The following is a 119,268-nucleotide window of genomic DNA, read 5'->3' on the forward strand; positions in this document are numbered from 1 at the left end:
AAAAATTATTCTTATTTAACATTATTTAAATCCTGTTAATCATGAATATAATATAATTATATATAATCATGGATCAGTTTTGGGGGCAATGGTAGAGACACCACATCAAGAACTCAAATATTGGTATTATGCCAAATACTGTTTATCACTAGTTGGCGCTGCAGATACTCGGAGGGTGCTTGTCATTTGGCACTATATCTGAAAATATTTAGGGACCCAAGTACTATATGCATGCACAATGGCACAATTCTATCACAATGTGCACAATCTTCGTTCTTATCCGCCTCACTATAATAGATGGACACAAACGTAGAAGGAGTGCACTTCCGGTTTTTACGTGTGTCGCAGGATCTAACCACCTCGGTGGATCCATTCAACTGATTGGGGGTTTTCTTTCCAACCACTGCACCACAACTGGTCAAAGGCCATGGTATGTGCTTTCCTGTCTGTAGGAAAGTGCATATAACCGATCCATTGCTGCTAATGGAAAAATGTAGCGAGTTTCCTCTGATAACTACGAGTCAGAATTACCAAATGTTTAACATTCAGTAGCCAATGTTTAATTAATCAATGTGCTCTAACGGTGTCTTTAAACAAAATTAACTGCTTCTCCAAAACTATATATGTCGAAATACCAAATGTTTGACATCCAAAGTAAATCAATGTGCTTTTATGGTTTCGTTAATAAAACGTTCGATATAGGACTTGTTAATTTTCAAGGAGAACAAGGCCGGCTGCCTTAGTGGTAGAGCATTCGTGTGAAACGAAATGGTTCATATGATCGATCCTTCTCGGGATATCAATTGAGCTATATCCACACCCTATATTATGGGATGCCGTGGCATGTGTTGTCAACTTTGTGAGAAACTGTATACAAAAGAACCATTTCTGTTAATCTCGAGTGATAGCCTGTTTCTGCACCAATGGGTTCTTTTTAAGACAACAGACCAAATGGCAATTAATATTCTTGACACCAAATAACATTGAGGTAAACGGAATACTGGATGTTATTAAACAAACTTTTCTTTCCTTTTGGAATTGGCCTTCGCCGTAATTCTGTCGTAAAACTGGCATAAATACAAAAACGAATTATATCATTCACCAATAAGGTCGTATTTACAAAAGGAATGTTTTTGGTTTTGTCTTACAGTTTTTAAAACTTTGATCAAAGTTCGTATAACCATACAATTGCCGCATTCTCTATATAGGTTTAGTAGCGAGCGCTCCGGAGATTTGATTAGTTCTCGCATTTGATTAATGTTAAATACTAAAACTAGACTATATCACGAGTGCTTATGTAAATTCGTTTCAGATGTTTATTAAAAGTAAACTTAACTTGATGTTGTATGTTTGTTTAAAACAGAACTAATTTTCCCCACAAACAAAAGGACACTTTTAATGCCAAGGTGTCCGTTATCATTGTTTTATCTTAATGCTGTTTAAAACAGACTGGCCTCGGTGGCGTCGTGGTTAGGCCATCGGTCAACAGGCTGGTAGGTACTGGGTTCGGATCCCAGTCGAGGCATGGGATTTGTAATCCAGATACCGACTCCAAACCCTGAGTGAGTGCTCCGCAAGGCTCAATGGGTAGGTGTAAACCACTTGCATCGACCAGTGATCCATAACTGGTTCAACAAAGTTCATGGTTTGTGCTATCCTACCTGTAGGAAGCGCAAATAAAAGATCCCTTGCTGCTAATCGGAAAGAGTAGCCCATGTAGTGGCGACAGCGGGTTTTCTCTCAAAATCTGTGTGGTCCTTAACCATATGTCTGACGCCATATAACCGTAAATAAAATGTGTTGAGTGCGTCGTTAAATAAAACATTTCTTTCTTTCTTTCTAAGTTAGATTAATGTTGAGAGACCGCTGCAGTGAAATACTACGGAACCCTAGAGATGACATACTTGACAAAAAACAAATTGTATTCCCTCACAATATTATTTTGTTCCCTCATAATATTATTGTATTCCCTCACAATAATTATTATGTTCTCTCGCAATATTATTATGTTCCCTCCAAATAAATATTGTGTTTCCTCACAATATTATTATATTTCCTCACAATATATTATTATGTTCCCTCGCAATATTATTATGTTCCCTCACAATAAATATTGTGTTTCCTCACAATATTATTATGTTCCCTCACAATAAATATTATGTTTCCTCACAATATTATTATGTTCCCTCACAATAATTATTATGTTCCCTCACAATAATTATTATGTTTCCTCACAATATTATTATGTTTCCTCACAATATTATTATGTTCCCTCACAATAAATATTATGTTTCCTCACAATATTATTATGTTCCCTCACAATAATAGTGTACGTCCATGCAGCGAATGTGCAAAAATATTAATGTTATCGTCCCAACGTTTGGGAAGGCCTTGTTCTAAATATCAAACTAACGGAATGAGTGAAGTAACCTTCCCTTAGCGGAATGCATGGCAGTGGCGGAGCCAGAACATCCATTTATAGGGGGAGAGGAATGACATGAGGCGGAATGCCAAGGGAACTTTGGGGGAGGTTTTGAAGGGGATCGTAAAAAATTAAAATTAATATATAATAAAATTATTACTGTCGCAAAATTTAATAGGGTCCTGGCCCCTGCCCCTACCCAGATCTGCCTTTGCATGGTGTCATTCATGGTAACTATATCTTGTTATGTTGGCCAAGACATTACTCCAACTTCTGCCATGTATTATATACAGTAGGGATACCCCTAGACCCATAAGCGTACGGGCTCCCTTTTTTGTAAGGTGTGTGTGTGGGGGGGGGGGGGGGGGGGGGGGGGGGGGGGGGGGGGGGGGGGGGGGCGACTGGTCTTCGCCCGAATCTGACTAACAACATTTTTTCATATTAGCATTACTACCAAAATGTTATATAGGTATTCCAATCCAATCACTACTCAATTTTACATAGATTACAACTAATTTTGAGGGTAAAATAAAAACAATACACGGTAAAAAAAAAAAAAAAAAATGTCTCAGGTTATCACATTTTTGCCCAAATTTGAAGTTTTTCTCCAGCACCCCCCCCCCCCACATACACACACATACACACACACACACACACACACACACACACACACACACACACACACACACACACACACACACACCGCCCTCTGTCTCGTACGCTTATGCCTAGACCACCCCACAAACACACACAACATTTTATAAAACTACTGGTAATGCATCACAAAACTATTGGTAATAAATATTTGTTTTTGTGTTTATGTAATTATAGAAATTGGATGCCCACTTACATAGTATATATAATCATTCGCACCAAAATGTTGACAGTATCATATAAACACTGGTGGTGCCAGATTTTTATATTGGGGAATACAACACACACACACGGGGGGGGGGGGGGGGGGGGGGGGGCAACCACAACGTGTTTGAGTAGTGTTATGAGGCGATATGAAAATATAAAAGGTGTTGAGGACAAAAAGCGGTGTGATTGGGGGGGGGGGGGGTCATTCAATTGTACGAAGATGAATATTCTAAATAATAAAATGTAAGTACATGTACTTCTAATATAAATTATCAATAACTGGTTTTAATGGTGTGAATACGTCGTAGCGTTTAAAAACTAGGTTCCGTCACTTTAAGTATACAAATCAATATCCTCTACTTCTTGTAAACGTTTTAAACTTTTTTTAATCGAAACCTTTGTTCATAGCTAAAAATAACAATACAAAACCAAATATTTATTTGAGTTTTATGATGTATTTCCAGTAGTTTGTGTGAAATGTATGTGTTTGTGAAGTAGTTTAGGGGTATCCCTGCTCATGGGCGTCATTTGCAAGGAAAAAGTTGGGGAGACAATTGGGTTCTAACGATATTTCGTGCGACTAATCGCGAGCGCCCTAGGCGTGAAGCGACTCTAGGGGGGGGGGGTCTGGGGGCATTCCCACCCCCCCCCACCCCAGAAAATTTTGAAAAATGAAGGTCATTGTGGCTGTCTGAGAAGATTATTTAGAGTAAAGTGGGGGGGGGACATCAGATATTCTGTCCCCCCCCCACTGCTAAAAGTGTGGGGGGCATGTCCCCCCTGCCCCCCACCAAATGACGCCCATGTCCCTGCTCTATATAAACATGGTTGTTGGAGTATCCTGCTAGTCAATATAACAAGAGGTGGCCACCCTAAAGGACACCATGCATCCCGCTCAGGGAGGTTATTTCACTCACTCTATTTGGTTTATGTTCCAAACGTTGGGACGGTAACATAGGAAGGGTTAATGTTTTCGCTTATTTTCTGTATGGAAGTACACTATTATTGTCAAGGTTACACACTAATATTGTGAGGGAACAAGATAAAAACAATTTCACGTCTGTTTTCTCTGGGGTTCAGTAAAATACACATTTTTATTAATACAAAAATATTGTTTTTATTTCTACAGTCGCCATCTTGATTTTCAAAATAACTATCATAAGGGATCATACCACAATTTCAGCCAATGACTTCCATCGAAAAGAATGCTCCCTTTCTCTATTTCATTTCGTTGGAATCAGAACATATTTGACAGTTTGATTAAAAAGTGTTGAAAGGGATCCAACTGTCATAATTATGATGTAAAAACAGGATTGATGCCTGCATCTAGAACTAAATGCCATAGCATGTAATGTGTTGCCTCTCTACTATGGTTTTATGAGTTACTTCCCTTTTCAAACCCCTGGGAGTAAAGAGTGGTAATACTTCAAACTCCACGAGGCGAATTTGTTTGTTTGGATTGGGGTTTTTTTAGGGTTTTTTGTTTGTTTGTTTGTTTGTTTGTTTGTTTGGGGTTTATGGGGGGGGGGGGGGGGGGGGTAGTAGAATGATGCCAGATGGACTAATATCTTCTTCTAAGGCAGAAAGAAAGTAAACATTGGGGTTTTTTACAGTTTAATTATACATAGACTAGTGTCCGTATGCTCGACAATGTAAGAACATTCATAGATAGATGGATATATATAGATAGATAGATAGATAGATAGATAGATGCATGCATCCATGCATCCATCCATCCATCAATCAATCCATCCATCCATCCATCCATCCATCCATCCATCCATCCATCCATCCATCCATCCATCCATCCATCCATCCATCCATCCATGCATGCATGCATGCATACATACAAACAAACAAACAAACAAACATGGGACAATTTGTGAGGCCAGAAAGGGTTTAATTATCCCCTGCGCCTGTGCGTTAATATCTATGTATGTAACAGTCAAACTCGACATACATACAATATATAGATATTCATACATCAATACATACTAGCCAGTGCCAGGTCTGCCCACTGTTTCATGCACGTAAGCGGGATCGACCGCGTAGATTGTAGACCCCATGCATATGGTTGAGTTAAAAGAGCTTCCTTTTTTATGGAAGCTTCGATAGCTCAGAGCGTATCGTGGTTAGTCTTGCAATTTGCGGGCGATTCTGTGCCACAGGTTCGAGTCCCAGCAACGGCATGGGACAATTTGTGAGGCCAGAAAGGGTTTAATTATCCCCTGCGCCAGTGCGTTAATATCTATGTATGTAACAGTCAACCTCGACATACATACAATATATAGATATTCATACATCAATATATAGATAGATACATACATACATACATACATACATACATACATACATACATACATACATACATATATATATATATATATATCCTTAAAAAGATTATATTTTTATATGACAAGGAACAAAATGTGGATTGTCATATTCAACATGTTTAGATATATTGCCGAGTTAGCCCCACTAGCCCTGGTTCCACTAGCCCCAGATTGTCAGTCATATTGGCTGTTACTGCCGCCGGTTGTCATCCCCATTATAAACAAACTAAATCAAATAAGTAATTACAAAAATGAATATAGTTAAATAAATGTTTTATTCGATAGTGTTTATGGTAATAGCACTGTAATAGCACTTTAATAATACATTTAAAACATGGGATGGCTCCCATAAAAATATCCCTTGCTGCTAATGAAAAAGAGTAGCACATGGCGTGGCTACACAGTGTTTGTTTGTTTTGTTTAACAACACCGTGTTAGAGCACATTGATTTATTAATCATCAGCTATTGGATGTCAAACATTTGGTAATTCTGACATATAGCCTTATAGAGAGGAAACTAATTTTTTCATTAGCAGCAAGGAATCTTTTTATATGCACCATCTCACAGACAGGATGTTTTCAATTGAGGCATTAAAAGGGTATCCCATCTATTGTGTCTACCTAATCAGTAAAACAAGACCTGTTTATTTATTAATAGTTTATATGTACAGGGGAGTAGTCTAAAGAAATGGAACATCCATGGCAGCCATTAATCGGTAATTTTTCAGGGCTAGTGGTACCAGGGCTAGTGAAATCAGGGATAGTGGGATGATTCCATATTGCTAAACATTTTTTCCGAAAAAATGCAAATAAAAGTGACTGGGGTCAGCTGTCTATTAATTCGCCTTCAGCTAGGTGCAGGAGCAGTGTATATTTTAGATGGGGGGGGGGGGAGTTCCCCCATTTGTAAAGTATTTCATGAATTGTGTTATATATTTTTGATAGAATCCGCTTTTGTAATGTCATTAGATTCTGGAGCGGGACACAGCCCAGTGGTAAAACACTTGCCTGATCGGTAGGTCGGGGATCGATCTCCGTAGGTGGGCGCCATTGGGCTATTTCTCGTTTCAGCCAGTGCACCACGACTGGTATATCAAAGGCCGTGGTATGTGCTATCGTGTCTGTGGGATGGTGCATATAAAAGATCCCTTGCTACAAACTGAGCCGATTTCCTTTCTAAGACTATTTGTAAGAAATAGCAATAGCCAATGAGAAATAATCAATGTGCTCTAGTTGTGTCGTTAAACCATTTCAGTATGGAACTACTTGACATGGCTGTGTTCTACGCCTGCTATCCGGTATCACTTTAGCCCGGGGTACACAGAACCTGTCTGATGGGTAGGAACCTCCCATGTGGGAACATGTATTCCGTGAAGTGGTCGAAATTTAATGTATGTGGCCTAACACTCTCTGTTAGACTTAGCGGTGAATGAATGAATGAAGGAAATATTTTATTTAACGACGCACTCAACACATTTTATTTGCGGTTATATGGCGTCAAATATATGGTCAAGGAACACACAGATATTGAGAGAGCAAACCCGCTGTCGCCACTTCATGGGCTACTCTTTTCGATTAACAGCAAGGGATCTTTTATATGCACCATCCCACAGACAGGATAGCATATACCACGACATTTGATATACTAGTCGTGGTGCACTGGCTGGAAAAAAAAAATAGCCCAATGGGCCCACCGATGGGGATCGATCCCAGACCGACCGCGCATCAAGCGAGCGCTGTACCACTGAGCTATGTCCTGCCTCCAGCGGTGAATGACTCTGGGTTTGAGCCGGAACTGCAATAAAAACTTCCCATTGCCTCTGGTTCAACACGAACCCAGTACCTCCAACCCCAAGAACGATAGCTTAATCACTACACCGTCAGGGGGCGGGATTTAGCTCAGTCGGTTGAGTACTCCATTGAGGTGCTTGCGTCACAGGATCGAACGACCTCGGTGGATCCATTCATCTGATTGGGGTTTTTTCTCGTTCCAACCAGTGCACCACAACTGGACAAAGACCATGGTATGTGTTTTCCTGTCTGTAGGAAAGTGCATATAAGAGATCCCTTGCTGCATTAGAAAAAAACGTAGCGGGTTTCCTCTGATGACTACGAATCAGAATTACCAAATGTTTGACATCCAATAGCCGATGATTAATTAATCGATGTGCTCCAGTGGTGTTGTTAAACAAAACAAACTTCTTCTTTTTTTTCAACCGTCAGGATCGGTAAACACGTAGCAAACTGTCTCCTGTGAGGGTACAGAACACATTTTCAAAATTGAATTCTAACCCATACGATCCAAATCTCCCTCTCGTTGACACGTCCAACAATCCCAAAGACCATTCTCCAGTGTATGGAAAGACACGAAGTCATTGGTGTCATGAAGGATGAAGCGGGTGGCAAAATCATCAGAAAATTTGTAGGACTTCGAGTTTGTTTTCTTTAACAGTACCACTGTATTACATTGATTTATTAATCATCGGCTATTGTATATCGGACATAAGGACATTGTGATACGATGTCAGAGGAAACCCGCTACTACATTTTCCCATTAGTAGCAAGGAATCTTATATGTTCACTTTCCAGAGACAATGCGGTACACACCACGGATGCTGCATATAAAATACCCCGTGCTGCTAATCGGAAAGTAAAGTTTGTTTTATTTAACGACGCCACTAGAGCACATTGATTTTTTTTTATCTTATCGTCGGCTATTAGACGTCAAACATATGGTCATTCTGACACTGTTAGAGGACATCCGCTGTCGCCACATAGGCTACTCTTTTACGACAGGCAGCAAGGGATCTTTTATTTGCGCTTCCCACAGGCAGGATAGTACAAACCATGGCCTTTGTTGAACCAGTTATAGATCACTGGTCTGTGCAAGTGGTTTACACCTACCCATTGAGCCTTGCCATTTTCGTGTTTATATCCATTTAAGGTTCAAGCACTGTGTCCTGGGCACACACCTCTGCTATCTGGGCTGTTTGTCCAGGACAGTGGGTTAGTTGTTAGTGGTTAGTGATAGAGAAGAGGGTGTAGTGACCTTACACCTACCTACCCATTGAGTCGTTAAAACTCGCTGTGGGTAGTAGCAGGTAACGGGCTGCGAACCCTGTACCTACCAGTCTTATGCCCGATGGCTTAACCACGACACCACCGAGGTCAGGTCATAGGGCTTTACGTGCACATTCAGAACAAGCTGTTGTAGCGCACGCTACACCACCGAGGCCGGTCTTCCTTTTTCTAGTTGGCTCATAAGACAAGGGAGGTAACAGCACTGAAACTACGTATCGGTCTGTTATGTCGATCGTCTCAACACATTTTCCTTTCGTTTAGTTTGTTTCTGAAAATATGTAGCAAATACATTATACTGGTATTTTGTGGTACCCATACACCAAAATAAATTATGCGTGATAACGTTAATTATTTGTATTCATAAATAAGAGCTGAAGAATGCATTGCTATGAAACTGGAATAGAAGAAAGAAATGTTTTATTTAACGACGCACTCAACACATTTTATTTACGGATATATGGCGTCAGACATATGGTTAAGGACCACACAGATTTTGAGAGGAAACCCGCTGCCGCCACTACATGGGCTACTCTTTCCGATTAGCAGCAAGGAATCTTTTTTTTTGCGCTTCCCACGGGCAGGATAGCACAAACCATGGCCTTTGTTGAACCAGTTATGGATCACTGGTCGGTGCAAGTGGTTTACACCTACCCATTGAGCCTTGCGGGGCACTCACTCGGGGTTTGGAGTCGGTATCTGGATTAAAAATCCCATGCCTCGACTGGGATCCGAACCCATTTCCTACCAGCCTGTAGACCGATGGCCTAACCACGACAACACCGAGGCCGGTGGAATAGATGAAGCATCAAAGGCGCTCCACCGTTTGAAATATGTTGTGTAAGGGTTGGGAGGATGGGTATTAACGTCTGTTGTTGTTGTATTTTGTTGTTTTGTTGTTGTTTGTTTAATTTTAGTTTTTTGTGTTTTGTTTTTTATTAAGCTACATTTCAAATGTGTTTTAAATGCTTCACATTATAGACGGGTTGGGGTGTCACCTGGAAGGGGAATTTATATTAGGTAATATGCCTGTTACTATATGTACTGTTTTTAAAAGATATTTGATACTCTTTATACATGCAGCATTCTATGGAATATTAAAGTCAATAAGGATTAATTGTTGTCTTTAGAAACGGTGGAAAATTATCTGCCAAAGGGGGGGGGCGGGACGTAACCCAGAGGTAAAGCGCTCGCTTGATGTGCGGTCGGTGGACCCATTTGGCTATTTCTCGTTCGTGCCAGTGCACCACGACTGGTATATCAAAGACCATGGTGTGTGCTATCCTGTCTGTGGGATGAAGCTACTAATGGAAAAATGTAGCGGGTGTCCTCTCTGAGACTATATGTCAAAATAACCAAATGTCTTTGACATCCAATAGCCGATAATTAATAAATCAATGTGCTCTAGTGGTGTCGTTAAACAAAACAAACCTTTTTTAATCTGTCAAAGGAAACTGTATATTTTATAAGGATTTAATTGAAGTGGTCGATAGTTTTAACTACCTTGGGTTAACATTAAAGTTTATTGGTAAATTTACAAAAACACATAGGGCAATTGCGTCTTAAGGTGGAAAATGTATGTGGCATATTTTACGATTATGTACTAGGTTATCACTTAATAAGGAAATGAAGCTACATGTCTATGATGCCTATGTTTCTAGTGTTTAAAATTTAATTGTGAAGTATGGGGGTTTTTCAGCCCGCTCATGATGTTGAAAACTGCATGCGGATTTTTGTAAAATAAGTTTGATTGTTAAACGAAGCACAACAAATGTAGTAATACTAATATAACTTGGAAGACTTCATTTGTATATTGTTCGAAAAATAAGAATAGTTAAGTACTAGTTGAAACTTTTAGAAAAAAGTAATGTGTATTTTGAAATTATTATATGATGATATGCTAGAAAAGTCAGAATAATTCTAACTGCCTTTATTATGTTTAAAAAATTACTGTTATGACTAGGTTTTGGAGTTGTTTGGTATAATCAGGATGTCAGTAGTATTGAATTATTTTTATAAAGTGTTCAAATACGTTTAATTGAAAACTTTATTCAAAAGAGAAACGCTATGTAGAAAACTCTCATATATGTAATGCGTAATATGCAAAAAACAGATACGTTTTGCTTGGCAATACTATCATAGAATATCATATTGTCTGACTTACACTACTCTTATCATAAAACGTCGTGTTTCTTCTCACTAATTGTTTGTGAACAAAGTATACATTATGGTATTGAAAGGTCGCAACGAGAATGTCTAATGTGTAATCAGAATGATATAGAGAATGAATATCACTTCATTTTGAAATGTCCATTGTAATTGCAATTAAGTTCAATATGCATGTATATATTATTGGCGCAAACCATCTGTGTTTAATAATTATGTAATATTGGAAAATATATTTAAAATGCATTATACCTACGTTCTCAACATATTTAATTGTCCATCCTCCATGTATGCACCACATGTTATTGATTTGTATATGAAATATATGCCTATGAGCTTAAATCTAATATTCTATACTATACTGTACGTATCAGTCAGAAAGGACGTACTTAGCAGTCCAGTGGGAACCATATCTGGAGTATGTGGGGGCACAATTTGTAGTGAGGAGGCCAACATCTCTAGTGTCGGTGAGACCAAAACAAACGTACATTTTCGTTCTCAAGTCGGTGGGGACCTGTACCCACCACGCACACACGCACGCACGCACACACACACACACACACACACACACACACACACACACACACACCGATTCTTACTGGCCTGCCTGGTTACATAAAATGCATTCGCGTAAAATATGATCTAATTGCTTGAGCAATAATACACAATATATTTAGTAAATTAAATTTACAACAAAATCTTACGAGTAGTATGTATGTTTGTTGGACAGCCTATAGTCCCGAGTGAGATAGCATGCAATAACTGTTCATTCCACGAGTGAGTTTGTAACGAAATGAAGTGACTTTGCATGATGTGATAAGCAAGTTTGATTGCGTCGTGTTTTACACCACCTCGGAGTACTATGTACCCAGGGCCGGATTTAGACCTTGGGTGGCCCGGGTCAGGGGCCCGGGGCACTTCAGGACGGGGGCCCCTCAACATAGAAATTAAATTACATGACAAATAAAAAAATTGAACTAATTTTATAATTATTACATTTCTTTATAAAGGAAGTCCTTAATCTGGGGGGGGCCCTCTGGCAGGGGGGCCCGGGGCAATTGCCTCCTTTGCCCCCTTATAAATCCGGCACTGTGTGTACCCTCCCAGATCCCTGCATTTGATTCTAGCGAAAAAGGTAAGCAATGTTGGACGCAAAATCTAGGAAATAATAGCATTGCAAGTTGATTGAATATATTTACAACTATTGGCAGTGTATTAGATAGTTTTGGGGTTTTATTTTATAAAACATTTTTTTTCATTACGTTTTTATTTTTGTTTTTGAAGAAACACACACATACACACACACACACACACACACACACACACACATGATCCGATCCTGAATTTTGTAAAATTAAATTTTTCATTAATATTTAGCAAGTGGTGACATTCTCCATAAATGGTTCAATACTTCTTTTTTTAAATTAAATTAAAATACTACTTATTTCACATTTGTGTCTTGGTTTTTGTTTACAGTAAGTTCACGAATAGATGTGAAAAAAGTTGACCAATCACAACTCTCTCTCTCTCTCTCTCTCTCTCTCTCTCTCTCTCTCTCTCTCTCTCTCTCTCTCTCTCTCTCTCTCTCTCTCTCTCTCTCTGCACTTTTGAGATGGTGTTTTAAAAATGCGGTTAAATATATTTATTTGCACTCTTTTATCAATGTCAAAACATACAAACAAAAGACAATACAATGTCGTATTTACAACAATAAAAAAATTGCCTACTATTAGTCTCTAAATTAAGAGATACTTTTTATGTTTATTTTATTATTTGAAAAAAAGAAAACGTTTTTCCCAAGTCCATTATTAGAACTGTTAAGTGTTGGTTCCGACAAAGATGTTAAAACAGATACAAAACAAAACCAGTTAGAACAATACAAGTAAAATAATGAAAGACACAAATTTAAAAAAATCTAAATACTAAATACATGTAATTAAATAAGATAAATAAATATGTATTAAAGATACTCCCGGTTAAAGCATTTACAGTCATAATTAATATTATACCTAAATGAATATCAACACATTATTTATTTATATTTTTTAATTAACTTGTCTGAAGCTGTTAGCAAATTTTGATTATATTAATAGGAAATGATCATATCAAAGTGAGTTTATTTTAAATCATGTGTTAAAGCATTCAACGTTTAAGTTAAAACTTAAAATTAGCATCCATAAAACCTTCGACAAAACTGTGTTAATACGAAAAAAAAAGCTGTTAACAATAAAAAGTGTTTTTCTTCTCTTTCTTTTTTTTTTCTTGCTCGGCTATTGCACCACATTGTGCAAGTGATTGGATAACTTCTAAAAGAAGATGCTTGGTGCTTTTGACGCAGCTGTGTTGATAATTTGTATTTTTGTTTGTGTGCAAAATACTGCATCAACATATTACATGACCGTCATGTCCTGTTGCCCTGACTCTCGCATTCGCCTGTTTCAAACCAAAATTATGTTCCTCTCACAACGTAACATTCTGGCAAAATATCAAGATCAAGGCCGAGAGAACCGTTTGTTTCCATCATACTCTAGGAAATTCAGTTTCGTCAGTTGTGTGAACATTTTTGTTGAAAATTGCCTTTAATACAAATGGAAATATACTTTTGTACATAATTCTTCATTTTATATATAAAAAAATATTTTATTTTTATATGATAATTAGTTTTCATTTAAAATCGCTCTTATATTGCATTTGCGTGTGCGTGTGTGTGTGCGTGTGTGTGTGTGTGTGTGTGTGTGTGTGTGTGTGTGTGTGTGTGTGTGTGTGTGTTCTACAGAATATGAAGCAATAATAAATATTTTGAATATCTGTATTTATATTAGTTGTATTTTGTATTGTTACTTCATATAAAGAATTTGTCATACCATGATTTTATATTATATAACTAACGTTAAAAAAATTCGACCAACTTGATGTTGTTTTTGTATGTGTGTGTGTGTGCGTATTTTTAATGAACAATTTATAACTGTAAAATTTAATTCAGTAAAGGTTTGAAACTGATATTTGAGAAAATTAAAATAAAATTTCGTTTTAGTTTGTTTTGTTTAACGACACCACTAGAGTACATTGATAAATTAATCATCCGCTATTGGATGTCAAACATTTTCTTAATGCAGCATGGAATATTTTTATATGCACTTTTCCCACAAATAGGAAAGCACATACCACCGCCTTTATCCAGTTGTGGTGCACTGGTTGGAACGAGAAAAAACTAATCAGCTGAATGGAATCGCCGAGGCTGTTCGACTCTTCGACGCAAGCACCTCAAGCAAGAACTGAATCGACTGAGTTAAATCCCGCCCTTCGTTTTAGTAACCAAACGTTTCTCATTTATTTTTTTCGACATTTTGAGTTACAATGTCGAAATTTTGTGCTTTTATGTAAATTATACTGCAATGTAATTTTGTCTGATGTAGTTACGTAGATATATTTTAAAACCTAATTTGTATCATATATCTATAAGAAAATCCTTCGCTAATAAATCTTCTTTTTTTTAATTATGAAAATGTAACTATCTCGTTCCAGCCAGTGTACCACGACTGGTATATCAAAGGCCGTGGTATGTGCTATTTTGTCTGTAGGATGGTGAATATAAAAGATTATTTGCTACTGTTTGACATCCAGTAGTAAATGATTAGTTAATCAATGTGCTCTAGTGGTGTCGTTAAATAATAAAAACTTTCACTTTAACTGCCTTGTCAGTAATAATAAAAACAAGTGCCAAACGTACACCATGCGGTGAATATGAACCGCTATGCGTTATAATAAGTGAATGAATATGGCGCATTTGATATCGCACTTAACACCACTATACTGTAGGTATGTGTTGCCTTGTCAAAACAAATAATAATAAAGTTTACGCGCTTTTCTGCTGATGTTAAGCAAGGCATTACTTGATGTATTTTTATTGTTTCACAATATAAAACACATCATGAGTCAGCTATTTTGCGGTAGCTTTAATCGACCCAGATGCTATTAGTGGCCATGCAATGCATGTGGTTGGGATGTGCTGAGTTAGCGTCCGATCTGGACAGACAGCCTATATAGGTTTGGTGTGTGACAGGAACAGGCTGTTTCACCCATAGCTGGATATACTACGAAAATAAATCAATATAAAATACATACAATATAAAGCCTCTACAAAGGGTCGTAAGGGATCAGAATAAATAATGAGCGCACAGTAATAAAAGGTCTTCTCCAGCAAGGTTTATCATTCTGTTTGGCCTTAATCCTACGGGACATTTACAAATTCAATAGCACCAACCCTCACCCGCTACATGCATCACGGGTGACTCTCCCTCACCCCCACTCCACCCCCCAACCTTTTCCTGTCCTGGACGGAGGAGCCGGCGAAAGTCAACGCCTGCGCCCGTGACAGTCGTGTGCTACAACAGCTTGTTCTGAATATGCACGTTAAAACCTATGACCTGACCTGACCTGACCTGACCTGACCTGACCTAAGGGTAGTCACGATTATGCTGTGTAAACGGTATCGTTTCCTTTAGACAATCTAGAAACGGTTACAAAAATGGTAAACGTTTAACCGAATGTATTGCATGTTATCGATGGCTGGCTATTAGTGGGGGTTTTTACTCAATTTTCGTAATAAAACATAAAAGTTCCTCTAAATTGCTAATAAATTGTTTTATTTTATCATGTCACTATTTATATTGGCAGATGATGATGACAGAATAAAGCAATGTGAAAAACTGGAGGCTAGTCACTTTTTCGTTGTAAAAAAGTACAACGCCCACGAGGCCAAACATCTGCATTATTAAATAAATATGTAATTTAAGTCTCATAAACCTGATACTAGAGATAGTATGGTATTCTAGCAGTCCGCATGAATTATGTTTCATGAATCTACAGCCGGTCGTACATTCTCCATTACGGAATTAACGTATGCTGTAATTAACATAAACCTAAAAATAGGGATTATTCCTAGTTGATATTAACTTACTCTCATAAAGTTTTGTATCTGTATTGATTCACTATTTTCGTTTATACCAGGACTTACATATAAACAATTATTACCCCCAGCAGGCACTCATAACGGGGAGAATAAAAATCATAATTTCTTACTGAGAAATTAACATGAATTGGTTTAATGTACACTACTATTGGACGATTTGACGCCAACAAACCAATCACCTTGTCGGTACTAAATATGACGTCGTCACAAGTTAGCAAAGTACACATAATGACGTCACGTAGTTTAAAGCGTTTGCGTTTACGTCTTTCTCGTTTCAGTGTTTAAACTTGTAATAAAATGGTAGTTTAATGCAATTCATTATAGATTTTTTTTACAGAATATATAGAACTTTGGGTTTTGAAAATTATCAGTGAACCGTGAATAAAATACAAAGTTAAAGCAATACCCAGAACAGTAAAATACGGTAGTTTACGTCGTTTCTATATACATGGACGTGTAGCTGATGTAGGTTAAAAAAAAAATAGCTGGGGTAATAAATAGAATAACAAACTCGGTACCAGTTATTATCAAATGTATGAAAATTATTTCACTCGGGACATAAATTTGACAATAACTGGTAACTCGTTTATTATACTTTATATAGGCACATTCAGCCAGCCCCACCCTTGTACGTACGGTCTTCTGTTTAGATGTAATTGTGTGAACATATATACTGGACATTTTATAATTACACAAAAGTAGATGTTTGTTTTCAGAAGCGATTGAAGCTTTTACGGTAATGTTTAAAACCTCTCCAACAAAACATAAACTGTTATTACTCATATAGTGTTAACACTAAGGATAAAACTGATCAACATATTTTTTCAAATAATTTTATGCATCAAATAGAAATTGTTTAAAAAAAAAAAAAACACGAAATAAATCCATAATTATGTCGCTTTAAGAAATAGATTTTTATAATGCAAGTGACAAATGTAATATGCTGCACGTATTTCTTTCTTCACTTTGTCTATTTTGATTCTATGCGAAAATGTATTTTTTTTGTCTGGATGATTTTTTTTAAAAAAAGGTCAGGAAAAACATAAACAAAATACCACTTGTAATTTAAATTCCATAGCTGAAAAAAAAAATGTTTTAATCATCATGGTTTGAAAACGCTTAACATTCAGACGAAATATTAATAATTTCAAAACTTTTCCACCAGTGAAAGAAATTAATAATTGTCTTTTCGTAATTTGAATAAATCTGTTATACTAAACACCACTGTATTAATGTGTGTGTGTGTGTGTGTGTGTGTGTGTGTGTGCATATGCGTGTGTGTGTTTATATGTGTGTGTGTGTGTGTGTGTGTGTGTGTGTGTGTGTATTTAGTTGCCTTGCAAACTAGATGGGTGAATGCGTCAATGTATTGATTTTGTAAACACTACTTTTTACAAATATCCTCTGGACTCTGTACTGAATAGAAGTACGATTTTAGTCGCACTCGTAGTTTTGTCGTTTAGATTTTCATTGAAGTAGAAATGCGATCTTTTAAAACCAACAGTACGTTCATCTTATTTATCTTTGGCTGTTGTTGTTATGCACTTCGTTTCCAAGGACAGCACATTATTACATTTCATTTCGTGGTGCACAATTTGAGATGGGAAATAAACCAATGAGTCTATTAAGCAGAAGAAGGTTTGTTTAACGGCACCACTAGAGCACATTGATTAATTAATCATCATCTATTCGATGTCAAATATTTCGTAATTCTGACTCGTAGTCATCAGAAGAAACCCGCTACTTCTTTTTCCTAATGCAGCAAGGGATCTATTATATGCACTTTCCCACAGACGGAAAGCACATAGTACGACCTTTGACCAGGTATGGTGCACTGCTTTAACAAGAAAAAAAATACCAGTCAGCTGAATGGATCCACGTAGGTGGTTCGATCCTGCGACGCAAGCACCTCAAGCGAGCACTAAACCGACTGAGCTAAATCCTGCACCATGGGTCCAAAGAAGTATCGATCCTATGACATAGCGCTTCTCAATCACAGAGCTATATCTCGCTCCACTCTTGGTTTGCGAGTCGACTGAGTTAAATATTTGTCTTAAATCTCATTAGTGCTTCATTTTCTTTTCGATGTATTGGTGTTGATTAAGCTGAATTTGTGTGTATGGTGAGAGTACAACCCATATATATATATATATATATATATATATATATATATATATATATATATATATATATATATATATATATATATATATATATATATATATATTATATTATATTATATTATATTATATTATATTATATTATAACTGGTTTTGTGTGCATGGTGAGAGTACAACCCCTATGCAAGATGTGTCTGTGTGCGTGCGTGTGTGTGCGCGCGCGCGTGCGTGCGTGTCTGTGCTAAGGCAAGCATGCATACTACAAGAACCCCGTTTTACTTAAAAGACGAATATGGCATTCCAGTGTATTATTTTTGTGTTTTTTTGTTTTCTGAGCGTTGTGTGTATTTAACAAATATTACAAACAACAACAACCATACACCAGTCTCTGTGGTACTATCGTAAACAGTTCTTAGCATCAGAATAATATTTGGTTCAGGACATAACCATTTTGAAATTGTCATGATGTTGAATATTGTTTAGTCTTTTGAATGAATGAGCTCAAATACTATTTACTTACTAGTATAGATAAGATTTGTAACGCAAATTTTCTGATATTAATTTCTTGTACTTTCTTGTCTTCTATAAAATAATTTCTTTTTTCCCCTTTTTTAATGGAATTTTCATCCGGCACATTCTCAACCCTCCAGCCCTAACAATATATAATTCCAAAAATTATGTAATACTTTTATTTGTCGAATTTTTTTTTCTCTGCTTGTGTTTGAGGAAGTGTTTTGTTATTGTTTTGTTGGGGGTTTTTGCGTGTTTTGTTTAGGTTTTTTTTTGTTTTTTGTTATTGTTGTTTTGGTTGGGTTATTTTTTGTTTTTTTATTTTGTTTTTTTTTGTTTTGGTTTTTTTTGGGTTTTTTGGATGTGTGGGGGGTTTTTTTTTGGGGGGGGGGGGGGGTTGTTGTTTTGGGGGTTTTTTGTTTGGTTTTTTGGGGGTGTATTGGTTTGTTGTTTTTGTTATTTTTGTTGTTTTTGTTAATGGTAGATGCACATGGCATTCAATCTAGAGGAGTTGGGTGTTGTAGAATTTTAATATTATTTTCTGTTAGCAAACTTTGTAACAACAGAATAATTTAGCAGACTTTTGTAAACGAAAACATCAAAATAAAGGCAGAAAGTTCACTAACTTTAGTTGTCAACTAACATTGTGCGTGTTTTAACTTTTACATTAATTAAATCTAAAGTTGTCCCGCATTTCTGAAATTGTTTATAACACTTCTATTAGACATTGGACTTACTTAGGCATTCAGTTATGTTATTGCTTTAAGCTACAAGCTTATGAGCACAGCATATATTTACACACGATGTAACAAGATAATTCGATTATCAAAATGTACGTCGATCAAATATATCGAACCTTCGTGAAAACGTAACAATCACAATTGTCGTTGTGAAAATGATAAGACAAGAAATAATAGTACATTTAACTGGCTTTTTGTAACTAGATGTTTTCTTGTAGGCATTAAATAACGTCAAACTTCAAAGCAAGGGTTATTCTATATTTTATAGCAATAGAGCAACAGCAATAACAACTGATTATTGGGTGATGCGTTGTCACTGAAGTTCAGTATATATGTGATATTATTTGATAATATTCAGTCATGTCCACGATTTCGGTACTTACTTTTAACCGAAGTGTTTTAAATTATTGAATAATAGTTTATTTTAGCTCATGATTATAATTATATTTAATAATTTGAAATTATAAAATATTGCAAAAATAAATATACATTTTTTTTTTAATGTAATCTCTGCAACATAAATAAATAATATTAAAAATAAACGGTTTTTGTTTTTATGGGGGTTTTGTGTGGGGGTTTTGGTGTTGTTTTGGGTGATTTTGTTTGGTGGATTTTTTGGGGGGTTGGGGGATTGGGGGATTTGGGGGGTTGACATGTCATAAAAATAATATGAATAAAAGGATTACATAAAATTAATAACAAAATAAAAATGCCGAAATAGATAGAGATAAATAACATTGAAAATAAAATAAATCTACAGTAGAATAAATTCATAAATAATTAAATAAATAAAACGAAATAAATAGATATAAATTATAATAAAATAAATAAAAAAGTAAATAAATTAATAAATATATAAATAAACAAACAAATAATAAAAATACACTCTATATGCAGGTACACTTCAAATCTTCAAATACACCAACAAGCAACACTTGTGTTTCTTTTCTCGCCTAAAAGAGAAAGCAATAAAGAAAACAATTGATGTTTAAATGTTATATATAACAATACTAAACATATTTACGTGAAGATTAGCAGTTAAAGTTTGTGCATGTGTGCGTGCGTGCATGCGTGCGTGCGTGCGTGTTTTGGTTTGTTTTGTTTTGTTTTGGTTTTGGTTTTGGTTTTGGTTTTGGTTTTGGTTTTGGTTTTGGTTTTGTTTTGTTTTGATTTACTTCGTTTTATTATAGCCATATATTATAACTAGATCTCTTCCAGTCAGTATTTTCACTTTCAATCGTTCAAGCATTAATTTGCAACAAGTAAAAATAAAACAGCATACAGTTAGAAACATTTTAATGTTCACTGTATTGGTAATTTTCTTCGTCTGCTGAGTTTACAATTATGACATGCATCACGCATGCGCTATAACCAATAAAATATCAAACACATACATACGCATGACGGACGAAATTGTTTCTTTCCTTTACCTAATTTCAATCTAAGCCAGACTGATAACTGAACGTGCGTGTTTTTTTCAAATTAACCGGTACATCCTTTGAAAGAGCATTACTATTTTATGAATATGTGTGTTACAATGATTAAAATGGTGCCACAAAACTAATCACGATGAAATGTATTGACATTCCCGTTTCGAATCGATCATGTTACTAAAATATGTATCATAATTATATGCGGTACGATGAATAAATTGATAGCACAAAATTGTCCGCCACGAAATAATCTCTGTATTCATAGTTCCGTTTTGAAGCGATCATTCTTCCTTCTTATTTTTAAAATACAATTGCTGTCACTTCGAATATATTAAACATTCAGATTTTTGAATGTGTAAAACTTAATAAAATGTTATTCCAAAAATGCACATTAGTGAAGACGAGGTATTCTCTATAGTTACACAGTTCAAATTTAGCCTACCTTGCACTATACTTAATAATTAACTTAATAAAAAAAAAAATTGTTATTATTATTATTATTATTATTATTATTATTATTATTATTATTATTATTATTATTATTATTATTATTATTATTATTATTATTATTATGTTAAAATGAATTACTCAAATATATCAGTTTGTAGAATGTTTAATTTTGTATTTATTGACATTCCAAATTTGAACAAATCTCGTAATTGTTCCTGCATTCTTAAATATTAAATAAATTATTGTTCATCCTATCGGTGAGTACATAATACATGCATTAAAATTTACACGTGCGTTGAAACAGTAATATATTACTCATATAAATTAGTGTCTCTAAATCGACAGAATATCCTACCCTAGTTTAGCTTAAGTTACAACTATTCCAGTAGCTTAATTCTATACAGTTAATGTATTTCACCTTTTGAATGAGCAGTTTAATATGACGCATTAAACTACGATTATATGTGCGTTAAATAAGTAAATTGGTTCTGATTTACAAAAACGAGATGTCATGTCTAACAACAGACTTGGTATGTGAGTCACCTTGCTTTCTTTAAATACTATTAATTTACGTATAAAAAGTATTCCACATATACCTAATCACGATACAATTCTCTCTGTATTGCCAGAGAGACGAATAGAGCTGGTTTTGTAATTGTTTCTGCAATACTTTAAAACATTAATTAAGTCCGTTATTCTTTGAAGAAGTGTTGTGCATTAAAGTATATGTATGTTAAACTTATTAATATGACACCCACACGCTTGAGCAAGACGAATGAATTATCCTGTCTTGAAGGAAGCCGATTTCGCGACAGTTCCTGCTTCTTTTAGAATTAAATTCTGTTATGCTTGGAATGGGTAATTAATATTATGCATTGAAATTGACGCATTCTTTAAAAATAAAATGTTACCACTATACTTAAACGCGGCGATATGATCTCAATACTAGCAGTTTGAACTTACTTAGTAATTACTCTTTCATCCTTCAGAATGAGTCAATCCCCTAATATTTTATTTAGCAATTAATATATGCATTAGAAATGCCCATTAATGTTCAATCACATTTACTGATATAGATAAGCGCGATAAAACATCCTTATATATATTGATAGCTTTAGCCTACCTCGTAACTGTTCTCGCAGTCCTTTAAAATGAGTAAATTGCTTAGCCCCTTTGAATGAGTAGATTGCTCAACCCTAGAATGGGCAGACCGCGAGGAATCGGAGAATGACATAATGATGACGAGTCTAAAACAAAGCGTAACTATGGCGAAACACCTGGCCTGTATGTTCGGCTTCTAAATGCTCTATGCAAACTAAAAATCCATCTTCGCTGTCTAAACGTTGTTTTCGTTCGGAAGTGTTTGTGTGTTCGTACAGTGGTGTCAAAAACTAGAGCTTTGCGCGGATCTGTGGTGACGGGAGGAATAATACTGTATCTGACTTTGCTGGCTGGATCCACCTGGGGGATCCGTACTTGATCAACAGACGAAAGAAACATTTGCGACAAATTTGAGGAATTAGCACGACTATCGGATTTTCATTTTCTTGTTTGCCGTCATATCAGCTCAGTGGACCGTCGGAGTGAACGAAAGAGTCAGAATTACAAGGTCGTACCTGAGAAAGAAAGAAAGAAATTCTTTATTTAACGACAACTCGACACATTTTAATTACCGTTATACAGCGTCGGACATACGGGTAATGACCACACAGATAAGAAGAGAAGAGACCCGTTGCCGCCTCTGCATGGTCTTCTCTTTTCGTCTAACAGCAAGGGTTATTTTATTAGCACCATCCCACAGACACAATAGTGCAGCCTCCCGCAGCCTTTGTTACACTAGTTTTTGAGTAGTGGTTGAAACAAGAAATAGCCCAATGGGCCTACCGACTGGGATCAATCCTAGGGCGATCGCGCATCAGACGAATACTTTACCACTGTGCAACATCCACGTTTAAACTAATTTGGGATGGGTAAGCTCGAGTGTTCTCCAGCCCTATCGTGTTTATACGTGAGGATCCTTACAAACCAAATATGGCTAAAGAACACACGAGCTGCTGGGGGGGGGGGGGGGGGGGGGGGGGCAGTAAATATGAAAAAGACATTAATAATATCATACGCTTTTCTCAAGCAAGACAAACGTGGAAATATTAAACTAAAAATGACCCCTTTCATATTTTCTAGGGAACAAGCTGTCCCCTTGGATCCTCGTTAGGTACTGTTCTGAAATGCCATCTCATACATCCCTGTCTTACAATCCAGTTATCAGTCAAACCTGTCTTGATTGAATGAAACATATTTTATTGCATATAATATCCAACTTACGAGGCCCTCTCCTAATAACATACAATAATGACAACATGACAATAACGGCGACTACAACTATTACAAGAATATACAAGAAATTAAATATCCAAAGAGAAGTATATACATGAGAGATAAACAAAACACAGAAAAAAATGCCATCTCAGACATCCGGGTCTTACAATCCAGTTATCAGTCAAACCTGTGTTAAGTAGACACTGGCGGGTGATAGAGAGTTCGGGCGAGTGTAACGGCATCTCCCAAGGGTTTACTATACCAGCATTTAATAAGAGAACACAAATTATAAACATATTTAGCTAAACCAACAGACTCTCGTAACTAAAAAGAAATAACAAAAAATAGAATCTGTGCACACAAATTAAATATTGAAACTGGCAAGTATATGAACATAGAGAGATCTCCAAGAACATGTAATGTATGTAATTCTGATGAAATAGAAGATGAATTTTATTTCATTCTACAGTGCCCACAATATGAAACTTTAAGACACAAGTTAATTAAACAATACTATTTTAAACATCCTAGTGTCTTCAAATTAATACAGCTTTTAACTACTGAAAATAATTAGATAAATAACGTTGAAAAATACTTATTGCAGGCGAATCGGAGTAGAGACCAGTTCTTACAAACACTATAACTACTTATACATGGTTATTTATATATTATTATAAATACACATATGCCTCTTTATTATCAATAGTAGTTAACAATACCGTATTGCTTTCCTATAATACATGCGATTTTAATTATAGCTTAACAATATACACTGCACTATTGTATATACATGTATATATTAATTTATATGTTCAATACTGTTTTTATGCCATTGCGCTGTAAAGCTTAACGCAATAAATAACTTGACCTTGAACTAGATAATTGTCTTTCAAAGATCTGATAGTTATGACAACATGGGGAGATTCAGAACTGTGGTAACTACGATTAGGTGAGAAGTTAAAACGAACGTAATAGTGTGAGGGACGCGTTCAAACAAACCCTTACAACACACTCCTATTCGTCCAACACTCTACAACCCAAAATCTTCTAATTTTGTTTGCAGGCCCCGTGCTTATAATAACATTTTAGTCAATAATTGCAAAATGCGAGACTTTAACTCCATAGCAAGGCCTTACAAGCTGTATGCGTGTGACGTCATTAGAGATTTGAGATTTGCTTATATTCGTGATCGTGTTATGATTTGGCACCCATCTAGACAATTCACTAGAATTTATTTCTGAAAGGTACTTACAAAAATTATCAAAATTCTGGGGTGGGCCCTAGAGTAGCATCAAGACAATGCTTTGAATAGACAGTAGGATAACCAAGGGCGCATATCTGATGTACAAAAAGTAATATTCTGAACCAGAAGCTACAAAGTTCAACAAGGGGTGTCATATATACTAGTTATTAAGACAAAAGTGTATGTTTATTAAAGGTGGCAACTAAAGTTAGGCTGTTAAAACGGGAAAGAAACCAGCACACCTTAGAAGAGCTCCCTAACCTCTAACCTAACCTCTTACTGCTGATTCGAATAATGGAATCTGGCGGGGAACGCGAAGAGTGGGAAAGGGAAAACAAGGGAAGCTACTCAAATAGAAGCAAACCTGCAAAGGGAAGCTAAACGAAGGAAAGGGAAGGAAAAGGAAAGGAAAGTGAGAGGATGTGGAAGACAGCGAAAGGGAAGGAAAGATGAGGAAACGAAATGCGACGAAGACGCGAAGAGGAGAGAAAGAAGCGTGCTTCAAATCATTTCATGTCAACTGGGTCTCCACTTCTTGGTACAGATAACCCAGATTGTTGAGGAGAGCGAGCGGATGCAAAGAGTATTACTGACACCATTGTACTTTATTACACCATATTAAAGGGACATACCCTAGTTTTTAGACACTGAGGCATATTTGTCACCTGATCTCTAGTTTCAACCCGTAAAAATGGGCACTAAGTTTGGTTTGGTTAATTTTTAAACCTGTAACAAATTTGGATACAACAAGAGTCTGTGACGTTGAAATATCCTTTAAAATAGACTAAAACGCGACTCCATAAACGCTACTTCTCAGACGCAGTTGCGTTTTTGTAAAAATATCAAAAAGTCTTTTGCGGAAGTTAAAACTAACACCAGGATGACAAGAAACACTTGTAATGTTAATGATTTCAGTGATTACAAACACTTCTGTAATAGTGAAAACTATATCGCTGTAGTGTTTACAGCGAAATACTAGGGTCTTATCCCTTTAATTTAATGTTAAAAAAAATAAAAAATAGTAAAAAAATTATTCTATTTTATAAAATAAACATGTTTTACAAAAACATATTGTCTTGCGTTTAGGGCGGAAAATGTATACCCTCAAGATTTAGCTCAGTCGGTTTTTGAATGCTTGCTGGAGGTGCTTGCGTCGCAGGATCGAACCACCTCGAAAAAGTGGATCCATTCAACTGATTGGTCAAAGGACGTTTATGTGATTTCCTGTCTGTGGGAAAGTGTATATAAAAGATCATTTATTGCATACGAAAAATGTAGCGGGTTTCCTCTGATGACTACGAGTCAGAAATACCAAATATTTAACATCCAATAGCCCATGATTAATTAATCAATGTGCTCTAGTGGTGTCGTTAAACAAAACAAACTCTCTTTTTTTTGTTCATTAATAAAAAAATTTTAAATAACTGACACAATTGCGGAACAGGCAGAAAATAAAACAACATAATTATCAAGCAACATATATATAATTTATAAAAATGTAATGTGTGTATTGTGATAATTATGTTTTTTTATGCCAATGTACAGATGTGACACCTTAAAATTTCAGTACACATGTACTAATTTTAAATTTAAAGCAAATGTCACCATGTAATTTTCAAATAGATGTTGTGTCGTTTCTGTATTGTGATACAAATGTGACAAGCCATTAGTTCCACGAACAGCTACTTCCATGTTGCTGTAGATGTGTCGCTCTTCGTGTCGCTCACAGACACGGCGTGTCTTGCGGCGGTAGTCTGTGCTTACCAGTTTCCGTCCACTACCTCTTTCCGTTTGTTCTTTAGTATACGTTCGTGACAAACCGTTCTCGGAGACTAACGGAACCTAGCTTCGCCGACTGACCATACAATTGGTGTAAACATCGCCATTCATCTAAAATAGACAGTTCATTCACAAAAAGCGCTTTTCGGGATTTACTAACTTTTATCTTGTCTCCAAACGTATCTGCATGCAGCAAGACCAAAACGAACGTGCTTCGATATCGATATTTTGTTTCACTATAACTAAAATTCAACTGTTTTGTTTTTGGTTGTTAATCGCCTACAGCTATGGTAAATTTAGATTGTTTACTTGTGTCCATTCATGTTTTCGTAGAGAAGATGAATATTCTGAGGTTTGAGTTTGCCGTTCATTTTGTCCTTTAGGGTGTGTCTTGGAATCGATCTAGAGGCAGACAATAAACGAAAAAGTAGTTTTATTTTAGAAATGCCCAAAATGGAGTTAGTTTTCTAAATATTAAAGAAGGAAGGAAATGTTTTATTTAACGACGCACTCAACACATTGTGTTATTGACGTTATATGGCGTCGGACATATGGTTAAGGACCACACAGATATGAGAGAGGAAACCCGCTGTCGCCACTTCATGGGCTACTCTTTTCGATTAGCAGCAAGGGATCTTTTATATACACCTCCCACAGACAGGATAGTACATACCACGGCCTTTGTTACGCGAATCTAAATATTACAGTAGCGATGTTCTGATGATGATAGATTTTAAAAGCTCACATTCGACTGTCGCTGAAACTGTTAATAGTAATATTTCATTTCATCTTATTTTCATGCTTTTATCCAATTAAGGTTCAAGCACGCTGTCCTGGACACACACACCTCAGTTATCTGGACTGTCTGTCCAGGACAGTTGGTTAGTGGTTAGTGGTTAGTGAGAGAAAAGAGGATGTAATGGTCTTACACCTACCCATTGAGTCGTTAAAACTCGCATTGGGTGAGAACCGGTACCGGGCTGCGACCCCAGAACATACCAGCCTTACGTCCGATGGCTTAACCACGAATGGAATTAATGAAAATGTGCGGAGGTTTGGTTTGTACCTACGTGTACATAATAACACAGATAACGAATAGGTATTAAAGGTGAAATCAGAGAAATAGGAAGAAAGGAATTTTTTTTTTTAACGACGCACTCAACACATTTTATTGACGTTATATGGCGTCAGACATATGGTTACGGACCACACAGATATTGAGGGAGGTAACCCGCTGTCGTCATTGCATGGGCTACTCTTTTCTATTAGCAGCAAGGGATCTTTTATATACATTGTCCCTCATAATCTGAAGATGAAGTTGAAAGGCTAATTAATATATCACCAGCCTCTCCAATTGCTGGCATCTTTCGATTACATCAATGATATAAGTAATAATTTATTGGCCGTAAACATACAGTTCATAGTCACACACATACATTATTCATAATAAAAATATATATCTCATAATTATACATACGCATAATACATTATCCATAGTTTATTACATAATTATACATACACATAATACAGTAACCACAATCTAATATTTATCACATAATAATTCATTGCAATACATTGTGGAGAGTGATACGTAGATCTGTTATAAATATAAATTATCTTTTCTCTGAGTTGTTGCTGCTAATAAATGTTGTTAACTGCTTTACGTTATTAATGTACAGTAATTGTGTTAGTTTAAATGAAGATGGTCGAGTACAATAATCATTATATAATAATATGGTTTAATATATGTGCCTCTCAGAGTACTATAAAATGGACAAACTAATATGAAGTGGAACTCATCTTCAACTGCCTGCATGTTGTACAAATTACAGAGACTTTGTGATCTTTCAGTATTATTATATCTGCCCGTTTCTATAGCAAGGTTGTGTGTAGATAGTCTATATTTACATAATATGTGTTTATACTTCGAAGTAATAGATTTTTGTAAATAATACTGCAAACATAAATTATTAACAAGATATTTGTATATAAAATATGTTGAGGATGTGTAAAGAAGAGCATACATGGATTGGACGAATTGGTCTTTCATTTTGTTTAATTTCAATTAAAAATATAACACTGTTATGAACTTTCTGGTGGTACCAAATATTAGCATATCCAAGACTACAGAGCACATCACGTACCTGACTCAGGCAATTCACCTTGCTTGGTTTTCTTAAACAATTATCATAGCACTGATGTAAAATACCAGGGCTTCTAGATTATGGTTGCCCCACTCCCATCGCTAGTGATATTCAATGTTGGGCTAGTAAATGAATGAATGAATGAATGTTTAACGACACCCCAGCACGAAAAATACATCGGCTATTGGGTGTCAAACTATGGTAATGCAAACAAATAAAGTGATGATCAACATCAATATAAGAATTCAAGATTTAAATAAAAACAGTGTAAAGAAGTGTGCAAAAATACAAATATCACAGATAGATACTGAATTTTACTCAAAATTTCAATTTTGTGCTGTATTGGCCATTTTCAAAGAGAATGTTACACCCCTGCACCACGGTGAGGTTACAGCACGCGCATGGGGGGGGGGGGGGGGGGGGGGGGGCTAGTAAATAACTTCTATTACCATGCCCTACGGCTAGTGAAAAATATTTGTCAAATATAGCAGTTAAGTCTATTTTGTAAATATGAATATCTTTCCGTTACCCCAAAACCCCAATGTTAGTGTTTTAAAGCTTTATCTCCCTCTTTATATCTGATTATTACAATTTTAGTAAAATTGTATTACCTTAAAGTAGAGTAGGGCTTGTGAATTTTTAATCGTGGCTAGTAATTTTTTAAATCACTGATTACATGGCTAGTGGATTTTATAAAATTTCTAGAAACTCTGAAAATACAGTTATCCGTTTCCAACAATTTCAACCAATATTTAATAATACGTATATTTCTATTTCTGTATAGTGGTGATCTTCCTAATTCACAGTATATCATCATATTAGTCGTAAACTTTTCACACCTAATATTCTTTTACGCCCTTGCATATGTACAGTTTCCACATTATTAGCTTTGTTGAATCCCCACACTTCACAACTGTAACTTAAAATACTACATATATATATATATATGTGTCAAACAATGATAATAATGTATCTGTATTGAAAAATATAATTAGTCGTTTCATTCCATAAAGCAGCCATAGCTCTCTCTTTTTTTACCTTGATTCGCTATTACCTTTTGTGCAACATTGAATTTACCGTTATAATAAAACAATCATCTAAATAGCTAAAACAATCAATAACTTCAAAATTCTTACCATTATAAAACCATATATAAAAACAATCTTTTAGATTTAATTTTATGATTTTAAAACACAATTTCTTTAGTCACATGTTAACTTACATATTGGTATTGGTAAAGTATAAACGTTACCAAAAGAAGCTCAAAACACTGATCAGTGACACAGGAATTAACTTAAATGTTTTAGCGAAGCGCGTCCGGGTGTTTGTATGTAGCGGTCTTGTTTTCGTCACATTTAGCTATAGTTTACTTGTGAACATTTCAAATATGGATAGTTTCCCCGCATCTAGTAACAAAATGGCCATTTTGCATGATGATTTTGGACTATTTTAAAGGGACATTCCTGAGTTTGCTGCAATTGTTAGGATGTTATCGTCTAACAGAGACTTTTTAACGATTGTAATTACATATCAAATATATATTTCTGCATAAAATATTAGTGGCTGTATATTAAGCGTGTTTCTGCTCGTTCTAATATTTGTACTAGGTTAAATTTCATTTCATATCTTAAAATATTTTTTTTCGTACGTACGAAATTATTTGAAGACAAAATCCAGTTTGGGCTTCTTACAAATATTAAAACGATCAGAAATACATTGATTATAGAGACACTGATATTCTAAACCAGAAAATATATTTAATATGTAAGTTTAATCGTAGAAATATTTTATTAGTCGGAAACATCTTACAATGCAGCAAACTCAGGAATGTCCCTTTAAGGTGTTTTTTCTTCTTCTTTTAATTCCTTTGTTAATCTCACAAACTACATATGCTATACTTTTAATAGTTTTGTTGCCGTTTAATGTAGATATTTTATTTACTTACAATAAATTCGAAGATATCTAAAAGGATTTTGTAGAGCTGTTCATGGGGGAGGGGGTCGAAAACATGTTATTCAGGGAAATTTTGAAACATTGATGGCCTGAAACGTTTCCTCGTGTGTGTGTGTGTGTGTGTGTGTGTGTGTGTGTGCGTGCGTGTGTTCGTGTGCGTGCGTGTGTGTGTGTGTGTGTTCGTGTGTATGCGTGTGTGCGCGTGTGTGTGTGTTATCAACATTTTATCTTTAAAATTCCATAAACTGCTATCCTTTTTTTCTTAGTTCACAGAAAGTGAAATAAAACCAAATGTCGCGTATAGTTTTGATTTTTACTTGAACTAAACGTTCAACGTGGTGGTTAGAACGAACAAACTTGTGGCTGCAAACTCAAGAATATGCATGTAATTACTTTTGAACTGACCTATACATTATGTTTTATTTCATCGTAAATAGTTTTCACAGACTGGGGATGGGGTGGGGGTGCTTGTGGCTCTTCAAGCCGCTAAACCCCCCTGTATCTGTTGCTGATAAATACGTACCAAAACCAAAGTACGCCAAAATATTGAATATGTACGTATCAAAAACAAAGTACGTCAAACTTAGTATAACTACGTACCAAAAACAAAGTACGCCAAAATATTGAATATGTACGTATCAGAAACAAATTACAACAAACATTTTATAACTACGTACCAAAACCAAAGTACGCCAAAACGTATCGACAAGAAAGTATGCCAATGCACTAGATACGTACGTATTATAACATGTTTTGAATATCATTTACTTGTTATTTGGGATCTATTTTAATTTACAGTTGTTATTAGAATTGTACAATAGCAAAGCTGATAAATAAATGTTTAAAATGTAGAAAACGACCTAACTCACATAAAATCATTGTGTCTACATAGTATATATAATAAAAGTATTTCATTATAAATCGCTATAATAGTTATACACTTTATTATAATTATACAACCGTCTGCTGTTTGCAACTGGATTTTGAAATATGATAACTTAATGCTATGAGTATCACAAAACGTTTTGGATTTATCAATTTAATTTTTTTTTTTTTTTTTATTAAAAACAACAAAAACAAAAACAAAACACAAAATTAAAAAATAAGCATCATATGGTATTAATAGTTTACATACAGAAATCAAGCCTTTAATTAATAAATACGAAAATAAATAACTGATCGAAAGCAAATATATCATAGAAGATATAAAAAGTATATAAACAATCTCCTCTTCTTTTTTACTTCATCGTATAAATATTTTATTATTTTACATACATTTTATGAAATTAACAGGCTTGTCACTGATGTTTTTAAAGATTGTAGTTAAGATACACAAACAAATTGCAGCTTCAAAAATATTTCATATCTTTATTTCGATGTTGTCGATGTTGAATGTAACTTTATCCTCCTACTTCATCAATTGAACTTACCATCGTCAGTCTCCTTTAAAATAAGTACGAACTGTATTTAATACGAAATACCCAATGACGGAAGCGACAACGAATCCGAACAAGATGTATCTGTTCCGGGAAACGATCTCAGCTATCCTGACGTGTTGAACATGCTTCAGATTTTAAAGGACTTTGCAATACAGAAAGATGAACGTTTCCTATTGCATGTACAGGAATTAGAAAGTTTAACGCAGGCAACCATTGTTAAACCCAGATGTGAAAGACAACAGACATCGATGGATACGTTTCTCAACGTAGGCTGATTTATCGATTGATTGACAATTTGTGGACTTTTTAATGTATTTTTGTTTCAATATTACTCCCATGGATGTTTTTATTTTTGTAAATGCTCATAAATGCACAATTTTTCAACATATTCTTGTCGTTCTTGTTTTAAAACACTTTAACACTTTCCCTATTTTATGGAGAACGGAAGGTATTTCCGTCCAGGCAGACCCCTGAAAACCGGACACCTCTTAAACCGGACATTTTACTTGGTCCCAAGGATGTCCGGTATTGAGGGGTTTCACTGTACCACTTATTTGTTGTTGGGGTGTGTGTTTTATATTGTGTTTTCAGTAGGATTTTTATTCGGGCAAAAGCCTGCCTTCTCCCCTACAAAAATGCCTATGCGTGCGGGCTCCCATTTTTGTATGGGGGTAGGGGACAGACTGACTTTTGCCCAAATTAAACGAAAATACCCGGAACTGAATTAGCATTACTACCAAACAGCTATATACGGTTGTAAACGAATCACTACGCATTTTACATGGATTACAATTAATTTTGAGGGTAGAATGATGGAAATACATGGTAACAAGGTCTCAGGTTAGTACATGCCAGAATATTTGTGTCATTTCTGCCCCAATTGGAAATTTTGATCCAGCACTGGGGGGGGGGGGGGGAGGTGCCCCTCCTGCCCCCTGTCTCGTACGCTAATGCAGTTTTATAGCACCTTTGCTACAAGGCAGTGATTTAACAAATCCCGACCCTAACAGTATTAAATTGTGAGTTGAAACGAACCAAAAAAAACCCCAAAACATACAAACATACTCTCTACCCCCACAACAACAACAACAACAACAACAAAAAAAAAAAAAACGAACTCAAAAAAGAAATCAAAAAAAAAAAAACCCACATTTAACAAAAAAACTAAACAATTGTAGCACACACACACACACACACACAAACACACACACACACACACACACACACATACACACACACACACACATACACACAAACACAAACACATACACATACATACATACATACATACATACATACACACACACACACACACACACATACACACACACACACACATACACGCACACACACACCCACACACATACATACACACACAAACACATACATACATACATACATACATACATACACACACACACACACACACACACACATACACACACACAAATCGCTTTCTCTTAACTTTAAAGGAAATCCATTCTGAAGCACATTTTCTTATTTTTCAATATATTTTACAACATGACTCAACCTCCATCATATTTAAACTACGTTCGCTACAGTCTAGACCACCACCCCCTCCCCAGCTAAAATTCCTGCACACGCGCCTGATTTTATATAAATAAAGTATACGAATCTATTTCTTTATTGTGCTTGAATATCCGGTTTTAAGTTTCACCAAGAAGTCACCATCTGAAGACAGTAATCAAATTTAATTACATAATAAACAAGGCGTTCCTTGTGCTGTCCTGTTCTAGTATCCAAACAAATCAAAGGTTTATATCAATTTTATTTATTACGTTGTGTTGTGAGGCGCTTTATTTATGAGATATAAACTGTTTCCGAAAGTTGCCGATATCCTTGAACTGAATCTCTTAATCACGCCGGCGCGTATATACGTTCTCTTGTAGGTAACAAATGTTGTATCGTTGTGCTAAAATACTAACGAGTAATCTAAATATTCGTGTCAGTTCAAATACTTGTAGATCATGAAATGCAATGAATTTCATTCATTTATTCATTCATTCATTCATTCATTCATTCATTCATTCATTCATTCATTTAATTATTCGTTCATATATTCGTTCATTTATTCGGTCATTCGTTCATTCATTTAAAATTGAGAGAGAGAGAGAGAGAGAGAGAGAGAGAGAGAGAGAGAGAGAGAGAGAGAGAGAGAGAGAGAGAGAGATACAGACAGACAGACAGATAGACAGAGAGATTGGTTGGTTGGTTGGTTGGTTGGTTGGTTGGTTGTAGTAGTCATGTTACACCTCCGCTCTGGACTGTCAGAACTCACGCTGGGTGATAACCGGTACTGGGATGCGAACTCAGTACTTACCAACCTCAATTCCTATGGCTATTCTCAACACCATCGAGGCCGATAACGTAAGGAAATGAAGCCTCACAAATTTACACGACAAGGCTTAATCAGGCACGGTCCATAACTGGTTCAACAAAGGCCATGGTTTGAGCTATCCTGTCTGTGGGAAGCGCAAATAAAAAATTCCTTGCTGCTAATCGGAAGAGTAGCCCATGTAGTGGCGACAGCGGGTTTCCTCTCAAAATCTGTGTGGTCCTTAACCATATGTCTGACGCCATATAACCGTAAATAAAATGTGTTGAGTGCGTCGTTAAATAAAACATTTTCTTTCTTTCTAATCAGGCACGGATGGGTAAGCCAGAGGAAGAGGGATAGCTTGTGGTAGTGGGGGGGGGGGGATAAAATAGACTGGCGGGAGTCACTTTTATATTAAATTTGTCTCTGTCTTTTCCTCTCCCCACTGACACCAACCATGTTATCATAATGTGATCAGAACGTACAGACGGCCTTATAGACAAGCACGTTCCGTCGACTTAATACAATGTCAGCTTGCTTTCCATACGTATGATCCGACCACCCGTGTTTTATAGCGCGGGTTATCGGCCATATCGAAATACCCTGTGTGTCGCTGAGCCGGCCCGTCATCGGCCCAGACTTAACCACCAATGCAAAATGATTGGGTTTTATAGTTTACTTTTATCTCGTATAGTGTTGCTTAAAGAGATGGTATCTGCTGTCGTCGCGAGAGACTGCTGTCTCGATTGGAAGTCGGGTGGGTGGAAGCGCAATATTGAGACCTTAGACAAAATAGAGCTTGATAGGACAGGGTTTTTGGGCTGGGTGGTTTTTGTTCTGCTTTTGTTTCTCCTCCGCGCAGCGCTCCGTTTCGTATAATTTGTCAGCACCTAACACGTCCTAAATAACAACATCCTTGTGGACTCGTCACTGATTATTTGACCCGCTGCGAGTAATGGGTGACTCGGCTAGTATAGGGCGAAAAGCTGTCCACCAACAGAAACCAACCTAGTACATTGTGTGTGTGTCTGTGTGTGTGTGTGTGTCTGTGTGTGTATGTGTGTGCCTGTGTGTGTATGTGCGTGTGTGTGTGTGTGTGTGTGCGTGTGTATGTGTGTGTGCGTGCGTGCGTGCGTGCGTGCATGTTTGTGTGTGAGTGTGTGTGTTTGTGTGCGTGTGTGTGTATGTGTGTGTGTGTGTGTCTGTGTGTGTGTGTGTTTCTGTGCGTGTGTGTGTGTGTGTGTGTGCGCGCGCGTGTCTGTGTATGTGTGTGTGTCTGTGTGTCTGTGTGTGTGTGTCTGTGTGTGTATGTGTGTGTGTGTGTGTATGTGTGTATGTGCGTGGGTGTATGTGCGTGGGTGTGTGTGGGTGTGCGTGCGTGTGCGTGCGTGCGTACGTGCGTGTTTGTGTGTGTGTGTGTTTGTGTGTTTATGTATGTGTGTGTGTATGTGTGTGTCTGTGTGTGTGTGTCTGTGTGTGTGTGTATGTGTGTGTGTGTGTGTATGTGTGTGTGTGTTTCTCTATGTGTGTGTGTGTGTGTGTATGTGTATGTGCGTGTCCGTGTATGTGTGTGTGTGTCTGTGTGTCTGTGTGTGTATGTATGTGTGTGTCTGTGTGTGTGCGTGTGCGCGCGTGCGTGCGTGCGTGCGTGCGTGCCTGTGTGCTTGTGTGTGTGTATGTGTGTCTGTGTGTCTGTGTGTGCGTGTGTGTGTGTGTGCGTGTGTATAATGAAACCTCTGAAGACCGGACCCTCTGAAAACCGAAATCGGACGTCTTTAAGGGCATGTACGTAATTCAACCTCTCTAAACCAGATCCTCTTAATACCGGACATTTTTTATAGGTCTCAAGGGTGTCCTGTTTTATAGGGGTTTCACAATGTATACAATATATGCATATAGTGTACAAGGTGTATATGTTTTACGTTAATGAAAGAAAAATCAGATAGTTTTAAGAAATTATTTTTGGTAATTTTTAAACATTATGAGACAATTTGCACAATTATGTTGACGTCATCATCTTTGTTAAATTTCAGCTATTTATAAAGTTTGCTATTGGTTTGAGACTATATTTTTTTTGGTGCACTGGATTTTGTTTCCCGCGAGTATATAAAAAAAAACCCATGAAGTGTATACCGACAGGATTTGAATCTAGCCCATAACTCTCAAAAGGTAGCCATAGGTCTTTCTCCCGATAAAATCTTTGTTAATTTGCTCACCATCTTCGAGAGAAAAATATTAAATAATAGAAGCCTTGAAATGCATGACAATAATCTTTGTTAATTTGCTCACCAGTAATACACATAAACAATATACTAAGTGTGTAATAGAAGCCGTGATAAAAATGGTATCTGTCTATAACCACAATGTAAAAATTATCAACATTTTGTCAGCTAAATGTTAACATCTTCAAGAGAAACATATTCATTAATATAACCCTTGACATGCATCGCGTTTATGAATCTTTCCATTAGCATATTTAATACCGTATCTCTGCACAAAACTGATTGTAAAGAAAGTTATGATACTGCCATAGGGTGTGCAACCATGACTGTCTTTCGGGTGTTTGTCTACAGACGAGAGTATCTTGCCCGCTAATTATGGTACCAAAACCGAATGTAGGATTGCTATAATTTAAAGCGTGTACAGGTAGGGTTTTTAATGTGTGTTTTGTTTTGGGGTTGTTGTTGTTGTTGTTGTTTGTTTTTTGTTGTTTTTTTGTTGTTTTTTTTTTTTTTTTTTTTTTTTTTTTTTTTGGGGGGGGTGTTGTGGGGGTTAACAGCTTCCGTGAAAAAAAGACCCGTCCGAATACGCACACGGATTACATAGAATAATATTTTAAGAGAGGAACTGTGCACATTATACTGAAATATTACTCGTTAAGGGCTTGTTCACACTGGATGCGGCACGTGCGTGCGGTCCGCTTCTTGCGTCATTTGCGGCTGCCGCATACGTTCGCAGCATTCACACCAGCTGAGTTCCGATAACTGTAATGCATTTTTATATTAAACATATTAAGTCTAGAGCTGTGCTTTGAACATATTTATAAGAATTATGTATTAGTCATTTATTTCCTCTTTTGATTTTCCTTCTTTGTACTTACCCTATGCCGCGCGTTTCGTAAGGAACCTTTTGCGCTCAGGTCGAGTCGACTACCTACATACATCGTGCCAAATACTGCGTACAAAGATGAATTTCATAAATACAACCGCAATGGAGATCGCCATATTTGTTACTTTACACAGAAATGGCTATTTAAACGGCAGTCGTATATATAGCCTCGGCTATTGGGGACTGCCTATCTACACAGCGAAATATAGTTTATATTATGGAAAGGCCAGCGTAAGGCCACCACAACCCATCTAAAATACCTCGCCGTATCACGGGTTACTCCTAGTCATAATATATTAACTGTATCAAAATATAAAGTGTGTGCTAACCAGTATTTTCATTAATTGATAATATGGCTTTGCGACTAACGGTTTTGTTTCATATGTTTATTTTAAAGGGACAAATGTCATAGTTGCTCTTGGCTATTTTTGTTAAATAAAATTAAACGACATTCACTCAATATATCAAACACAAGCGGTCGGTTATTTTACTACCGATGGCCCTTGAATTTTGTAAAAAAATAAAATAAAATAAAAAAATAAACCCAACCCGCATCGCAATCATCACCCAGTGTGAATGCTCTCGTTGGAAACAGTGTATTTTAATTTTGCAGCACCGCACGCACGTGCCGCATCTGGTGTGAATGAGCCTTAAGCCTTCTGAAAATAGAACAGCATCTCGTGAACACTTAGCGTTTGTTATTTTTAAACCATTTAACAAGAAAATTGTTGTAATACAGTAATATTCCACCCGATAAAAACTAAATGGCATTATGATAGAAAGATTAGTTTCGCGATATGTTTTTAAATTGAAATATTTATACCTGGGTGGGCTCGAAAGGTGAACTGGCTTTCCACATCGTCGAGTTAAAAAATTACTAAATGTGGTACTGATGCGTTTTCAATGTTGCTTTGTGTAAGCGAATGAAATTTAATTTAGATTTAAGAAGCTTTGCGTTTTTCTCTGATATTCGAGACAATCGTTTGATCTTGACTGCTGTCAACGAGAGATTGCTTTCTACGTTTTGTTGTTCAAGCTGCTACATCACCCGGTCCTTCGAAACCTAGCATGTTAGAAAACAAATCAAAGATAATCTTCTATTTGGCAGTTTGGTGAGTATACTGACAATTGTGTTGTGACGTACTGTGTATTGTCTCCACTTTATACCAGGTGCTGGATTCTTTGTCTCTTAAATGGTAGATTAAGCAGTGTTATACGTTTATTAAATAAAATCTTCGTTTAATTTTTATATATATATATATATATATATATATATATATATATATATATAAAACAAACTTTCTGCTTATGCATTCACAGTCACATGCAGGGAAAACTTAATTGTACAAAATTATGTTTCTTTTTTTAAAGGATTTAAAACAATACACAACTAACCGTCTTATTATTCTTTCATTGTTGTTATTTAACAATTCTATAAATTTGAACATACTAGGGTAATTTTTTTAATATTTTGTTATGTAATGTCTGATAGATATGTACATATTGCAAACAAGTATAAAATAGAATTCATCTTCTATTAAATTACAAGTAACACATTTACGATTTTCAAGTGCAATTGGGTTATGTTTTGCCCATCTTCCAATTTGTAGGGTATTGCATAACTAGTATTTATGAATATACTACATTTATAATGAACATTGGTGCCCAGCTGTAATTTACATAGTTTGTTTTTCTTAATCTGTTTACTTAATGTAGATTACAAATGTGTCTATTTGTAATCTACGTGTACACACATTACTGATACGTGTGTATAGTTTACAGAGTGTATTAATAATTATTATCTGCGTGCTTATAATCTACATAGTTACTGAATTGTGTTTGTAATCAACACCGTGTATTGATGGGTATGAGCGTGTAATCTATACTGACATTTCCTGTAATATACTAACTGAACATATGTCTCTCTGTAATCTACATACTGTATTGCTGATATGTGTTTGTAATCTATATTGTGAATTTTCGTATTGGAGCTTGTAATATACAATTTATCAATATGTATTTATAATCTTTATACTGTATTGTTTGTAACATGTATAGAATGTTACTGTCTCTGTTTTAATATATACAGTGTGTAAGATTAGATTATTAGTGTCCCTGTGTTTGTAATATGTATAGAATATCAATATCGGTGATTCTGTATTGTTTGTAGAATAGTGAGGTCTGGTTTTAATATTTATAAAACATTGGTTAGTTAGTTTGTATTGATTAACAACACCACTAGGGCACATTAATTTATTAATCATCGGCTATTGGATGTCAAACATTTGATAATTTTTTAATATTCTTGAGAGAAAACCTGCTACAATTTTCCATTAGTAGCAAGGGATATTTTATATGCACCATCCCACAGACAGGGTAGCACATACCACGGCCTTTTATATACTAGTTGTGGTGTACTGGCTGGAACATGAAATAGACTACTGGGCTCATCGACGGGGATCGATCCTAGACCGACTGTGTTTATGTTTTATCTATTATAAAGATATTTGTGATTTTGCAGTCTGTAAACTATACATTTATATTTGAATCTATGCAGTGATTTAGTTTCTATAAACGCTAATAGTACATGCTGTTTATGCCTGAATATGTATTTGTAATATTTTTAAATTTAATAGCCTAGAAATAGGAACGTACATGATGCCAACACTAGTTACACATGCACACAATTGTAATTGTATATTTATATGAACAGTACAAAAAAGAAATATTTCGTCAATCCGCGTCAAAGAAATATGAGAGGTTGTCTTTTGTAGTGTTGTGTTTGTTTGTCACGTCGCCCATTAAGACTACGTTGGTGTTCTTCTTTAAAAGGTGGGGAAAAAACCGAAGAAGAAGTCGCCACCCTGAAATGGAGATCTGGTAGTAGCAACCCAGTGGACACATCTTCGTCCTTGAACAGACGACCGTCCGCGCTCGGTTCCATTGTGTCCCGAGGTGTTCGCGATGTTTCGTCAAATTGTCAATATAATTAGTGATAAATTACAATATTTTTTCTACAGTGTCGCTCGAACGGTGACCGAAAGTCGGTGGTACTTATTTGGTATGCTTTTATGCCAGTGTTATATTTGGCTAGAATCCGACAATGATAAGTAAACTTGTACGTCGAGGACAAATAGTAGCACGCGGGAGTAACTTGTCTTGTTTGAGATATCATAACACGGAAACACAAAGTGTTCGACACCGCGCCGGGGTCCACGAGGCTCCGATAAATAGACAGTAACATTTATTTTTGGTTCAAACCGCGTGTACAAGGGCGTAAAGGGCAGGGCAAGCAGAGAACAACTATGACACGCTCGGCAAATACGAAACTAATTATCAGTTTCACTGACTCTGTTTAATGGAGAAAACTCCCTAACTCTGCGGGACTAACGAGTGTAAGTTTAGGTACTTGTGTTTGTTTCGGGTGCCGTTCACCAAACATTTGGTGAAAAAGCTGAAATTGAAAAAAACGTTTATATAAGGTGGACACTATACTGAACATTTAGGACATTCGTGGTACTGTCAAAAAAACCTCATTCATTATCAAACTGTTGAGGACTACATGATTTAGGACTTCGTGAAATTCTGGTATTCGTTTATTCAACATTGGTGTATGTGGCAAATTCAAATTATGTTTTTAAAACATATGTATTAAAAAGACAAAAAACAAAAAAACACCAACAAACAAAAACAAAAGAAAACAAAAACAAAAGAATACAAAAACAAAACAAAACAAAAACACTGCAGCTATTTTAATTTTATAATTGAATAACCTAATGTCGCTATATATTTGATTTGCATTATTTGAAAATGACATATTGAAAAACAAACATATGTATTATAGCCGTTTATACTATTATAACTGCATTGCCTATTGTTATTAATATCATATAGACCAGATTTGCAGCTATTTGTCTTACAGCATTTATTCATATCTCACTAAATGTATCTCCAGTATCATTGGGTTTTATTATTCGAATACTAGTATGAGAATAAATTCATCTGTAAACATCACAACATTCTCTTTGTAAACGAATTGAGTATTGAATTCTACGTAATATAAACCTATTAGTTGTAAACTCTGTGCATAAGATTTTATTTAAAGCAGCAATGACCTCGCGATACCATTACATAATTTACAAACGCAAAATCCAAACAAACTTGTTTTAATGAACTCGTGTTAGCGATATAAACGGTCACAGTCAACTGCGTATTGGTTTTTGTTGTCAAGTTTTAATACTTTGTAACACAAACAAGTAGACTAGCACCCGGCATTTCAGTGCTAAAATGGAAAATAATACATTTTATGTGGCATAGATGAGCGACTATAGGCAAAGAGTATCGAAGAATGACACACGACAGTAAAACAAAATTCTTAATGATAAAATAATTAAAATATACTTGAAACTCCAGTGTTAAATGCATTATTAGTTGGTCTTATATAAAAACGAATTAGGAAGCAAACAACTTTACCTCTAGGATTACAAATTTTTGCCAAAAAATAAAGTAAGTCACAAATAAGATTTTTAAAAGGCGATACATAGAGGAATTTAGTGTTGATATTATGAATTATTGAGATATAAATAAAATTATTTATTATTACTGACAATTGTATTTGATACTATAATATTAAATGGGAATTTATAATATATAAATAATTGGTATCTATCTCAAATAGGATCGGTAGTAAACATGACTGTATCTGATGTTTTACTTAATAGCACTGGCATAAATATTTTGATAAATATTCTATTTGTTATAATAAAAATATATATATTTGGTTGTAAATGTACAACAAATATACATATATTATATAGTTGTACATGCATATATATATATATATATATATATATATATATATATATAGATAGATAGATAGATAGATAGATAGATAGATAGATAGATAGATAGATAGAATAGATAGATATAGGTGAGAGAGAGAGAGAGAGAGAGAGAGAGAGAGAGAGAGAGAGAGAGAGAGAGAGAGAGAGAGAGAGAGAGAGAGAGAGAGAGAGAGAGAGAGAGAGAGAGAGAGAGAGAGAGATATGACAAAAACACCGACATAATTTATTGTATATGGAAGCTCTAAGACTGGTATCAATATAGCGAATTATTGAAAAATACTAAACATGTTTTATTTTATTACATGTAACTTTATTTAAATTTTTTGAATTTAAAACATCTCCCAGTAGGAGACAAAACATTTCCCATTACTTCTGTTATGCTATATATGTTATTTTTTTGCTTGTTCAGAATATACTGGTATATACAAGCAACGGCGATATATTAAACTACTGTAAAAGGGGGGAATCATTGTCAATAAACTTTCGTTGAAAAAAGAAGAAAAAACCCAGCTAAATTTATATCAGAATTAATAATCGGGTCACTTGTAAAACAAAAATCCTCTAAAATATAATTCGGGTTTTTTTTCCAGTTGTTTCTTCTTTCATTTTTCTTCCCTCATTCATTCATATTAAGGGGGGGTCTGTATGTATCAAGATGTTTCAAGCACGCTGATCTGGGTGCACATCTTAGCTGTATGGGCCAAGACAGGGGTTAATGGTTATCCAACATCTACCAGCCTCAAAGTCAGTTGCTTAACCAATACCCCACTGAGACCGGTGTTTTATTCACAGAATCTAGGGTACACGTTTATCTAATAGATAAGGTGCAGCAAAAAAGGTAATAAATATAGGCTAGTTATTATCTGGGTTCTTTTTTTTTGTTCTTTTTTTGTGTGTTTTTTTTTTGGGGGGGTGTCTTTTTGTTATTTATCAAAGGCATACAGTTTATATGCATAAGATAGACGAGCATTATTATATACATATTATAATAATGTTGCAGACGGGGAATGGTATAAAACGTATATAGGCAATACATAGAATAATACATTTGTAGTTTACACTTATATAAACATGTTTACACACACACACATACAAACTTCGTTTTACACCTGGTTTGTATCTGAGCGTTAATCGCAAATCTACATAGTATATTTTTCTTATTAATGAACAGTAGTTGAATTAATATAAATTCTTTTTAAATGTCATACTATTTAAGCTATTCAACATCTACCGTATTTTTTTAAAAACAATGGACGATTTACCCACCCAAAATATTGTTGTTTTGCTATAATGATTATTATGTTCAGTGTCCCTGCTGTTATTGCATTTATTTTCCATACGTGTAAGAATATAAAATTGGCTATAATATGTCTCCTTGATATAAACGGACATAGCTAAACATTTAACTTGGAAAATCTATCCTCATCAACTCAGTTTGGACAAAAAATCATAAATGATTAAAACAAATGCCATAAAACTATTTTTCTTGGAATTACGCTTCCGGAAACAAAGACATATGATAACCATCAAATGAGAAAAAACAGAAGAAGAAAAAAAAAAAGAAAGTAAAATAATATAACGTATCAGAACGCCCTGCACTAAGTCAAAGCCGAACATTTTATTTTTACTGAATATGATCAGTGCCCTAGTCATGCCACTAACGCCCATCCAGACCCCAGGTCCCATAGGTTTATCCCATGAATCTTCGACGTATCTTTCAATCTCCCATTACCAAGATTAGCCATTAGGCAAGATATATCTCCCCTCCCCCACTTGATAACGTGTAACATCTATTACATTGGTGACAACTATCATTATGTTTGTAATTAGGAGAGGTCCTCGAACGTTGGATATCTTGTGTCCAAGCCTTTTGTGTATATATACATTATATGCAGTGAAATATGTTTTCTATCAATCAATCTATTACACAGCCTTAGGTGACATAAGAATTCTATCTCCGCTATGAAATATTGTCCGGGGAGAGGGGGTCACAATATCACAGGCACTAAAACTAAAGTACACCCAAAAACTGAATGGGCGATTTCTCGCGAACCGTCTCTGATAAAATATTGGTAGATGACGCGCATATTGTATTTGCCCGCTGCCTCGTTCCGAGCTGACCATTGGCGGAGAGCGCTCTACACCTTGCCCAGGGACGACGGAGAAATCCTTGGCCAAATACAGCGTGCGCACGTTCTAGTGTCGGACTGCACAAGTGATTGATTGGGAATGTAACTTCGGTCCGCAAATCTAAACAAAATCATTGGTCGCACCTGTATAAACAATGCCAAATGTTGAGCTTTTCTGCAATGGCGCACTAAGACACAGTGATTAAGGTGAAAACAGGAAACCTTTTCTCTCGTCACTGGTTGCAGCTTGACGATCTGATTTTTTTCCCTCTCGCACTATTTAATATTCATTTTATGGTAATAATATTTTGTTGTATGTTTATTCATGTTTATAGTTGTTACACCTACAGTTTAAAACAAAATACAATTGAAGAATAGGGCTAGGGTCTAGATATATATCAAAGGTACAGTATCTCAAAAGAATAGGGCTAGGGTCTAGATATATATCAAAGGTACAGTATCTCTGAAGAATAGGGCTAGGGTCTAGATATATATCAAAGGTACAGTATCTCAAAAGAATAGGGCTAGGGTCTACATATATATCAAAGGTACAGTATCTCTGAAGAATAGGGCTAGGGTCTAGATATATATCAAAGGTACAGTATCTCGAAAGAATAGGGCTATGGTCTAGATATATATCAAAGGTACAGTATCTCTGAAGAATAGGGCTAGGGTCTAGATATATATCAAAGGTACAGTATCTCGAAAGAATAGGGCTATGGTCTAGATATATATCAAAGGTACAGTATCTCTGAAGAATAGGGCTAGGGTCTAGATATATATCAAAGGTACAGTATCTCGAAAGAATAGGGCTAGGGTCTAGATATATATCAAAGGTACAGTATCTCTGAAGAATAGGGCTATGGTCTAGATATATATCAAAGGTACAGTATCTCAAAAGAATAGGGCTATGGTCTAGATATATATCAAAGGTACAGTATCTCTGAAGAATAGGGCTATGGTCTAGATATATATCAAAGGTACAGTATCTCTGAAGAATAGGGCTAGGGTCTAGTTATATATCAAAGGTACAGTATCTCTGAAGAATAGGGCTAGGGTCTAGATATATATCAAAGGTACAGTATCTCTGAAGAATAGGGCTAGGGTCTAGATATATATCAAAGGTACAGTATCTCGAAACAATAGGGCTATGGTCTAGATATATATCAAAGGTACAGTATCTCGAAAGAATAGGGCTAGGGTCTAGATATATATCAAAGGTACAGTATTTCGAAAGAATAGGGCTAGGGTCTAGATATATATCAAAGGTACAGTATCTCTGAAGAATAGGGCTAGGGTCTAGATATATATCAAAGGTACAGTATTTCGAAAGAATAGGGCTATGGTCTAGATATATATCAAAGATACAGTATCTCTGAAGAATAGGGCTAGGGTCTAGATATGTATCAAAGGTATATGGTCCTCAAATTGAAACTCACGGGTTTTTTTGCTATAAGGATTCATTTCTGTACACCCAGAACAGTGTCTTGATTTTAGAAAAAAAAATTGGGGGGCGGGTTGTTGTTGTGGGTTTTTTTTTTGGGGGGGAGAGTTGGGGTTGTTTTTGTTGTGGGTTTTTTAGGGAGAGAGTAATTTAAATTAATTGTTTTTTATTACCTTTTTGTTAGCTGTTTATATTGGAATAATTAATCCTACTGAAGCGTCAGAATGGACATTTCAAATGATTTAACATGTAAAGCAGAATGAAAATATGAAACAGACAAGTAAACTATGCCACGACCACAAGTAGTAGGACATGCCCACGTATCGACCTACTAGTTGGGATTTTATCACAACAGCTCTGACCAGACCAGAATAATGTTTTTTTCGCTTAAACTATATATTATACCTTAGTTAAAATCGTTAAATAGTTTTAAATGAATTCCAGCTGTCGATTTAATATTTAGGTTAAAGTGATTCCAATATTTTTTTTTTATATGTTATGTAATTGTCATCATTCGGGATTGTTTGTGAGTTTTTGTCGTTCTTATTTCTTTTTTTTCTTTTTTTCTTTTTTTTTTGGGTGGGGGGGGCTTTTATTTTGAATAGATTAAACAAATGATTTAATATTTAGTTAAAATTATTCCAATTTTTTTTTTTTTTTTTTAAATATGTTACGTAATTGTCATCATTCGGGATTGTTTGTATGTTTTTGTCGCTCTGTTTTGGGGGATTGTTTGTATGTTTTTGTCGGTCTGTTTTGGGGGATTGTTTGTATGTTTTTGTCGCTCTGTTTTGGGGGATTGTTTTTGTTTAAAATAGATTAAACATATGATACATTAAAGCATAAACATTTTCAAATTAGAAACGTTTCAAAATATTTTTCTGAAGGTTTTGGGTTTTTGTTAATGAAAGGCAACTCATGAACTGGTTGAGAATCATGTGCAATATACGTACACAAATCAAAGTATAATACCAATAGCGTAATTTTGGTTGTTTATTTTTGTCTGTTGTATAATTCTGTATTAAGGGATCAAAATCATATCGCTGTACCAAATACAGCACAATAGATTTGTCGACAGTCTTGACAGGTGTGAATGACTTCTCTGTAGTATAGTACAGTTTATTCGCTTTAAACCTTGCGGCGCATAGGCATAAAATATACAAAGATATAGAAAGAGAACATTCATAAATCCTGGCATTCTGTAAAACCTAAATTTAAATGTCTTAGCAAGAGGATATATTTTATTAGAATTTAAACATATTATAAGTTAGATAGGGATTTTATTAATTACATTTAAATATAAATAGATTTTACATCAAATCTATCCAGTTCTAATTTGTGACAACTTTAAAAGTATTTAATGATATAATAAAATATTATTTTCCAAACATTTTAATACAAAATATAGTGCTGTAGTGAAAGACTACCTGGTATTGTCGATTATATCGAGATTATCGATATAGTATAATCTTATTCAATAGGTATATTTTTTCATATATGTCAGGAGTCATTGTCTTGAAAATTTACACACAAACCAGAAATCTTTATAAAATAAATAAAAATAATAATAATAATAATAATAATAAATAATAATAATAATAATAATAATAATAATAATAATAATAATAATAATAATAAACCACGATTACTTAGTATCTTACTGCGACGCTGTCACCGCAAATGCTACTTCTTCCAAATAGTAGCAACGGACCTTTAATGCGCATGTTCTCAAAGAGGGGACAGCACATACCATATACAATGATGCATTACTCGTGGAGCAGTGTATAAAATATTCCGCGGGTTTTAATTATGTGATGTATACAAGTGAAACTCGTCGGTCTACTATGGAGACAACTCTTATTATCTAGTTGTTTTATATCAGTACTTAGGGTTGTTTAAGAATGGGTCATGCGTGAGGTGGGGTAAGAAGCATTTTTGGGTATATCCACAACCAACAAAATAATATGTATTGAAGCCATGTATGCACAGAAACAAAATGGCAGCAGACCCAACAGATATAAATTGATACCTATGGAAGAGCCTCTAACGTGCTCATATCCAAAATAAGGTCTAAGTACGCCTATCCTGGACACAGCCACCTTAGAGTTCGTCTAGAGCAGAATTGTGACTTTTCTCCTAATTGTTTCTTTTAGCATATATTCAAGTAAGATTCCAGATCGCTGTCAATGAAAACCGGCCTCGGTGGTGTGGTGGTTAATCCATTGGACTTAAGACTAGTAGGTACTGGGTTCGCATCCTGGTACCGGCTCAACGACTTGAGTTTAACGATTCAATGGGTAGGTATAAAGCCATTATAACCGACTTCATTCCCACTAGCTAATCACTAACCCACTGTTCTGGACCGACAGCCTAGACAGCTGAGGTGTGTGTCCAGGAATGGTATATATAACAGATCCCTTGCGGGTGTCCTCTTTAAGACCATATGTGACAATTACCAAATGTTTGACACCAATTAATAAATCAATGTGTTCTAGTGATGTGGTTAAACAAAATAAACTTTAACTTTACCCCTTCATATTGATTTGTTAAAACTCACTCTGATTGCCTGTTAAAGATGTCATGTTATTAAGAGCTGTATTGGATGACCGCTGGTTCCTTTTTACATGAAGACTGGGTTCAAATGTTGTCGCCATGTAAAATAACATCAAGTAATGCCGAATTTAACCAAAGTTTAAATAAGATATGCACTTGACACGTTAAATTGTACTGTATACTAAACAAAGGTTGGAAATCTTGTAAAATTTCATCATGGATCTTTGGGTATAATCGGTTTGCATCAACCGATCTAATTGTGGTTACAGAATCGATTGTACTTAAGATTCGAAGGGATTTGAATTACTACTACCATATACCTATGTTCGTATTTATCGGAATACACCCTATTAAATGAACCCTGCAACATTAGTCCATTTCCATTTTCTGTTCGTACACATGAAACAAACCCAAATCTCAGCCGATTTCACATACATTGCATGGGGGAAACTGACGTTAAATTTTGTTTGCGGCTACATAATTCAGCATAAAATTATGGACTCTTGGAGAGTATATCTGAAACATTTGTAGATGAAAGTCAATATTACGGTACTGACGTTACAGTACTGACATGCTATCAGATATGGCCGCTAATTACTGCTATGAGAATACACTGTACTCATGCAGCACTAAGGATACTTACAGTTAAAGTTTGTCTTGTTAACGACACGACTCGCGTATCATCGGCTATGGGATATCAAACATTTGATAATTCTGACATATAGTCTTTGAGAGAAAATCCGCTACATTTCCCCAGTCGGTAGTTTATATGCACCATCCCACAGACAGGATAGCACATACCACGGTGTTTGATATACCACTGGCTAGAACAAGAAATGCCCAATCCTAGACCGACCATGCATTTGACAAAATGTTTACCACTAAGCTATGTGCCGTCCCGGCGCCTGTACATCACCGTCAAAATAATTTGAGCAATACTTCTGCAAAAAAAAAACATATAATTCTATACACATCCATTTGCGCATGGCGCTGTCCATTTGCTAAGTGAAGCTGTAGGCAGTTTCAATCGTCAACTGTCTCGAAAGAAAACAACTTTCCTTTTCAAGGCGAAACATCATGTTTATTAAAAGGACAAACCCTCACATGTAAGTTTAAAATTATCACTTCCAGTCAAATGAATGTCGCACGTGGTTATACTCGCAGTGATCACAGTGGTATTCTGAATAATAATACAAATGTTTATTAATAATTATTAATTTACTTGTCTCAGAGGAAATGTGATAGAAAATAAAAACATTTTATTTCACGATAAATTAATACATTTTCGGGGATTAGCCCATCTATTTTTTTATTCTATTCCTTTTCAGATTTATAAACAAATAGCGCCATGCCTGTTAAAATAGAATTCTTACACACCCGTTGGTTAGAACACCATGCGTTATTTTCGATAACACATAGTTGTTTACACACGTACGTGTGTTAACAATTTCAAGACATACGACTGGCTGCTCCTAAGTGATGACCAGGTCACCAGTGCCATACTTCCAATAAAAAAAACAGCACGGTGAAAATCGATTACACTTTGACGTATAGTTAACCTGGCAATCATGTGTCTGTGACGCGTAAGTCAGATACAAGTGCAACAGCGGTAAGTAACTTTTAGTCGAAAAAGATGTTAAAATGTGCTTAAAACCTGGGGGGTTTTAAGGATATGTAAGAAATAAAATAATACATTCGTGTCCGTTAGATACCATTTATCTCACAACTCGTTGTTTAAAAACGTATCAAACTCGCTTTCGCTCATTAGATACATTTTAAAACAACTCGTTATGAGATAAATGTATCTAATGACCACTCACCGGCCTCGGTGGCGTCGTGGCAGGCCATCGGTCTACAGGCTGGTAGGTACTGGGTTCGGATCCCAGTCGAGGCATGGGATTTTTAATCCAGATACCGACTCCAAATCCTGAGTGAGTGCTCCGCAAGGCTCAATGGGTAGGTGTAAACCACTTGCACCGACCAGTGATCCATAACTGGTTCAACAAAGGCCATGGTCTGTGCTATCCTGCCTGTGGCAAGCGCAAATAAAAGATCCCTTGCTGTCTGTCTAAAAAAGAGTAGCCTATGTGGCGACAGCGGGTTTCCTCTTCAAAACAGTGTCAAAATTACCATATGTTTGACGTCCAATAGCCGATGATAAGATAAAAAAATCAATGTGCTCTAGTGGCGTCGTTAAATAAAACAAACTTTACTTTTTACTAATGGCCACTCATGTATTATTCTCTATTTAAATTGATTTAAGATTTACATCAAATCAGTTGGAACAAACTGATTTTATTTTCACTTAGTTAAGTTTCAGTCTCCATTGTTATTTCTACAGTCGTCGTTGTTATTTCTACAGTCAAAGTTAGAGACTGCACATATGTCGAGGGGGCATTCGCACTCGAAGTATTCATGCTCTGTTGAAGATACATTATAATAGGGCTCCATCGCTAGGCTTGGATTCCTATTAATATGAATTAATTCCTTTATCTTTTATGAAATTGGTGTTTACTTAACAAAAATGAAAGAAGTAGTTTCAAAACTGCATTTTATCCAAACAAATTTTTACTAATTTTTCTTGTAAAGCATGACGATTATACTCCACATAATTCCATTTACTATAATTTATCAATTTATATTATATTATAGCCCTATAAGGGTGACCGACAAATTAACATGTGACGTCACAGTTTCAGTTTGAATTGCATCGCCGTACTGGAAAAAAAATGATAGCTGCTCTTTTAATGGAAACGTAATGATAAAATTAATGTTTGGTTTGTTTAACGACATCACCAGAGGACATTAATTCATTAATCATATAGGTATCGTCTTAGAGAGAAAACTCGCTACATTTTTCAGTTAGTAGCAAGGGATCTTTTATAGGCACCATCCCACAGACACGATAGCACATACCATGGGTTTTGGTATACCTGTCGTGTTGCACTGGCTAGAGCGAGAAATAGCCTAATGGGCCCACCTACGGGGATCGATCCTAAACCTACCGTGCATCAGGCGAGCGCTTTACCATTAGGCTACACCTCGCCCTGGGAAACGTAATAAAGATTTTCGATCTACTATAGCTTTAGCTTAGTAACTTGTTTAACGTGTCCATATACCACTAGGGTTTCGAACACACCTATCTACTATATATATTTCGCTATCGATAGGCCTACCACTGTTTATGCCGAATTTTGATAATCATCAATTAAAGTTAAACGTTAAAAGTTTGTTTTATGTAACAACACCACTGTAATTTTATGTGGGCATGAAATTCAGGGTAAAGAAAAAAAAGAAAAAAAGAAAAATAAATGTTTTGGTTATAATGCAGTTTTAACACTTTAAACTTGGAGACATTGTATGCAGTCAAATGAAAGGAAATTGTTCCAGATATTCTACTAAGGAAGATTTAAAGGCACTGTGAACGCGTGTCTAGAGTAATGACCTATTTGACACGATGTCGTTTGGGACCACGTGTATTAACGAATGTGTGCTACAGTTTGCACGTCGGAGGCACGTGTTGCCTGCGTCACACCGTCTTGTTTCACAGCTTTCTCTAATTTGATAATCTCCCCTGGTTAAGTTGACCAAAGGGTATTAACACAATTAACACAGTTGATGTTAATCTACGAGCTCTTCGTCGCTAAGATGTGTAATATTGTACTTGTAAACGATCTTAATAATAACTGTTTTTATAAACATTTAAAGCAAAACAAGAAAAGGAAAAAACATCCCCAAAACCACAAAAAGACAACTACGCACGAACGTTTTTTTAATAAAAATAAACAAAGATACGCGGCTAAACAAATGGATAATCAAAAATAGTTTTTATTGATAAGGTTTAATTTAAACTGAAATAGGACTTTTCAGACTTGAGAATAAACCAGACGTCAACCAAATATTCATAGTTTTGCTGTTTGCATTTTAAAATAGTATGACAGGTCAAAGGCCAGACTTAAAAAGCCAGATGTTTTTGCCTGACTGCGGACTAAAATATATTTTAAAATTTCAATACACTCAAAACAATATAATAAAATGAACATTTATTTTTAAAACTGGAAAAATTACTTTTCGCGCACACACGATAGCAATAATAAGACGTAGACGCCATGACAATCTAACGCTAAACAGCTATGAGAAATAAACAACCAAATATTTGTAATACATCCATTTGACATTCTCTGCTCAAACTGAACCGACGGTTCAAGCACGCTGTCATGGGCACGTACTCTTCATTGGAACAGTACTTGGTTAATCGAACTCGGTACCTAAGAGAAACCCACAAACATGACCATACGAAATTGTTAGTGTTGAGAATTTCCAGGAGGGTCGGGTTTAACAACGAAGTTGTTGCAAGATTTGATATTAACATTATATGAACTGTTCAGAACATGCTCGTACTTAACCATTCTTAAACTTTAAAACTTTTCACATTTTCCGGGTGAACTGCAAAGCCAGTGGGGTGCTAAGAATAATAATCAGAGTACAATAATTTTCCAGCTAGACAAAAGAAACACTTTAAAATTTAAAGGGCACATTTTGTATATTTATAGAGAGCAGCTGTCCCTAGCCCCCACCCCATTATACACCCCCACCCCCACCCCAAGGTCTGACCCTTCTGTATTGTGCCTGGCGAATAGGAAAAGAACTAAGTTCTACTTTAATTTAATTCCAGTTGAATTACGACTGCCCAAACACTATGAACAAGAAGGGTTGATTAAAGAACTACGTCAATGCTAGGTCTAATTGAAATTGACAATATATGAAATATATGACTGCTCAAAAACGAGACCTGGAAATGAACAAGCGGAGTCAGTTTCTCTGGTGTTTTCTTTGATTTCGCCAACATTACCAGACAAATTGAGGAAGGTGCCCGGCGCGCGTGTTCAAGCAGGGTCAATTACGTAAGCGGGAAATATGACTATAGTAAACTCAAACATCTTGTCCACTTTTTATTAGCTCCGATCATTCAGAAATAGGGGGAATGGCTGTAAATACCCGTGTTTTTAAGTACGACATATGGCCGTCCGGCGAGCGCATGGCCACTCAGTAACTAATTGACCGGCCGCCACGCGGTACAGGTTTATTGGTATGTCTTTGATGTCTCAATCCCCCAGAGTGACTTAGCGCCTCTTATCTCCATGGGGGTGTAATCTTATAACAAGCAATAGCCGGTTACTTTGTTTATATGTTGGTAGAGATATATTTTCTTTGAAAATTAAGAGGTAGACCTGATTTTGTTTAATAATATATAACTTCCCCCCTTTTTCCCCCCTTTCTTTTGATATTCTGTGCATGTCAAATATATATCTTTAACATTGTTAAACCTGATCAATAATTGATGACGTTTTTGTTTCTTTCTTTGTATTGACGTTTTAGCATGTATACCCGATCGATGTGTGTATTTTAATGAAGAAAAATAAGTAATAGCATTACTCAGCACATTTTCTAATTATAAGTTGTTAGGCGTCTAACATGTGTTAAACGAGACCCCTGGTATAGATATTGTCATTTATTGTATAAATCTACATTCAGTGTTATCAGCAAGACATACATATTTGTTAATATTTCTTTCTTGCTTTATTTATTTATTTATTTATTTATTTATTTATTTTATTCAAATTACACCAGTTATTTTTAAATCTGTCTGTGAATTTATTATTATTAAACTGATTGCGGGTTTTGTCGTTCCAACTAGTGCATCACAACTGGTCAAAGACCGTGGTATGTGCTTTCCTGTCTGTGGGGAAGTGCATATATTATATACCTTTCTACAGTAGTAAAACTGTAGCGGGTTTCTTCTGATGTCTACATGTGTGTGTGTGTGTGTGTGTGTGTGTGTGTGTGTGTGTGTGTATATATATATGTATATATATATATATATATATATATATATATATATATATGTGTGTGTGTGTGTGTGTGTGTGTGTGTGTGTGTGTGTGTGTGTGTGTGTATGTATGTATGTATATAAATATATATAATAATAATAATAATAATAATAATAATAATAGTAATAGTAATAGTAATAGTAATAATAATAAAGTTAAAGTTAAAGTTTGTTTTAACAACATCACTATAGATTTATTAATTAATACAGAATAAAGGAGAAGAAAACAGTTAAACGGTTGAATCCTTATTTATCGTTTTACAAAATAAAACTATCCTAAAATGTTATTTTAATTAATTATGTTTGCAAACACTGATATAAATCATGTATTTTATATTTCGTCATCTTCATTTTATATGTGAAACTTTTATACCAAGACATAAACTTATCATTTTGAATCAATTCCATATAAAATATTACTAGCTATATATAATTCATACTTATCACAACAAACATAATTTTATAACGATTTCAATTTAAAAATTCAATGATATAAACTATTCGTTAACAGATTAACATAAATATCTGTTAATTGCGAATTTAATTTTGTGATGATTATGTATTAGTTATACCTAATATTATGCACTAAAAAGCAAAAAACAAAAATGTTGATCAAATTATTAATAATAATAATAATAATAATAATAATAATAATAATAAATTCCAATAAACCTTTGCATTAACAATTTTATTTTCGAATTATTTAATGTTCAGATAACCTGGCTTTATAATCATTATGTTTTAAGAATTTTTCCATATAAAGTAGTTGGTTTTCAAATAGTCTCAGAGTACTATTATACTTTACTGTGTCTTAGATATGCTAGTTGTACTAGACTAGTAAGTAATTCTTAAAGTAAAATATATTAATTTTAAACTCTTTTAAAGTAATAATAATATTTATTTAAACTAGATCTTTGTAATATAATGAATTACAAAAGAAGCACAAAGGTTTTTATATTAATTTATCTATTTATTTATTGCATGGTAACATTAATTCGGTAAATAGACTATTAAAATGGGCCTAACAAGACATTTATAAATTTAATAGACACAACAACTCCTGGGATTCAAACTGAATAATTCTGAACAAATTAAAACAAAAATTAAATCAATATTCGCGTTTTTATTGTTCTGCAGTATATAAAATATGTTTTGTTTTCCCCTTATAATTAGTGTTGTTTTTCTATAGTAAGCAATTACATTTGAAAGTTGTATAAATGACCAAATGAAAGAGAAGGATGAGGAAGGCATTTTAAAACCAATATTCACCAACTATTATTGCTTTTATTTGCATATTTAGTCGATCCTGACTTTAAAGTAACGTAGACGCCTTAGTATAACAAAAGCATTTTGAATCCGCTTCTAATAATACGTTTATTATTTACGATAAACATGTAATAATAACCTAAATAGCAAGTATAAATAGTAAACTAATTTGTGTTAGCAAAACATTGTATCAGCATATGATCTTTTTTAATATTAGTGTGAGTGAAATAATATAAGAAATGTATATAAGTGGTAATAACAACATAAATTTATAAACATGTGTACAAATTGATTGTTATGCTTTTTGAAAGAATAAATGGATTAGGCACAAGTTATACAACTTACTAGACCTTTTCCATAATACATACATGTTACGACAGTAATATACTTTTGCACTTTAAATATGAAGAGAAATAAATATTTTTGAAAGAAAGAAAGAACGAAAGAATAAAGGAAACAGAGACAAGACGCAATAAAGTTTTCTATGTGTTCGATAATTAGAAAGCAGGTGTATAAATAAATCAATATATCTGTATGACATTAAAACAGTCATAATGTTCATTCGCTGTCGAAACATAATCATATATAACGTCTAGAAATATAAACATATTATACATCGGCAGAATTCAGATTGATCTAAACATGAATATTTTTTTTGAAAACGTGTATGTTAAAGCTCATGTTAATTTTATTGTTAGGTACATCGTGCGGGATATTAAGTGTACTTGTACTATTTGAAACACACATGCGGAGAGATACTTACGTCGTTCTGACAGTACACACATTATCACCGATATAACGGTTAGGTTTGATAAACAATACGGTGTGCGGATATAGGTGTCAAATTTAACTGTAATGTATTAATCAGAACTGTAAATCACAATTAGCTGCTGTCAGATTGTTTTACTTCGTGTATTTAAACCAATACTCATATATCACTTCATAGCAAACAATACATATGCAATGGCTGTTCACGGGCACACTATATATGTACTGGGTACAACAGCTGTAATTTATTATATATTGAAAAATAAAACAGCATTAAAAACAGTTTAGGTGAAATAAAAACAAAACGGGTAGCATGTTAACTGAATTACACACACACACACACACACACGCACGCACGCACACACACACACACACACATATTAATATAGATATAAATACACACACATATATACATACATACATATATACATACATACATACATACATACACACATACACACATACATACATACATACATACATACATAAATAATGTATATTAAATTGGGTATATATATTATTGGATTCACTTGTAACACTGACATGTTATTAATTTATTAATATCTTCTGGATTATATCTTCTGATGTTTTTAATATGGTAAGATTTAATAGAGAGCGTCTCATAATACTAAAAAAAAGTATTAATTTTTCTTGTGAAATGTATAGATTATACCTTGAATATATGCCCGCAGAATATTACATCCAAATACTTTCATTTACTACTATTTCATAAATTTATAACTAAGAAATGTATATTATTGCAAAATGCATTGATAGGCGATGAATAGTTTCTATGTACTTCACAATTCTCTTGCAACTCATTACAATTTTGATACTCTTCAATTATTTATGTAAATATTATATTAGGGATCGACCAATTTATAATTATTTATCACAAATACATGTCAAAATAACGAAATATGATACTTGTACTCGCAAGTTTGAGAATGTACCTTTAATTTACCTAAATATATAATTAAAAACAAGATGACACAGTAGCAACTCATTTTAATAGATAGTAATATCTGAAAGCATATACCCAACCAGTGCCCCATATTTCATTTTTCATTTCAACCTATATTTTCGCGCTTATATCCAATTAAGGTTCAAGCACGCTGTCCTGGGCACACACCTTAGCTATCTGGGCTGTCTATCCAGGACAGTGCGTTAGTTGTTAGTTGGTTAGTGGTTAGTGAGAGAGAAGAGGGTGTAGTGGCCTTACACCTACCCACTGAGCCCTTAAGAACTCGCTCTGGGTGGGAGCTGGTACCGGGCTGCGAACCCTGTACCTACCCGCCTGTAGTCTGATGGCTTAACCACTGCGCCACCGAGGCCGGTGCCCCACAACTGGTATATCATATTTTAACAGATCTCTTACTGCTAATGTAGCATGTTTCCGTTGAAGGGTAAGTGTCAAAATTATCAAATACAAATTGTATTTGCAAGTATTTAAAAATTAATATATATAAAATAATGTGCGTATTTGGGGAATATTTAAAATTAATGTACATATAAAGAGCATTTGGAGATCTTTGAAACTGGCATGCATTTAAAATTAGCCATTACATGTTTGTTTGGGGATTTTTTTTAATGAATTTAATCTGAATTAAAGCAAATAAGCTACGTGTACATAATACGTATATTAATGCCGACTGGTTCGTATTCTCGATCTCTGATCGCTACAATCACTGCGGGGTCTAGATCTAATTGTGACACGGCCTACAACAAAAGCTCGCATTCTCCACCATTCAAGTGGCAATCCGAGTTAGTCGCAGTGCTATTCACTTAACATAATGCCTGTAAAACGGTATGTTTTCACACGTGTCTGCCAAGATATATTTTCCATTTAATCCATCAAGGTTCGTTAACATTAAGAGATACATTCCTGGACCACTGTCGCTTGCCCTGGGTTTTCCTACAATAGGCGAGACTCCCACACTCTCTGCGTTGTGGCTGGAGTTACTCGTGTGTTTGTGGTACAATATCATAAGTTGGCGCCTATATGCGAAGAGAAGTTAGAGAAAGCAAGCTCGACTTCCTTGGCAGTTAAAGGTGCACGATTCATTCGTCCGCTATATGCAGAAATTACACTTGTGTTCTAGCCATCAGGCCGGAAAGAAGACAATTTAACTAAACTCAAAATCAGCTTTGTTGTAAAATAAAAAATAAAAGTATGAATTCATTTTATTGCATATAATGTAATATACATAAGGACTGGGCACAAGTTACCCAAATTTAGGACCGTGTCTAGCTAAAAATAACTGAGGGGTGCGGGGAGAGTGGTGGAAAAGAATAATGAAGAAGAAACAGAAAGAAGGCACAGTAATACATGATCTTCTCAAGTTAAACTAAAAAAATAGATAACTTTGGGGGTCTTCAAGGGGCCCGGGGGAAACTCCCCTGCCCTCTTCTGTGTACAACCGTGACATTAGAACAACAAAATACATTAGATGTGTAATATTCCAAGCAAAAAAAATATGAGCGCCATTATTTTAAAGCCCATAATAAACTTTTAAGTTTCTAATATCCACAAAAATCACCTAGTAAAAATGTAGCTTTAAGATAGGGAGAAAGTCAGTTGGGCTTCCTTAGAATATTAAACGTGGTAATATTTTCTTAAAGCAACACCGGCAGCGCGCGGCGGTAGATCTACTTTTGCCGGATTAATCTATACTAAGCTTATTAGACCAGATTGTCCCTCATTGAACAAACACAAGTGTCCACTTGAATGGCAGTTGCACATTATAGCGAGTAATTCCATTTGTCTAGCTGATCTTTTTATTTGGGGTAGTTGCACGTTTATAAGTGATCGTCGAGATAACCGGAGCGGGGCGAGATTTCACGATTCGTCTCCGTTAAAAGAATATACAGGTGACAAGTTTCTTGCGTATACACAAAAAAGGGGTCGAGACGTGGTCGCCGAGAATTTAGTTTAACTATTGTGACATTTAATTACTTTTTTTTTCTTATGTTACTTCGGGTCCGTTTAATTATTTTGTTTCCTTTTTTCTACACAGATTGAACTACATTTATTTTCCTAATCATCTTTTCAACCAACCAGCTCACACGTTCGGTGACCGCCCATCGCCGGTGACTCATCGCTGATTGGTCGGGCGATTTTAAGTGGGAGGAGCCGCCGCGAGTGAATCGCATGGGTTTGCGTCTTCTTGAATTACACGTTTGTAAACAAATGTAACCTCATTGAGTTAGACATTTAGTAGCCTCCTTGCAGCAGTAAGCGAAACACGGTCACCCTGGATCTGAACGAACTGAAGCCTGCCCCCCTGATGTTAGATTCAGCACCATCCTGCGACTTGGGCGAACGCGGCGGCGGCGGCGGTCAGAGTCCCGACAACACCATGAAGCAAGTGGATATTAACCACCTACTAAACGCCGTCGACAGCGAGATGACGGTGGGTAGCGAGAAGGGAGACCCCACCGAGAGGCAGTTGTCTGTGAAACTAGAAGATAAGGAACTCTGGGAAAAATTCAAGGAGTTTACCAATGAAATGATCGTCACAAAGAACGGAAGGTAAGTCAAACGATTTGTTACTAATGCGACAGGGAAGACATTGCTTGTTTGTTTGTTTTTGTGTTTCTATGGAAAACCGTTGTCCCCAGTGTTAAGTGGTTGTGGGTAGAGGCTGTGTTTATAAATAACACATTATCATTAACATAATGTATCACTGATATATCACAAACGTGACACACGTGTGACATATGTGTCAATGATCATGAATATATTCCACATGTTATATACTAGTAGGTAAACGATGTGTAGACATATTTCTAAACAAATATATACCCTATACCCGTCTGTCCACCCATAAAAGATAAAGACACGGTTTTCACACTGTGACCTCAGCTTCCGATTCGGGTAATTTTACATTCATTTTGGGTGGTTTCAACCGTTATTCGTCAGACCCGAATACTAATAGTGTGACACAGACGAGGCTGTTTTAACCTGTTGTAAAACGGTGGCTGTGATTTTGGTGGTTATTCTACGATTTAAAAAAATATATATCTCATAGAGCACGGGAATATGACATTAAATAGGAAAATATTGTTTGCTCTTTGTATTGTTATTGATTTAATGTCATTGTTATTGAAATGGACCACTTGTTACCAGGATACAGTCTAGTGGTGTATATTGAGTGCTATATTGCAGCGTCATCGGCCACGCTTTTCTCTTTTCATCTCACTTGTGGTGATCATCACTGATAAACATCACCATGAGTGGACAAAAATGTGTTAAAATTGATTTTCATCATGTAACGTGCGTAACAGAACACAAGCTATATTGTACACTTTGGATACGTAGTATTAGGGAAGGAAATATTTTATTTAAAGACGCACTCATCACATTTTATTTACGGTTATATGGCGTCGGAAGTAGTATTAAATGCACACTGTCAGAAAAGACATGCATTGTAGAGCTTTACGGCCTGGAAGCCAATCTTAATCGGTAGTGAAATAAATATTAATTAAATAAAAATGTCAAGTTTTGTTTGACACAAAATAGCTAATTGTGTTAAGCACAGAATATTAAGATATGTTAGACACCAAATATTAATTAATATAAGAATATTAAGTTGTATTAAATACATTATATTAAGCTTTGTTAAGCATTGCATATCAGGCATATTAGGCAAAACTATCCAGTTATATTAGACAAAGAATATAAAGATATTAAACACAAAGCATTTTTTATTAGAAACAGAAAATTAAGTTATATTAGACACAGAATACTAAGATTATACGTTAAACACAAAATATCGAAATATATTAAACACAAAATATCGAAATATATTAAACACAAAATATGAATTTACATTAGACACAGAATAGTAAGTTATATTAGACACAGAACATGAAGCTTTCTTAGACACGGAATATTGAGTTAAATGTAGAACATCGAATTGAATTAAATACAGGACATTAAGTTGTATTACAGAATATAAAGTTGTTAGACATAGAATATCAGTCACATAATATTGGGTATATTAGACACCAAAATAACCTGTTATATTAACACATAATTTAGCAAACTTAAATAGAGATTTATCAAGTCTTGTTAGACACAGAATACCAAGTTATGTTAGAATATCAAGTTATGGTAATAGAAAAGTTCAGTTTATTAGACACATACTATTAAGATCTATAGTAGGGTGTTGTGTGTGAAGTACGTCGTTAAATAACATATTCCCTTCCTTCCTTATAAACAAACAACGTTATAGTTTCATATAAACTGCCACTGAAATTGACGAACCTTTTGCATGTGCAAAATGAAATATATATATATATATATATATATATATATATATATATATATATATATATATATATATATATATATATATATATATATATATATATATTAGAATGTTAATGAATTACCATTAAAACAAACAATAGTAATGTGTGTGTGAGACAGGGTGGATAGTTTTCTCTTACATATTTAATCTCTCTGGACCTATAAAACGTTTCATCACTTTTTAATCTCTGTATTATTCTCCCACCTTCCCTTCCCTTCCCATTTTAGTTGTTGGATGTTTGCTTCACATTTGTCGTTGTGTCTATTGGAAAAAAGTAGATGTGTTATGAGTTAGACTACCAGGGCCATATACTCAATAACGAGAAGGTGGTGGGCACTGTCGTAGCCAGGATTTTATATTGTATGGGGAAACACACGTGTTGGGGAACCATTACCTTATTAATCGTTATAGGGCGACAAGAAAATATATAAGTTATTAACGTGATGGAGGGAAAGAGGTCTGGTAAAAAAATGTTTTTGATAATAATATAGTACATTAATTTAAGGTCGTCTCCAGGTAGATAAATAGGGAAAAAATATATAAAAATTTGAAAGGGGCCGAGTGGGGGCATGTCGATGCTGATGTGATTTGGCGCTGTTTGTCGTGTACGGTCAAGGAGCCAGTGACCGGCCAAATGACCGAGAACATGCCCAGCCAGCGATTCCAGACAGGATGTATGTGATTCACAAACACGCGGTTAGAGGGATAAACCGCTCAAATCCAATGTCAAGGCAGGCAGCACTCCGGCTAAAATGAAAGTCACAATATTATTATAATCAGCCGTATTCGCCATAACACCCCAAATCCTACAGCTACGAACATGTTTTATATGTAACATAAACTAATAATAATATTTTTTGTTATACGCGTCGGGAGGGAGGCAGATGAGCACTGGAACCCGAAACTCTGAAAAAATTTGCCCCCCACCCCACCCCAGCAGAAAATTAAATTAAAGTGGCTGTCATCTTCTATTTATATTGATCAATGGGGGAAAATAAATAGTATTTACGAAATTGAATTCATTCAGACCTAAAACGTGGCTACCCCTCCCATTTTTCCCTCTGAAATACGTTCCGTACACCTATGGGCATAGGTATAGTAAACCCGTTAAAATGGCACTCCAAAAGTAAAGAATAATGCGACAAAATTTTGTTTTTACCTTTATATAACCGAAGGTTTTGTTATAAAATCTTTAATATCACGCCCTTGCAATAAAAGAAAAATCTACCTGGAATCACTGGGCGCATATTGATTTTATTTTTTTTCTTATCTTTTTTTCATCAACCCCCATCCCCTTACTTTCTATTTATTTTCACATAAATTCCTCTGTGTAGTTTTTTTCTCTCTCTCAAGTTGAATTCAGTTCGATACAAAACGACTGTAAATTAATAGTACAAAACTAAATTGATGAAACGTTACGTGAAATATATTTACTGTATAGGATATAGATATCTTAATACTATGTTTAATAAATAGGTAAATTTGTTTGTCAGTTATAATAAGAACAAATCACAAAAACAAAACCAAACAAAAGAACCAAAATATTTTCTTGAAAAACTGAAGAAAAAAAACCTATTATATTATTGATAGCATATTAAATATATTCCTGTCAAATTAATTTGCTGCCTTGCCTTGAGCAACTAATTAATGAAAATAGTCATATGATTTTTATCCATTAATATTCTATCAACAAAGCTGGCATGCTGGGATTTTTTTTAGGGAGGGTGGTGGTGGGGTGGGTGGGTGAGGTTTTCTTTTGTTGGAAATAAAACGATAAATTTTGCGATACTTAGTCAAATTGGTTGATGTTTTAAATTATTAAGCACAGTTGAAATTTTACACTTTGGGTGAAAAACTACAAACACTTAACGTCTCGCTCAGCCATCGAATAAATATTATTAATCATCGGTGTCTTAAATATCGTATTTTATTGCATACGCACACGTACGATAGGATAGGGCACACGCTTTAAAAACTTGTTACCCTAAACCGTGTAGTTTGAATGTTTAAATCAAGGACTGTTTGCCTTCTGCATTGTATTTTACTTGAACTAATTCGTAGTTTTTGATCATATATTTGGCTTTGAAATATATATAGTGTATAGATTTTAACACTTCATGCTAGTTGATTAACGTATATGAATAATATGTACATGTACATGTAATACTATTCAGACCAAGTGTGATTTGCTTTCATAATTCTCTCTCTCTCTCTCTCTCTCTCTCTCTCTCTCTCTCTCTCTCTCTCTCTCTCTTAATTGTTTCCCTTGTCTTTGTTTCTCTTTCTGTGTCCTCTTCTTTTCTCTCTGTCTCTTCTGTCTGTGTGTGTGTGTCTCTCTCTCTCTCTCTCTCTCTCTCTCTCTCTCTCTCTCTCTCTCTCTTAATTGTTTCCCTTGTCTTTGTTTCTCTTTCTGTGTCCTCTTCTTTTCTCTCTGTCTCTTCTGTCTGTGTGTGTGTGTGTGTCTCTCTCTCTCTCTCTCTCTCTCTCTCTCTCTCTCTCTCTCTCTCTCTCTCTCTCTCTCTCTCTCTCTCTCTCTCTCTCTCTCTCTCATATGTTGTTGTCTTCTAACTTCTTATTCATTGTCTTCCTTCTCATGCTCTTTTTCTTCTTCACTAATAATAAAATATTTTTTAAAATATGTATTATTTATTTATTTATTTATTTATTTATTCATTCATTTGCATCCTTGTTTATAGTATTGGGTGTTAAAGTTATATCTATATATATATATAATTTTTAAATGAAGTATGGTTGTCACATAATTAAATAAATATTATTTATTTTCTAAATAGTTACCTTTAAGTCCCGCTTGTAAAAAACCAAAACCGTCGACTCAACCTCTTTCGATGCTTGGATAGACCAGCGTCTAAACAGTGGATCAGTTATCGTAATCCGCTTACCGAAATAAACAGCACTTTTTGACAAATACAAATTGAGAAGTCATCTGTGTGTACAGTGTATGTTAAATTTTAACTTGTGGCTAAACTGGTTTCAGACCAAACCTTCCTGTTACTATAATTTTATTGCATAACATATTTTTACTTTGTTTTATAGATTTAATTTAGGTACCATTCAAATTAAATGTTCCACAGAAAATTAATTATAATTATGCACATTTACGACAAATAAAACCAAACTCTAAAAACCAATAAAACCAATGTTAGCATTGATAATTTAAAATTTGTAAATATAATAAAATAAATATAATTGGAAATAAATTTAATCAATGCCACAGAGAACCGTTTTATTACTCGTAGGATATGCATATATAAATATTTTACAGAATATAATTGAATTTTGTTCTAATAAAATTAAAAACGAATTTATATTTGTATTTTAATTAAAGCATGACAGTTTAAAGCAGTAGCATACTTTAGCCAATTTAATTGTTTTTCATTTAGGTAATCTGTACATGTATATCACGTTTTTCTAAATTAACTAAAACATTTTTTATTATTTACCATTTCCTTCCTTTTCTAAATATAAAATTATAAATAATATTCTTTAAATATGTATATTAAAATAATTTCTTTAGAAACAAAAATAAAATTCCAAACATTTTCCCTATAGTTCTCTAAGGAAATGAATTCGTAAATGCAAAATACATATCCGTTGCTTAATGAAATTATATAGTATAGTCACATTTCAAAGTATTACTAAAATGAAGAACAGAAGAAAAGTTATATTTTAAATATAAATAAATAAAGTAAGCATATAGTTACATTTCAAATTATTGCTAAAATGAAGAACAGGAGAAAAATATATAAAGTAAAAAAAACAAGTAGCTCAGATAAACGAATATTCGTATACTTGCAATAATCAAAATATACACCACAAATAGAAGTATTGTAATAAATAAATAAATAAATAAATAAAAACTTATTTGCAAAATTAAACAATATTGTTCAATGTAGTATTTTGTGGACCAAGAAAACATATTTTTAATTTCATTCCATACAATATATTGTTTAAGTATCTAAAACAAAAATGTAAAACGCAAACATTATTTTTATATATGGTTTAAATATTCGTTTAACAAGGCGAATATATATAGATTGTAAATAAATTTTAAATTAAAAATTATAACAATCTAAATTAGAAACATTTTGTTTTAAATCCAGCTTACATACTGCAATGAAGTTGTTATTTTAACACTTTATCCAATACTAAAGTATTAATTATAATAAAAACTCAATATCTTATGGTTATGCTTTCGGATACAAAATATATACTTAAAGACCCCTCTTTATATCCAAACTAGTTCCAGTTTTTCTTTAATAATAAAGATATTTCGTTGCGATATATGCGTGAGAAGACATAATACGCAACTGTAATAGGTCAGAACTTTTAGTTGAATGGAAATTCATGGGTGTTAATACTGTTCGCAGCTGAATGTAAAATATGATCACTTATTATTATTTAAACAATAATAATAATAATAATAATAATAATAATAATAATAAACTGATCTAGATGTAGATATTTCATTATGCGTTGTTAATTTTAATTGTTTAAGATACAATTACAGTAGATTTTTAAAAGCTTGCGAAATTTGTCATTTGTGTTCTATAAGCCGTGGACGGGTGGTGCATGGGGGACTTTTTCTCCCCAACACCTTTAAAGTTTTATATTTTCCAGAACAGAACAGAACTTTATTATAACTTAGGCCGTTACGCAACGGCATGCGAAGAACATGTAATAACAATAGTTTACAGTGACAAGATGAGCGTTAGAGGAAATCTTAAGATACTGTAGAATAACTTACTATCATTCCATAACACGACATACAGCACAGGATGTTTGACCAATTTGGGTACCCCAATATAAAACTCTGGTCACGTCATTCTGTTGAATTGTTGTATAAGTTTTTCTCATGACGATGTCTTATTTAGTTCACGAAGCGTTGTGACTTTAAGCTTGTGGTTTTAAAGAGATACTTATTTTTATTATACCTTTTTTGTTAAATTGCAGACGGATGTTCCCCGTGTTTCGAATTGGAATAACCGGCTTGGACCCCAATGCCATGTACACGTTGCTGTTGGACTTTGTGCAGGTGGATAACCACCGCTGGAAGTATGTGAACGGGGACTGGGTCCCTGGGGGCAAGGCGGAACCCGCCGCCCCTAACTGTGTCTATATCCACCCTGACTCCCCCAACTTCGGTGCTCATTGGATGAAGGAGATTATAACATTCAGCAAGGTTAAACTCACCAACAAACTCAACGGAGGTGGCCAGGTTAGTGTATAATTAATTACATAGTCGAACTAATTAGTCACCGTATTTAGGGAGGGTTTTTTTTTTGGGGGGAGGGGGTCAGAGAGGATTTAGTTCAATGGTAAAGCGCTAGCTCGAGGTGCTTGAATCGTAGGATTAAGCACCCTCAATAGACACATTTGTTTCTGGTTGGGGTTTTTTGTTTTTTGGGGTAGGGAGGGTTCCTGTCCCAACTAGTGCCCCATGGCTTGTATATCAAAAGCCGTGGTTTGTGCTGTCATGTCTGTGGGAAAGTACAAATAAAATATTCCTTGCGGTTAATGGAAAAATTGAGTACACTTTCTTTGAAAACAATGTATTTGAATCACCAAATGTTTGACATCCAATGGCTGATGATTAATTAATTAATGTACTCTAGTGCTGTCATTAATAATTAAACAAACCAAACTTTATTTTACAGCTGTTCATACCTTTTATGACTTTGCAGCGATTGTTTTCTTTAAGCATACTTTGTTTAAATAATAATCTTATTCTGTGGCTGGTTGGTAATGCAAAACAAAAAGCCTCCTTCCCCTCCTATGATGGGATGGGAATTCTATTAACGTGCTCATATTCACTGAAGATTCAGGGACGTCCATCCTGGAGTTGGCCTCTGACATCGCCAGTGACCAACTCCGGGACGGGAGGGTCCACTCCCATGAGATAATTTCTGTAGCAGCCCTTAATTATAATAGGCGACGTGGGGTCCGCGTATCCAAATACTGTTCTTTCGAACTGGTAAGATAGATGATAAAAACTAAATCTTATGTTGTGCGTTATGTAGCTTATACAAGAAAATTAATACTAGTGTATTTTTATCTTTAACTTTTCCTGCAGTATATGTTTGGCGTGGTTATGAAAATAGCAGATAAATGGAGTCAAACTTGACCAAAAAAAAAAAAAAAAAACATTCGAAAAACCCAAGAATTCCAAAATAGCTTTCGTCTATAAAACATTTTATATTTAAAATTACTATTCAAACATTTCTGTATCGAATATTTATTTACACAAAAAAAAAAAAAAAGACAAAAAAAAAAAAAAAAAAAGAAAGATATTTATGATCATTTCACATTGCTACTTGATATTAAATGTTGTCCAAAAACATTCTAGTGAAAACATACTTTCCGTACATCCAGTCTGTCCTGGGTTATTCTAATGTCTATAGAGAGCGTCTTGCTTGGTGTGACCATTTTGCACATGTCAGAGTTTTCATGATCCTGGATTTTTGACAGTGCCAGTTAGAAATACATTTTAGCAAATTGTCATGATATGTGTCTGAACACTTCAGCTGATTATGAACATAAACTTTTAATCATGTCTGGACAGATAAATTGAACATAAAATAGTTTTGAGGAATTTGTAGGTGTGACACGGTCGGAAATAAATCACACATGAATAGATGTTAACAAAAAAGATACTATTTTAAAGAAGAAACTATTTTGAAGACAAAAATCATTTGATGAAAGAGGACCAAGTACACTTAATATAGCTGATGATTAAACCATGTTCTGGGGCTACCTTTCCCTTGTAGTCTTTATCCAGTTTCATTGTACATGTTTGCATGTGTGGTGAGCCAACTCCCAATGACGGAGTGTCGGTTTCAAAGTAACACGGGGGTGGCAATCAAAACTGACATGATAATAACGCGTGTTTGGTGCTAGCGCCACGAGTGCACCTTGAAAGAGACACACGAAACATACACTTGCAATTAACAACACTGTTATTGCTGGCCGCGGCCACTCGCTTTCAATAAGGAGATTTCTGCGCTTATACCCAAAGTAAATTAACTCCTAAAATGGAACTGTCTTCAAACAATTTTTATGTACCTCCTTGACAAATATATGAAAAATGCCTTCAGAGGATTGGATTATGTGCACAATAAATGAAGTGCCGAAATATGCCGTTGACGAACTGTGTTAATATCACTTTGTCCGATTCATAACAAAAACATCAAACGGAGTGTCTTACCTACCTCTGGGCTTTCTAACTGTATAAAGTAACCGGGGTCTTTCTATGGACGGAAGAGGTTTTTATAACCGACGCGCAATATCTCTTGCCCGTACCGGAGATATCTGGCTTTTCTGTGGCCACTTTATTACACACTGAGAGCGAAATAATGTTAAAATATCCGTCTTTGATGTCGAGTTAACTTGATCAATAAGAAGACCAAATATTCAAACAAAGCGAGCATCACAAAAATGGATTGTATACATTTCTAACACTCCGGCGCGTTCCCGACTCGGTTATCACGAACTCTTGCTACAGATGTCTTAGTTTAAAGGAGCATATCCCTACGTTCAACAGTTTCATAGTGACTTTTATGTACTTACAAAAAAAAAAGAAACCCGTGTTTTATAGTATTTACTTCGGCAGGTAATGGTGGAGGATTTGACGTTTCTACATCTCGATAGTAAAAATATTTTAAATAGCAGGCCTACATTAAAGTTGAAATTATCACAATGCTAAACAACGCAGCATGACACCTCGGGGGGGGGGGGGGGGGGGGGTCATTCCCTCCCAAGCACCTTACGGCCTTATAATATCAATATTAAGCATTATTTATATTTATTTAGGACACTCCACCCCACCCACTCCCCACACACACCACACACAGTCCAGCATTCTAAATAGATAAGTAAGTAAGCAGTTGTATTTTTACCGCGATGAGCACACTTATAATAAGTTTTAACTTATTATGCACCATAGCTTCTATAAGTGAGTAAACTATTTAACTACTTAATAAGTTATTTGCTTCTATTACAGTGTAGGTAATAAAGCAAGCAAATAAGTAAGTCAATAAAACAAATATAAATAAATAAATAAATAAATAAATAAATAAAATGAAAAAATGCAAACAAGTAATAAACGAACACGTATAAAAAGATAAAAAGATAAATAAATAAGTAAATAAATAAATACACGACCCCCTCCCCCAATAAACAAAACGAAAAAAAAAAAAAACCCACCTCATTTAAATGCATTCTTTAATTAATATACTTTAGGATTTAATGTGTTAAATTATTATAAGTTGTTTGTAAACATAGTATTTTCAAAGCATTTTTAAAGTAGAAATTGTAAATAATTAACAATGAATTACAAATAAACAATTTAGCATCACTCTAAACATTTCCATCCGAGCTAGATAATCTACAGCCATGTACATAATAATAACAGTTTGGACTTGATTAGTGTTCTAACTATTTATTTCGTTTGCTTATTTCGCTCACTGAAATGTCGAAGATCTTTCTTTTGGGGACACAATATTGTTCTTACTCGTTCCGCTCGTGAATAAACGTGGACACAATAACACGTTTAATCTTCCTAGACACCGACTATTATCAAGAATGCCGATATCCCCAGTTAAAAGAACCCTGCCCCACTTATAAAATGGCAGAATTGACCACGTGCTTATTAACGTCTTTATAAAAAGTCCGTACTCGTGCTCTGACAAAGTAAATAAATAACGTTTAATGGGATTTTAACGACACCGCTATAGCACATCGGTTTATTAATCATCGGCTATTGGATGTCAAACATTTGGTAAATGTGACACGTAGTTATCAAAGCAAACCAGCTACATTTTCCCATTAGCAGCAAGGGATGGTTTACACGCATTTTCCTACAGACAGGACAGCACATACCACATCCTTTGATGTACTAGTTGTGGAGCATTGGATGCGACTGGAAAACATAATCGGAGAATGGGTCCACAGAGGGGATTCGATCCTTCGACACAAGTACTATACTAACTGAGCTACTTCCATCTTGCCCGCTTTGACGAAGTCTGAATCAATGCTGCAATTTAGATTTTACCAAGTCTGAAGATTTAAGTTTAAACGTTTTTTCTTAAGCACGGTCCAATGGATGTCTTGAGTTAGCGTGTGTGTGTACCTGGGGGGGGGGGGGGGGGGGGGGGGGGGGGGTGTTAATGCTTCCTCAATACACAGCGAAATTACAACATCCCAGAATGCAATTAACGATTCCAAAATCTTACTTCGGAGCAAACGTTCGGTTACTGCAGTAGCTTGTGAGCTTTAGTTTTCTTACCCACACTGTATGGCAATGTTGTGTCACACGGCTATATCCCACATTTCATTTCATTTCAACTTATTTTCGTGCTTATATCCGATTAAGGTTCAGGCACACTGTCTTGGGCACACACCTTAGCTATCTGGGCTGTCTTTCAGTGGGTTAGTTGTTTGTGATTAGTAAGGTAGAAGAAGGTGCAGTGGTCTTTAACCTACCCATTGAGTTGTTAAAACTCGGCCTGCGAAGCCTGTACCTTGTGCCTTATGTCCGATGGCTTAATCACGACACCACCGACGCCGGTCTTATATCCCATATAAGCTGGATATCTGATTGGTTGCTCCATATCTGTCCACTGAAATTAATACTACCGAAACCGATTTCAACTTACGTTTCAGTAAGACAATACATACATTTTTGTAACCTAATTGTTGTTGGATTCTTTTTAAAGATGTCAGAACTAGAATACTATGCTAGTGTCCGTTAAATATATCTTACAACTGGTTGTTTAAAAACGTATGTATCTCGAGTTCACTTCTTAGATGTGTTTCCAAACAACCTGTAAGATAAATGGTATCTAACAGCCACTTGTGTATTGTTATTTTTTATATCAGTCACAAACTGTAATTCTATAAAGTTCTCTATTAGTAAAATATAGAAGAATAGAAGCGCTTACATCTTTAACATTATAAAACAGGCGCAATGTGCACATATTATATTTCTTGTGTCGTTTGTTGTCAATCGAAGCGTAACGTAAACAGCTTTGAACCGGAGAGAGAAGGTGGGGTGGGGGGGGGGGGGCGGGAGTTCCTTCAGATAGATACGATACTCGCGTGTTTGATTGACATATGACCACCCACCCCGGGTAGCGGGCAAAATACTCTTCTTTATTAACTTCTGTCGCGCGTCTGCCCTTTAAGGCTTTTCATTTTAATGGATTTTTTGTTTGTAGTTGATTATGTCGAGCCTTAAATGATGTCAATCGTTCATTGAATTAAATCTACAGCATCTGTCTACCTGTATTAACGTGAACGTACACCGAGCAGATCAAAGCCGCCGCTGACATGGGGACAAAGCGACGCTGCGGGCTTGTAGGTTTCACGTGGACATACGAGGAAGCCGTGTTATACTTAATTATCATTCAAAGTCGAACCTGCTACAGAGGACACCTCATAAAATCATTACCTGGCTGTAAAGGGCCCTTTGTATAACAAACATAAGGGGCGGGATTTAACGTAGACCTCTCGCCTGAAGAGCTTGGGTCGTAGGTTTGAACCTACTCAACGGGCCCTTTTCTATTCTGCCCCCATCCAATGCTCTACGAATATCAAAGGCCGTGGTATGTGTTGTCCCGTCCGTGGGAGGGTACATATAAAAGGTTCCTAGCTGTTAATTAAAACAAATGTAGCGCGTTTCGTCTGAAGACTAGGTACCAGAATTACAAAATGTTTGATATTCAATAGTCGATGATACATACTGTATTTAAAATTGCGTTTATTATAACATGTACATGTACATGTATATAGAAAATTATTCAGAAATATATTTTACATATATTATGGGGGCGACAGGCAAATATAAAAGGTAGGTGGGGGAAAAAGAGGTGTGATTGCACCATGACACACAGACACGTGTCTACTCAGAAAGTTTTACTGTTTGTTTACTGTACAAAACATTTATATAAAACTAAACTTAATACATATTTCATGTGATTAGATGAGTTTCAATTTCTTGAATGCGTTCCCTTTAAAGATAAATACATGGAAATCATCCATAAAATATCTTAATGCAATATCAACCGCGTTTGAATAATAAAATTATAATAAATTCTGTAAATGTATATTTCACATCAATAAATGCTCCGCTGTCCAGCATCATAGCGGAGCTGAAAATGGAGGCTTGAAAATGTTGCATCAATGACTGAATGAATGAATGAAAGTTATTTCCATTTTTATGACAGAGGTAAAATGCATTTGTATTTTTCATTTTATTATTAAAAAGTGAATTAAATTAGTTCTGAAAAATACCGAAAATAACATTACATAATTCAAATAACGAGGAGGTGTGTATGTGTGAACATTTTGAAATGATAATCATTAATATACCGTACAAGGACATTGTAAAGTTAAACATAGTGTTTAATAAGTAGCAATCTGAATTTTTGCAACATTGGTCTTGACCCTGTACTCATACTAATTAAGTTTAATATTTCATAGACAAAACAAAATTGCCTTCATATTGTAATATTATCAATTTTAAACTTGAAAACCTTAAATCTTCTTTTTTGCCATTTTGCTTATGACAAAACCAGATTTTAAAATCCGATTATTCCTATCTATGAAAAACACTGTGTCGTAAAACAGCTGCTGTGGCCACATGATCAAAATAAAGCTTCCGATTGGTAGATAGCTACAAACAAATTGAACATTTCTTAAGAAAATCGAACATGCATCTGAAAAAGGCTTCTTAATTTTTTTAGGTTTCAGTTTGTTGGTAAAGTAGCCCACACTATCGTAATTTTGTGAACATTATTACACATTCTCATATGATGCTATTTTTAACAAATATAATTATGATAGTGTAGGCAGGCCTTAAACTTATCTGCATCACATTTTAAAAAAAAGAATGTCTCCAATACATGTCATGGAGTGTTTACGTATATATTAAAACTCAGAGGGGCGTGGTTCATGTGTGTAATTTCCAACACTGTAATTGTAATTCAAATTAAAACAACTAAATACACAAATATATATTATTTCCACTTAAGATATATATATAAGATAAGATACATAATATATATATATATATATATATATATATATATATATATATATATATATATATATATATATATATATATACAGTCAAATCTGTCCTAGCGGCCACCTGTACTCAGCGGTCACCTGCCTTAAGCGGCCACAGTTTTCCTCCCAAACGAAATATAATGCAAATACACCTGTAATAAGCGTTCACTTGTCTAACGCGGCCAGCGGCCACCTATATTGGATCCCAAATCGCTAAAATACCTGTATTAAGCGGCCACAGTAAAGTTTTAGTATTATATAAAAGGGATATTTTAACAACAGCGATACGGTGCAGCAAATAACCGATCTTCACACCTTCAGGAATACTAGTACCCATTCAGTCCCGACATCTCTACTGTGTATCAGTTAAGAAAGTATGCCTCTGCAATGCATCTAATTGCCTCTGGGCAGGCTACGCTTGACATTTGTAGATTCACTTACTATGACAATACACCGCATGGGGTAGGAATTAAATAATTAAATGGAAAAGAAAACAAACTTGTTGAGAACGGTTAATTTAATACATTCCATTTGCATTATTTCTGAAGTAGACGACATGTCACATGTTGATTTATAGTGAACACACAAACAAGAAACAACAACAAATGTTTTAAAGACTATATGTGGCACCCTGTACTTAGCGGCCACCTGTTATGAGCGGTCACTTTTTTCTACTCCCTTGTGTGACCGCTTAAGACAGGTTTGACTGTGTGTGTGTGTATATATATATAAACAACTCCACTTGTCTTAAATATAAATATGTATTTCTTTACACTTAAAATTACGCCTTTCACCCATTTTTATTGGCTCGTCAATTCAATGAAGAAGTGACGTCCTTATATATACACAGCAATAATATTAAATTAAATATATTATTTATTATTTATATTAATTATACATGTATATCTTTTATCTTGCTACCCTAATCTGTAACTTTATTTAATTAAATAGACACTGCTATTAATAATGTGTGTTTTCTAACCTAACCTGTACACACATTACATACATTTGTATGTGCAAAGTAATTGATAAGAAATCCAGTATAACACTCATTTAATTAATAATGACATGAATATAATTATTTAAGAAAATATCAAAATGCAATTTTTATTCTAAAACCCCGCAGAAAATCCAGTAATTTCAAGAAATGATAGGAAACACATTTATTTCAAGAAATAATAAAAAATATATTGATTGCAACAAATAAATGGAAAACAATTGATTTCAGTAAATACTAGGAAGCACATATTTTTCAGGCAATAATAGGAAAACCATTGATATTAGTAAATAATAGAAAATTCATTGATTTCAAGAAATAATAGAAAACACATTTATTTAAACAAATAATAATATATCCCAGTCGTTTAAGCAAACAGCTGGAAATCCAGACACATCATGAAATGTCTTACACGTGTGTGTTTCTTTTCAGATCATGCTGAACTCACTACACAAGTATGAACCTCGGTTACACATCGTCAAGGTGAACAGTCGGACTCAGAAGAAGAGCATCATGACGTTCAGCTTCCCAGAAACGCAGTTTATCGCCGTCACAGCCTATCAGAACGAGGAGGTACGAACACGTCGTAACTTGTCATTACTGTTAGTGAACGCAGCCCTGCATAAACAAGTCATATATGACAACATGTGTATATACATATATATGTTACAGTCAATCTGTGAAACCAGTCATTACGCGTAATGCCTAAACAAATCAGTCATTTCGCGAAGTGCTTGTGACCACCAGGCAATACGCAAAATGACTGAAAATTCCAGGCATTTCACGAAATGACTGAAAATTATGGCCAGCCATTACGCAAAATGACTAAAGTGCTATCTATAATACCACACCACTTAAGTCCTAATGTAACGCTTTATTTAAACTCGAATCAAATCACTTCAGAAGTTGTACATGAAGATGAAGTTGAATGTTGCCAAGTAGTCTGTGTCAAATCATTAAAGTAACATATTGGTTAAGAAAGGTCACTTTAATAGCAGATAGTATCCATGTCTGCTCTTTGTTCCACTATCAGCTGCTGCTGTTTTAAGATGAATGAATGAATGAATGAATGAATGAATGAATGAATGTTTAACGACACCCTAGCACGAAAAATACATCGGCTATTGGGTGTCGAACTATGGTAATGCAAACAAAGTGATGATCAACATCAATATAAAAATTCAAGATTTAAACAAAAACACAGAGTAAAGAACTGTACAAAAATACAAATATCACAAACAGATACTGACTTTTACTCAAAATTTAAATTTTGTGCTGTATTGGCCATTCTCAAAGAGAATGTTACACCCCTGCACCACGGTGAGGTTACAGCACGCACAGGGGATGTTTTAAGATCTCCTAGCATTGTGAAATATGCATCTTTTGGAATTAACACTTTTCTACAAACTTCATACTTTTTGTAAGGCTCAGTTTTAAATTTATCTTCACAGGACTCTGCCATCATGTACTGGTTGCAACAGAAAAACTTTTGAGTAAACCCCAGAAACATGTTTAGTTTTATAGACATGAAAGTCATATGGTGTGCTGTAATCACAGATTTGTACTAAAGGATTAGAAGAAGCCACTGAAAGTAGCTATGTCTTAATCCATTTGCTTATATAAAACACAAAGCAAGGCTAGGTTTGAGAATAAACCAGCGAACCATTACAACTAATCAGGGATGAAAAGAAGCTCCTGGATAATAAGACATCAATAATATAGCAGATTCTGTGTTGTTTGTTTAAGAATAAACCAGAGAAACATTAATTACCAGAACCTTTTGTTAGTAATATTCAAGTGGTATTAAGCATATTTTCTATAAGATTCTTTAATCTGAAACTATGGCAAAAGTTGAATAATAATTAATATTAAGTAGTATTTTAAATCGTATAATCAATATACTTATCCTTGTTTGTTCTTAAAATGTGATTTTATCAATATTTAAGACTAAAAGCCTGTATACGAGTGTCAACAATAAGACTTGAATCACTTTAGTCATTTTGCGTAATGGCTGGCCATGATTTTCAGTCATTTCGTGAAATGCCTGGAATTTTCAGTCATTTCGCGTATTGCCTGGTGGTTACAGGCACTTCGCGAAATAACTGATTTGTTTAGGCATTACGCGTAATGACTGGTTTCACAGATTGACTGTAACATATATATATATATATATATATATATATATATATATATATATATATATATATATGTATATGTATATGTATGTATATATACACACACACACACACACACACAAACAAACACACATACTTACAGTGAAAAAACGCTCGCCTGGTGTGCTGTCTGTCTAGGATCGATCCTCGTTGGTGGGCCCATTGTGCTATTTCTCGATCCATTCAGTGCTCCACACCTGGTATATAAAAGACCGTGGTAAAGCGCTCGCCTGATGCGCGATCGGTTTAGGATTAATCGCGTCGGTGGGCCCATTTGGTTATTTCTCGTTCCAGCCAGTGCTCCACAGCTGGTATATCATAGGCTGTGGTATATGATACCATGTCTGTAACATGGTGCGTATAAAATATCCTTTGCTACTAATGGAAAAATGTAGTCAGAATTACCAGCTGTTTTGCATCCAATAGCCAATTATTAATACATCAATGTGTTCTAGTGGTATCCTTAAACGAAACTAAACTGATGTATGATCCATTTGTTAAGCAGGATACGTACATTGATGTATGGATTATGTGTGATAATGCGGGAAGGATACTTTCACTTATTAAACCATCACACATTATCACACATCGGTATTACTTCAGTGTAGGTAACCCTTCTGTTTTGTTAGATACATGGGCCACACCAGTGTACGTAAATTAGTACACGGTTCGTACATTATCATAGATATGTAATACACCATACATCGGTGACCATGGGTCATGCATTAGTAACAGTACATTAGTGCACATATCCTTGTTACATTATCAAAGACAGAACAGAACACAAACACGGGCCATACATGGGTTAAAAATCAGTATATTAGTTGAAACTGGCTCTATGTCGAAATTCGAATAATACAAAGTAATATATTAGAAAGCGCATCACCTAAAGACATTCTCTGGCTAACAGCATACAGCATACACGTAACTCGATTAAACATGTTACAGAATATAAAATTATAATATAAATGAAAATTGTATTTTTCTTTTTCAGATCACAGCTTTAAAAATCAAACATAATCCTTTTGCCAAAGCATTTTTGGATGCCAAAGAAAGGTTAGTGTTTTATCACTTATTATTCAAATGTTAGTCTGGACGCAGTGTTTGACAAATGTTTGAAAAAGCCACTATCCCTCACAGAATCCGTGTCTAGTGCTCTATGTATTATGGTAATACAGATGAATAGCTCCACTAGCCCAGACTAACAATTCACTAGCCGGGATTTGTCAAATCCTGCTGACGGTTGACATTGCCATTGATCTGGGCAGTACAACAGTTTTAAAGTGTTAGACTGACTTTCAATGTAGATCTAGGAAGTATCTATAATAGACATAACCGCGTGGAAAAGTGGAAAGTTACGTCGGTCAATGATGACTTGGTTTTCTACGTCGCACATTGCTTGAACAAAAATATATAGGTGTGAAAATCCTATTTTAATTCTTACCTTATACCAGACCATTAGCTATAAACTCTTCATTTTTGTGTATAGTTACATTTTATATTCTCTGACATTTCAAATGTTACGTTACTGTTCTAAGTGTTCTCAAAAGTGTTATTTACAAATTTATCAGTTGTTGGATGTTTTGTTTTGGTTTAAATTTGTAATGTGGTTGCATTGAATGATTTATGAACAGAAATTCACTGTAAAGGTTCAGTCTAAATATATTGATCCAACACATTCCTATCCTTCGCTTTATGTTTCCTTTCTATATTAAAGGTTGTGATATATACTTTCCTCTTTGTGGGAAAGTACATATAAAAGATCCTTTGTTGCTAATGGAACACTTTAGCGGGTTTCCTCTACGACTACGAGTCAAAAATTATTAAATGTTTGACATCCAATAGCCGATGATTAATAAATCAATGTGCTCTAGTGGTGTCGTTAAACAAAACAAACTTTAACTTTACTTTTTAAAGACTATGTGTCAGAAAGTGCATATAAAAGATCCCTTGTTAATGACAAAATGTAACAGATTTCCCCTAAGAATTATCAACGTCTCACATCCAATAATTAATGCGCTCTAATGGTGTTATTAAACAAAAAGAAATGTTTGCACTATCTTTCTTTCACAGATATACAAAATAATTATTGGTGTGCAACATTACACGACGTTGGAGGTGGGGAGTAGTGTGCACTACTCTGTGAAGCATAGTCATCGATACAGCTTTCAGCATAATAAAAAATATATATTTATAATAATTGCCCAGTTTCAATAACAAAAGCTATCATTTCTTAAAAAGCTTACAAAACCTATTTTCCAAAACACAAAAACCCGAAAACAACAAAAGTTTATGAAAATTGTTCAGTGTTGCCAAAAAGTGTGTTGTTAGACGAACAGAGTTAAGTTATTTAGTTCGTCTACCTTTCAACACTTTAAAGTTGTTTTCTGTGGGGGAAAAAAAACACAATTAAAAATTAATTAAAATTGTTCAACTCTATAAATAATTCTAATTGAAGTCTGGATTTAGTGAGTTGGTTTTAATTTGTTCTCTCTTTTTTTCGCTTTCTTTTTCTATTTTGTTCTTTCCCTTTTAAAAATGCTACTGAGAGAAATATTTCCAGGTGTCTGACATTTAACAAAATATGTTCAACACGTGTGTTCTGTAGTGTTCAGCCAAAATCGATTTTTATTAAAACTGTCTAGCATGAATACTTGTCCACACAGTCTATCAAAAATGTATAAGTTTAGAAAGTTGGATTTAATTTTTTCCTCTATTTTCCCTACTCTATTTTCTTTTCTTTCTGAATGTTGAGTAAAATATCTCCATTTGTGACACAGTTCAAAAATATGTGCAGCACATTCTTCGTTCTCCTATGTTCTGCTAAACCCGATCTTCACTAAAGTTGCGCCATACTAATTCTGGTCTAAATGGGGGGGGGGGGGGGGGGGGGGGGGGGGGGGTCTTTTTCTTCAAAAGTGTGTATTCATTTTGTTTTCCTTTTTATGGGAGGGTGGGGATACTGTGCCATTGAGTAAAATATCGCCAGGTGTGTGACAAAATATGTGCAGCACATTGTGTGTTCTGTAATGTTCGACTAGTTGGCGTTCGGAGTCACGGCCGGAGAAAATACAAGCTTGACGAAAGTTTAATCTTGTTGATTGCACTGTGGCAGTGTGTTAGGCATTCGGGAGCGCGAGCGAGCCCAAAGCAAACACAGGTGCCAGTGTTTGCAGTCTTCTAAACTAAGTGTTTTTGTTTTACCTGCAAGCAGCAAATGACATTGTGTTCAATGATTGGGTTTCGCGTTAGCGCGTCATTTACCAGAATGTTTTGTTGATCCGGCGCACTCTCGAGTAAGAGAAATCACGGTGGACCGATGTGAAATAGCAGAGACGTCTTGTTGATATATCTAAACGATACACAAACAAGCAAAATACAACTCCATTTCAATGAAATGTACATACAGCAATCTCAGAAAATACTGATGCAACAAAACTGGAAACACGATTTGATACAAATTTAAAAATACAACTCCATTGCAGTGAAATGTACATATTGGAATCTCAAACAAAAAATAGTGATAATGTAATAAAACTAAAACCATAATTTGATTTCGATGAAATGTATGAATTAAAATATTACAATACAACTCCAATTCAGTTAAATGTACATATTCGAATAAAAACAATACTGATGCAATTAAACTGGAAATACAATTTGATTTCGATGAAATGTATGAATTAAAATATTACAATACAACTCCAATTCAGTTAAATGTACATATTCGAATAAAAACAATACTGATGCAATTAAACTGGAAATACAATTTGATTTCGATGAAATGTACGAATCAAAATTTTAAAAGACCAAATAAACTCAGCAATAGAACTCAAATGTAAAATGTACAATTGGAAATTAAAAAAAAAAACTTCTACTATATAATTACAAAAATTCAACTCGGTGAATTGCACTTGTCAGCATCTCCAGTAAAGGACTTCTGCAATAGAACTTTAAAAATATAATTGTATTTCAATGAAATTAGCATGTCGAAATCTAAAAAATAGATTTCTTATTTTAGAAACGTTTCTGATTTTAGAATTAAAGGCTTAACGTCTTGAGTAAAATAAAATATAACTAGAATGTTGTCTACGGAAATTTTATAAATACATTACATATTTTTCAGAAGAGCTTATTAATGTTTTGTTTGTGTGAAATTACCAGTAAAATACAATCTGAATGAAATCAGGTTCATTTGTTTATAACTATTACCAGCAGAGCAGATTTCAGTCAGAATGCAGTAAAATATAATTTGATTTCAAGAAAATGTACATAGAGAGATCACAAATCATACATTCCCCAAAGAAATGAAAACCTATATTTAAAAAAGAAAAACAGAAAATATTTATGTTTATAGTTTTAAAAACATATATATTTATTTTTTAAAAGATTTCAAGATGACTACAGAAAGTAATAATAGTTTCACATAAACATTAGCGTGTGATCTAATTAGATTTATATCACATAATTTAATTTATTTATGGTTTTATTATTGTTGTATATACACTTGTATATCACAAATATTTAATCGAAGTACATGTCGTTAATTGAATTGTGTTATTATGTGTGTATGTCCCGTGTGTATCTATGATGTGCTGATAAGCTTGTAGCGTAAAGCAATAAAATACAAATTGACTGGACCCAGCGATCTATATCCGATCCGTATATTGCAAAGTACTTTCTGTCTTATTTAATGAAAACGTATTTTTGTTATTCGGGATATTTCAACTTGGGGGAAAAACCAGAATGATGTATTATTTATCAGTTTAACACCTGTATTTAAGGGTGTTGATTTTTTTTTTCGGGGGGGGTTTAAAAAAAAGGGGGTTTTGTTTAGCCACGAATTTCGAAATATATATCTTTTATATTTGATCACTTATTATTCGTATTTTGGACAGACAACATTTTCTTCAGTTTCACATCAGTACATTTTTGATAGTTAGTGTATGCACAATGAATCACACACTTCTGTGAATTTTGAACAATTATCACTTTTTTGTACTCTGATTAAAAATTAAATTGATTAAAACTAAATTAATTTGCAACAAACGAATACAGAAGTATTAATACTCTAACTTATCCCAAGAGTGTGTATTTAATTAAAACCCGCGTTTCTCCATTATTATTATTTTTAGAAACCTCATCATTCGATTTTAACATTTTCTAATCATCATGAATATGCATAACACGATATTTATGTTATAGTAAAACTGTATAAATTTATTTAAAAAAAAAAACATTTTTCTTTTTTCTTAGTTCTTTTAGACCTGAACAGAGAGACTTCATGGATGCTGACCCTGATGGCCAAAGATCGTTATCACACTGTAAGTTATATTATCTCTTTGCAGGATCATCACAATAGTCCCTGTAAATTATACAAATTTTACTTTTAACACCAAGTCAGTATCTTTTTTCTTTTCATGCTTATGAAAAAAACCTAGCAGATTTCAAACTATCATACATATCATACATACTTCATCATATGAAAGGGGCGGGATCTAGCTCAGTCGGTAGGTCGCTCACCTGAGGTGCACTACGACTGGTTTATCAAAGGCCGTGGTATGTATTGTCCCGTCTGTGGGAACGTGCATATAAAAGATCCCTCGCAGCTAATGAAACAAAAATGTAGCGGGTTATCTCTAAGATCACGAGTCAAAAATTACCAAATGTTTGACATCCATTAGCCGACGATTAACCAATGTCCTCTAAACAAAACAAAGTTTAACTTTGATCAAATGAAATTACTTACTGTAACTTTAAGTGATTTACTATATGTCATGCGAGACCTGCTGACGCATACAAATCTCCGATCGTTCTAAAGAGTGGCTAATGTACATATTTTAGTTACCTCGAGCTAGCTTAAGCGTGGTTAGTCACTTGTATAGTCATGCATAAATACTCTAAATTTTCTATACTGTTTTTTATGGTAATCTGCTAGCAGCGTTGTCTACGCGGTATGGGGGGTGGCGGTGTGGGGGGGGGGGGGGTACGGCGTCAGAGGGACCATGGTTTTGCCATTGAAATCTGACAGTCAAGTTGATTTTAGGTATGTTAACATACATGTACAGAGAGAGTATCTACGATTTAAAAAGTGTCTCTCCTTCCAGGCTCTCTAAGTATACTAAGCAACAAAAGAATCACGAAGTGCATAATAATAATAATAATAACAAAATGTGGTGATGTAAATTAGAGAGAATATTGACATGTTAGTTTTTTTTTAATTAATATATAGTTTTGCATAGTATAGTTCGCGGTCTTGCAACATCAATCGTTACTATATATAATCGTTGTTTTGGAATAGTTTATGACTTTATTAACAATATAATACATAAAATTTGTCTGAAGTTTGAAATCAGCGGAAATTTAATGTAAGTGCTTGTTCTGAAAGTTCTATTCTTTTGGAGCGCGATACCTGTGATTACGTTCTTTTGATGTAGTGGTCAGAATCATTTATAATCAACGCGCCCGTGTTGAATGCCACACCTTACATATGTATCAGTTATGCGAACAAGAGTATCCACATCAAACAAGAATCGAGTGCGTGTTGGTCTCTCGCTGATAGAGCATGTACTTTTAACAAAAGAACGAGGGAGTAGCTAACGACTTGTAGATAGTGAGAGAAAATCGCAGGTGTGTGTGTGTGTGTGTGTGTGTGTGTGTGGCGCGCGGTCAGGTTGAAACGTTTTATATATATATATATATATATATATATATATATATATATGTACATTTTGGACTTAGCTCATCACTGGCATAGAACGATTTCTCTGTAACTGCTTGAACTACAGCAGTTTTGTAGAAAAAGTCATGTGTGCAAGAAATTGTGTAGGTGGTCTAGACTGTGGAGAGCAAATGTTTTGGGGGGTTGGATGCTCCCCCTGAAAATACATTGAAGAAAACCTACTTGCTTGGAGCCTGGGGCGTCAACCTTCAAAATTCGCCGCTGCAAACGCGCCTGAGGAATCGGGTTGGGAGGGAGGCAGTGCTCCCTATTTGATATTCAAAAAAACCTATTATACAAACAAAAAATATATGTATGTTCCTCCACATAATATATCGTGTGTCCATTACTTCACATATCGTTCCACCGGGCCTGTACAGATCCTCCAATGAGAGGATGTGTGTGTGTGTGTGGGGGGGGGGGGGGGGGGGGGGTCTTTATTCGCCTGCAATTTTATGGAATTAAAAGGCGGAGTCACCCAACCTCCAACCCCCACCTTTGGCATTGAAATAACCAGGATTTTATATTGAGGGCCACCCACATTGAGGGGGGACCACACTTTTTATGTGGCGACATGAATATGTGGTTGGTAACAAAGAGGTGTGGCTTGGAGGGATGATGCCTCTCACCCCCCCACCCCCCCCCCCCCCCCCCCCCCCCCCCACCCCCCACCCCCAACCCTGGGTATGCCAGTGAGTGCAGCATCTCCTTTTCCCGTCGATTCCAAGTCTTGTGCGAAACGGACCAGTGTTTCGGAATGAAGACAAAGTTTGTTAGCTATCTTAACAAAAACTTATCGGCGAAGGTGTGAAGAAATGTTGTGTGAACAAATTTGCTCTCTGCCATGTCCGTAATATCCGGGCAACTTGATTACAATTTACTCGGTTTCGTCACGTAATTGAAACGTAGTCGTGATAACACTGACGAGATTTATCAATAAAGTTTTGTTTCATCCATTCAGTGGCACTCATGATGCCTTGTACGCCTTTATTTCGCGTTCTTGAACGCGAATTTCTCTACATTTCAGTGAAGTTGTTTTTTCTCCTATGTGTAACCTAGGCATTCTGTAATTTGTTTACACATTTACATTTTTATTTCATTTTATATCCAAGTAAGTGTTCAAGCGCGCAGTCGTGGGCACACACCTCAGTTATCTATAGGATGTGTGTCCAGGACAGTGTGTTTAGTTGTTTGTGGTTCAGCCGTTTGTGTAGGGGGTGGGTTTCGGGGGTCGACCTTGCTCAAGTAAAAAAAAAAATTCCAATAGGCCTATATGTTCCGGTGGAGCACGACTCGATCTCTATAAACTTCGCTCGCCATAGTCTAGACCTCACCCCCACCCCTGATACTCTCTCTCTCTCTCTCTCTCTCTCTCTCTCTCTCTCTCTCTCTCTCTCTCTCTCTCTCTCTCGCGCGCCGCGCTCTCTCTCTCTCTCTCGCGCTCTCTCTCTCTCTCTCTCTCTCTCTCTCTCTCTCTCTCTCTCTCTCTCTCTCTCTCTCTCTCTCTCTCTCTCTCTCTCTCTCTCTCTCTCTCTCTCTCTCTCACACACTAACATTCCTACACACGCGCCTGGTGAGAGAGAGTCGATGCATTTGGTCTTGTGCCTTCCACAAATCCTTTAAAAGTATTTCGGTGTTACAGACGTTAACAGAATGCGAACCATATACCTTCCAGCGTTAACTCCGATGGCTGAACCACTTCATCACAGAACTCGAGATTTGCATAAGGAAACATGTACCTTTAATAGTATACTCGTACTTTCCCCCCTGAGGGTTGTGTGAAAACGACAGCCAATCAAACAATTGAACGTTTGTGAGCGCTGGACTCGCCCACCAGGCGGAAGTGTCACAGTTGCAACTAATATGATCAGCTGCAGAGTCACGTGATCGGCAGTAAACTGTCAAAATCGCAAAATTTGAACTGCACTGTACAGAACTCTAGCCTGGGAATCTTTTCTATCCACACAAGAGTTCTTGACGTGGTTTGTTATATTTTTTTTTTACCTCACCCCTGAAAGATTCATTGTCAAAACAATGATATGAAAAACGTCACAAGATATAATCATGTAAAAAAAAAAAAAAAGAGAAAAAAATCATTGCGTAGTGCTTCATATCTCAAACATGAGTTAGTGACTTTTCAAATTCATAGTTAATAATGTTATCCTATAACTGATTTCGTGTTTGATACGCTCAGGTTAGTACTTAGTATCGGTCAGTGACGTAGCAAGGGGGAGGGGCCATGGTCTGTGCTTACTTCCAACGGAGTTTCAGCCACCTTAGTCGTGGGGACGGAAAAGCAATGCACATGTACTGATAAACTATTTAAATTGAAAATCTGTCTGCCTTTTTCATTATCATTAGTTGTGTCTTTCATTGCAATCCTCTATCTTATTTGTCTTGTTTATTTCTTTCAGTAACGAGTACTTGGTACCTACCTCCAGGCAGTCTTTCAGTAACGAGTACTTGGTACCTACCTCCAGGCAGTCACACGTTGGTTCCGCCCCCAGCACACCAGTTCGCTAACCCGCTAGGTCTTTCCAACCCCCACTGCGAACGTCTGTCTTTCAGAAATTCGCGACCTTCACCTTACGGTCACCCGTACCAAAGACGATCACCTCCACACAGTGAGTACCAAAAATCCATTCAATTAAACATAGACAGAGTGTATAATCAGTCATCAAGTGTGAAGCAGCCGAAACACAATATATAATCATTGATCAAGTGAAACAGCCAAAACACAGTATATAATCATTGATCAAGTGAAACAGCCAAAACACAGTATATAATCATTGATCAAGTATGAAACAGCCAAAACACAGTATATAATCATTGATCAAGTGAAACAGCCAAAACACAGTATATAATCATTGATCAAGTATGAAACAGCCAAAACACAGTATATAATCATTGATCAAGTATGAAACAGCCAAAACAGTTTATAATCATTGATCAAGTGAAACAGCCAACACACGGTATATAATCATTGATCAATTAAAACAGCCAAAACACACTATATAATCATTGATCAAGTATGAAACAGACAAAACACAGTATATAATCATTGATCAAGTGAAACAGCCAAAACACAGTATATAATCATTGATCAAGTATGAAACAGACAAAACACAGTATATAATCATTGATCAAGTGAAACAGCCAAAACACAGTATATAATCACTGATCAAGTGAAACAGCCAAAACACAGTATATACCGTAATCATTGATCAAGTGAAACAGCCAAAACACAGTATATAATCATTGATCAAGTGAAACAGCCAAACCACAGTATATAATCATTGATCAAGTGAAACAGCCAAACAAAGTTTATAATCATTGATCAAGTGAAACAGACAAAACACAGTATATAATCATTGATCAAGTATGAAACAGACAAAACACAGTATATAATCATTGATCAAGTGAAACAGACAAAACACAGTATATAATCATTGATCAAGTGAAACAGCCAAAACACGGTATATAACCAATCATCAAGTAAAACAGCCAAAACACGGTATATAACCAATTATCAAGTTAAATAGCCAAAGTATATAAACAGCCAAAGCACAGTATGTAATCATTCATCGAGTAAAACAGCCAAACACAGTATATAATCATTCATCATATGAATTATAAAACAGGGTGTAATCGTTCATAAAGTGAAACAGCTACACAGAGTATATAATCATTCAGTGAAACATCTAGAGCGTTCATCAAGTAAAAGAGCCAAATACAGTATATTCAAATTAAAACTATGATGTCACTTGTGTCAATTTGCAATAATATAAAAAAAATTAAATAGTAGTAAATGAAATTATTTGGATGTAAGTTTATTTTGACATGTAATTCAAGGTATAATCTTCAACAGATAGATGAATAGTTTGGTCATTACACAAATTGAAAATTCCCACCTTATACGAAACTCCTAACATCCTTATAATTATAATAATTCATCAAGAGAAACGCCCAAACAAAGCAACATTATAATAAGTCATTAAGTGCAACAACCAAACACATCAAAGTAAGCACTGTTTAAAAGACACCAAGTGATGATGTATACTGGTACAAATGGTTAATTGTGTCGTATAAACTCCATTTTTATGTAGCCATGTAAAATATATATTTGTTACCGACTGTTACATTTTATTTCAATTCATTTGTTTTAGAACACAACAGCATAAATAAATAAAATAAATATCCATGCGTTAAAACTGAATATTTTTAATTAATTAAATGTAATCTGAACGAAATCAATTATCTAGTAAAAGGTATAATTAAACGGAGATGGGAATTATTTCTCTTTTGGGATTTTCAGTTTTCTTAAAATAAGATTAGTGAAGTAATATATTATGTTTTAATCTTCTGGTAACAGTATTTAAAAAAATAATAATAACCTATTTTAAAGGATGGTCGTGCGTCATGTCAGGTAACTGACACTGCAGTGGAACGTATCAAATTATAATTTTGATTACTAGTATATGCGTATATTTTATAATACATAATTAAAAAACTGACGGTACTTTAATTTTGATTTATTTTAAATATAAAATATACAAAGCAATTTTAAACTTGATACCCAAACGTTTTTTGTATTATTTACAATATGGTAGATCTAATTGTTTTCCAAATATCCATAGGTCGCAAGAAACATATTTGTATATTGTAATACTTTGTTCCATTAATAATAAAAATGTGTTTTAAATATTAATAACTTTATTGAGAGAAAATAAGTTTTTTTAATTCTTTTAGTTCTTTAATTAAATGGTTTTGCAATTAATATTCAGTTTAATGTTAGGCTAATTAGCACTTAAATATATTTGAATATTCAAAACGTGCGGGAAAAAATGCATTACATAGCAGTCATGGTTATTTTAAAATTCGTTTTGTAATTCGAGTTTTAAAAGTGGCAAACTATTTAAGAGTTAAAACTCGGTATCAAGAAACCTTTAACATGTGGGAAAAAAACAGAAGTAGAAACAGGAAAGATTTGTTTTTGGTTAGACTGTTAGATTGTTTTCCTTTTTAAAAACGTTACAGTCACACTTTTGGATAGTCACGTGATGCGCTATAATAGTATCCGAGACCCTGTGTTACATGCCAACTATACAACAGTTGTTACTGGGCATCCGGCTGTAGCATTCCGCTGGCTTGTGGTACGGTTTAACCGGAAGTTGATCTGTAACAGTTCCGGGCCTACCTATGATCACATCTGAACCGCTACTTTGTACAAACAATACGCGTCCCCTGAGTAGCTTGTGTCGAGTCTGGACACCGCTTCCTGGCCACTGCCGACCACGTTGCGATGTCACTGTCGTCGGGTCACGGCCCACTGGAATAGCACGATGATGTCGTATTGTGAAGTCACGTTGACGCGTTTCCTGGCGGCCCGGAAGTCGTCTGCGCTAGTAGCAGCTTTGACGTAACAGTTATCGCAAATGGATACTTTTTATATATATATGCAATTCGTTTCAACTTTGTCTCTCGTTTTCGCTTCTTCTTTTTTTTTCTTCTTTTTTTTTTCCTTTTCTTTTCTTTTGTCTTCTTTTTTTTCTTATTTGTTTTCTTTTCTTTAGGGTTGTAACTAACACCACAAAAGTATTCATACATAATTATTGTACAGATTTATATAGATGTATCGCAATTCAACCAAAGTGAATCTATAGTGTGTGTGTGTGTGTGTGTGTGTGTGTGTGTGTGTGTGTGTGTGTGTGTGTGTGTGCTCGCGCTCTCTGCTCGCGCTCTCTCTCTCTCTCTCTCTCTCTCTCTCTCTCTCTCTCTCTCTCTCTCTCTCACGAATTCAGTTTGTATAACATTTCCATTGCATTATGGTCACAGACTTTATGAGAGTGTCAGGTCTAGACTCACGCGCAGATCTATATGCTCCCATATATACTGTAAATGTAAATGTAAATGTAAATGTAAATCTCCGACTGCAAAACAATTTATGTAAATACAATAATAAAACAAATTCCATCATACTGTGATCTGTCTTTCGAAATGGCGCAGCATTTTAGTGAAATAGATATCAATTTATGTATTGTACCACAGTTGTTAAAATGATCTTTTGTGAAATTAGCTGCTGGTACTGTGGTTGTTTTTTGTTTTGTTTTTATACAGGTCTTATTTGTTTTCGTTGTTTCTACTTCGTCGTCTTCTTCGCCTTCTTCTCATCCTCTTCCTTCTTCTTCTTTCTCAAATATTATTAAGCAAACTAATAATTTCCTATTTCTTCTCTTTTTTTCCTTTTTTTTGTGTGTTGGGGTGTCGTTAAACATTCATTCATTCATTCATTCATTCATTCATTCATTCTCTTTGTTCCAGGCAATCTCTCTCGGGATGTGGGCGCGAACCTGCCCATGCTGAACTTGACGGAGAACTGGGCGCACATGTCTGCCGGGGGTCACGGGATGTTGCAGAGTCAGGCAGCGGCCGCCACGCAGGGCCAGTACGGGATGTGGATGAGCAGCGCCGTGGGCAACCTGTCGCCAAACCAAAACTGTGCAATGCCGTACCTGCGCTCCACGGCGCCCTACTCCTTGCCCACGTGCACGCCGTCGGTGACGTCGAATCCGACGATTCCCACGCCCAGCATTACGTCACAGACCGGCTACGACCACCCGTGTGACATCAGCTACTCGAACGCGGGTGTGCGGGAGACGGCGCGCTCCAACTGGAGTCCGTTAACGCCACCCCCTTTATGACATTCACCTCGGGTCTGAATGACCTACCTCCCTTCCTTTCCAATTGTGATAATATAAGAATATATAAAAATAAAAAATAAAAAATGAGTCACGGCTGGACGGGCACCAGTCAAAAATTTTATGTTAATAACACAAGTGACGGCAGCGGAACAATTAACGTCCGCGGTTTTTTTTCAGACGTTACTTCCACGATCTTTGAACGGACGCTGTAGTGTACGGCACGCCGGTCGTTATCTGTGTCTGCGACGTGCTATTGAAATGTAGGATGTAATGTGGCCGTCAAGCTATTAACATTCGATCGGGTCGGTTCATCTACAGATAGCGAGTCTTGCGAAGGTAATAGAGACAGTGGCTCCACACTGACACTTTAGTTCTTCACACAATGTCAGCCAAGTGACGTTTGTATCGGCGGGATATCTATCTTAGATCTTGTCATTTGTAAAACAGATTCTTTGGACCTGTTTGTCAAACCGAGACCTTAGCAGACGACACTCGTACAGGCGCGCAGACGTGTACGGCCAAATGATACTCGTATAGAGTCAGACGATACTCAGACGATACTCATATAGTCAGACGATACTTGTATAGAGTCAGACGATACTCGTATAAGAGTCAGACGATACTCGTATAACATGTACAACCAGTCGACATGTACAACCAGCCGACAACATGTACAACCAGACAACATGTACAACCAGAAGACAACTTGTACAACCAGACAACTTGTACAACCAGACGACAATATGTACAATCAGACGACAACTTGTACAGTTGGCCGTATACAACTCGTATACAGCCAAGCGACAAATGAACCGTCAAACGACTTGGCAAGATACACCAATAAAAACTGAAAACAACAAAAGCTGGGGGAAAAAAAAAAAGAAGAAAAAAGAAAGAAAGAGGAGTGTAGGCCTACGAAAATGTGGCTAAAAACCCGCACCAGGGAGTGGGTATCAAGTTAGACACCTCTGTGAAGCTGTGCTAGGAATTCGTTACATTCTTTATCGAAAAAGATGTGCAATAGACAAATTCATTGGAGTGATGATCAAACTTAAATATGGCGGCTCGGTCACGCCGATCATTTGAACAGGTGGCCAGTGTCAACAGATCGTTAGCGCGTATTGATATTATGAAGCGCCCACTGGATGGCGAATCCACACGGCAAACAAACAGTTAACTCACTTTCGCGCAGCTTGCAAAACCCCGGCAAAACGGGCAAAGCAATTAGGATAGGACACGTTGGGTGCAAAAAAAAAGTGGTCTACGATAGCGACGCTGTTCGCTTGCTCTCTCCCTCTCTGTGTGTATCATCTCTATGTGTGTGTCTCTCCCTTTAAAAGTTCTAATTTATTGACCAACACCCAACTAAGGTCACTTGACACCCGATCATCTAGTTCAAACAACTGCTGAGACTGGAGGTTTTTGAGGACACAGTGTATATTGTTTGAATGTTTTTAATGTTTTCTGTTAGTCTAGTCCACAGCCTCACGTAGATGAGGTGGGTAAAAGCGCAAGACAAACTTACCACAAGTGCAAACATTGGAGTCTCACCATTATGTCGTACTTAAAAGAAATCCATCATTTATTTTATTTTTTATTTTTTTTATCAAAGTGCCTTTGAGACAATCATATGACTTTGTTAATTTAAGATTTTATATATATATATATATATATATATATATATATATATATATATATATATATATATATATATATATATATAGTGTACATACTATTTCAATGAAATAAATAAGTTGAAGGTTATATTTTGCTTATTGGTTGTGTTTTTAACATTATTATTACCATTACCATCATCATCGTTACAATCACTAGTATGTACCACCATGAAACAAAGGGAGAGGTTCATTATAGTGCTCATTATTTTTTATTGGTGTACAAAATGTGTACTCCTTTGTACGGGCCCCTTTTCTCTCCTCTCTCCTCCACTGGAAATAATGTTATTTGGCTTTTGCGTATATGTTCTCTGTCTCTGTTGCGCAGGGTCATACTATACCATCCTGTACCATCGAGTCGCAATACAAGATGGTTTAACATATCCAATTTAAGGTCTATCACGAAGATTCCGATAGCGAAACACAGAGAAAAGAAAAATAATGTTAATCCAATACTATAACTGAACAACGAAAGAAACGCGAATATTAATTCAGGTTTCTCTAATTTATTTAATTTTATTTAATTCAGTTTGAATCCCGTTTGTTTTTGTGTATCAAAATCATAGATGTCTTGTGACTATTTTAAGCCCATTTTGATAATCTGTTTACTTAATAAATTTTATCATAAAACAGTATTAAAATATTTGCCTGACCTTTATTGTTCAGTATACTATGTGGATGTTGACACTAACTGCCAGTCTGTGTTATACAGAATCGACATGAGATCGAGAAGTATCCATAATAACATAATTCAGTAAACCAGTGCTCCATGACAGCTGGCCTCAGATTACAGTTATCTTCCCATTTGGTTGTCCAAAATCCGGAAATTTGACCGCGCAAGTAGTCTGCTGTCCGGCCCATGCAAAAGTAGTGTTTTTTGTGTAAAATGGGTATACTCTTGCCTGGTTTAGAGGGTGTGTCTGTTTAAACCAATATGCTGGGAGAAAGAGCTGGACAACAGGGGTTTTCCTTTTCAGGGTATGTGTCCCCCATGCAGGCAAAGGTACATACAAAACTTCACGGGCCTGCTGATATTAATAAAAATGTTATAGCCACTAAGGCTATATAGAAGCATATAGCGAAATTAATTGTGGTCTGAGGCCAGCTAGACCAAAAGCCGTTGTATGTGCTTTCTTCTCTGTTGGAAAGCGCTTATAAAAGAGTTTCTCCTCACAGCCTGAATAAAGCATGGAAATAACGGTTAGACACCAAACATATGTTCTATGGTATAGTCTTGTTTCGCTAACCAGTGTCAAAAAGGCTATGGTATATGCTGCCCTGACTTAGAAAATGCATACAAAAGACCTTGTTGCTAATCGATAATAAAAGTGGTCATGCAGCAGCTGCTGGTTTCTTCTCCTATTATTGATATTTGAGTGTCGAAGTTATTATATATTTTGTATACCTAATACCTGTGGTGGGAGGGGTTTAAACGTATATTTGTTGTATAGATGAATATCAAAATCGTTTTCATTGACTTTCAGAACCAAGGTATTTGTGTGTGTTTTTTAATAAATGGGCTACAAGGACGTACCTAAGTCTAAAATATGGACGGGGACGGTATAACTGAGGGAACACATGTTCCGTGTTTAATGAAAAAAACACATTTCTGCGACAGGTGGTTTGAGGTCAGCATACAATATTTTTTTAATCAATCCTCTTTTTGTACTCCAGTTTGACAAAAAGAACGAGCAGCGGGACCGCTTATCATGATTATAACCTTTCCGGCTTACGCTGGGACAGAACTTATATCTGATACAAGACGTCTCATAGAAAATGTTGCATCCAATGGTATTATGATAATCAATAATTTTATGTTCTTGATTGTGATAAATCTTAATATGAGTGATCATTTATACGACGTGTGATGTTGTGTGAGGGTGAGAAATGGAGAGATGTACATATTTAAAGTGATTTTGTTTTTTTTTGTAATCAATCAACAGCTTTGGAAAATATTCCCTTGGTCTGACTTGTACACAGATATAATATTGGATACGCTGATGGTTTTTGTTCGTTTGATTTAGTCCAAAGTCCAAAGCCCTCTAGCCTTTATCACACGATGTGATCGTAAAGTCTATAGGCCGTTGATTTAAAACATTCACGTCATAAGCCTTGGAAGTTGGAATGTGTAGCAGTAGCAACGTACGGGGAGGAGATGGGCAGTTTGAAAAAGTCCAATACTTACTAGTAACCAGGGTCAAGAGTATGTCCTTTAAAAAATAAAAAATAAAATAAAATTCAAAACCGTCTTAGGATATAATTTGTACACTGTTTAAGTCTATTTATTATAGGGCCTATTTTGGGTACACATTTCAAATACACTGATTTTATTAATTTGCTTCTTAAGTATGTACATGTATAATATACATGTTTTATTTACCAATGTGGGCGAGGTCTAGCTCACTCGGTAGTGCTCTCGCCTTGGGTCGTAGGATCGAACCCCCTCTATGGACCAATTTGTACACTAAGACCAATTTGTGTCTGGGGCTGACACTTTTTACTGATCAAACAAGGAAATGTTTTATTTAACGACGCACTCAACACATTTTATTTATGGTTATATGGCGTCAGACATATGGTTAAGGACCACACATATATTGAGAGGAAACCCGCTGTCGTCACTTCATGGGCTACTCTTTTCTATTAGCAGCAAGGGATCTTTTATATGCAACATCCCATAGACAGGATAGTACATACCACGGCCTTTGTTACACCAGTTGCGGAACACTGGCTGGAACGAGAAATAGCCCAATGGTCCACCGACGGGGATCGAACCAGTGTCCCACGACTAATATATCAAAGGCGGTTGTATGTGCTGTGCTGTCCTGTCTGTGGGAAACTGGCTATAAAAGACCCCTTGCTGCTAATGGAGAAATATAGCGGATTTCCTCTCTAAGACTATATGTCAGAATTACCAATTGTTTAGAATTAGTGCATCAGAATTATCAAATCTTTGACATCCAATATCCGATGAATAATAAATCAATAAACTGTATATTTCGGTGTATTTGTTTAAGATCCATGGGTATACATTTCGTATACAGCGATTTTATTAATTTGTTTACATCTATATACATACGTGTTGTCATTTACCGTTGTTTGACATCCACTAGCTGTTATTGATTCTTGAAGTATTCATTAATCCTTTCAATCTTGTGAACCACTTTTGACCAAACAATCACAATAGAATGAATAGTTAACTTTAACATATGTCTTGTTTAACAATGCCACTAGATCATATTGATTAATTAACCACCGGCTGTTGGGTGTCCAACATTTGGTAATTTTGATATATAGTCTTAAATAGGAAACCCACTACATTGTTTTCCCCATTAGCGCTCAGGAATCTTTTACATGCACGCTCCAAATAGATAAGACAGGACAGTGCATACACCGTTCTTTGATATACCAGTCGTGGGGCTTGGAGGATGGACAATGCAATATATTAAATATTGATTCACCTTATTTTATCATGTACGGGACAAACACCTCTTCTATCTGAGCTGTGTATCAGAGACAGAGGCTTAATGGTGGGCCAATAAAGCTCACTTTTGGCTCTTACTCCGGTACCTACCAGCCTAAAATCCAATCACTTAACAACCCGCATCTGAAATATACCGAGGGGCCCAGTGGTAAAGCGTTCGCTTGATGCGCGGTCGGTCTAGGATCGATCCCCGTCGGTGGACCCATTTGGCTATTTCTCGTTCCAGTCAGTGCTCCACAACTGGTGTAACAAAGGCCGTGGTATGTACTACCCTGTCTATGGGATGATGCGTATAAAAGATCCCTTGCTGCTAATCGAAAAGAGTAGCCCATGAAGTGGCGACAGCGGGTTTCCTCTCTCAATATATGTGTGGTCCTTAACCATATGTCTGAGGCCATATATCCGTAAATAAAATGTGTTGAGTGCGTCGTTAAATAAAACATTTCCTTCCTTCCTTCCTGCAATATACCGAAAACGAAAGATATAATGTCATAAGCAAAAAACCCACAAAAAAACTAAATTGAACTATATAAAGTTAAACTGTCACTCACTGACCATTCTGATATTTTGTTGTTTTAGATCAAACTTGTGCCAAGTTGGCAACCGAGTTATATTTACTCAACTCAGTCTGTCCATTGATAGACTTGTTTGCCTGTTCAGCTGGGTGGAAATACCCGTGCTTGCCTTACATGCTAGTCTGAATGTGACGGGAGAAGGGTGTAGCGAATTTCTACGTTAGACCGTCTATAATTACGACCTTCTGTCAAGTGTTCCGAGTTTACACGAGCCCCGGGGTTAAGCGAGGTCCCGAACGCCGGCTGACGTTCGCGGTTAACACGTGGGCTGTTCGACTGGTACACGGAGCTCATAAACAGACCGGATAAAGACCCACACTTCAAAGATAAACTGTACACCGCGGAGATGATTCGCGGCGGCTTTACCGACAACTTAATAGGTGTGGGTGGTCTACATCTAGATGCTGCCTAGAGATAAATGCATAAATACTGAAATTTGTTTGCTGTGGAATAAGTGGCCTTTGAAAAGAAGTCTGCATACTACAATTCAGATTCCAGAAAAATGTTATTCAAATAATACAACTCCATCACCCCCACCCCTACCACCACTCCGAAAAAAAAACCCCTAGCGCTGTTTAATAAACAGAAAACATTACAATAAAAACAAACAACCATCCCCCAAAAAAACAAAAACAACAAACAAACACAAACAAACAAAAACATGCTTAATAAAACATGTTTTAATCATTATAAACGCAAGCAGACATAATGGACAGACCGGCCTCGGTGGCGTCGTGGTTAGGCCATCGGTCAACAGGCTGGTAGGTACTGGGTTCGGATCCCAGTCGAGGCATAGGATTTTTAATCCAGATACCGACTCCAAACCCTGAGTGAGTGCTCCGCAAGGCTCAATGGGTAGGTGTAAACCACTTGCACCGACCAGTGATCCATAACTGGTTCAACAAAGGCCATGGTTTGTGCTATCCTGCCTGTGGGAAGCGCAAATAAAAGATCCCTTGCTGCTAATCTGTGTGGTCCTTAACCATATGTCTGATGCCATATAACCGTAAATAAAATGTGTTGAGTGCGTCGTTAAATAAAACATTTCTTTATAAAACATTTCTTTACATAATGGACAGATGTTTAATAGTATTAAATATTTATACAGACACAACTCAGAAGTGTATTAAAGAATGCTGTTTAAACATTAAATACAAATATTTAATAGTGTTGAGCATTTTGAAAATCCCTTGGCAGGATAACGTGGATTGAGCAAACAGTTTTAAAATTAAACTCTTTTTGTTTGACGCCACCGCTAGAGCACATTGATTAATTAATCATCAGCTATCGAATGTCAAGCATGGTAACTGAGATACGTAGTCTTCAGAGGAAACCCGCTACATTTTCCCATTAGCAGTAAGGGTTTTATTTATATATATGAACTTTCCCACAAACAGGACAGCACAAACCAAGGCACTTGATATACCAGTCGTTGAGCAATGATTGGGACGGGGGAAAACCGGATCAGAAACTGGGCCCTCTGAGGGGATTCGATCCTATTTTCTGGTACATGTCAGTTAATATTACTATTTCTCCAGACAATAAAAAGGATAGCTACGGCTCTGTCTAATTAATAATTATTACATTAATTACTGGGTACAAAATAAGATGTTTGGATAAACAAATAGCACAACTTGCAAATCTCGCAACATTGTGATGTTAATAATAAAAGTATAAAGTGTATTTCACATCCTTATAATTTAAATATAGGGTGTATTTCATACCCGTTTTATTTAAGTATAAGGTATACTGTTATCTCGTATCCGTTGTATTTAAGTATAAGGTATATTTTATATCCGTTTTATTATGTTTTGTCGCGTATTTGCTTTTTGTACATAATTTATGTGTTTATAACTTTTAAAATAAATGAAATTTAAATCGCCATAGAAAATTTGTATAATATTTGAGAAGATATTTGTTTTAGAATAAGTAGGAATTGGTTTCTTGTAAATACAAAACATAAATTAATCCCACAAAAAGAAAGAAAGAAATGTTTTATTTAACGACGCACTCAACACATTTTATTTACGGTTATATGGCGTCAGACATATGGTTAAGGACCACACAGTTTTTTAGAGGAAACCCGATGTCGCCACTATATGGGCTACTCTTCCGATTAGCAGCAAGGGATCTTTTATTTGCGCTTCCCACAGGCAGGATAGCACAAACCATGGCCTTTGTTGAACCAGTTATGGATCACTGGTCGATGAAAGTGGTTTACACCCACCCACTGAGCCTTGCGGAGCACTCACTCAGGGTTTGGAGTCGGTATTTGGATTTAAAATCCCATGCCTCGACTGAGATCCGAACCCAGTACCTACCAGCCTGTAGACCGATGGCCTACTACGACGCCACCGAGGCCGGTGTATATCCCACAAAGTAATCTACAATTATATCACTTCGCTGATAATATGAAATAAAATTTAAGGGTTACTATTTCGAACCAATCAAGAATTACTGCTTTATTCGATACTATTTATTTGCCCAGACAATTCGAACTGATATGTTATACGCTTGCATATATTTCGTCAATTGCCTATAGATAATAAATATAATTTTACACAATCAATTTACATAATTACAAACGTGTAAATATACATGTAATATGGTATTACGTCTATTCTAATTTGTAAAAGACGTAGTAATACACAGAGGATATTTCATGCTGTTTGCACGACTAGTGTGATATGATTGCAAACTTCACGAGATGATATATAAATCATATTTGACAAAAAACATGAAATTTTCTATTTTATATATAACTTTTGGCAATTTACTATTATTTTTAAAATTCCAGCAGCAAAATAGTTCCGGCTTTCTTACAGTGAAAATAACACTTTGTACAGTGACGATAACACATTTTAGATGAAATAGTGAAATTTTCACTCTGAACTGTATTATCTTCACTGATAGCACTTTTATTTCACGGATATTTTAAGATATTTCACTAAATGTTATATAATAAATGTAGGTTAGGAAAAACTAAAAAGTGGAATAACATTTTCCGGATGGACACAGTTTAGAATTAATTAGCAAGTTCTCCAAGATTGCGTAATTAAGTTACAATTTGAAGATTTTGAAAAGTGTAATCGGTTTAAATGCAGAAGGCTTTTCCCAGTAATACTGCTTAATCTATGTAGCACGCAGGTCAGAATAGAGTAGACATTGTAAAATACAGTGAAATTCGTCTTCAATACGTTTAGTGTCATAACGATCAGTTTTAATATTCAGTTGATGAGCAGAGCATCTACATTTACAAATGTAACTTCTAAAGGCAAAAGAAAGGTTTTTTTTAAATAGTACATAAATAGAGCTTATAAATTAAACAATGTGTTGACGGTCATATGCTAATATTTGCGGTTGTGAATGTTCATTTTATTTGTGATATATATATATATATATATATATATATATATATATATATATATATATATATATATATATATATATATATATTACGTATGGAATTATTGGAAGGTACTGCAAACATTAGGACGACAACAATCACCTTGTTTATACAAATACTAACATTCTAAACAGGAAAATGTTTTTAATATGTAAATTTAGTCGTCAAATATGTTCTGTTAGTCGCAAACTTGTTACAATGGCAGCAAACTCACGACAGTCCTTTTAAATGTATTCTTTTAATTTAGAATTTCTTTTATTAAAGTTACATTCTCTGGTTACCATATTATAACATCATGTACAAATGTGAAATACAAGCTCAAATGCACTTTTTAAAAAGTCGTGTGTGTTCGTTATGAACGGATATCGTCAAACGTATGCGCTTGATTCGTCGCCTGTGCCGCCATAGCTCGGCAAAGCACAAACGACAGCCTATTGTCAGTTTCAGTTAACACGTGCGTTTGCCGATTTCAAATTGTAGGGTTCGTCTCAAAAAATTAAAAGAGAAATCTTGCGCTGTACGCAGAACGTTCGGCTGAGGATACAGTACTAGAGTCTTTAGTTAAAACCGGTTTGATTTTGACAACGTATTATGGACAGTCGTACCTTCCTATTTCAGAATTGATATTTTATAAAGTGTTAGTAGAACTTTCAAAGTTTAGTTTGTATACTAGTAACACATTAATCATGTATATACTTTTAAAATAAAATATACTAAAGTAGACAATGAACGTTTCCACTTCTTAATTTTACGTATTAAAATCGACAAATTCAAATAAATATTATTTGGTTTGGAAAGGGTAAAGTTGGAGGGTGGGGGGGGGGGGGCGGTTGGTTGTTTAACGACATCAAAGATAAAGTATATTGATTTAATAATCATCCGACCCCATACAACCGTAAATAAAATGTGTTGAGTGCGTCGTTAAATAAAACATATCCTATCCTTCCTTCCATCTGCTGTTGGATGTCTAACATTTGGTAATTTTGACATATAATCTTAGAGAGGAATCGGGTGCATGTGCAGGGGGAGGGTATTGGAGGTCGAAACCCTTACTTGCCCAAGCTTAAAAAAAATTGAAATGTATTTTTTGAGGGAGCATGGCCCCATATAAACTTCGCTCAACACAGTCTATAACCCCAACCCCGCTTAAATCCCCGCACACGCGCCTTGGAAACCCGCTACATTTTTTTTAGCAAGGGATCGTTTATATGTACCATCCCACAGACAGGATATCACATACAATGGTATTTTTGTATACCCGCCGATGGGGATCGATCCTAGACTGACCGCGCATTTACCCCCCCCCCCCCCCCCTCACCTTTTTAGGTCTAAGTAATGAATAAAAATAACATATAGTCTTGAAAAATGTTACGTAAATCGAACACAGTACCCTCTTCCTCTACCCCTAAATCGTTACGTAATTAGTAACACCCCCTTACATGTAACGCGTATGCCAACAGCTGGCCACTGTCAAAATTTCAAGGCAAATCCCCCAATCACCGACCCCTGGAAAGGCGTTTTACCATACCTCTATGGATATAAATATGTTTTGGAAATATGAGACGACCCCTCAATCAAGACAGTTGAATTTGTTCAAAAATTGCGAAATCTCACGTGATCTCTTGTTGGGGAATTCTATACTTGTGATAAGCTAATGAAAACCGAGATCGGTACGAGCCCGTCAAAAGTGTTCCACTTTCAAAATACTGGCTTTCGTTTTGACCTGGATAAGCCAGCGTAGTGAAACCAATGCGGAGTGCGGCGTCATATATGCACCAAACGTAATTGGATTTTGCTGTTCTATATGCTTAAATAATAAAAATATTCCAGGGAATGTAGTTTTAAGCTTAATGGTTTTACAGAAAACATCATTTGAATAGGATTGTTATTTTAACAAATTAATTATTAAAGCATACAAATACTGGTATTGTTATTCGCAAAATTGGTTCAGTCATTATTAATTCCTTGCATAATTCATGATAGTCATTACAAATTTAATCATTAATGTATATATTATAAATCTGACTTTATTCAATACACACACTCCATTCTTGTGTCTTTACAATACGTTTTGTCCGTATAACTTAGTTAAAAGTTTAACAACACCACTAGAACACATTGATTTATTAAGCATCATCTATAGGATGTCAAACATTAAGTAATTTTTACATATATTCTTAGTGGAAGGAAGGAAATGTTTTATTTAACGACGCACTCAACATATTTTATTTACGGTCATATGGCATCGGACATATGGTTAAGGACCACAAATATATTGAGAGGGGAAACCCGCTGTCGCCACTTCATGGCTACTCTTTTCGATTAGCAGCAAGGGATATTTTATATGCACCATCCCACAGACAGAATAACACATACCACGGCCTTTGACATACCAGTCGTGGTGCTCTGGCTGGACCGAGAGTCTCAGAGGGGAAACTTGCTACATTTTTTCATTAGTAGTAAGGGATATTTTACATGCACCATCCTAGAGACAGGATAGCACATACCATGGTTTTTGATATTACCAGTCGTGGTGCACTGGCTGAAATGAGAAATAGCCCAAATGGGCCCACCGTTGGGGATCGATCCTAGACCGACAGCGCATAAGGCGAGTGCTTTACCACTGGGTTACTATTCAAGTGTAAGTCTGAACAGAAAAATATTCCCAGGCCGTGCCTAACGATATCCTATTTAAAAATTGTATAATAGCCTAACTGGTGTTCTATAATTCAACGAAAATACAAATAAAAAGGTGTGTGCTGGCTTCGTTTCCAAACTACGTTAATAGCATATTATGTCACAAAACAGTTTTAAACTGTTATAAATTGGTGAAAATATTTTTACACGTTAGTCCTTTGTCCGAAATCTCTTGTGCAGAAAATTGTCGTTCGACTGTCGGCTTGTGAATGTAAGACTTTCCAATTTGCACGAGCGTGTTGTATACCATAACCAAATGACCGTTTTGTTCTATGGAAAGCAGTGCAATTTCACAGCCCAAAGAAAGCTTGTGTTTCATTTGTCCGAGGAGTAAAGCGGTCTAATTTTCACGGGTTCTTGTAACTTGTTGGACTTGCCACCTCCCGGCATACCAAGGTGTACAAAGCTTTGTTTCTGGGGTTTTATCGCCATCTGACTGTTCCAGTAATGGGTAGTTCGGTATTTCATCTGTCCACGACAGGGGCGGGACGTAGCCCAGTGGTAAAGCGCTCGCTTGATACGCGGTCGGTTTGGGATCGATCCCTGTCGGTGGGTCCAGCCAGTGCACCACTATGTTCTACCCTGTCTGTGGGATGGTGCATATAAAATATTCCTTGCTACCAATGGAAACATGTTGCGGGTTTCCTTACAAAATCACCAAATGTTTGACATCCAATGACCGATGATTAATCAATCATTGTGCTCTAATGGTGTCGTTAAACAAACCAAACTTAACTGTTTTAACTGTCCACGAAACTGAGTCTTACTGCTGTGGAAAAAGCAAATATTTCCGTTCTTTTCGGTCATGTATATGTATACTAATAATTCGTCCAACGTTGTTCTGCTTTATTATGTCTGTACGTGGGCTATTTTTTGTCCCAGCCAGTGTACCAGGATTGATATACGAAAGATCATGGCACGTGCTATCTTGTCTGAGGGATGGTACATATAAAATATTTCTGGCTACTAATGGGAAAATGTAGCAGGTTTTCTCTCTAAGACTATATGTCAAAATTGCCAAATGTTTGACATGCAATAGCCGATGATTTTTGTTTCTTTTGTGTAACGACACCACTGGAGCACATCGATTAATTAACCATTGGCTATTGGATGTCAAACATTTGGTAATTCTGACTCGTAGTCATCAGAGGAAACCCGCTACATTTTTTCTAATGCAACAAGAGATCTTTTATATGCACTTTCCCACAGACAGGAAAACACATACCACGGCCTTTGTCCAATTGTGGTGCACTGGTTGGAACGAGAAAAAAACAATCAGCTGAACGGATCCATCGAGGAAGTTCGATCCTGCGACGCAAGCACCTCAATAGCCGATGATTAATAAATCAATGTGCTCTACTAGTGTCGTTAAACAAACAAACAAAACCTGCATACTTGCGTGTCTAATTGTCAATCGATCGATCGATCTTTCTTACTTTCTTTCTGTCTGTCTGTCTGTCTGTATCTCTGTCCGTCCGTCCGTCCGTCCGTCCGTCCATCCGTCCGTCCGTCTATCAATCTCTCGTTCGTCCGTCCGTCAGCTTATATATTTTATTTCATTAAATGTTTTACTTCCGACCAGTATAACACAATTTTCCACTCTTCATACTTCCAGCGCATGTTTGAAATTGTTTTCAGCCGGCTGCCTCGAGCATGCGGTCATACCTCTAGCGCTCACTCTTTGTACAGGTGAGTGCAGGTGTGTTTGATTAGGCAGGTGAGATTAGCAGATTACAACCCCAACGAACAACAATCACGTCGGTCAAGCTCCCGAGTAAGTAACGTGAGATAGAAACTATTTCCTCGACCATCTTCCCTGGTCGCTCGGTGCGAAACGGGCTTTTCAACACTCGGTACTTACGTTTTTATTAAGTCAAAAGGTTATATCCGTTTAGAAACACGAGGTCTGGGTATTTTGTTCCTTACTCAACCAACAAAGAGTGACAAAATTTGGTCGTCTGCGGGAGCTGAAAGTGCCAGTGTCCAGTATTTGCTTTTCTAAAATCGATTAATCGACCAATCATTTGACACGTGTTTACATCAACTGAAGGTCCAAAGCACGTCTGTCTTGGGAACACCCTCCGAGTTTCCCTGGAAATGTGTCCAAGACGTAAAATAAATTAATAAATAAATGTGTGTGTGTGTGTGTGTGTGTGTGTGTGTGTGTGTGTGTATGTGTGTGTGTGTGACATTCATTAGCAAAAGAGTAATAAATCAATATACACTAGGCCAGCAGTGACTATGAACGATACTGTTCTCTGTAGATCACTTCTTGTGCCATACAGCTTCTTCTGGAGAAGTTGTTGTAGTTGTTGTCCAGGTAGTTCCCCTCAGCTGCTGTAGGTTTATACAGTCTTGGATGACATGTTCGGTCGTCTGTAAGGAATGTTCTATATGCATTCAAAGACAGGATAGCACACTGCTGAGGTGCACTGGCTGAGACGTGAAATAGCACAGTGGGCCCACCGATGGGGATCGATCCAATACCGATCAAGCATTAGGCGCGAGTACATTACTGTTGGGCTATGTATCGTCCGGAATATTACAGACTGTAGTAACTAAATAAAATTAGTTATTTCTGGAACGTGATGTGGCTCAGTGGTTAAAAAGTTCGTCTGACGTGTAGTGTGTCGTTTGATGACTTTTTTAATCAGTCTGTGGACACAGTTGGTTATTTCCCGTCACAAGCAATGCCCCACAACTGGTATACTAGTATTATATGATGCAGCATCTGCTGTCTTTTCTGTGGGAGAAAATGCATATTCACTATTCAATTCATTTAATTAATTGCTTTTGTTTTTATCTCACCAAACAATAGTTTGTGAAAAGCAAGGCTATAATTTATAAACTACAAATGAAACATAGTAATAATAAATTTTGTTGCATATTATTAACATCAACAAATTTCAGATTATCAATGAGTAGATGCTTTTCTTTATCTTTATCTTTACCAAAGTTGTATAATGGCAGTCTCCTAGTCTTGAAATGTTATAGTTATACAATATACCTTGAACCACATTCCGATAAAATGACTCCACTATATTTTCATTTACTAATAAAATTGTTTTGTTTTTAAAGGGACATTCCTGAGTTTGCTGCAATTTTTAACCAACAGAGACTTTTTGACGACTGTAATTACATATCAAATACATTTTTCTGCATAAAATATTTGTGGCTTTGTATTAAATGTGTTTCTGATCGTTCTAATATTTGTATTAGGTTAAATGTCATTTTCTTTCATAAAAAAAAAACACGTTTTTTCGTACGTACGAAATTATTTGAAGACAAAATCCAGTTTGGGTTTCTTACAAATATTAAGACGACCAGAAACACATTGAATATACAGACACTAATATTCTAAACAAGAAAATATATTTAATATGTAAGTTTAATCGTAGTAATATTATATTAGTCGGAAACATCTTACAATGCAGCAAACTCAGGAATGTCCCTTTAAGATAATATGCAAGTTGTAGATAATTCTTTCCTTGTTTTATCTGACGTACACTAGCTTTCGTTCTCACTTATGTATCAAAATTAAACCTGTGTTTAGGTGGTGTTGTTGTTGTTGTTTTGTTTGTTTTTTTCAAAAAGATAAATAAATATCTCACATGGCGTCAAGGTTGTCGTCGTGTCTGAACTAACACGGAGGAACAATCACCTGCGACAACAGATACGTTGACGATAACGAGTCTGTCCACAATGTGACGAATACGATCCCCGAAGTCTGAGGTGAAATTGTAATTTCTACCAGCTTGTTATTACTAATTACAGGTGCGTGTCACAACACCTCGGCTCACTCTCAGTGGGTGGTGCTTTCACAGTCAGTCAGACTGGTTACCTCCCTTACCAAGTTTTCTTATCATAATCAGATAAGGGTTTTATTTTCATTATGACGATGATGCTCGTGGTGGGGTGGTAGTGGTAGTGATGATGGTGATGGTGGTGGTGGTGATGATGATGATGATAGTTGTGGCGGTGATGATGATGATGATAGCGATGACAGATTTGTGTGACTACATAATCTCGACTTTGTTTTCAAAGACTTGGTCAGTCGGCTTACCTCCTTTACAAAGTTTCCTGTCATAACCAGAAGAATTTTGCATTATGATGGTGATGCTAGCGAAAGTGATGATAACGATGATGATGGTGGTGATGGTGGTCATCGTCGCCGTGATGATGGTGGTGGTGGTGGTGGTCATCGTCGTGATGATGATGATGGTGATCATCGTCGTCGTGATGATGTTGATGGTGGTGATGGTAGTGATGATGATGATGGTGATGATGATGGTGATGTGATGATGATGATGGTGGTGGTGGTGGTGGTGATTATGATGATGGTGGTGATGATGATGATGGTGGTGGTGGTGTTGATGATTTGGATGGCAATTGTTATTATGAGATGTTGGTGATGATCATGTACATGCTGATTATCGTCGTCGTGATGATGTTGATGGTGGTGATGGTAGTGATGATGATGATGATGATGATGATGATGATGATGGTGATGTGATGATGATGATGGTGGTGGTGGTGGTGATGATTATGATGATGGTGGTGGTGGTGGTGGTGTTGATGATTTGGATGGCAATTGTTATTATGAGATGTTGGTGATGATCATGTACATGCTGATTATGATGATGATGTGACGTGATGAAGGTGTTATTAATGAAGAAGGTGATAAACCACGGCACCATTACTTTATAAATGTATTAAATTGTCTTGCCCAACTATTTTACACCACAACTAGAGACGTATTTAGACATAAGCCCTTTGCCGGTCTAAACTAAGGACTCAAATCCACCCGAAACTGAACCTCAAGTTTAAACAAAATAAAGCACATATGAGCGAGGACACCTAATCCACATATACTGCACACTTGGCGAATAGGTGCCAAGAGTGGGCCAAGGAAGGCAGTATCCACACGGGCCGGTTTGTTTTCTGTGACAGCGGCCTCTCGCCCCGGTGCGAACCCGGCCCTCTATCTGACCCTGTATACCGCACGACAAATACGGAATTAACAAACGGGCGGCCCTAATACTCGCTTAATTTACACTCGCTAAATTAGTAGTGGTATCATGTCCTGTGGGCTGGCGCGGCGCGAACACAACTATTTATGGCCTTAAACACAGCCACTTAATAATTGTCAATCATGCGGGGCAACGCGATACGACAAGCTGTCAACACGAAACACCAACGACTGTATCGCGGAGACGAAGTGGTGTTCGGTGATACCCTCACGTCGCCGACTTTACCTTCATTATTTTTTTATAACAGCATTATCAACATGTGTCTTTTTTTCCTCTTCTTCTCTTCAATAGTGTAGTTCAAAACGCCTGAATGTGTATGGCTGTTAGGTCATGTAATTTCAAGTAGCATACGTATATATGACGATTTTTTTTTTTAATTCATCCAACCATATACATATACAATAATTGATATGAGTAATTATATCTCCGTTTAATAGCAGTATATCATTAATTTGTTAACAAGATATAAAAAAGAGAAATCTTTTCTTCTTCTTCTTTTTTTTAAAAGGAAAAGAAAAAAGCATGCCCGTTCTCATATCTTGATCTTGAGAAGCAAAGGTTGCGCAACACCATAATGCAGTAACATTGCTATTGTAGTTTACTGGAAATGAAAGGGAATCAAATTTCCTATAAACAACATTGATTTGCTATGCGGACAAAACCTTTGTTGTCAGTAAAAAAAATAAGAGTAACTATTTTAAAAGTTCTTTCTACTGACTATAAGAAATATAATATTAGATTACAATGCCCACAATCGTCGATTCCCTCCTCATTACAAATGTATTACAAATTATTTTCATTACAAATTATCTTTAAAGGTACTATCCTCAGTTTGCTGCATTGTAAGTTGTTTCTAATAAAATCTTTTAACGAGTAAAAGAACATATTCAATATAGTTTCTTGTTTAGAATATCGGTGCCTGTATATTTAATGTGTAAAACTTCAAATCGTCCTAATTAATATTTGCAAGTAGCCAAAACTGGATTTGGTTTCTCTAATAAATTCGAACTTATATAAAACAAAATGTATATAAATTTGGAAATAAAATGAAGTATGACCTAATACAAAAACAAGGGCGATCAAAAACATTTAATATACAGCCACTAATATTTTATGTTTAATATCTAATTATAGCCGTTAATAAGTCTCCGTTAGTCTGCAACATTTTGACTACTGCAGCAAACTCCGGGTAGACCGTTTAAGACGATCATAAGTTGTATTATACATTTCTAATGAACGAAAACCACTTAAAACACATGATGATTGGCTCAGGCGCCTTCAGTCAACGCATGACTGCAGTAGTAATGGCATAGCGCATGCCTAAAGTATTAATCACTTTCAGAGCTGCGCTTGTTTTGGGGGTTTTATTTATTTATTTGAATCGGTGTTCAACTCAGTCGGAAGAGCACTCGCCTGGGTTGTAGGATCGAACCTTCTCGACGGACCTATTTGGTTCTTCACTCCCAGCCAGTGTTCCGTGCCTGGTATATCAAAGACCGTGGTGTATGTTGTCCTGTCTGTGGGAAAGTGTATATAAAAGAGCTATTTCTGCTAATGAAAAAATGTAGCGTGTTTCCCCTGATGACTACATATCAGAATTACCAAATAAATATTTATTTATTTATTTATTTATTTATTTATAGTTTATGTTAACGCTCATACTCACTAAGGCTCCGAAACGCTCCGTGGATACATACTTCAGCTATGTAAGTTCTCTTACAAGGATAGAAGTTAATTAACTCAACAGTACGTTATCCTGTAGGGTATGTTTGGGTCAAAGGTTACAAGGGGCGTGTCCATGAGTTGGGACGGGGTATGGGTGGATATTATGTAGTCAAATATTGGTACTAAATGTAAATGAGAGACAGTAGGAACAATGTTGGTAGGCTGCTAAAAGGGGGTCGCAGTGCGTTGTTAGTGTCGCAAACTGTTGATATTCAAATAAATAAAGAAGAAGAAGAAGAATAGCTGCGTCGTAAAAAGAGAATCACACATAACAATTTTTATTTTTATTTTACTCTGTTTACGCGCCTATATCCATTTAACGTTCCTACACATCCGTCCCGGGTGCAACTTTTGACGAATACCCAATGAACTACCTATTATATACATCACAAATGCGATGTTTAATACGATAATGGTTTTGAATTTTCAGCTAATTTAACAAAAGTCTTTTTAAAGTTAATCCAGGATTTCTATTCATTTATTTTTTATGTTTTCTAGCTATGTTCGTGACTTGGTGTGGCGTGTGATATGTGACATTTATTCGACAAGAGTGTGTCAATTCGCTTAACGCCTGCTTATCTCTCATTCACACCTGACGATGAGTTACCAAATTAAGCCGTGTCGATGATTTATCGTGGTCGGCAGTGACCACTTCCCACAGCGGTGTCGTTACAAAGTTAACTCTGTACAAGTACGTACTCACGAAAATACGCTACCCTACGTCACCAGTTCACACCAGTCGTTTAACGCGCGTTGTAGAATAAGCAGGGGAAAAAAACATTGCTGCAATGCTGTTTTTGTGGATTTTTTTCTCTTTCTTTTTTCCCCTGATTTTTTATTTATTTATTTAGTTAGTTATATTTTAAATAACCATAGTGGTAGAAAATAATGCTTATCTATACTGTCATTCTTAAAGGCCTGTTATCATACATGTAGTTTCAAGTCAAATATTTTTTTAATATACCGTAACTTCCAATTGGTCAAAGTTACGTTACGGGGGTTTCCATTTTAGATCATATTACACTTCTCTCTGTTTTTTGTTGTTGTTTTTTTAATTATTATTTTTTATATTTTTTATTTTTTTTTAAATTATTGTTGATGTTTTTTGGTGTGTTTTTAAAAAAACACAAAAAAACTACGATTTTCATGTCAACGAGTAAAATGTGGGTTATTAATCGTATTCATAATTATCAAATGTGAACGACAAAACGGTATTCCATCATCAAAATGGTAGTTAAAAGGATGTTTGGCAAAGTCGTGCTTGCTTCCATGATCCACTATCAGGTGCTCGTCCTTAGGAGGACCGCCACTCTCCTACAATATCCATAGCAGGATGCGTCATCCCTCCTGCACTGCCCGTAGGATGACTGCCACTCCCAAGACTAGCTTAAAGAACCCAAACTTGCACAAGATACTTGTAAAAAAGCAGGTTTCAACGTTTGTGGTAATTGTGCCCATGCAGCGTCAAAAACCGCGCATACAACAACGGACCTCAGCAATTCGACCTCTTGGGATGGCCTGGTCGGGTATTCTGTTTTATTTAGTTTGGTTTAATATATTATATTGAAAATAAAGCAAGAAGAAATTATGAATGGGGATGGGGGAAATAATGTGTGGACGAATTTTATTAATAGCTTGGGTTACAGGATTGTAAACACGATACAGCTATTAGGGTTATTTAATTCTAAATTGACATATGAATAACGTTTTTCATTAAAACAATCATTTAAAAAAAACATTTGAAATACAATGATAAACCCAAGGAAAAAACCCACCCAGCAATACAAAAAACAAGAAAACAAAACAAACAACAACATTATGTACCTAGATAAAATAAAAACTAGGTTTTTAAACAATAAACACAAAGGTAAACTCATGTAAATATTCAATATTTTAGTGGTCGATTAAAAATAACAACACACAACAAACACACGGGGGGTGGGGGGAGAGATGAGATGGAAATGGGATGGAAATGGGATGGTGGGGATGGTGAGGATGGTGGTGATGGCGGTTGTTTTTAACGTCCTTCACTTTTCTGTTGTCGTACTATTTTATGTCCGTATCTCTAGATGTCAGTAAACACGAAAGGAAAAATATATGAATATCAAAGTAAAAAAAGATAACAAAATTGTCCAGTGAATATTCCAGTGAACACGTGTCCCGTCACTCTTTTTGTTAAATCCTCTATCCGACACTTTGAAATGGAGTAGTCGAGGAGAGAATTTAAACATTAAAATCAGGTGTATGATATTAATTATAATTTATTTTTAAAACAGTTTATTAGCATGCTTTGACATTTACCATTTCATTAAAAACACATCTTAGTTTGGTGTTTCGTTCTATATGTCAGAAAAATATAAGAAAAAAATCTATATCAACAAAGATTTGTTTAATATTATGATTTCGAGTTCGTGAATTTGTTTTTCTCTTAACACCCAAACAAGTATAACATACTTGATGAACATTCTTTGATAACCATCCTTCAATAAAAAAAAAAGGTTTTCTAAGTATTTAAATATTTACTAAACATTTCAATTTTTATTATTTATAAATTGGACCATGGGACATAAATCGTATATGTATCGTATACTGAAAAGGTCTTTGTACAGATGACTGCAGTCTTTAAATGAAGCTACCCCGTGCCACAATGGACCTACCCCGAAGATTATTTATCCTGAATGTTACATTTTTTTATATTTGTCATCCATATCTTATACTGAAAAGACGAACATAATGCGAAAATTGTCAAATCTCGCCTCCCGTATTTAGGCAGGTGGGGTCCATGCACGAGCTTTTGTTCCATTGGGTCCGCCTACGTGGCTCGTTCTGGCTCCTAATTGCACGCACTTGCATAATGAGGTATGTGATCCGAGCAAATTTTATCAGTTTTCAATACAAGTTAAACACTTACACTGTCAAGAGCATATAATAAGGTTTACCCAGTGAGGGAAGCTCAGGAAAATCTTTCATACACCAGCCACGTTCGAAAAATATCGAGAAATAAAATGTCCACAAATTAATGTCTGTGACACAAAGACGAAAGCGGCCAGATCTGTGAAAAGAAGGGGTTTTGCTCTGCCCGTGCGCGTGTGACAGGAATGGCTGCCGAGGGATAGAACGAACGCTTGGTCGGATTTCAAACATTAATCGTTGTCCGAACGGAGTTTTTCTTCTCTTTTTTTTTTTTTTTTTTTTTTTTCTTCATTTGAATTTCATTATTTAATGAGCTTCTGGCGCTTGATTCCTTTGTCTTCATCAAATACTACCATAATTCTTCAAAAACAAGAATTTAGTGTTTAAAATGTTCTGGTACTTGATTCCTCTATGCGTGTATTTATAAGCACTGTGAATTAAAATTAAACTAGAAATTATTGTTTGTGGAGGAAGATGAAAGCCGACTGTTTCAACAAACCATCAAAATATTAATGCGTGTTCATAGTCAAATATCAAATTCAAGATGATAAACAAAATGTTGTACTTGATTTGTTTTTGTTTGTTTGTTTGTTTGTTTGTTTGGGAAGGGGAGGTTATGAGGTATTTGTGTGTGTCTTTTTTTGTTTCTTTCTTTCTTTCTTTGCGTGTTTTCAGTTCATTGTATTCATCGGGGTCCAACAGAATATCTCCAGGGGTGGTGAAAAACAAAGAGGTAACTAAACGCCGCAGCTGGGTTTAGTGCAGACCAGTGATGGGGTTCAGACATCAATTACAAACGTACAACACGGAGGTGGGGGGTGCTTATCGAGTACATACATTCCCTGAGAATGTACCAGTCTTATAACAAGTTCTGTTGCATCTTACGTTTGACATGAAGTTTTTAATTTAAGCTAAGTTAAATTTGCTAATTGTGGTATGTTTCAAATTCCTTGGTGTAAAATGTACACAATCACAGTTCGTTAAAGATTTTGGAGGATTGAGTGCGGGGAGAGGGGTTAAAAAAATATACTATTTTAGCGTAGGTTTTTATGCATATCCCATACATTAAACTGGCATGACGAAGACTTAAGTTTCTTGCTTAAATAGTAAATAGAAGGCATCTCAGATCTGTCTGAAACTGAACAACCTAAATTGTTCAGTTCTGGGGTTTTTTAAATATTACTTTCATTTGTTATTATCAACTTCATCAATTTATCTTTTTTTGTCAGCTCTTACCTGGATACGATAAACTGTTTTAAGTTCACGATCAGTTAAAGTGTTGGATCTGACTGGTTACACATCCTGACTATGCATTAAGATGCATAGAGTACTGACAAAAACCAAACTCATCATCAAACGTTTTGGCGCGAGTCAAAAGACCACACCAGTGACAATTCTGTCTTGAGTTTTTACAGACATTAGGACAGCCAAGAAGACACCAGCTGTATAGAAATAAATATTCTATGCAAGAGACTTTAATATTAAGTTTTAGTCGGATGTACCTCGTTTTTCAAGGACCAAACCACACCGGAACTGGGTCTGGGTCTAGCGAGTTTGGTACCAGTTGAAAAAGAAATGCAATGAATCGAATGTGACTAAACCTACTGAATTAATATTTGTGCTGGCGCGAATTACAGATCTGACGATGGAGTCGGCGCAAGTCGACACCTGCGCCCATGACAGGCATGCGCTACATCAACTTGCTCTGAATGTGCACGTTAAGCCCTATGACCTGACTTGACCTGACAGATCTGGCAGCAGATGACATATTTTGACAGCGCTAGAATTACCAGATCCAGACCCAGCTTCAGTGCATTGTTTTTGGCCTCAGACTATGTATTTTCAAAGCTTGTAGGTCCAGGACAGCGTGCTTGCGTACATGCGTGTGTGTGTGTGTGTGTGTGTGTGTGTGTGGTCAATGTTATTAATCAACAACATTCTGTAGGGTGTCTCATAGATAATCCCAGGTGGTTTTAAAAAGTCAATTTACGTGATATTTCTAAATTTCAAGCTATACAGACTTACGCGCTCGATTTGTGTGATGGGATTATTCAAATATCTTTGTTTAAATGTTCCATACACACCACGAATAAAAACACACTGATGTAAATCGCCCAGTAAACGGTTTCCATATCACATTTTAATGCGCAGGCCAACCTTCCATTTCCTTACATGCCATTATATAAATATAATTAAGTTTTATTTTTGAGGACAGCGATATGCCATTGGCATTTACGTTGTGTATCACCACATCGTCGCCTGTCATCAATAACACACCCACCGGACAATCTTGGAAACATAACGCCTGCCTCACAGTGTTTGGTATCACAGTGTGACTGAATTCTTAAGAAGCTCCTAACACCAGAGTTAATTCTTCCTTAGTGTGTATTAGTTGGTCACACTGTTATTTGTTGCACGTCGAGGCGTAACACGGTAATATCGAGGATTAGTTCCGTGAGATTAATCTTCTTGATCAGAGAATAGAGATCATTACAGTTAATGTCAACACAGCCCACCAACGAACAGAACTCCGATGGAAAAAAACATCGACTTTGTAAAGCTACTTCGCCATCAAAATAATTTGAGGAATATGTATGTGAAATACGACCTGGGCCCGTGCTTATAAAACTTAAAGTCTAGACTTTAATAAAGTCCAGACTTTAACGTAATGCTATTTGAATGGCGTTGTCATGACGTTAAAGTCTGGACTTTATTAAAGCCTAAACTTTAAGGTTTATAAGCACGGGGCCAGGTCTTGTTCTTATAAACATTTAGAGTCTGAGACTTTAACGTTATGGCAACATCATTCAAATTGTATGCATGTGACGTCATTAGACACTGAGTCTAGACTAAATGTATTATATTCAATCTCTAATGACGTCACACGCATACAAATTGTATGGCGTTGTCATGGCATTAGTGCCTCAGACTCTATTTGAGTATTGAGTCTAGGTCCTTGCTTGAACTGTTCTTCCTTGGGCTTTTATTTAAATGAATTAAATTTATTATTGTAAGTTTTAACTAATTATTTAGACTAGCCCATCAACATTTGCGCCATTTATTAAAAATTTATATTTTAATCATTAATAATTTACTTTTTATGACGCATTCAAAAAGTTAACCCCCCTACCCCCCCCCCCCCCCCATTAATTTTTAGACTTGATCAAAATTTCCCTTTTTTTTTTTTATAAGGAAGTAATTCCTGTCCCGAGTCAGGCCCCCGATCATATCAGAGGTCGGACTCGGGATGGGCGTCTTCGAAACCCTAATGCTATATGAGCACGTTAAACCTACTTGAACTGTCTTTCTATGCATATCCGTGTGCGCCCTCAAACGTTCCTTGTTTACAGAAACTGTAAAAAATAGTTTTTACGCCTTTACGGTACTTGGGGCGCGTTATAAAGACGTTTTCCTACATATGGAGCTGGAACCATATATCGTCGTCAAGGTAAACTCTCCTTTGTAAATCACCTGACAGTGAATCATGGCTACATACCCTCACAAATTTATTTAAACATCTTTTCGAATCAGTGCTGTGCAAAAATAAGGTATTTGATATGTTTATGGCACTCGTAATCGTCCTGGGTTCGAATTATTAAAGCTGTCTTAAACAAAATCGTATTATCCTTGCAAGACTTTTTGTAATGCACGTAGCCAGATCGTAAAGTTGTGAGTGTTTTGTGATGTAGGCCCTTGAATGTTACAGCTTCTATTACAAGCTTTTAAAGTTTATATTGTGTTGGTGTAACATTAGCGTGTAGATTAACGTATGTATTCGTCAGTTAGCTCAACGACAACAACAACAACAACAACAACAAATCTAACGAACCAAAACACAAGCTACACCTATCTTTTTTATTTAGGGTCGAACGGTTTTTAACTTACTAAATGGGGCGGGATTTAGCTCAGTCGGTTGAGTGCTCGCGTGAGGTGCTTGCATCGCAGGACGGAACCACCTCAGTAGATCCATTCAACTGATTGTTTTTTCTCATTCCAACCAGTGCACCACAACTGGTCAAAAGTCGTGGTGTGTGCTTTCTTGTATGTAGGAAAGTGCATATAAAAGATCCTTTGCTGCATTAGGAAAAATGTAGCGGGTTTCCTCTGATGACTACGAGTCAGAATTACCAAATGTTTGACATCCAATAGCCGATGATTTATTAACCAATGTGCTCTAGTGATGTCGTTAAACAGAAAACAAACTTTTTAAATGTAATAAATGGCCCAATAAAAATATTGCCTGAAACAACATAATACTATATGCTTTTGTCCCGAAAAGTACTTCATAGTTATACAGTAAACAGCTGCATATATTGTTATATTATTGAAATAAGCCATAATTAGTAATTGCAAACTGTCTGATCACTATTACTTGTTTTTTATTGTTTGTAGAACGTACACCATTTAAAAAATCTATAAATGAAGAAATAAAGAACGAAAGCAAAGAACAAACAAGTAAATAAATTGATATCTGCATGCATATACATGTGCACAAGTTGCTCATTGCATTTAATTGTTGACATTCTAAAAATGACTATTATTAATGAATCGATTTGCAGTCATGCTTGTTTTGTGCCATATTATAAGGATCCAGTTGTATTGGTGAAAATTACAAGTATCTTGGTCTGGGTGTGTTTATTTTGGTATATATATATACTTAACTCCAAAAGAAACGCGAAAATTTTAAAATATTAAAAAACCCACATTTGAATAAACTATGTACAAATCGATTAAGTTGACCAATAGCCATCTTGTCAGCGTATCCAATTCCACATAACGCATGAAACGAGTACAGTGTGACGTCACGCACGTGCTGAAATTGACGACCAAAATCGATCTGGAATGCAAAACGGGTGGATCATGAAAGATGCGAATTGCACGTGAAACACTACCAGGCCTGGGTATAAAAGAAACGCCAGACAGCAATGTTCAACTCATTTTATGAGTAGCGATACAACGATGCCACGACTTAACGCTGATTCCAGACATAGAGCTTTGGGGAATTTGGAGGCCGGAATGGATGCCAGGCAGGTTGCACGTGCTTTCGGTGTCCATGTCTCGACAATCTACCGTCTCATAGACCGATTTCTACAGAACAACAACGTCGTCGACCGTCCACGTAGCGGCCGTCCCAGAGTGACGTCACAGCGCCAGGACCGTTACATCGTCCGAACTCACATGCGTGATCGGTTCGTACCAGCCACCACAATAGCCCGGCAGACAGTGGGAACCCACAACCGCCCCGTTTCCTACACCACGGTACGACGTCGTCTGATCGCCATCCATCTGAACTGTCGTCGACCGTACATTGGACAACGTCTCACACAGCGACACCGCCTTGCACGACACAACTGGGCTGTTCTGCATCGACAGTGGCGGAACCGACAGTGGCAGAACATCGTCTTCTCCGACGAAAGCCGCTACTGCTTAGATAGGGCCGACGGTCGTATGAGGGTGTGGAGGCGTCGAGGTGAGCGCTTCACAGATGCGTGTGTTATGGAGAGGGACCGTTGGGGAGAGCCTTCCGTCATGCTGTGGGGTGCCATATCCTGGGGACGTCGTGTACAACCTGTCATCTTCGACAACAACGGCCGAGGACGCGGCAGGGGCGTCACAGCACAGCGCTACATCGACGAAGTGCTCACGCCTGTGGTGGTGCCTTTTTTCGCGGGTCACCGTCAGATGGTTTACCAGCACGACAACGCCAGGCCACACACGGCACGGGCCACCCAGGCATTCCTGGCACAGCACAACATCATCACAATGGACTGGCCAGCTTTAAGCCCGGATCTGAACCCCATCGAGCACTTGTGGGACGAGGTTCAGCGTATGATGAACCAACGCCCTGCTCCCGTGGTGACACAGCAGCAGCTCCGCCAGGCCGTCGTGGACACCTACAACAACGTGCCCAGGGCCTTCATCAGGAACCTCTTCCTCTCCATGGGTAGGAGGTGTGCGGCGGTCATGGCCAGCAATGGCGGACACACCCGCTATTAGTGGACATGTTTGAGTGGCATGTGACGCCATTGAAGAAGCGCCATGGCTTTGACATTTCAAATGACAATGCGACCTCGATTTTTAACATGTCAATAACATGAAATCTCATCTTTACGAATTGTTTAAGTTTTTCATAGAAACGATTATTTTAAGAACTTTGGGACGTATTTCAATGAGTGCACTCAAAATCTCCAATCTACGTATTCGCGTTTCTTTTGGAGTTAAGTATATATAAACACCACCACCACCATTTCACCATTTCAGTGTGTGTGTGTGTGTGTGTGTGTGTGTGTGTGTGTGTGTATATATATATATATATATATATATCGATTTTTTCTATGCAGTCGACGCTTTTAAAAAAACATAAAATAAAAAAACACACAAACACAAAGACAAAGTGGGGGAAAAGCCAGGTCGGTTCTGAAATTTCGGTCCGACTAGAAACCGATTTTTAAATATTTTCTTTTGCCTAAGTTTGGGACAGTATTGGTAAGGTACAGTTCCTCTTGACACATTGAGTCGGGTCCACCTTTTCAAGGTTGAGAAAGTCATGTTTACCTTTTTAAAACAAATACTTCGAAAACTAGCAGCAACAATAAGGGAAGGAGGGACGGCTTATATGTTTTGATTTGCAATTTGGGGAACAATGCAATTTGGGGAACAATGCAATTTGGGGAACAATGCATTATCTTCATATTCGCCTCCCACGTCCGATGCCTATGTGAATCCGGCCCTAGTTGCCTGAATGCAACTAGTTATTGATGACTGGTATGTCGAAGTTTGCAGTACATCCTGTGTTGATTGTGACAAAATGCATACATAGTATTCTTTACACTACAAAATGATAAAGTAGGCCGACTGATATTCTGACTGCGGGTTTCTACACTCACGCTAATCTACCCAGGACACCGCGCTTCAATCTTAGCTGAACAAAAGCACAACAGTTTTATAGCAATGCTAGTTGTTGTAGTTTTTCTTCTATAACTACGCATAAATTGCGAATTGGAGCTAAGGGAGACAACTCATTACCTTTCTTGTAAGTAGGAATATTATTCGCCCCTTTTCACGGATTGTTAACGGAACTTTTAAAAAATTTTAAAATATGCTATTTAATTGATCGGTTATTTTGATTGGTTTTGATTTTGTACAACAGTAGTTATGTTCCACATAAACTATCAAAAAATGGTCTGCTAAGGAACGGAGGCATAGTTATGGATTAGCCCGAGTATCCTGACGGTAAGAGAGTTAGACTTAAGAGTATTTTTACATGTCCTTATACCACTAAGGTTTCAGGCATGTCCATCCCGGGTCTGGTCTCTGAATAGCCAGTGGCCTGACCCGGGACAGATAGAGAGTTAGCTGGACATTTGGACAGTTATCAACGCTCTCTAACCGTCAGAGATCAATCTATATAAATTCTGCGCAATCGCTGCCTACCAAACGGTAGTCAAAGATTCCCGCTCTAATACAACAACAA

General features: G+C 35.9%; 1 protein-coding gene across 1 annotated transcript; it reads left to right on the forward strand.

Annotated features, from left to right (window-relative positions):
• Positions 1–40,319: 40,319 nt before the first annotated feature.
• On the forward strand, positions 40,320–91,939 carry LOC121370685 (T-box transcription factor T homolog 1-like). Its single transcript, XM_041496084.1, has 8 exons — positions 40,320–40,360; positions 59,317–59,831; positions 66,586–66,850; positions 75,128–75,268; positions 77,864–77,925; positions 82,126–82,193; positions 86,044–86,214; positions 89,912–91,939. The coding sequence occupies exons 2-8, from the start codon at positions 59,587–59,589 to the stop codon at positions 90,289–90,291; spliced, it is 1,332 nt and encodes a 443-aa protein (XP_041352018.1). The 5' UTR covers positions 40,320–40,360; positions 59,317–59,586; the 3' UTR covers positions 90,292–91,939.
• The last annotated feature ends 27,329 nt before the right edge of the window (positions 91,940–119,268 follow it).

This window comes from Gigantopelta aegis, chromosome 4 (genome assembly GCF_016097555.1).
Source record: "Gigantopelta aegis isolate Gae_Host chromosome 4, Gae_host_genome, whole genome shotgun sequence".
Classification (NCBI taxonomy): domain Eukaryota; kingdom Metazoa; phylum Mollusca; class Gastropoda; order Neomphalida; family Peltospiridae; genus Gigantopelta; species Gigantopelta aegis.

What these genes read in the sequence shown, in the direction of transcription:
- LOC121370685 (XM_041496084.1), top strand. Translation starts at nt 59,587, where the DNA reads ATGTTAGATTCAGCACCATCCTGCGACTTGGGCGAACGCGGCGGCGGC. An exon ending in ATCGTCACAAAGAACGGAAG is followed by an intron (nt 59,832 to 66,585) that starts GTAAGTCAAACG and finishes GTTAAATTGCAG; the next exon opens with ACGGATGTTCCCCGTGTTTC. An exon ending in AAGACGATCACCTCCACACA is followed by an intron (nt 86,215 to 89,911) that starts GTGAGTACCAAA and finishes TCTTTGTTCCAG; the next exon opens with GCAATCTCTCTCGGGATGTG.